The sequence below is a fragment of the Megachile rotundata genome, chromosome 2, assembly GCF_050947335.1.
Source record: "Megachile rotundata isolate GNS110a chromosome 2, iyMegRotu1, whole genome shotgun sequence".
Classification (NCBI taxonomy): Eukaryota; Metazoa; Arthropoda; class Insecta; order Hymenoptera; family Megachilidae; genus Megachile; species Megachile rotundata.
In genome coordinates, this window is record NC_134984.1 from 17,996,971 (window position 1) to 18,141,149 (window position 144,179).

At 42.7% G+C, this 144,179-nt stretch overlaps 1 protein-coding gene and 1 long non-coding RNA gene across 5 annotated transcripts; one reads left to right on the top strand and one right to left on the bottom strand.

The window, feature by feature from the left end:
* Positions 1-5,133: 5,133 nt before the first annotated feature.
* On the bottom strand, positions 5,134-7,982 carry LOC143264011 (uncharacterized). Its single transcript, XR_013037349.1, has 3 exons — positions 7,851-7,982; positions 7,569-7,722; positions 5,134-7,369 (listed from the first exon to the last, which is right to left on the bottom strand). It is a non-coding gene; the product is annotated as an uncharacterized LOC143264011 (long non-coding RNA).
* On the top strand, positions 7,953-108,161 carry LOC100877981 (uncharacterized). Of its 4 annotated transcripts, none has more exons than XM_076529155.1 (3): positions 7,953-8,046; positions 83,438-83,515; positions 105,820-108,161. In XM_076529155.1, exons 2-3 carry the CDS (start codon positions 83,438-83,440, stop codon positions 107,002-107,004), a joined length of 1,263 nt encoding a protein of 420 aa, XP_076385270.1. In that variant the 5' UTR covers positions 7,953-8,046; the 3' UTR covers positions 107,005-108,161. The 4 variants fall into 4 exon arrangements, with proteins under 4 accessions (XP_076385270.1, XP_076385269.1, XP_076385271.1 ...); XM_076529154.1 differs by lacking the exon at positions 7,953-8,046 and adding an exon at positions 8,505-8,644; XM_003699656.3 differs by lacking the exon at positions 7,953-8,046 and adding an exon at positions 70,788-71,406.
* The last annotated feature ends 36,018 nt before the right edge of the window (positions 108,162-144,179 follow it).

The following is a 144,179-nucleotide window of genomic DNA, read 5'->3' on the forward strand; positions in this document are numbered from 1 at the left end:
GTTATGGGCGTTTGACGTTTGTACGCGAGAATGTCAAAGTTTATGCGATGGAAATAAAATTAAGGGTGTTCGCTGTCGTTCGAGTCCTGAAGCTTCAACGAAGCTTCCAGCCTCTGTGAAGAGATGGCACTGCCTGCACTGCTTACGAGGATTCAAATACCTCACACCATCCCCTTACGATCATCCCCTCCAGTCAGACTCGTAACGAGGTTAATGCATTTGGCAACTTCAGTTAAATTCAGAAACGAACTCTACAAGATTATTTTGATTCTCACAAATGTATTCGTTTCTTCAAAATTCTGAAACATTCCATGTTACTCTTTCCAACAATTACGATTAATATTTATCAATACAGCGAATACTAAAATTCTCTCACAAAAATAATGAAGAATGTTAATGAAATTAAAAGGCAGTCCTCCCACTTTAACCGATATAATAATTAGGAATTGGATGCCTAATCAATGACTCGGAACACGAATACTATTTATAAATATATATACTATAGACTGCATTATTTCCTGGTGCATACCAGTATCTTTCGACCTCGGGCGATGGGCGTTGCTTGCATCTGAAGGCCTTGACCCCTGCATTAATAATCGTAATATTCGCAATTTTTCTATAATTCCTGGTATTCCAAACGATCCTTTAACATTTCGATACGGAGATAACCATAGAATAGAAAATTAGGGCGACTTTAAAACAATGTAATAAAATTGCAATTGTTGAGAATTTTTTAATTTCACTGGTGCTAAAATAGGTAGACTTTGAACGGTACTTACTTATTGAATGTTATGGGGATCATTGGGGATCAGCTCCATAAATTTTATGTATTATACCATTAATATTGTACGGGGTAATATAAACGCGTGAGCGATGTAATGTGTAGGCGATACAGTGTAGGTGATACAACGCGTGGAGATATATCGCAAGGTTTATACAATGTGCAGAGTATGCGGGGTACGCAGTAAATGTAGATTATGCAGCTTGTATAATACGTTGATACAACGTGTAGCAATATGACTTAGAGTATACAACGTCTATATGTGTAAACTATACATTGAGTATACAAGCATCGACTACACCTTGCGTGGACTATACGACGTATCTACATATGACTTCGTCTATACAATGTGTAGCAATACAATGGACCGAATTTGTAACATATGAGTGATACTGCGCATCCACTGTGATGTGTGATGCATGAACGCATGATATACATCAATTATGTAACCTGAGAAGCACAATGTATGAATTATACATGAACTCCACATCATAAAACTGAAAAACAGAATAATTGTTACTCGAATTATTAAAGTAGCGTATTACACCTAGTTTATCGTATTATTAACATCCGGTAGCCCACAAGTTCCAAACCAAAAGTGAATTTCCGATAACTACCAGTCCCCGACAATGCCATCGAAAATCTCTGAAAGTAAGCCGAGCGTGGCGGATATACGGCACACGTCGTCCGACTAAATCGGCTCGTAAAATAGGGAAGCTCACGCGCATAAAGAACACGGAAGGAAGAGATAGAGGCGAGCGCGAGAGCGAAGGTGGAAGATAACCGTCTAGAGTGTGTGGACCCATAGGAAAGTACCACCCAGCGAAAAATTAATAAATCCTGCTCTTAAACAAACAAACTCCACCCACCCGCGGATCGGATAAGGGACCGGTCATTGATTTATTAATTTAGAGCTGCCCATTCTAAGACACGGCTGGGAGAACTGGCCGAGGGAATATGCTTCGGTCGCGCCTGTGCCCGCGCCCTCGCCCTCGCGCTCCTTCATAGCGCTTCGGGACCCGAAGTTAAGGGATCCGCTATCCGACGTGGTATCGGTAATTATAGCCCTGAACGCGGCCGCGCGTCGGTTACGTTCATTACTGAATTATCGGCTCTGCTCGGCAAACAATGTACCCCTTTCAACCCTCCTCCCCTCGGTCTCTATCCTGCACCCTCCCTCTATCGTCTCCTGTCTCCCTCCAACGCGAACTCTCTCTTTTCTCCTTTGTTTTTCCTATCCTCCTTCGCCGCTTCCAATATCTCCTCTTCGAGAGACTGGGTACTATCTGATGGGCCACGGGCTGAACTACGACCGGCTCTTTTTCTCTACCCTTTTTCTCCTATCTGCTCTCTGCAACGCGAAATTCCATCGTTCACATCTTTTTGCGAGTTGTTTAGAAAATAGGGACACGATTTTTGGTCGAATTTTAGAGTGAAACACTGTTGGGTCACTTGAAAATTCGTAGCTCTGCTATAGTCGTCTATTTTATAATTTTTAATTACTACCTTTCGAAATAATGCTTAGTACATAGTTCTAAAAATGAAAGATACTGATGTCAACCTTCGAGTTGGCGCATGTGGACGATTCAAAGTAAAAGAAGCTTATCGATTGAAACATAGTAACTGATACTGGTACCAGAGGTCTAACTTCAGACACGAGGTTGAGACTACATCTCACGCGAGCGTGAGACATATCTACACAACGAACACAGTACTACAAAACGAATAAAAGAACGATGGAATATATTAGAAACTGAAGATAACAAAGGTTGCAGTCCGACGACCGTTTTGGTAAAAAAAATTCTGGGTGACAAGATAAAAGAGTCAAAATGATTTATTGCATCATGTACAGCGAATTTCGCATAACAGGAGATCGGTCAAATTAGATGGTAGAAGCGTGATTCTATTATGCATCGTAGCGCTTCCCGATACGCTGAAATTTAATAAATTCGACGTTTCGCGAAACCTCGTTACGAATACGAATTTTACATTCGCCACGGTGTTATTAAGTGTGAATCGACCTTAATACCTAGGTGCACCGTATGACTATAGGAGAGACGCGAACCGGAGGATGCGGCATAAACCTTTGCTTCGTCATCCACGATGAGGAACGCAAGAACGCGCATTACCCACGGATCGCCGCGGCTTTTCTGGTCCACCGTGCGACCGCTTCGACCACCACCATCGACCGCTACCATCTCCCTTCCTTATCTCACAATCATTTTCAATCGCGAGTAGACCTTGGAAAATTCTTATACGTCTGATCGATTTATACTATGAACATTAATAATGATATTAACACCAATGTCATTCCTTAGTTCTGAAATTACAGTGATACATAGGGTAAGGCACTCAAAACTACTTGAAGAACTTGACTATGAGATGATCTTCATATATCCTATCTACTAAAAAAACTGTTAACATCGGACCAGTTCGAGAGCAAATAATTTTTACCTGATTTTTTCCTAACAGCAATAGCAAGTTATTCAGATGTGATACTCAGATCAATTCAACCATATACTGTTATCATCAAATTTTTATAACTTGAAATTGTTCAAACAATCTGTAAATCATGGCACGAAACTCGTAAAGAAAACAGTGAGTTAAATATTCAGGAGCAAAATTCTAAGAAAGGTTAAAAAAAGACGAAGAGGAAGAAATATCCTTTTATCGCCCAGTCTCCACCCCTTCGTTTCAATTCGTATCTCCAAGGAGCATCGAGCTCGTGCCCGGTGGATTGTAAACCGAACCAATCATCCGAATGTAAATCCATCGCGTCGATAAGCACTCGAGTCGCGAACAGCAGGCAGGTGCCGATGATTCACGATCAGGATTCTCTTTTTCGCGCCACGATTCGATGCCTGTACCAGGGTGAAATTTTATAGAGCGCTCTATCCAGCGTTCGCTCGTGGATCACGCTGGAGAATTCCGCGAAACCATAGCGGATCTCGACTGACACGGAGTTTATGGTTCCGGAGAGCTATGTGGTCTTCGAAGCGACCGAAAAAGAGAAAGCTAGAGGTAAAATGTAACAGTCTACGGACGCAACGCTAGGTATAAATATGCAGTTCACCCGTGTCCGAGTTGCGTCGGCGGATAATTTATGCCGCGGTGGTCCCGCACCGCCCAGTTCGCTCTAAAAATTATTTATTTGATTGAACGCCGCTTCGGGGAAGGCTATTCTTGGCGGACTCAGGTGATCGCTTGCGGGAACATCCTATTGCTAGATACAAAAGAGGAAGCTTTGTATTATTCCAGTTTAATCTCAACTTCTTGCACCGCATGAGAAATAATCCTTGTAACAATAACAGGGACCACACTTTGCATAACTATGGAGTGCCTCCAAAAAAGAATTCTGTATTTGAGGAACTTTGAGGACAATTTGAAGAACAATTAGAGGAACAAAACAACTGCAGGAAGAATTTAAAGTTAGCTAACAGAGAGAATCTACAAATTTGGAAATATTGTAAGACTTCAAAAAGTTGTCGAAGAACAGTCAGACTAAGAATCTTCAGATCTCGATGCATAAATGTGAGAGCCTAATGATGAGAGTGTTTGTAGTGAATGAAAGATCCTGAGGAGTTACATTGTCGTAAAACAAAGGCAGAAAATGAAATCAGTATCATCCCCTCAATTAACGGGATAACAATCGAGAGTCATCATCGGCATCGCAGGGTATCCTCGACTGTCCCGATATCTTTGATATCGCGGGTACACGCGATGCATTATAACGAACGATACTAATCTGGTATAATTAGGTACACCTGCGAGGCTGTTGCAAACAATGTCGAAAGTGCGAGCTTCACGCATGAATCATAATATTACGACCGATGCCTTCGAGGTCGAGTTACGTTAATCACGAGCCCAAGAGATCGATGCAGATGCGCGTTATATACCTGCTATCATTGCCTAGTCCGTGCTCGGCACAACAAAAAACCTGATTGCGAGCCGCTCAACCTATAACTTTCTACCTTACGACCCATTAGCTTCCCACACTTGACTCGTACGAGTTCCAGCCCGAACAATGCCAAGCATTGTCTCGTCGCGACTATAATTCGTAATTAGCCTCCTGATTAATTATCGATTTATCAGCCAATTATTATAATTATCCCTGACTGCGCCCCGCGGATCTCGTGCACTAGAGTAATCCCGGTTTTATCTGATAGCCCGAAAGGTCTCTCTTCCCTTTCGTTCCGCTCGGCGAGCTTATATAACCTTCCGCGAGCTTCTTTCGCGAATAGACGAACAGGGTACTGACCCCGGAGAGAACCTCAGCTGGGTGTGTAAATATAAGACACATTTCTTCACACAGGAAACGATATCATACTTTCGATCAAATTTTAATAACGGAGTCTTCTCTTAAAATTTTTATTTCATATTTAAGGCAACATAAATTCGATGTGCATCTTTTGTCTCTTTTCACATCGAATGTCTTCCTATGTAGGAAGATTTGTTTAACGATCGATACGATGGAAGTGTACATAGATTTTATTTGCACATCCGGATGTCAGCAACGCCCCCGTGTTGCGTGATATAAGAGTGGTGATTCAAGTCATTTGTTGTACGCCACGTTTCATCTAGAAACGGTTGTTAACGTGACCGCGACAAGGTGTACGAGCACCTAATATATCGTGCGGTATCGTGATTCCGCGACGCACCAGGAAACCCTGGTAAATTGGCACAATTACCCTCTCGCATGGACCGCCTCGATATCTTAACTCGCACGCGAGTGGTTACGTGGCGAGCACACGTGGCTCGAGACGAACGCGTCGGGTTACCAAGCAAATAATTCAAGCGGCTAATACGCCGTGATAAATTACGTAGGACGATAATCGATGTCTACGCCTATGTCATCCAAAGTAATAAATGCACCGCACCGGGATCTACGACCGTCGCGGTTTATCGCGCCACCGGACGCGAGGATTCTCCTTCCTCTCCGCGTATGGAATCTCCGCGATTCGCGGAACCCTGTTTGATCGAGCCAGGACCCACTGAAAAATGAACGTCTTACGAGCTGAATGTTTAACGACACCGTCCTTTTCTCGGTATTCCGCGAGTTGCGAGCGCATCCGGACCGAGGACGGCTCGATACCGGCTTGAACGGCCGATTGGAGGAGTGGTCGATCCCAGATACGAGGGTCGACCTAACTTTATTGTATTTAATTAATTACTCCGTCCAATACCCGATCCTGCAATTTGTACCTTCCCATACCTCGGCCTCCCCCTTCTGCGCCATTCCTCTTCGTTCGCGGTCGCCGCCTCCGCTCCGGAGCGACCTCCGGATTCTCTTTTCTTCTTTACATGCGAATACGGCCACGACCACTATATTGATACGTTGCAATAATTATCGCGAATTTATTGGCGATTTGAGAAATTGTTCGACGAACTCATCGAACGTACCACGAATTCTTGCCGGGAATAAGGATATTTCAACACCTACTTGCGTAATGAAGGTTCATCATGACTGAAAATTTGACTCGTTCATAAATTGATATGCTTGCGGACTTTTAAAATACGTACGGAGACTGATACGTATTGTTAACATTTCTGGAATCTCAATATTCATTGATAATATGTGTTGTGACAATCATATGTGTTCATAACAATCATGAGGATCTTGAAATGTTTATCACATATGCATAAGATATTTGTTTGAGATCTCTGTTACTTGCAACGACAACATATTCTATTACATATGTCAACAAGTATTATAATAATGAATTTTTCAATTCATTTTTTGTGTGTTGACATAAAAAGAGATTCACGTATATTGTACACCTTTTTGGAGAACAAGTCTCATCAACACATTTGATTTTAATAATAACAAAGCAATATAGTAAATCATTTTGTAAACTTTGTTCTGACTTTATTCATACATTTTTTCTTTTCCAGTAGGTATACCAGAAGGTAAAGAAAAGGTGCACATTTTGAAACATCGAAGTGGAACAATCACGTGCCCAGTCTCCATGAAAAATCGCGTTCGAGGAATGTTAAAAAAGGAAAAGAACCGTTCGATCACGATAAAATATGACCAATAAAGTAGATCGACGAATCGAAGAGCACAGTACGAGGCTGCCACGATGACATCGTAAATTACAGGCAACTTCTGTCCCTTGAATAAGGAATAAGCGGCGCACGGAACGGCAACGCGTAGCATAAATCAGAGTTAGAGAGAGCTGATCCTACGCAAGCCGTCTTGCCACGGATGATCCGAACGCGTGTAAGGTGGCGTCACAACATCGGTAATGCGACCGTAATGCTAATTTACCGTTTATACCGAGCGAACCTCCCTCTTTCATTCGCCCCTGTATCGTCGATCGTCGTTCTGGCATTAACACTGGTTCCTTCTAAAGAAGATTGACCTTGACCCTAGCTCCACGCGATTCGCGTCCATGTAGAAACATAAACATACGGGTCTAGATAAGTGGAAAATGATGTCTGAGGTATGGATTAAGGCTTGAACTTTTTCTAGGTGAATGTGGACGGAAACTGCAAGGACGTTCTTGATCGTTGCAACAATGACCGTTGTTTCACAATGTAAAAAGGGGTTGTTCCATAATAAGATAAGGTTGTTCTTCACACGTATCCCTGACACAGAAAATAATGAGGTTAAATTTATTTTTTCCAAGATCGTTTTTTAATTTTTTAAAAATATTTTTGGTACATTTAAAGGCCTTCAGTTCTTGCAATTTATGTAAAGGGTATAATATCAGTTTTGTTATACTCATAGTAAAGGACTAACCTACTTATTAATATATCGATAATACGTTATTATAAGATCTTATACCTTCGCATGCTATGCCTGCTAAACCATTGCATGTTTCGATGCTTAACTCGAAAGTATGAGGTCGCCCATCAATCAACAGGGTAAATGCAAACATACGTTGCATATTATATTTCTATATACAGTGGCCTTAATCGTCGTTATAATAAAAGAGTACCTGAAACCACCAGTAATTAATTCCATGACTAGATTCTATGACTAAAATATGTAATGCTAATAGCAGGTAAATTAAGTGAATGACCAGACTGATTCTCCTAGTAATATAATCTTTGTCATTGTACTGACCGATCTGGAACTCAACGCCGCCGCCCACCGCGTTCTCCAGTTATTGGCTCGAATTTAGAGCTCTCGACGCTTTCAGATTCCTTCGTCGGTGTTCCATTCTTTGTTAGGCGCAGCAGACTGAAGTGGCCAAGAGTGGAGGTCGAACAAGAGCTTCCAGCGCGGCTCAACACGCGGATAAATATTCATCCAGCCGGAGGTAGGTCGGCTAAAAAGGCGTTACACTATTGAACCACCGACGAGTGCACTTGTAACGCGACGTTTGCAAGTCACTTCGTGACCGAATCGTGAGAAATACAAATATGGCGTCGACCGGTACACGCAGTTATACGACTCGCTCGTTTCTGTACACACGCGTACCGTTTTTCCTTCCCTGGATATCACCAATCATCGCTTTTTCTAGCGTTATCACGCGATTCACGCATAAAACGCAGAATCATCGCCGCCAGAAAAATCGTATCGGCAACATGGCGACGCGCACTAATTATGCGCGGTGGCAATTAGGGTGATCGCACACCCTGTTCTAATCAGTCAGGTTCAGCGAATTCGAATGCGAACATGGACACATATTTCTCTGAGACGAAAGCCACGAACACAAACGGTGTTTAATGGTCACAGTTGTGCACAAAGAAAGAAGAGTAGTCATGTGTTGCGCGTGTAAAAGGGACTGCGTGACGAGCTGGATATCTCTATGTCTACCGTACGTGCTGGTGCTCGAGTAAAATGTAAACTGAATTGGAGCAGCGTAATTGAGGCGTGAAGGAACGACCACTTACTGCAGAGCGTTGATCCGTAACGTAAGTCGAAATAGCTTGAATATCTTGTTTACACGTAAGAAATAGATTACTGTAATAGTTTCTGCTGTATACATAGAAATAGTTTCTGCTGTATACATTCGAGTGTAGTACAATTGTGAACATAGTCAGAAGTAGATGTACAGTTTGCTCGACACGTAACGAATTTTTAAAAATCCTTAAATGGAATATTTATGATAAGCAGCAAATGTTAACTAACCACATATTTAGATATTTAAAAATTTTTTTATTAACATGTAGATGGTTCCACATTTTTATTCACTCAACATGTGACCAAGAATTTAAACAGAATCTCAGATATTTTACTGTCATTTTCTACACTTTATGCGTTTTCAGAAATGTAGGTCACGATGAAGATTCAATTTGATAAAATTGAACATTAGACCCAATATGACAAAATCAATAATCCACATTATTCGATTATGGTCCAAACATGAAACTTCTATCCGTTTTTCCCGCAAGATCAATTAAGACAAGTGCATTTAATTGCACGTATGCGATCTACAATAAGTTGGCGGGCAAAAGTGACTCTCGTTAATCCGAGGCCAAGATACACGGAATGATTGGCCGTTTCTTTTCCCCCCTTGTCGCTGTTCACCCTTCCCGATCGAGAAGGACGGGGCACAAAAGCAAAATAAAGCGAGGCGAAGAGGAAAGGACGGGAGAAAAGCGTGGAACCTGGCTCCGGGATATTAACATTATAAATCGTCCAGGCCGGCGACACGCCCGGGGCGGAGTCGATCGTATCGACTCGATACCCACCTCCGGGCTCGATATCGATTACACTCCCGTGATTGGCAGGATTCGTAACACGCCACGGGTATCTCGCGATGCGACCGATCGATCGATCGATCGATCGCGCGTATCGCCGCGTGCAGTCCTTCGATGACCGCGCGACTTTGTTGCGCTTGATGGACGCGGAATCGCGAATTCCTCTCCACGTGCACGCAACCTTGAACGCTTCGGAATCGACAATATTTATCGACGTCGATCGACGGATCTTCGCGGAGAAATATCGTACTGCTTCGAGGAATCTGTTTGAATCGGATTTGACTGGAATGTTGACATTTGTGAACCTTTGAGGATTTTGACATTTAGAGAGTTTGTGGTTTAGGCTGATTGATACATTGGGACTTTGGGAATTTAGAAATTTGGAAATTTTTAAGTGGAAGACTGAGATCAAGTGACTTTGAGAATTTTTTGATTTTTTCAATTTAAGAAGTTTAAAAATTTGGAAGTGTAACAGAGGATAGTTTCTTCTGCAAGTTCTATAATTTCTTCAGATTGAACAATTCTTGGATGACATACGTTACCATTGGTTCGAATTGAATAATTCTGAAATGATATATGAATACGTTAAAAGGAGGAAGTATGCAAAGAGGCCTTGCTCGGCTTCGACGTCCGTTTTACGATGCACGGAAACCGGGCGCGAAAAATTCCTGCTGGAAGTTTGTTATTCCTGTGGCTCGTCCTTTTCGCGTTAACTGCCGTGGCACGCCGAAGAGCGGACCAACTTTGCGGTCGTGATCGTTCCGTTCTTCCGAACAATGGGCAGCCAGTGTTCAGGAGACTGTGTCAAAGTGCCCTTTTATTGGGTCGTATTTTACCGCATCGTATTCGAGAAGTTCGTGAACCACGCCAAGACGATTCACGACGGACACCGTCGATCGCCTTCGATCGATGGATCGTGTTCGTTTTGCTCTCGTCTCCTTGCCTGAAACTCGAGTGGTCGTCGTAAAACGTTAGAACCTCACAATTTTCCTGTGTACCGTTCGTATCTGTATTTTAAAAATTAAATAATCTTGCAAACTTGTCAGCGAACGAATCGCAAGATTGATGTTCGCGGGATTCTATCATTTTACTGTTAAACCACGTTGAGATTGAAATTCTTGAAGGGGACTCTCGATTGACAGAACCCTCGGGAAGAATTCCGCGGGAAGAAGTCGACCGCACGAGAACGAAGCGAGTATGAGAACGCGAGTGTGGGCACGTCGCGTCATAACTCCCCGAGCATTGTAAATCACGGTGGACGCCTCGTGCACCCATAGAAACGGTTATATTCGGCCATAACGGCTCGTACCCACCGCGACGACGACCAAGCTATATTTTAATAGTAACGATAAATTACTTACGAGGAGAGAATCGCGTTTCAGAATTGGCGGTGATGAAACCCTCACGCGGAGAGGCCGCGATCCTCGCGTCCAGACTCCAATTGCTTCTATCCTCTTTCGATACTCAATCTCCAAACTAATCTAACTATAGGTAGTTAATAGTTCAGTGCACAACAGACTGTTCACAGAGGTAGTACGATTCGTATCTCAATTAATTACATACTAGTAATTCAACATTAAGACTATTCAACAGAATTTTTCTTATAGCACTCCTGAAAATAGTTCATCCCTCTGAACCTGTCCATTAGCTTACTCAAATACCATTGCTTATACAAAATATCCACAACCACTTTTGCATAAACCATCATAATTAATTTTCCTCATATCTCCAAAGAATCGTTTCACTCAAATTAAAGTTATCTCTTACAATCCTTTTAATGAAGCATCTGAATGTAACTCAAGGAGTACCTGTATACATTACCACATCGAGCAGCAAAGTACCATTTTCCCACCGAGTCTCGGCAGAGGTGTCTGTTTCCAAGAAACCGGGGATTCTCGTTTAATGCCAGCGATGTAGTAGCCATTCCCCACGAGCTACCGGCTAGTTTAATTGTCGACGAGTAACATTTTCGACGCCCACTGGAGAACAGGATCGCTCGCCACGTGTTCCAGAAACTCGAACACACCCGGCGACACTAATCACTCGTTTATCTGACCGTGCGGAACTGCAAGATTTTCGCTTTCTGATACCTCGTCTGGGTGGCGGCTAGCCGAACAAGGTGGTATTACGAATACTTTAGCAAGATTAATGTTCGCATCTCGTCGCTGTTTATTAATACCTTGACGAGTTGCTCATACCTGTTTAGGATTATATGATAACAGGCTTACATGGTAACGTATGATTGGGAGATTGACATTTTGGAATATTATGAGAGATTAATGCGCCGCAAAAATTAACAGGTTTAAGATACATTGTATCTTATAAAATATTAATGAATTGCAAAAAGTATCTGGTTCCAAAAATGCAGTACACCTGACAAGAAATTAGTGGATCACAAAAAGTACCTAGTTGCAAAAATGCATTACACTCCACAAAATATTAATGGGTCCCGAAAAGTAGCTGGTTCCAAAAATACATTATACCCCACATTAGTTACTCTCAAAAAGAGGAATTCATATAAAACCACAATAAAGACAGTTAATTACCAAGGATTCCTGAAAGTTTTTCGCAAGGATGTTTTCTGACCCAGCAAGTCTGGAACTCGTGCAAGCTCCGCTAACTGCTCGCGAGCTCATCGCCCACGCGGCGTGCAAGGTGGTCCGAGCACTTGAGATCTTCGGGTCTCGGTCTCTGGACACTTTTATGCCCCCGACGACGAGCGACGACGACATCGCCGAGCACCTTCCACACGGCGTGGGCGAGTCATGGGAACCTGCAGTCCGTCGTCCCTCTGCTTGTTTTCCGCTCGACCATTTGTACAACGTTAGTGGGTCCATGTTACGTCTGCTTCGTTATATATTCGTTCGCTCCACTATTGTATTTTAATTGATACCGGATCGAGTTAACCTGGTCGGGGCAAACTTGGAAATCTTACGCTCTTTGGAATATAGGTTACTTGTGGGTAGATGAGGAGTGGATATAAAATATTTATTGAATTCTTCAATGTGTAATTAAGTAAATACAGTTCTGTCAGTAATCTCATCATGTTACAAGGTAGTAGAGCAGTGAAAATCATCCTTATTGTCGACGATGTTAGCAAACATACCCTTCTGTCAGTTTCACTTCATCAAGTGTTTGAAACTGTCGTTTCTGAAGATGCTTGTCTATCGAATGATAATGGTGCAATATTTAGAGATTACGGTAAATGTATGAAAGTTAACACCCAGACATTCAAACTCCTAAGAAATGAATAATAAAGTTTAAAATAATTGAATATAACCAAATTGATGTTTATTATATAATTACTTGGTTCAAAAGTTTGAAGATGGTTGGAGTCACACGCAGTAACAAGAGTGAGTCAGTTCTCTTATAAAACACTGGTATCTGCACGTAACAGAAATGCGAAGAGAAACAGGAATCCAATGAATTAGCATGAGCGATCTTCAAGCATTTCAAGGTTCAAGTAGACTATAATTACATTTACGACGTGGAGGCGTGAACTTCGAGCACTAAATGAAGTACAAAGTAATGTGCACCTTCTCGTCTGCTCGAACGAGTTATATCCTCCTCCTTCCATGCCTGTGATACTTGAAAATTCTTGATACCGCATTTGCACCATAAGGCATCGGGTGTGAACGTTCCGCCCAAAGATTCCCGATGAAGGGTGACTCGAAATGATCGAAGCGGCGCTGTCGATAAAATCGGTCGATTTTCGATCGTGGGACACGTGGCCGTTGCATCGAGCGATTTACCGTGCTGGAATGCGGCGCAAGGTGGTACGCGATAGAGAAAGAGGAGAAGCTGGCAGCTTGTGCGAGGCGAGAGAAGAGAAGCTCCGTGACTCGTACTCGACGTTCCTACATACCCATCTCGTCGTCTCTTCTCTCGTCCATGACGACGCTTCTCCCTACTTCCCTCGTCCTCCTCCAGTTGCGTCCTTCTCGATCCTACGCTCCGTACGTGTTGGTCAGGCCCCGTGAGAGCTGTACGTAATATACCGGCGAGGGCCCCGAGAACGTATAAAACGCGTCTTTGTGCGCGCTCGGGCCAGCTGTTTGTCTAACACCTCGTACCTGCCTGAGGTCAGTGGCGATTCTGTTACGAGTCCCCGGGAACGCCGTTCGATTCACGGGCCGGGGTCAACGCCACGTTCCTGCTCTATCGACGCTTCTTCTCAAACGTGAGGACGCGGTCACCGCGACGTCCTCGGTCCCGTGCCTTCTTCGAGACCCCTTTGATTTATGATTATTCGACCAAGATGCGCTCTCCGGACCGTTTCTATTCTCCGCCAACTTCGTTCCCTTTCATCATTTTTACTGCCGTACTATTTTTGCTATCGGAGAACCGTTAATCCTTTGCGCTCTTCCTTGCGCGAGTACCCGAGGTATGCATCGAAAGTAACAAGGGAGATGCAGGCGAAAAAATTCGAGCGTTTTGGAAGCAGACTGCAGGCGTATTGTGAGACAGCAAGTGGATATTATAGGATAGCAAGTGCATTGCGAGCGTTAGATATGAGCAACCAAGTATCTTACATTCAAAGGGTTAGGTCACCGTCTATAATTATTTCGAGTCTTCTATAATAGTTGACATTGCGAATTTCTTGCTGTAAGTGGCAGTTCTGATTTAACCCCTTGTGTTACAATAATGTGTCACACACTGACGTTACAGTTCGAATGTAATAGATTTGACTCGTATTGCAATTGTATCTTGTAGTCAATTCCTACTATAGTTGTCTTCGCGTTGTAATAATTAGCTGACTCTGAAAAAAATTGATGATTAAGATTTGATGATAAAATTGTAAATTAAGGAGTTAAGTTTTCTGTCTATAATAGTCCTGCTCACTGACCTATAATTCACCAAATATAACCAAGTCAATTGCCTACGAGCGGAATGTTTCCCACCGGACACGCAGCAATTCATTAAGAAGCGTTGCACAAAAAGGGCTCATGCAATATTGAAGAAGAGGTTCAAAACGACACGTTGCATGAGATATCGTGGTCCATATTCAACGTATCCAAGTGTCCGCTAAGGTAACGAGTTAGAGAGAGTGGAAGCGTATGAATAGGAAGCGAGGGGAAGGCAATAACTCGGTCGTGATCTTCTGTGGCGTTGAAAAAGTCGGTCGCCGGTAATAAATACATCGCGAAACGGGGTAAGTCCGCTGCATCGATATTCGCGTAGCTGGTTTCTTTCCCGGGCGCCGCTAATAACTTATCCGGTAGACGGTGGTCGTCTTTCTTGCGCGTCTATCGGGCGTCTCCAGCTCTCGGTGGAGAGCAGTGTCGTCCCTCGGGTCGCTCGTCGGGGGCGAGTGATGTTTTCTGGCGCGGCTAGCAGCTCGCTGTGTGGTCCTCGTGTCAAAATGTGTCAAAACTCGAGTTCGCGGTCTCGGCGTCGCCGGCAAAAAGCGGTTCGACGGCCCTACAAATTAACGGGCCGTCCTGCTGCCCTCGCCAGCCTCAGCCTCGCAGGAGGAAAGTCCATCGTGCGACGCCACACGGGACGCTGGATCCCGTCGGGGCCTAGAAACGTCGCTCGTACGAACGTCCTTGAAAATCGACGGTGTACCAACTTTTTGCAACGCTCGATCTCGTTGAGCTTTCGAAGACGAGCGGAGACCAGACGTGACTTTTTCCGATCTCGCGTCGACTACCATTTCAAGCAGCGTCTGCGGAAGAATTTCAAGGAGACTCGCGACACGAGCGATACGTCCGCGAAGACGTACTGCGCTGTTCGATGAAACGTTACTCGCTGTTTTACCGCCAATTATTGCACGTGTTAAAACGAGCTGAGCCGAGTTCGCGGCTTGTCCAACAGGATTTGTCTACACTGCGAGATTCTTGATTAATATTTCAACGTTCTTCAACGAACTTTCAAAGTATATCTTCATACTCTTCCGGTGAAATATCAATCCGGCGATATATAAATCCCTTAATCTATGATTGTTTTAGCAAGTCAGGCAGAGTGATTTATTTTGTTATGTTAAGACAAAGGATGTTCAAATGTTAGAGATATTTTGGACATGGCGATCAGTGGACAGGTTAGAATTAAAATAAAACTGGTCATTCAATCGTGGTAAATATAAGAGTCAGATCTGTCGAATTTCAAAATTTATGTGCATCACATGTGAGATATACGGCAAGGGGTTAGTGTGCACTTTATGTACATCCATCGAATCTTTCAAAAAGAACGCGATAGAAAGAAGCGATTCACAAGAAGGAATTGTTAAACGATATTCATCGAGTCGACCTTAACACCGTTGGAATTTTGCGACGACCTTCGCGTTTCATCTCGAACGCGCTTCCGTACCCTGGACACCCCCGATTCAGATAAGATCGAGGTTTTAACGGGACACAAATGGCGGGCTATTGTCGGGCAGAATCGAGCGGCTGATTTTCTATGGGATACGGCGGCGTCATTGTGCGAACCGCAACTGGATGCGTTCTCGTACGCGCGTCCGATTGCGTTCTCAACCACGAAACGCGAGGTTGTTTGCCGCATCTCGATTTCTAGCGATAAACTTCTGCCACGAAGAATACAACCGGATACGCGGTGACGTTACGGTGACACATCTGTTGCCGTTCGATGTTTCGATCTCCGTTTTCAGACGGAGAAATGATATATCGGTGCTTGGTTAGGTTCTTGTACGTGTGCAAATCCTATTGTTACGTTTCGATACGCGATAGCGTGGCAACAAACTCGAAGCAAATAATTGCGGGTTTTTGTGCGGAGAGATGCGAAGATTGGAGTAGAATGTACAAATTATCTTGCCTATTGTGCAATTCTATCCCATTTTACTTGTGCAGATATTATAGAAATGTTGTAGAGGATTCGTAGAATTTTTATAGAGAAGTATGTATAACTCAACCCTTCGCATTAAAGCAACTTCTCAAGAATGTATGTACTTACCATAGTGATCGATAAAAACGACTAACAACGTCTTAAGTAGTTGAGAATCGATCCGAAAGAGAGCCAGCTAACGAGGTTGTCTATCGTGTAAACTCGAGCCCGATATTCGCTCGATTATCGAAGAAGCATCTATTGTGTACGACACAGATCGCTCCACAGCGAAGAACGATTTCCTCGTCGATCGACGATTTATTCGAGGATCTACAACATTCCTGATAAATCCTTATTCGAGCTCAAGGATCTCGTCGTCGCGCGGCCACTCTCTTTCTGTATTATATACTTATCCGACATTGTTATTATTGCGAGCACGACTGCAGCTGCTCACCGAGAATAATAATGATCGTGCACCCCTTCGTTACATGGACAATATCGAAGTCACGTACCTTCGTTATTGTTATTTAATCTGAACCATTCGTTCGAATTAATCGCGACACAACCTTCCGTACGTAAAATGGCAGCGTGAGATGTGCTCCTCTTTTGGAGAAGCTAAATAGGGATTCAAGAAATGATGGAGATTCTTTTATGACAAAATTATTCCCAATGATGATAATTTTCAAATTGTCCAATTTTTACATTTCCAAATTTCTACAGCTCCAAATGTAAAAACTTTGTATCCTAAAATCAACCTTACAAGTCTCACAAGCCGAGCAGTGCATAATCAAAATGGCCGCCATCTCCCGGAGGAGACCTAGCAGCAATGACAGAAATTTTTAGACTTACGATTATTATTTACCTTTAACGATGCCATAAAGATCAGCTGATAACATCCCGATACCCATTGACGTTTTATTCATCTGCAGCTATAAACCTTTGAATCACAGAGTAGAACGAGTACGTACAAAAACACTTGTAACAGGTTTTCGCGAATTCACGAAGGGTCTGCTCGTAGATCAAGCTTAATTAACTTCTGTAACGTGTTATTAGCGAATCGGTAATACGTTAAGAGAGCCGCGAAAAAGTTCGCGGCGGAATGTTAATTGAAAATTAACAGGGCCGCGTCGATACGTGGCTGGACGCATTCGAGCGACACAATGAACGCTGGTAATCCTCGGCTTCCGTACGCGCGATCCCGGAGCGGATTCTCTGGAGCATCGTCGCTCGTTATTACGGAGGCGAATGGGTCGACCGCACGCACGGCTCGACACGGCAAAAAAGTCGTTTTCGCGTAAAACGATCGGCGTTGCTCGGCTTTCCGTCGTAAAGTAGCGCCCACACGCGCCGATGCTCCGCTCGCGTAAGCACCGCGCCGCCAACAACGTGAGAATGTCCGCGGGACGATAAAAGTTACGCTCATGAATTTTACTCACCTCGCGAAATACGCGAAAAACACTGCTGTGAACTTCAACCTTCTCGTTGTTTAATTAATTTTTTAACTCTTCATTAAACAATCTTCTTTATTCTTCGAGAAAGAAGCTATTTCGAATGTGTACACATGGTCCATAATATAGTGCAATGTTACAAGACAATTATTTTTGCTAACTTTTTATAACAATCAGATTAATAGAAGTGCATCTTTGTTATTTTTAAAAAAGTGCTTATACAAAATTTCTGCATAAAATTTCATTGAACAGGACAAGTTTTGTTAAATGAATCACTTGTTGTTTTTGATCAGACTAACTACCGTATTAAATTTTTGAATAACTTGGATAAGGAACAATAAATTAACAAGACTCATAACTACATAGCATAGACAAAATATATTCAAATAGTATTTAATTACCAAATATCCACAAAACCACCCCTTAATAAACCACCTCCCAACGAAACCATTAAGAGATTATTCTTAAAATAATCCTCCTGATAATATTAATTTAATTTAACCAAGTGACTGTATCATAAAGCTAGACCACGAACATAATTTCACACGATAACTTGCATAGCAAAAACCAACTTACACCGAGCAATAATTGTCCCAGAATCGAGCACCCAGCACCGAGAGACTTTCTTTAATCAGCGAGTCAATTGTTTCACCCTCGGTCTCGTTGCACGATGAATCGAGGAGAGCGGGGCCACCGACGATTGTTTATATCTGGCTGAATTCCTGCTCGATAAATTCGCATTTTTACATGCGTACGAATATAGTGCCGGCCATTCAGTCGGGCTGGCACAGGTCGTGTCGGCCTGTACTCGCGTTGCGTCCTCGTGGTCGTGAGCCTTTACAAGAAGCCCGATCCATTCAAGAGTCAAGCTTACTGAATTATACCTCGCTACGGATTTGCACGGATTCGCTGGCGCGCGAATTCGCAGCCGGATTCTCCGTTGGACCGCTCCTGACCCCGCGAGCACAAGAATGCCCTCGGGAAGAGCATGGCAATTTAACTTTCGCATGGATGTTCGAACATTATATGTGTAGGTTTGGACTAGGTTTGGATTCATTCTGGATTAAGTCTGAATTAGGTCTCGGTTGGAATATGAGGTAGATTAGGTTAGGTTCGTTGTCTAAGAAACAGATGAATTAGGTTAGATGTCCACGATGTGGTGTATAGATGTGGCCAGATGGGTTAGGTGTCTAGATTTGGACATGAGTTAGTTCTGAATTAACTGGGAGTTAGTTGATTGATTTAGACCTAAGTTAAATGAGGATGAGGTTACGTTTGGGTTCCTAGGACTTCGTGGTTTATGAACTCTTGTTCTTTGAAACAAACCAGTTAGCAATCTAGTCGAAGTAGATGCACTTGTACATCAATATAAAGTAATAAAATGATAGACTGATAATTGTTTTCAAAGTATGTAACTGAAATAATAGTCACAGCTGGTAGAGCAACGATAGTAGAACTAGCCACTCGTTACGTAAACGTGACCTTATCGAGCGTCGAATCGAGCTGTCCGCAATAATATCGATACCAACGCTCGTTATTAATAATAGTGATCGCGAGAATAAAACGTAGAAACGCAGAACAGAAGAGCATCTTCCGAGAAGACCATTAACGTGGCGTCATGCAAAGATATCGCGTTCCCCGCCGCCCCGTCACGGCCAATCGCTTATCCGTTCCCCTGGTCATCAGGATCGTCGCGGTATCAGCGAGGGAAATCTAGAATCCTGGAAACCGATCTTTCTCGCGAACAATCTCGGCTCGATCGATGACGATTCCTTCTCCATCGATTGCCGTCAAACGAAGAACGTGTCGGTCCGCGCACGGAGGAGGTCAGAACCACCGTCGCGGCGATGTACAACGTTCGATAGACCTATTCGAATAATTTATAGTCGCGTTAACCATAATAGACACGAGCGTGCTATCCGTCCGCTGGAAATGACAAGTACCAGCGAGTATCGGCTGTAGCCTGACTTTTTCTCCTCTCCTCGATCGTCCTTTTTCATCCTCTTCGCGGCTACCACCAGGGACGAGCAAATAGAAGCGCGTACAAACCGCGAGAGACGCGTTTCTTAACCGAGACAGAATAAGAAAGAGAATCGGTGACGAGGAGAGAGAGAGAATACTCGCCACAACGATTACCGATGACTTACGTATGCAGGCAATCTCGTGGAGTTTGCGCAATTATTGGAACACCTCGTGTCCGTAATAAATGGGGGAATATGCCCTGAAAGGTGTTAGTTCAAGATCATCCGGTGATACAAGACCGCTTGGACGGTATCGCGGCTGCCTGTCACAACGATTTCATCACCAGCGCGCTCATCCGCGCTCCGCTACCTACAGGCACTGCTTTATGTAACCGGTCGGGACATTAAGGTTACCCTCGATCGTGGAAAGTCGCGCCTAACCCTGTTCTACGCCGTTCCGCCGCGTTTTCATAATTATTTTCCAGCTAACACGACCGTCCGTTCTTACGTACAACGTTCGAGGGTCTGCCGAGAAAGGTCGCCAGCTGCGGATCAAGCGATCTGCTTCGAGATTCTGTGCGAGGCTCTCCTTCTCACCTACCTTTTATACTGCCTTTTACATACTTACTACTTTCATTGCAATTTTGACGGATCTTCATTTTCAAATTTAGAACTTCATAATGGCACTTTGGAAGTTTGGGACATTGATACTGACTCCAATACTTCACTACCTTAATGCAATTCCTTAATTTAGAGTCTTTATTATTTCTTAATAGTATATTTCACAATATACATGAATAATTCAATGACTGCATTGTACTTGTTTACTCTCCTGAAGAGCCACGTTTCGCTCACAATTTATAATACACACCTTTTCGATAAATAATTCAATGCGATATGAACTGCAGTTTGAAATGTTAGCTCTCCCTGAGAGCCACATTAAGTATCCATAAGAACCACGTTTCGCTCACAATTTATACCACACATCTTTTCGATAAATAACTTAATGTTGAGATACGAACTGCAGTCTGAGCTGTTAGCTCTCCTTGAGATCCACATTAACTAGAAGAACCACATTTTGTTAATTTATGAAACTTTTTTTAAATTCATCTTTACGATAAATAGTTTAATATTGCAGTTTGAGTAGTTAGCTCCTGCTGAGGATCGTTACATTCCTAAAAGAACCATATGTAATTCACGTTCCACAATTTGGTCTTATAGCTACAGCTACATTATAGCTACAGCTCTAGAATCAATTCTACTTAAAATAATAGTGCCACCTCCTTATGAGATCAATAAAAATAAATAATGATTATAGCAATTACACGGATTTAAGAAAATGGAGCTATCAAGGAAGAGGTTAATCCAGGCGCCATCAGAAAAGTCCAGGTCATTGAAAAAGATTCCACGCGAATTCCTGTAGTTTGATCGCACGATGTGATCTCGCCGCGGTCCAATTACCGGCTGCTCGTTACGGTTTTCTCGACCATTAGCCAGGCAAATGAGCATGATGAGCATTTTCTCGAAATCGTAGCAAATTCCTTCGGCGCGAGTGTCGACACCGCATGAAATCGCGGGTTGATTGGCGGCCGGTCAGAGTGGAGGAAGACGCGGGCAAAAAGAGCAAGCGGAACGCAACGAGAGCGAGAAGGAAAAAAGGAATAAAAGTCAATCAAGTCGGTTCGATGCGCACGCGTTAACCTTAGCGCGAAATAACTCGAGTGTAACTCGTAACGCAAACGTTACGCGCTCGCTCGCTTGCTAAGCCGCGCGATGTTAATTGGAATTACACATGTGTGGTCACACGCGAACGCCTGATCTTGAGAGCTGGCCAGCCTGGCCATACGTACTCGCCGACTGAACAAGGACGAGTCGTCCTCTCACTTGAAAGATCATCCGAGGATGGTTCCTTCTACGGTTCAGATGCAACGCGATATTTCTACACTCCCGGTCAAAATTATACTTTCTCTACAACTTGCTGTTTTCCGAATTCTGGTGAATCGTTGCGACTAACCTGATCTTTAAAGTAGATGATGCATTGAAGACCAAGTTATAGCTTGCTTAGGTATATGCTGTCTTTCTACAAGACAGAAAAATATAGAAGATGAAGCTATTGCATATGTACAAAATGTGTGCACATATTTGATCTAAAAGGAGGATACTAATTAATTTGAAAATAAATTGTATCTGTTTTTTTTAGTTATGTTGTTCGCCCATTTTAGTGACGTTTTAAACAGCTGCTGAGTTTCATTTCCTGATAAATTGTTCTAATATAAAGATATAAGAAATGATTTATCTTGATATGATATAATATAATAACGATTTCAATGCACTCTTCATAATCTGTTTCATCCGACATGTTCTGTAATTACACAAATTCCATAAAATGCAGTAACCAATGTAACCAAAAGTTACAAAGCTAGAGAACAATACCAGAATAACATAGAATTGAGCACCGAAGTTGATTGTTTCCCTATTCAAATCCCGACACAAAACAATTAGTGCTCGTACGAATCAATCAAACGTATCCAAACGTTAAGAAACCTGACACTAATTTTACCGTGTAATTCGATGATTACCACACACGTAGCGCGACCTCGTTGAATCAGTCAGCTCCATCCGAGTTTTGTAGGAAATTAGCAATCAAGATTGATCCAGCAAAGAAATGGCCACGTAAGAAGCAAGACGAATCGTTCTAATCATTTTTCCACATCAAATAAGGCTCGAATCGAGGTTGAAAGAGCCCGAATTCCCGGGAAGCACGCCTGGATCCTTGGAAACTCGGTTAGAGGAGACACCGAAAGGCTAACGAGCGCTGAGTCAGAGGCCGTCGCAGCGGGAGAAAAGGTCTCGCGAGCGACCAGTGCATTAATCGCCGTCCTTAATTGGGCCACGTCGTTAAGAAAGGAGCGCGACGAAACTGGATATCACGTAATCGATCACAAACAGTGCGATTACGCCGTACAGGGAACACGAGCGCAAGGACGGCGACAACGCGTTGATGCATCGCTTTGTACCGCGTCTTGCAATTACTCCCACGTTCGATAGACTCGAAACTGTGTTCTAGAATTCCTTTGAGATCGTTCTGTATCATTTGTTGCATAAGTTGTCGGGAGATGTGTAATCGCAACGTTGCTGTAGGTCTACCTTTGTGAGGTCGAAATTCTAAGATTTTAACTGAAGTACCAAAGTACTATAATTCTGAAAGTACAGCGAGTACTAAAGAGTTTAGTGATGTACAGTTTTAAAATGTTAACCCTTTAGACACCTATGGCGAGTGTGGCTCGACGTCACTTTTCTTTTGGATCTTATAAGTAATTCAGATAAATAGGTTGGTTCAGTATATACATTTTTATTAGTTTACTATTTATAATAAATGAAAAATGTATTTGTCACATACGCGCACTGTTACAACACACTTGATGGAGAAACCCTTTCTGGATCTATTTTGTAGATGAAAGAGTTGATGGTAAAAGAAATTGAGGAGTGCAAAAGATTAAAATGTTATGAGAGTACTAAGGTGCTGTCGATGTACTAAAATTCTGAGGTTCTAAAATTAAAAAATTCCAAAGTTCTACTGCCTCCGATGCAGAGCGATAATTCACTGTCCAATATCCAAGGTGACGTTCCTTCCAGTGTTCATCTTCCTCAAAGAGCCTGCGATCAGCGGTAGACAATGAGAAACGAAATAGAGGAGGAGATCTCCGGCAGAAAATCCCGAAAGAATAACGATTGGCACTAGAGGACGGTGCCATTCACGGAAACCAAAACATTCATTTTCGAGTGGCTATGGACAATGACGAGCCCGTTGACCCTTCGACAATAGAGTCAGCGACGCCACTGAAAGAGAGTGTTCCATCGACCCATGGTCCAGATCGGAGATAAATTTCGTATTTGTAAAAGATCGCGTGCAATACGGTGCCGCAGAAGGAGGATCCTTCGAAATCGTGCCGCTTGATTCTCTCGAGCACAATGCTTGACCGACGCTCCTTTCTCGTCCAATAATTGTCGCCTAGACGATAATTCTATGAAGTTCTGACGAACAACGAATGGAGATCCCGCTAAATGCGCTCGGATACCGGTGCACCTGAAACGACCGAGGCAAAATATTATTCCGATCCAAAGGTATGAGTCGATGTTGCGATAATATTTTCTCTGGAAATAAACTCGATACACTTGCCTAACGTGTGGTCCGTATTTGGCGGATCGTAAAGGGAGTGATCGTTATCGGACACGATAGTGATACGAAAATGACAGAGCGTTCACCCGGTTACTCACAATTCCGCAGTTTTTACAACTCTCCGTCCTGCATTATTCATTTAAGTTACAACGAACTTCTCGCAAATTTTTTCCGCGAACGACTCGCCGCACAGTTCCACGAGACGATCAAACATTCTAAAATCGTCCGTCGTTTACCCAATTAAATACGCTCGTCGAATGAAAATCTCGACACCGCCCACTCGGAGTCCGATCATAAGCTGACACAATTTTTTGCAACATCCGCGTGCTCGGTTCGTGCCTCGTCACCGACGTATGCCGATCGAATCGTAACGCGTGTCACGCACGAACTACCCTTTAACGTTCCCTCATTACCTCGGCTCGTTCCATGATTTCCGTGGATGTCACGATAAAACGGCGATTTTATGGAGGTAAGCCCTTTTAACGCTGTCGCGAACAATCCGCGAGGTTCTAACCGAGCAAATTGCGACGTAATCCCCGGCACGAACGTTCGATCGCCTCGTCGATAATCGTCTCGTTAGATCGAGCCTGAGAATCGCTAGATCAGAGAACAGCTGGCGAAACCCTTTTTAGACACAGCCGGATTTGTATCGACGAAAACTGACTCGTTCCCGCGAATTTATGTGCGCCGTCAGATTAAGGGGCACGGACCTTCCCTTCCTTTCTTGGGGGCGCCCGGACCATTGTGCCACTTCCGTCTACTCGGTTACGCATAACGAGATCCTCAGGATTTCACGGACCTTTCGAACGACGTGTCGCTATTTCGTATTAATGACGACAGACTTTCCGGACAGATGTTCTCTTACAAAATGGCACTCAACCGATCTTCTACCGCGACGCGTATTTACGTATTTTAACCATGATATGCTCTCTTCAGACAAAGACATCTTCAAGTGCGAAAACTTTTAACACTAGGATCACCGACATTAAGTACAAGTTTACCTTTGAATGTAAAATAAAATACTGAAGCATTAACTAACATGTGGAACCATTTTTTCCTCAGCAAAATATGTCAGACATTTCCATAAAGTCCATAAACTCAGACCAATAAAATTATGTAATGTAAAATAGGAAATCTGAAATCATTTTGACTGACTAGTAGTGCTAGCGCTAATATTGTCTTCTAATAATACCATTCTTATGACACATGGTTACCTAGAATTCTATCTTGAGGCACACTGATTCAGAAGCTCGTGCAATTGAAAGATTGCGTATCCACAAATTGCCCGAGTGCGCAATAAGTCAATCAATAAACGATCACGATAAACTCACTGCGTTTCAAACATCCTACTCCTGTTTCGCTGAATGATCGTACCTGGCGGAAAACGTTTGTTTTCGTCGTGGCTGGCAATTAATCGTAATTACCTCTTGTTCCGGCACAGAACTGACGTAAGCAGAGCGTGATTGACGCGGCCTCAAGACGTCCAGCGTGTTTTTCCTTGATTTGCTGCTTCGACGGAAAAGAAAAATCGTTTACCCTTGAATTTTGACAGGGCGAGGCTGGATTTCGTGAGACGGAAGACCGTCCGGTTAATTGCGGGCATTGAGGGAGCCCGAAGGGCGCGCGTTGCTCGCACGAGGGTTGATCGTCGCGATTAATCATGGCCACCGGTCACAATCGGCCACAATCTGTATCTCGCGTGGCCCGGCCTCGCTCTCGAACCGTTTGGCCTGTTCGCTTATTAAAGACATTCAGGTCGATGCCAGTAGTCGACCTGACGTCGATTCATAACAAGAAATTAACAAGCTGATGATAAATGGTCGGTTCGATGTTGCCGGACGGATCCTTCGGACCCTGATTCCGTATGCATGCCTCTCCAGTCTCTTCGGACCAACTGCAGGAAATTCGCAGAAGTCGCAAGAATTTCAAGTTTCAAGTTGAAGAGATTTTGTAGATGTTTTCTTTTCTCAGCACCCTCGACCGGGTTTTCGTTGTTTTACGATCAAATATAAATAAAGAACAATTTCATATTACTTATAATTCAATAATTATTTTCTGGAATGAAGCTTAACAGTCTAATTCTGCAATAATATTCTTACGTAACATGACAAAGACTTTAACCTCTAAAACTTAACGCTAAACCTACCGACATATAAGGTACACTTTGAAATTAAAAATGAAGTTAAAGAATAAATATACAAACGACGTAACATACATTAGCACACACATTTATTCTATACCTTGATGAAAATCAATGCTGATTTCAAGGAATGTACCTTAACAAAATGTGTATCTTATAATAAGAAACTTGTGCTGTCATTTGACCAGTTTGGTAGTTTCAGTGTTAAGAACACCTAAAACATGAAATAAAAATAAAAAATTTTACCTTGCGAACTTCATACTGCCTTTGAACTCAAACCACGTCCAAAATTCCTCGAAAAATCAGCAACCGGAAGTGGGACGAATTCCACAAGAATCTCGAGGACGAGCTTCCGTTAGCGAGGTATGTTAGGGCTGATACGCGCGGCGACCGACTGCCCTTGAATTAAAATGGTAATAGAAATGTACGGATTTGAATTGCGAATGTCATAGCGTGCACGCCGCGGCTGAGCCCGGGATATGTATATGCTAAGCAGCGTCTTGTTTTGAATTTAGAACAGGCGCCATCTTGCCGGCGAGCGGTTTGCTCTTTGCCCCCTTCCAGCGGGTAATTCGTGCGCGACCAATGGGGATGCATTCCGGAAACCACGTTATGTACCGGCTGCTATAACCTGCGAGCTATACGTGGCCATTTCATCGGACGAAACACTGGCCCTTGCCTGTACCTTTATTCGTGACAGGCAGTAGCAAACTCATTAACCTTCGGGGCTCGTTCACGACCCCCTTTCTCCTCCTGCTGGTCATTTTTCTGTCTCACCCCGGTGGAAGGTACACGAGGTACTTCTCTCTTGGGGGAGAGTTCAGTTTTATTTCTGGACGTTCGAGCTGTTTGTCGTCCGTTCGTTTTTCTTTGAGGACGAACTTTATGATTTAAGTTCATAATTTGATGGTTAATGGTTGGACTTTTTATGAGTACCTTTGGTAATAGGTGCGGTAGGATTGTACTTTCTGGATTAGGTCTTAAGCTGGGACAGAACTTTTTTATAAGTATATTACAGAGGATTTTTAATCAGATTTTCAGTGCTGATAAATGTACCGAGCTTGGTTGAATGTTTATTAATCCGTTGGCTTATAATATCGAGTTAGATTCGTTGCAGTTCAGATGTGACAAACCTGACTCAAATTTTAATTTTCTTTGTTTTAATATTATATGTACAGGTAGTTTTGGTCGCATCTGATAAATTGTAGAGTAAGGGGTTAACAATTGTCAGTGCAAAAAGGTTATTCTCAGAACATAAAAAGAAAATATTAGCCTCTAAGCCTGCTCCGTCGTTAGAAACCACTTCTTGTATCCTCGTAAAAAAGTCCCTAAATAAAAAAGGTGTCCAGCAGGTACACAATGACACACTTTTCTGCAGAGGCCTTCGATTCCGAGCACGTTTTTCAGGATCGTCCGAGATCTTCTGCAATTAGACCATCGGGTCTTCCACGACGCCCGTCCTTTCGCCCTCTGTTTATCCGGGGCAAACAGAGCGCAGGCAGCCGGTGTTCATCGAGTCCGAGAAAAAAAAAGAACGGTGGCGAAAGAGGGAACTTAAGAAAACGAAAGAGGCGAGACAGAAGAAGCGGTGGAGGAAAAGAAGCGACGATCCTGCCTCGAATCCCGGCTGACACGAATCACCACCCTCCTTTTGTTACCAGGACCTTTCTCCGCCTCGTATTATCCGCTCGCCTAAGTCAACAGGTCCTCCCGAGATGTCGTACCTTCTCCTCTTTTCTCCTCGTTTCTTCCTTTTAGCCGTCGACACCTTTGAGCGATCGTTTCTCGCGACCAGCCGGTGTTTCTACGAAATGTTTCCAGATGAGCTGGATTTAACGGATAATTGTTCCATCTAGTCTCCTGCGGATTTCTGCGGTCGATTCAATCGTAGTTTCGTAACACGCCGCTCCCTGTCTAATTTTAATTATGCTCGGAATCTGGGTGCTTATGTAACGATAATGAGATCGATTTCGTCGGCATCGAAATACGCCGCGGAAGAAAATATTGGATACGTGATCAACGCGAGCAATTTCGTGCTAATTCTCTTTCGAGTCATTATGTCATTTCAGATTTTTAAGGTTAAAACTTTATACGAACAAGAGATAGCATTCCTCTGTATAGTCTTTCGTTTAAATGCTTTATATTAGCAACTAATTATCAGCGATTTCAGTAACGTTTCTTAGATCTCTAAAAAATTCAGGTTTAACGGTAATGCAGCCAACGGTACCGATTTTCAAGACGAAATTCTCATAATGGCGGAATTAAAACGCACCACACGAAAGCCTCCCTCCGCGAATAAATTCCGTAATTAATAAATCCCTGCTCATATCGAACGTTAAAAGCGGCGTAACCCGTTTAATCGATCATTACGCTCGGGCGTTAAGCACGTTGGCATACCGCTACGTATTTTCTAGGATCGCGTCGGGCGGCCATTTTAATCGATGAAATTTCATTTCCATCGGGCATATCGCACCGCGGCTCGTTACGACCGAGCGTTCCGTGATCCGAGAAGAGAATGCCAATTACGTTTGTTTCCTCGGTTGCTCGCGCGGGTCAGAGCCGAGGCGAAGCGATGCGACGCGTGCATCGTATGTGCGTTTTTCGACTCGGTTACTTCCGCATCGATGGAAACGTAGTCATATCGATGCAGCCGCGAGATAGCCGCCGCCGTTGCCCCGTGTGTGCCGAGCGTTGTTCGCGATCAATAGATCGCTGTACCGGCGGATCGGCGATCTGGCGATCTAGCAGCGGGAGATCGTGTAGCGATCGTTCGTTCCGCGATCGCGCACAATACGAATCGTACGTTCCGGGGTCGTACCGGGGGCGACTGTCTACGTATACTACTTCGGATCCGTGAGAAGTGTGCTGCCTGCTCACGGACCTCGTACAACGCTCGTGCTGCGCGATGCTAAAAGATACTTTCGACTCCATCGCCGCGGACAAGCTTCTTCGGGGCCAGCCCATCTCCTACACTCTAGGATAAGACCTAGAGCATCACAACTTTTATTCCTGAAATTAGTTTAGGGCAGAGTCTCCAATATTTACGACACATACATTTTTATTTTGCAATATTCTGCTGTACATGTAAGATACAGGAATTCATATGAACTCATATGGATGACCGATACACATAGTTCGCTTCAGTTAAAAATACGTACAAAGCTTCCTGATTCAGTTCAATCATAACTCAATTTCATTTGGTACTGAAATTCATCCTGTAACATAAAATACTGTAAGACTATATCATTTCACGTATAGAAACGCCTGTTAAAACACTTCAGTTAAAAATACGTACGAAGCTTCGAACAAGCTTCCTGATTCAATCAATCATAACTTAATTTCATTTGGTACTGAAATTCATCCTGTAACATAAAATAGTGTGACTATATTATTTCACACATAGAAACGCCTGTTAAACCTCTTGTAACAAATCCAGAATTTTCACGATCAGACAGAAATGTTAAATTATTATCAAATTTAGCTTGAGACATTGGAAAATGCACTTCCTTCTTGTTGTTCATATAATGTAAATGTTCGCGATGTAATTGATATACGACAAAATAATCCCTGAATTATTAATTAATCTTAAAGTTAAATTGTTTATGTTCAATATTAAATAATTAGTTTGTATTTAAAAGTATGTTATTAGTTTTTATATTGATTTTCTCCGATCTTGATTATTTAACAATATAAAGTAAGACTATGTCATTTCAAGCATAGAAACTCTTGTTGAAACTCTTACAAAAAATCCAGAATTGAGGTCCATGTTCAGACACAAAATTAGTAACTTATGAATTATAATTTTTCAAAGATGAAGTCTTTATCTCAACTGCAATATTGCGTCGAGGCTAACTCGAAGATCAATTTTGAAAATAAAGACTTGAACTTGCCACCAGTAAAGTTCCTCCGAAGCACCGGTAATAAAGTTCTAAGCCTAGATAATGATCGAGACACGTATGGAGAAGAAACTATACGAGGTTACGCATGTACAAACCAATGATGCGGTCGATTAAAGAGTTTTATACGGCTATAACCTCCGACCCAAATTGCTCTTTAGCCTCTCTCGAAATGCTTTCTAAACAAATAATCATTGCGTCGAAAGGCGATGTACGATTAATCGATTGGTCCGCGAATAATAGCGCTGCGACATTTAAGACTCAACGCGCAATTAATTGAAACTGCAAAGTAATTTCATCGAATGGGATAGCCTGGTTTACGGGTTTCGTAGTGTATTCCATTTGCATGTTAACGCGTAGTAAAAATTTGCATCTGAAAGTGCTAATAATTCCAGCGATCGAGAGAAAGTGTCGGCGCATTCAAATATTTCAAATGCTCCGTGCGGAATCTTGTAAGTTTGAATAATGAACGCTCGCGACTTATGAATTAAATAACATAGTACGTTAACTTCACAATCTCATGTAAATTTATAAATCCCAAAATGTTCACGTCTTCAACTTTTCTGGTCTATAATTACTGAAACCCTTCATCTCTAATTCTGTACATTTAGAAATTTCTAAAAATCAGGTGGGTACTCTTCGATTTTCCTAAATTACTCCAAACCGATTTCAAATAATTCTACTTTCAAATTACTTGTACAAGATGCATAACGTTACAAAATAAAGAAAAGTGAGTTCTAGAGCCATCATCTCGTTTGACATGGAAGTAATGGTCGCAAGGCCATCGACTGTAGTTGACGATCTCGAGGTTCTGATCGGCTAAAATAATATTTTCGAGGAAGAACGATATGTTTTCGCCGGCATGGTTGCACAGGCACGCCGGGCATCCGTTGCTCGCGGAAGGTATGCAGCGTCAAGTATCTCTAGCGGGCCAAAGTTATATTATACCGAGCGTATCTGATGTCTACATGCATGCTGCTCGTATATAGCGGCATTCACGCCGCCGACGTTGCGCAGGCCTGGAGCACGAAATAATGCGAGGATCGACCACGGCAGCTGCCGCCAGCCTCGCAACGATATCAAAGGATTTGCTGATTCAGAGGCGAGAGAGAGAAAGACGAGGATCGTCCGTATTCCTCGCGAAGAATCGAAACGTCGATCGATCATCGAGGGCGTAACGTCTTCTCGAGCGCGGATCTAGCATAGAGCTGACAGTCGCTCTGCGAGCCTTCGAAGATTTATTTGATCGTTGAAAACGCTCTGATGGCCGTGGGAGTCGGCCCAAAAAATCCTCGTGCTACAAAGAACCGTTCTTCTCTATCTTATCTTCTTTTTTATTTTCTAATAATGGAACAAGGTTTGTATGACTCAGAATCTAAATTTGTTGTTACTCTCATTTTCGTAGGTATCCTCTTTAGATACGTTGCTTTGATGTTTAATATCGTTAAATATTTCAGATCAGAAGTTTGAATAATTTTAGCAGAATAGTGCGGAACTTAACAGCAGCTGAACAGTATCAAGGTATTAATAATGTATGCTGAAGATCCGTTGTGTGACAACCTTCAGCTTAACTACGTTCTAACGACATTGTCGAAGCACGAAGTATCATTGTTTATCGATAATCGACAGCATACGAACTCAGCAGAACAGCGATACGAATACCGATCAGGTACTGTAAGATCGTGTCTGAATCGATCTGTTCTCGCCTGGATCGTGTTCGCAGTGTCTCCGTATCGCTTCAGCTCGTCGAGATCTTCGATTTCCGAGTAGACTGACTTACCGAGTAGTCGCTTTTCAACGGACGATCCACGGAATCCGCGTTCCCGTTCGTATTTCCACGGCGACAATTCGTTCTCGGCTCGCTCCGAATGCGCTTGTTTCAACGGACGGGATCGGCGGGGTGTCTCCGGGGCGACGTTTCGCAACGGCGATTTATCGGCCGTTTATTTATTTTCGCCCGTTGCTGTCAGAACAGAACGTAGCGACCCGATACCGGGGTGTCGATCGCTATCTTAATTTCGTATTGTGATCGGTCAAACGGTGCTGGGCTCGCGCTTCAATGGGCCCGTGTGTACACGCGTGACACCCCGCACCCTCTCTGTACCAACCTTGTACGATGACATAGTGTCGACGAGAAACTACACACGAGCTTTTACGAAACGTCGCGTGCAACTATCCGCGTCCCTTGTCAGGCAATCAGCGTCGGCTTGTGCCGCGAACGGCCGGCTGAAAAGAGTTTTTTGGCCCTGCTTAAGCGTGCCGCCTCGTCGAGCACACCATTCTCGTCACGCCGTTCTAACGTGAAAGTACAAATAATTTAGTTAGCCGATACCTGCCCATTAGGAAGCGGGAAGTTACGCCATTTAAGCGTTTCATGGCTGACATTTATTCAAGCGCTACTGGGTGAAACGTTTCCGGAAATTACGTATTACAACCCTATTACGTGGGTCACTGCGGTCGAATTATTTTAAAGGAAAACGATCATCGCGTATAAATTACGGTTTACGACTTTATCCTTCCACGCGACATGAACCCTTGGTGTGCAATTGCTCTCATTCCGAAGTACAAACTTATTCACGAAGGAAGAAAGGAACGTTTATCGCCCTATAAATTACATCCCCGTGGTCCCACCTCCCTCCGCAGCTGAAAAGAACAATAGGTACTGCAACAAGTGTCGAGCAGGAGCCGGGGCGAAAAGGTGGGTCAAAAAGTCGAGCATCCGAGCGTGGGACCTACCCTCGGCTCGAGCGACTTTCATTTTTATTGACCGACGAGATCCGTCGATCTGGCCGCACGGGAAAGGTAAAAAAAAGAGAAGAAAGATCGTTCGAGGTCGACTTTCTTACGAGAACGTGGCATAGCGTTGCATTCTTCGTTGCTATTCCGCCAACCTCTTCTCTCCGTCGCTCTCTGTTCTTCTCCCGGTGCGTTTCTTCCCTTTTTTCGGACCTGCCACCCGAACCAGCCACCTGCTGAGAAAAGTGCTCCGTGACCGTTCGACGGTTGCGTCAGGACCGGGGCACAGTTATTTGCATCATCCATCAGACCGACGACGGAGACGGCCCGAGGGAGGAACAAGGAAAGGCGCAAGGGCAACGCAGGAGAAAATAAAAAACGATAGAATGACCGTCTCGCTCCCGATTCCTCGAGGATTCGCTCGCGTTGTTGCCTCTACTGGTGATATTTTATTGGGTTTATGACGTCATTAATCTGATCACGGACCCGCCCACCGGCTTAATCGTGACGCATCGAAACCGATGGACTACCTGCCCCTGTCATCTCGGAGATTTTCGGATCTAACGCGCTGGATACTCCGGCGAATACGTAAATTATCCGGTTTATGGCCCTTCACTCCTTTCTTTCGCACCGATACTCATTTATCTTTTGTCTAGACGTTCCCATTTATCTGGACGTGCGTCCACCTCGGTATCTTATCATTGAAAAACCAGACCGCCATTCAGATATTCGCGAAGACTTCCACGTCTTTCAATGTCCAATCGTGCGAACGCGAATCGTAAAAGCTGAACAGGGTAACAAATAACCGTGGTTATAAACGCGATCGCAGAATCCGCGGTACATCGTAGATCGAATCGAGTTTAATCGAGCCGAACTGTCCCTCGACTAAGCAAATGAGTGTCTAGCAGCGGTCGACCAACATCCGGCGATCTGTCGATGATACCACTCGCGTTCATGGGCAATCCTTTCTCTCCCTCGTAAAGGATGTATCGACAAATTCGTGTCCCGCGGCGAAGGAGGCAGATCTGTCACATCCGTGGAGAGCAATCAGAACCTGCAGCATGTATATTGCGTTCCGCTCGTGTAGAGAGCCACGGAACCGGGGGTCGTGGGGTCGGATATCGATAGTTCGAATCGACGGACGATGTCTCTCGTCGTGCTCATCAAGACGCAACAGGGCAGCCCGTTGCTTGCTTCGTCATCATCTGCAGGATGTCTGCTCGATGACCGTTTCCCCTTTTTTCCTGCACCTTTTGTTATTCACGCTGCACCCGCCAAAATACTACGTTAACCCGAATCACAGCTGCGTTACTCAATCTTTGTCTTGATTATTCCGTTGGTAGTCACTTGGAATATTTTCCTTCTCGAGACTATTTATTTGGCGAGATAGAAAACAAGGAGATAGAAATTCAAGGGGTAAAAGACTCTGCTCGTTAACTTTTGATACCGACCTCAAGAATTTGAAAATAGGGGTTGAAAAATTTTTGGACCCTCAAACTTAAAGATTTGATTTACACTCTTAGAATTCTGGAACTCTGAAAATGTTGAAGACTATGAAAATTTCCTATGATCCTTCCTATTTCTTTACACCATGTATTATAAAACAAGTCCGTCAACAAATCCGACGAACTAAAAAACAGCTCCTAGATCTCAGATCATAGGACAATGAAATTTTATCACCTGCCAGAAGTTTATCGTTTTGTTGGTCATAAACGGAAAAACGAACCAAGTGTCCTGAAAGTACGTGCCCATAGCGGGCCGCGATCAGAACTATTGATAGCAGAAAACGTGTTTATTCCTTTCACGTTTCGGCACCCTCGACATTTTTACAAAGTATGCTTTTTTTCGTTTTATTGTCAGTTCCAGTTCCCTCTTTTATTTCCGTCTGTCCGTCGACCACGTCAGCTCTGTTTCTTTACCTTCTTTACGATCGGTCGGCCTCATCTGGCCGTCGTAAAGTTATTACTAATGCCCATGGACAATGGGGAACAATGGGCACCGTGAATGGGTCATAATCGATTCGATTGTCGTAAGGGATCAGCCTGGTTTTCCAGGACCCGATACCTGGAACTTCTCTCGCTTCTCAACGTTTTCGATATCATTAAGCTCACAGTTTTTGAAGGTTTGCACAAGGATTACGTAATGGTTTCATCGACGAGTAAAGTGTTATAAATTCGAGTGAGTTTACACAAAAATGCTCGGGTAAAAATGTTGTAAACCGTGTTGACCGGTATTAGAGCTCCGGACCCGTGTACCTGACTCGAACTCTTAAGCTTCTTTTTCCGTTTACGGTTCGTGTGCGAGCAATTAGACAGTAAAATCGGTCAGAGAAGAACTGTGGACATCTATGGAGAGTCAGAAAAAAATACTATTCTCGAGTGGGTTCTATAGAGCAGAATTCGAGTGACATTTTTTTATTTGTTTGCTCTTCTTTACCTCAAGTGTCCACCATTACTTGTAGCGATATCTAAAGTTTTTACAGAACCCTTCAATGTCGAGAATAAAAGTACCACGAGTATATTACTGAGAGTACAAAGACAGTTAAAAAAGTCCCAAGAGTAAATTAAGGGTAGAAAAATAAAGTAGGGTAAATTAAGGGTAAAAAAAGATCAAGGGTACGCAGTAAAAAGTTCGAACTATAAACCTAAAAATTTCTTGTAAAAATTAATAACGGAGGTCTTAGGAGCAATAGAAAAAAGCATCCCCATATTTTTTTTTATGGCAGTTCATCGAATATCCTTGGATTATCCGCACGAGTTCGCGTTCCGCAGAGGAGGTCATAAAACGGTCGAATTTTCGAAAAAGAGCATAAACATTCCACAAAGGTGCTCGGTTATCTTTCTACGGTCTAAAGGTGCCCCGTGACTTTTTAACAAAACGGTACAAGGGCTCCGCTTTCTTTCTTTTCGCCTTTCTCTTCGGCCCAGGGGGGAAAAATCGTACGGTTCTTGCATTTTTATGGCGCGCGCCAGGGTGAAATACGCAGACCTGCACCCTCGTTTCGTGCCGAAAAATGTGGGTCAAGTCGTAAAAACATTCGGAACGACAGAAGGGTTCCTTTTTTCGGACAGACTCATTTTTGTACCGTTATCCCGGAACCCTGTAAATTCTACTTTTTACCATTATTGCTCCCGAAATAACGTGGACCGTAAAAAAGTACTCCACAATTTCCCGTGGGCGTAGAAAAAATTTTATACTCCGACATAATTAAGTTCTTTTTAATTGACTATTAACTGAGAATGAAACGTTTCTTAATTAAGAATCGTCGCTAATTGAACGGTTTTATAATTGGAGATTGAACTTCTATCTTTAATTCGAACTTAGCGAACGAACGATTAAAGAGTAATTTCGATTGTGACTTTTTAATTAACGATTCGAAGCTCAATTAAATAAGTTCGATGTAAAAATTAAACTGCAATAAGAAAGTTATTTAATTTTATATTATCCTTTAAACATCCCCTAATGAATATTAAACTTCCTATCAAAACATCTTTCAAATCATCGATTATCATAATTTCTTTATTTATTAAACGTAAAAATTAAAGTATCAAAAAATTACATCCAGAAGTTCTACTATGCTTTTCCACAGAATTTATTAGCTCCAAAACGCTGTCAAAAGTCCAAGAAGCCTCCGTTATCCAAGAATCACAGAAACGAAGGGTACAAAGGTAAAAGGGATCACAGTGAAAGGGAAGCAGGGAACAACGTGAGTAAGCATTTATGCAAAACGTTCGTAAACGTTCGTTTTGTTGCTTGAATTAGCCCTACGTGGTCTCTCGAGTCGGCAAAGGGAGGATCTCCGCGGTCTTCTCGAGTTTCGGTGCCCAATCACGTCTCGATCGGTCAGGGGCTCTCTCGGTTCGGGGCAACAGTAGGGTGATTTTTGCATGTCACGTGGGCAAACGGGCGCGCGCTGAATGCCCGTCGTTAGCCTCTCGTTGTGCCACGATGAGTCGGTTTCACGCAACGATACGCCTGGAGAACGCTCCACTTTGGGACCCTTCGGGTTAGACGTGACTGGAACAACCCTGCTTTCCGTGATCAAGAGTCCGGAAAAGTTGTACTTACACAACGGTACAAATCGGTGAATCGTTGATGTGTAGCTGGGGTAGCTATTCAGTAGGTCAAAATAAAAATTCAAAGCATATTTTCTTGTTAAAGAAGTACATATCAAAATTGGTGAACGATAGAAAGATTAATTAAATGTAGTTCAACCACAGTTACAATTATGTTGTATTTAATTGTATGAGTTTGAGAATGTATGAGTTTCTTTGCATTTATATAATTTTTAAAAATAAGCTAAAAATATTTGTAAAATAAAAAAATGATTTAATCATTTAATAACGAAAGATATCCTAGCATAGATATTAACAGTTAGGTCAAGAGTCAAGGGTCGCCGAAGCACCGTAGGTTTGTACGTACTTAGAAACGCGGGGTTTTTTGCTAGGATAATAAATCGTGCCATTAATGGAAATAGAAGACGCGACAACCCCCGCACGTCCTCGAGTATCCCGACACAAGCTGCGTGAATTACCACGAAACGGCACTTCGTTAGCTCGTATATTAATGAGCGGCCGGAACTCGCCGATCCGAATTACTCTCAATCACCTCGCACGGCCATATGCTCGCCATTAATTACCCGCCACGAAAACCTTTAACGACGCAGGCTGCACGATCGATTTTAACCGTCGAACCTTTCAAGCCAGGCGCTGGCCACGAAACGAGGCTATAATAGCGCGGAGGCGCTGCTAATGATTATCGGCGAAATTAGATAATTATGATGTTATCAATTATGTCGTTAACATCTCTTCGTGGGATTGTTGCTTTTTCGAAAATACTTTGACGGAGATTCACTGCTTTGGCGATTTTTGAGGAAGGGATTCGGGGTAAATGTTTTTTACTGCTTTGGTTTATGATCTTTTTAGGTGTTCTAGGTCTGTGATCTTTTTAGACGTCCTAGGTCTCTAATCTTTTTGGTCCTTGTTCTTTTTGGGCTATACTATAGACTCTATGGTCTTTTTGGTCTGAGGATTTGTTAGTCTATGGTCTTTTTGGTTTATGATCTCTATGGTCGGATTACGGTCTTTTTGGTTTGTCTCCTTGGTTTTTTTATGGATCTCTTGGACATCGATTTTAACATACGACAATTGAACTTATGCGAATATTTAAATTCGTCTTCCGATACGTAGATGTAACAGGTCGTTTCAACCAAAGTAGCTAAAGCTATCCCTCCTCCGCAACCCCTGGAAACAGGAGTGCACGCAGAACCTTCCGTCTCGCTTCGCCGTTCGTTGGCAATCGCTCATTCGGGATCACGGTATATCACGCTTCATATAGAATGCCGTGGGGCCGATGAATTATTGACCGGCCGGTGGCATCCGGCCGTTCGTTCTGCAGGCAGAAACGATCGACCATAGCAATCCCGTTCACGGCAATGATGAATCCAATCATAATTTAGTTACATCTTATTAGACTCCTACCGCGCCGGCTCACCGTGAGACCGCCAGGTATATAACCTTCTTAATCCACGAAATACATCTCGCTGCTACCCTTACAGTCTTTCCCTCCTCGTCTTGCCCCTGCACCCTTCTAGCCCTGCGAAGCCTTTCCCGCTTGTCCTTCGTCTATGAAACCGCCTCTCATCTTCCATGGAGATTGCGGAGTCTAATTTCCGACGCTCGCATTTCCGATTCACTGGGATCTGCGAGGCGCCAGGTTACAAATTGATTACTGCAGTAGGCAATTTAGTTTATTGCAGAATTTACTGGGGAATCTAGGTTGCAAGATGAGCTTGCAAGTTTAGATCTTACAAGCTTGGAATTTTATGAAAGCGTCAGATTTGGGTTTGAAACGATAGAGTTAGGTAAACAATTTCATCAAATTCAGCATCAAAGACATCAAGTTTGACATCAAATTTGACTCCAACTTTTTAAATATGAAGAAAGTTGCAATATTTCAAATATATAGAATTTATACAAGATTAGACCTTTTACCTATAGTGACCCTAGGAAGTCCAATACCTTGAATGTTTGAAAACTCAAACCCTTTAAGTTGCAAACAAAAATAACAAGATAATTCTGAATAACGCATTGCTTCAGCAGATCTCGTTCTCTCCCCCTATCCGATGAACGTCAATTAAGTCAGACTTAAATATAGAGATAATCGGGAACGTTGAAATTGATGTCAGACCAAGATTGTTGTTTGTGCCTTGGAATGAGTAATTTGTATGTTAATGAAAACAACCTTAGTTAACTCATTGATTGACTGTATAATGAGTGCTATAGAGGGTGAGTCACGTAACTGGCACGAGCTACATCTCCTCTGATTGAAGGCACAAGAAAGATGGGCGAAAGAATTTTACGGCTTAATCAGCCTCATCTCCGAGGATCTATTTCCTCCGGTAAACTCGGAATAGAACAATTTCACCTTTTGCTCTGACACGACTGCAATAATCCGGTGATTTTGAAAAGTCGCCAGGGAAATTGGTAATTCTACTCGGTGATGGGATTCCGTGTCTCTTAACTCGCGGTGCAATTATTTTGAAATCAAAAGTATCGAATACTACTGTGGCACTATAATGTTTAAGTGAATATGCACTTTTAGCAAACTTTCTTATCAGTGTTATCCGGGTCAGACTACCAACCGATAACTCTCCAATATCAAAATTATTCATCCGAATTAAAATCAGCGTTAAGGCCCATTAATTCCTTTATCATAGAATTTTCTGACATATTCAATTAGGAGCGAGATACTTGGAATTCAAAAGTTGGCAATGTTTCACCGGCGCGTGGTTAACCAGCCAACATCCACGATCGACAGGATTGTCGATCGTTATCGATATCAGTTTCCCCCGATATTCGACCGGGTTCGGTTTAATGCACTCGTGATCTTTGGCACGCATGCGCAACATGGATCCGGGCCATGCCCGGTTGAGTCACGGATTTTATGGTCCACGACCCCGCATTTCGCGGTTCTCACGCTGCCTTTACGTAGGAATGTTAAAAAGTCGTTGCTCATTAAACGAACTGGAACGGAATTCCGGAACGGTACTGGAAAATACCACGCAACAGGGCTGCATTTCAGCGGGAGCAATATGGATTGTGCATCGCGTGTTCGCGTTCGTGTTGAGCGTGCACACGCGACGCGTGAAATAGAGACGCTCTCCTCGTCGAGCTGCCATGCCGCTTCTATCCGCCTCGATTCGCTCGAGATGAGAACGTTTCGTCGCGGTTCTCCGCGATTTATCTGCACCGATTTTCCTTGGATAAATTACAGGCTACTCCGCTGAACCTGTCTCGAGGATGAAGAGGTGATTAGAGTGGTCGATGTTAGATTTTCTTCGTCTACAATTTTTCTTTCTACGAGTGTTAATTTCTTCTTTATAACTTGTGATAAATCGGCAGCTTTTCGAATTATGTTTATTTAAACGTTCGTGACTTCGCAGAGAATAACGTGTAAGGCTTACTAGAATTAACCCACCTAGGTTATAATTAACTACAACTTGTCAAACCACCATAGAGTACCTCATTGACAGAAACAACATTTTCAGGAATTTTTTTCTGTCTCAGAATTGTTTCACAATTGAAAGTCCACCTTAGACTGACTCATTGGCACAAGCAAAATTTTCAGGAATTTTTTTCTGCCTCAGAATTGTGTCACAATTGAAAATCCACCTTAGACTGACTCATTGGCAGAAGCAAAATTTCCATGATTTTTTTTCTGTCTCAGAATTGTGTCACAATTAAAAATCCATCTTAGACTGACTCATTGACAGAAGTGAAATTGTCACGATTTTTTTTTGTCTCAGAATTGTTTTCCAATTAAAAATAAAAAATTTTAAAACAACATTTACAATCCTACACAACGTGAAAAGAATATGCCTATAGATTCAGGGAATCCAATGTAATTAGGTTTTAACATGAAAGAGCCTCAGTAGGTCAAATAACCAAGATTACAATTTTTGCGGTGAATCCTCAAACAAAAAGTAGAAAATATTTCGTAGAAATTTTCTGTCCTCCTCCTCGGGACATTTTCTGCATAAAGAACAGTCCACTTCCGCGAAACTGTTTCGAGGAAATGTAGTTGCAACCAACAGTCTGACCGGTTCGAAACAATGGCGCCAGGAACGAATTATGCGCGAGCACGTTCGCGTAATCAGCCATGGCTAACTATATAATCTATGTTCCAAGTTGGTGGATAAAGTTTTGTCGAAGCACCGTAATGTCTACTTTGATCATACATTTTTAACTAAACCACTACATCGTACACATTCTTGCAATTTCCGTGTCTATCGTCGTATTTGAAGTCAATCCGATTCGATCGGCAAATAATCCGTTATGCGAGCTAAAAATTTACGTGACTAGGAGTAGGTAGTGTCAATGCTTTTCCGCTGAAAATTCGCGGAAAACCATCAGGAAGTGTATCCGAGTGAAAAGTTGCAGACTGTGGCGCTGTTACATTCATGCGAACACGCCTTAACGATCTTTCTGTGATTTGTTTGTGGAAAGGAATGCGGCTTTCTTAAAAAGATGTAGACATGTGTGCTTTATTCTGTACCAAACTGTGGTACAATTTGCAATTTCTAAGAAGTGCTGAGTTCGATGATATTATGAAGTCTCGCTATATGGCTCACTTGAGTCTGTATACTGAAAAAAAATTCTGATCACGCAAATGAAACTTCTTGCACTCATAATATAATTATTAAAGCTCCGTGGTGTATTGACGAAAAAGTTGAAAGTGTCTACATCTGAGAATGTGAAAGAACATAAAAATTTGAAACTTGAAAAATTCTGTCGGATAAGAGAAGTATTCAAAGGCGAATGAAAGTCCATTTTCCACGGACGAGTGCACGTTACTCGCGTGACACCTGTAAACTCGCCACGTTCCGGTTAAATGGGTAGCATCGTGGTTGCAGCAGCTCGAGCCGCTCCAATTCCCGGACCTTTGACCCGGCCTTGTCGTTGATTTACCGTTGGTTCCTCGGCGCGACAGAAGACGAAGAGGAATGCTCGTCGAGCAAGAATGCACGGCGAGATAGACGGGAAGAAAAGGAGAGAGCCGAAAGGGAACGATGTCGAAACGAAAGCCGCTCCAGAATCGTGGTAGTCGTGCATCCGATAATGAGGCTTTTTCGATCCCGTGCCGCAAATAATCCCTTTTCTCTACATGGGAGGCTCTCATTATCGTGCAGAAACGAAAGGGAGCAGAAGCGAGCGGGCCGAAGACACGAGAACCAGAAGAAAAAAGGCACGATAAGCATGGGGGTGCATCCAGACGGATCGATGCCGTTTTATTTTTTTCAGAAGCTGATTGAGATCGACCGAGATCATTTACCGGTCGACCTGTTCTGGACCTGGACTAATCAGATCAATCAGACAGAATGATCGCGAAATGAGTTCGGGATCATTATCCTCTCCGGCTATGGCTACCTATCTCTCTTCCTCTCCCGGCTTTTTCTGATTCTTCTGCAGTCACGGGTCCGTCGCGATCGCAAATCGAATCGTGAAATCGATTTCGAACACTGAGCCGCGTCCTCGCTGCGCTGATCAGGTTTTCTTATTAACGACGCGTTATCGGATTAAAGGAAGGCTTGATAAAATAACCAGTTTCCTTATTTGAGTACGTCGATGTTTTGGTTCAGTCAGTGCTTCTTAGCATAATACTTCTCTTCGTTAAACACATTTTTTTTTATTAAATTATTCTGTAGTACAGAGATTACCGGTCTAAGGGTTCTGACTCTAATGGGTGCAAAGTAGAGACTTTGGGACGTAACAATTTTCAGACCTGTAGTTATTAAAACATAGAGAAGTTGTCATCTAAAAATTTAACAATTTTCAAATTTCGAACAATAATAATTCTCCTAAATGGAACGCATAAAGATTGAAGAAAACTTTTATATTTTAACGATACGTCAAAAATAAAATATTAACCGAAGTATCATTAAAGGACCCCGCCATTATATCAAAAGCATTCCCTTAGCAGGAAAAAGGATAGCAAAAATGCACCCTAATGACTCAACCATCATCGTGACTCTTTTAAACAAGACATCGTAATAATTATCCCGTTCACCGGTACGAGTCTCGGTTTCACGTTTCTCACGGTAAATCAGTGTGCGGCTCGAAACAATTAGTCGGCTCATTAGGGAGAACGGGGGCGGCGCAGCCACGGTTCTCCTCCGTGTAAATTACTTCGTCTCGTTTGTCGCCGCAAATGTGGAGGAAGCGTGGAGGAGATCGCGCGATCTCCGGCGTTTAGATTTATCATGCTCATTGCTGCAACACAAACTTGCATCTAAACTTGCACAGGTATTCAATATTTACACTTATCAATTTTTCACACCTTATAAAATTAATAGATGCAACATTTATACTACTTAAAATTTTCCCTTTCAATTCTTTAGTTAGGTTTTTAAAATACACCAAGTTTTAAAAAAATATACACTCTGAAATTCAGATATATTTTTTGTAAGAATAATTTTCCACGCTCTACAGCTGTTCGTATTTAATGGTTTCCGTAATTTGACCAAGGTACTATTAGAAAAGGGGAAAACTTCCAGACTCAGAGAGCAACCTCTTATTAGTTCGCTTTTACAAAATTACATCAAATTATGATCTACCGAAACAGAACACCTAATCATCGTCGTGTGATTTCACAGATTCGGTCAAGTGTACTTCTAATTTCCTTTGATGTTCTTTGTGCATCGAAGTTCTTGTTCTTTGATCGAAGTCGTTCACCTCGTGAACTTCCGTCTGCTTCGAAAGCTGCGTGGTGAAAATTTTATCTGCTTTCGACAAACGTTTTGACTCGGACACAATAGAAGCATTTCACCAGGACTTTCACACGGAGTGTTCTTTGTCGCGTCGGTAGGCGTGGTTGAAAAACGCAGGTACGTCCTTTCGGCAGGACTCACCCTTCTGATTCTGGTTAACATTGCCACTCTGCTTCGTTTTTTACAGTGCAGTCTTTTTAGAAATTCTTATAAATAAAGGAGTACAAAAAAATACTGTATATGAAACTTTTGAGACATGAACATAAAAATGGTACTTGAAATGTACTTAATGGTACTTAATGGTACTTCACGTAATCTTTCTGGTTAAACTTTGAATTTCATATCAAAATGCCGTAAGTGTATTTTTATGGCGTCAACTCTAACTTTCTATTTTCGAAATCCGACACGCATCAATCTAATTACCAGAAATAAATTCGAAAAGTCAGAAACTGAAGAGCGATCACGAGTCGACAATTTTGAAAGCAGTTTCTTGACGAGATCCGGCGAAGCGTAATAAAATAATTTACACGGCATGTGTCAGGAAGTCAAACTGAATCAAAAGTGAAGGAAAGATAATTATCGCGTAATGTTGTACTTTCTCCGCGAAGCGTCGGCGTATAAACGGTCGTTTACACGCGTGTAAAACGTTGATGCTCAGAATAGTGATACGCGTAATAGCGCAAGCGCGAACAGGTCGCATGATTTAAATCCCGCGATTAAAATAGATAGAAACCAGCCTGAAACGACGTCGAGCATCCTACGCGTTTTCCACTTTATAGAAAATTTCACTTACCCTTCTCTCCGGCCTGTTAAACGAGCGGCAATTAAAAATCCGTATACCATCGCGTCCGAGGACCAAAAACACGTAAGAATCCTTTCACGAAGATCGCGGAGATACCGCGTACGCGATCAACCTCGAGTCACCCTCCCCTGATGAATTTACAATTGGTATATCGCGATACGTGCGCGCGTAAAATAAATTTCTCAATTTCCCGCCCGTTTCAGCGACGAAATTTACAGCCTGACTTATTAGCCTGGACGAAGCGGTCATTCGACGCGCACGAATTTTTCCCCTCGCTTATTTACGCCATCGGTGTTCGAATCCTGATCACGAGGAAAATATAGCGCAGATCGTGTTACGCTCGCGCGGACCTCGCGACAATAAAAGTCCCGGTGATATATTCCGCGGTGCAAGTGCGTCTTAACGATTCAACGGACTTCTCGAGGTATATTAAACGATATCGAGGCTCGTTCGCGCGTGTCCTTTTCCGCTCGCCGCCTCGTCCTTGATCGCCGAAGGACGCGGTCGGCAACGATCACGGTCGAGGATTTTCATCGAGCGGTGAAAAGGCGGTCGGTTTCGGCCCCGACGGAAGACGCAGCGCCGGTTGCCAGGCCGGGCTCATTTTGATTGATCGGGCAATATAGGCCTGCGAACCCCCCGCGGTTCGTGCATTACCCGCCGCGACGTGGAAAAATTACCGGATTGAGATGCACTCATTAATAATACTCGCGTACGTGTGCGCGACCGGGATCCAGGGGGGTGGCCCCTTAGCTTCGATCCTAAACGATCGCGACCACGCTCTCGAGTAATTACTCGCGCGAACGAGAATGCGACGCGGAATGCGTCGCGAATCGGCTCGTTTCACGGGATCGATGACTTTCCGCGGAAAATCGAACCGATAGGCCTTCAAGGATAACGAGAACTGCACGCGGTAAGAGCATCGTGAGCTATCGATATTGCTGAGATTATTGATAATGGAATGCTTTATTGAATTTGCTGACGCGTTATTATCGTGGAGGAGGAGGGTTTACGACTTTAACTTTATACTTCTATTACGTGCGATCGCTGTGATAAGACTACTGTGGGGGTCGAATTACAGTAATGGCTAGTTACTGCCGATGGGTGGCGTTGGTGTCCTTCATGAGGATCTATATTCCAATAGTTACGAGTCATTTTTCATTCAGACCTCTATATGTCTATGTCAGAAAATAACCTATACTACTACCATAACAATAATTTGTATAATATAACAATTACCTGTTAAGTTCAATATAATTTTCTACATATATTGATCCATAGATGGTTTGAGGTCTCCAGTAATCTCCATGCTAAACCTAACTTAACCATTCGAATTAAACTGCATTTTAATCTATACATAAAATATTGAATCAGTATACGACAGATTGACAGCATCCTCCTACAGAAGCAAGTAAAATTTTGTTACATGTAAGAGGGTTAAATAAAGACAAAGAGGAGGCAACCCCCGAGGGAAACGCGTTTCGGGCAAGTAGAAGCGAAAAGACGCAGAGGCACAGCATTCCCGTGAAACTCGATATCCGTTTATCAGGTATCCACTTTGCTCGTTGGATCCGGTGAATTGCTCCCGGTTTCTTGTCGCCGATCGGAACGTAAAGCAGCCACGTACACGCAGCCCTTGTCGGTGAACGCGAACCGGGATAGTTTTATGGCGGCCCTCTGCCTCTCCGTAATGCGTTTGGCTAAGAACTCCCGTGCGAGCAGAAAATGAACAGAAAGGTGAAAAGGTAGGAGGATGAAGCCGAACACAGGAGGCAGTGACTTAGTCTCGAAGAGCGAGCGAGGAAAGAAAAGAAAAGGAAGACAGAATGGTCTTAATATCCTTTGATTTATCTCGGCTGGGTCACGATGCCTCCTTCTCTCCTTCTTTCTCCTCGACCGATCTTGTCCCTCGTCTTTGCCTCCCTTGTACAACCACCCCCGTGCAAACCGCAACGCATGGGCGGGCCAATCAGTTTTTAAATAACCATAACTCCTGGTTTTATGGGCGAAACGGCGCGCGATGGCCCATGGACGATCTCCTCGCGTCCGCGCGACGGTCAAACTGTAGCGAGCAACTTGTTTGCTTTATCCCCCTTTATATTCGATTGGTTTCGGGACTGAATGGACAACCTGTCCACGATCTACTATTCGATGCTTTTATTCGGTCACGGTCCTCATTGCGTACACACTTCGGGGGCTGATTTGCGACCCACTGAATCTGCTGGTCGAGACGGCCAATTTGTACACTCGCGAGCATTGTGAACTCTCGTGCAGAAAATGGCGGTGAGGGGGACTTATCGACCGTTTATTTACCGGTGGTTAACTTGGGTAGCTACAAGTTTTTTTTCTCTAGAGATTTAGGAGGATGGAGATTTTAAATTTTGAGGATTTAGGTACTTGTGAAGATTAAATGAGCAGTTGCAGATCTAAGAAATTGGAGAAATTGGAAATTTAAGAATATGGAGATTTAAAGACTTGGCAAGCTAGGATGGTATTGAAATATTCTAACATTACCACAGTTGGTATACCACATGCTACTACTACACATTACTACACACGAGATAATCGTATCCTCACGTCGTCAAATCTGAAGCCTTCCTACACCCTCATTTCAAGATTTTCCATCCGATCCGCCACCAGAAACCAGAGGAAAGAAAATGTTCTAAAGTTAATAGTGAAAAGGGTCCAGAATCTCAATCTTCCGTCCCAGTTTCGAGCCACGATTCCCACTGGTATCTCTTCTGCGGAATGCATCGTTCTCGCGCATTAACCGCAGTCATTGTACCTCTAACGATCCGTTCATCCTCCATTATAAATCCTGTGGAGATTTACCATCCAGCTTGCGGTGTAACTGCGGCCGGAGGAGGCCGTTCCATGGCGATCCGAAAGCTCGGTCGGGCCGAGAAAACGCTCGGCCCCGTCGCTTATCCACCGATCGTTCGAAACGAATTGCAGACACGCAGACGAGATTCGAGGCTCGTTCTCGCGTTGCTATCCCTCGTGCGATGCCCGGCTTCCTGCTCCTATGATTTAACCCGCGTGCACCTCGCGAACGCGTTGCTGCGCCTTCTTCCCGCCACTCGGCATGATTTAAACTCATTGGGTGCCATGTCCGTGCGCTTAAGTCCGACACGCGCGTTCACGCATACACGCCGACCACGCATGCTCCACCGACAACACTTTTGCTCCGCGTTGTCAGGGTACGAGCAGCCACATCCAGGTTGCCGTACAACCTGCTTCGCGGTCCGGCACCACCCACTCATCTGGTAGCAGGCCGTTAAAGCGGTCTCCTTTCGGGGACCACCGACGAGACCAACATTTCGACCCACAATATCGTAAAACTCGGTTCAGGAAGCTGCCTTTCTCCGATCTTCGATGTCATATGCATAACCTTGTGCACTCACACCCTCAATACTATTGGACTGATGTGGACACATTTGTATTGCGATGTTAAGGATAATTTTATTTGTAAAATATGTATAATCAGGAAAGTATGATCATGGGAAGTATTGATGTTGATATCGTTTGTAATCTTTAGCCTACAATATACTGGACAGTTGTGTCTTTTAGTGCTACCTAATTATTCTTGCAACGTAAAGACAACCGAAAGGTAAAATATTAGGTACATCATGTATTCAGTGATCATTGATTATGTGGATGATCACATCTGAATTGTAATGTGCGTCACGAATGTGACACGATGTCATGTAACAAAGGGTTAAGCTAGTAATAAGGTTAATAAACGACATGTGAGTGTTCAGATTGGTACAGAGTCTTGTAGCATCATGGAGAAATAGTAAAAATATTGCTGAACATCCTATAACAGATTCAAAGACAGTAACCGTAGCAGCTACATAGTTCTAAGACAGTAGTTCCGATCGCAATTGTTTAACAAGAGTCTCCTGTATCTACAAGTTCACCACACAGCAAAATACACAATTCGGTCTAAAGTTTCAGACTTTCGATCGACAAAGCGAACGGGTGAACTGTCAGTGATTCGTATCTGCTCGCATTTGAATAACAAAATCGTTCGAAGCACAAAAGAAGCAACGGATGCTCATCATCGTCCAAGCCGTGACGCATGTGCTCTCGAGCAGTCGTGTAGCGAACGAGCATCGTCTATCAAACGACGACTAGAACAATGGGCCGTGACTTAGTAGGAGCGCCTCCGCAACATGACACGGCGTGTAGAACGCGCGCGGACCGCATGCGTCCGTCTGTCGAGCGAAGAAAGCGGGCACCTCGCTGTTCTAGCTTCCATTCTGTAATGATCTACACGAATCTGGCCCCGACGTATCCGACCATTCGTTCAGCTAGCGACAGCGCTTCTTCCAATAGCGAACCCACGTTCTTTCCGATCGCCACGATCACGAGACGAATGGAAGCTTGTAACGCTGTTGGTCAGGAAGCTTTTGCACGCGGCAAGAAATATCGCCTTCGGATTATCGAAAGAGGATTGTTTAATGCTTGGAGTGGAGCTCTGGATGATATAATCTCTAGTTTCGATATTTGGGAAATTTTAATTCTCAAATTTGTGTATACTGAAGCATCAATTTCTAGATCTTCAAATTGCAAGTTTGAAGTGTCTACTTTTCCAAATCGCGACATCTCTGATTGCTACATCTTCAAATTCTTACATTCCCAAATTTTTAGACGATCAATTCCATTTTCAAATTCCCATTCCCCCAAATTCCTACATTTCCAAATTTCCAAACCTGCGAATTCAAGTAAAAGACAGAAATATATATTCGGAGTCGTTCCAACGTGAAAAGGGCCCTATAGCTCATGCATTCGATTTCCTGCGCAGTTCAATCCTCGTCCTCCGGTTAATCCTAACAAATCGAAGTCAACCGTCGCGACGCAGCAGCGTAAAAAAAGAGCGGGAAGCGATGATAGTAGAGGAGGGTAGAGAAGTAAACGGTCGAGCTCGCAGAGCGCAACGAGGGGTAGAAAGATGGCCAGAGAGGGGCAAGGAGGCGGACGCGGAAAAGGAAAATAATAAAGCGAGTCGGTGCCAGGTGCCAGGTTGGCATAAGAAGGTGTCCAAAAGCAGTGCGTGTCATTAGAGAGCGTGAAAGACGTGACAAATGACAGTCTGTCTCGCGTTGAATGCGCATTGGCGCCCCCTATCGCTGCCATTCGTTTGTTTGCGGTCACACATTGTCGTGCTCCACGGAGAAAGGCCGGGCCAAGGTAGTTGTACTTGTTCGTTTTATCGTGGAACCTCCGCCGTTGGCGTTTTGCGACTCTGTGAGAATGTGATTCGCCATGGATCCTTGGGGATGTTTTGACGGCTGGTTGACGAGCGATTGTCCTTTCTCTACTTCTGACGCTGCCCTTTCCGAGAGCGCCTCTTCGTTTCTTTTTTCTCGTCCTTCTCCGACACGCCAACTTCCTTTCTGGCCGCCTTTCGAGTGGCCTCGATTAACGAGCACGCTTTTTTCACGTTACCGTTCCTGATGGATTTCGAGGAATATAAATTGATCATATTCAGCTACGCTGTCTCCGTGGGGATGCACGAACAGTGACGCTAACTGGAGGATCTGTTGCAACCGCCACGGAGATGTGGTTTAGCTCTGCGTGTCGGGGAATCGAATAATACGGAATTATAAAATGATACGTGGAATGTATTGCATTAACGATGACTACGCATATATCCGCATGGAAAGGATTGTGACTATGCTGAGCGACGTTGACAGTCGTTGAAAGACAGTTGTTGTATACACACAGGTGTCTTAGTATGACTTTACGTATTTAACGATTTCACAATTTTAACGATACTGTAATGGCACTCCTTCGAGTTATCGACAGAGCGGACCCTTTCTTGTAAAGATCGTTAGGCAACCTTAACGAGTTCGAGTAACAAGGACTTATTTCAGATGGAAATTTTCTAGTTCCTCTCTTACTACTTCTTTGAATAATCACAAATTTTTAGCTGTCTGTACTTCATAATTTATTTATACAGTCTAGATATTACATGATTTTACATCGTATAATATCGACGTTACACAAGTTCGATAAAAATAATCGGATAATCGCTAGAGGGGAGCGTATAGCATCGAAACTGCGAGGGAGCGCGGAAATGTCGACGACATAACTTCATAGAGCCGGTATCTCCTTTGACCTTGAGAACACGACCAATAGCCAGCGAAGTACTCGATACAAGGAAGATAAGTGTATCGCAGTGCCTTAAATCCAATAACGTCAGCGAGGCAACGATATTCTCCGTTGGTGGCCGGTAGTCATCAGCGGACACTTAACCGCGGCGACGCGTCCAGCGATCCGAGGAGCGGAAAAAACGGGCTCGACCACCTAGATGGCGCATGCTCGAGGTTCCAGCTGGGGATCCACGGGACACTGTATCCTCTCGGTTTCGCAATTACGGCGAGACGGTGAAAAGCTCGCGGCTCGTCTACGCCGGTTGACCGCGGCGGCGTCTCACGGATCCATGTTAACACGGACGGCCACTAATCGTTCACGTTTTCGCCATAAGGGCTGATTCACTGGCAGCGCCGCTTCTTTACGGCATTGTTCGCCGGTCCAGTCGGATCGCTATCTTAACTAGCCTCTCGTGTGCGCTACTCGGTTGGCCGCGAGCACTGGTAGCTACCGAGGCTGGTAGCTCCCGACCGCTCGTAGACATGATCGTTGCTGCGGCCTGTGCTCGGTCTATACGTGACGGCAGTAAAGTAAACGTTCGTTGCTTCGAACCGGCCGAACAACAACGGCTCGGGAACAACGCGGAGCATCGCGGAAAACGTCCCGGTGCAGAGAGAGAGGAGAGATCGAGAGACGATAGGAAATGCCGTACGCGAGCAGAGCGAACAGAGGCCGAGGTGCGAAGAGATGGGATTGGCCGGTGCTACCGTGGCCCCCCGTCGAACCCCTATCGCGAGCATGCGAGCAAAGGTCAAGTTACGTCAAGTTGTAAGACTCCCTCTTTCCCTCTGCTTCTCCTTGAACGCTCCTTGCATCCCTGTTCCGTACGCTCCACGTTGCTCCTTTTTCCCTTGTTCGCCAGCGTACTCCGTTTCCTCGAGGTCACGTCCTTCCCGCGCGAGACGATTTGCGATTATGGGATCCGCGGGGAATCGTGATCGCTGGATTGGGTGCGAAGCACGTGGTTCTTTGTGGCCGTCACAGCTTGACGCTGGGTCAGGGAATGCGTAGATTTGGCGGAGATTACCGGTATCTCTTTTTATTTTCATAATTTTGTGCTGGGACGAATTGGAGTGTCTGGTTACCACATAGCTGAAGTGTCATTACATCAACGTGTGTTACCTCACGAGTAGACTATGGATGTTCATGCGTTTAGGATATGCGGAAGTCTGCAGAGTACATATACATCATGTAACGTATGAGGATCATATATTACATGATTTATGTTCAACCCTTAAGTACATAATGTTACATACATTTTTTCTCTGCTGCAACAACTGTTTCAAAATATATCATACTGAATAGTGACATATTCATGAAATTGCAGAAGTGCAACATAGCATATTTTTAGTACATGTCTCAATAAATGTCTTCCTAATACCTGCACATGTTTTCCCTAATGTATAGCGTTGACACTGTTAGCAAACTTAGAGGAGCTGCACCTCAAATAAAGGTCGAGCCAGTGTGTTTTTATGGACATTCTGTCGATGTCCCTTGAACGCATCACAATTTGCAACAGACATCGTCGTACAAGATCTTCGAACAAAATTTTAGAGTGCTCTTTGTTCTCAAGAATCTTCAACTTCGGCTTGCGCGCGCTTCTGAAATTCTACCTGAACGAGCAGTTCCGTTCTTATCGCTCGGATCTTTTAAACAGAAGGTGCCTACCCACTCTATGTTATGAGAAAATCGAAGGAGTACCAAGAAATCCAGGGAATTCGAGTTGAAAAGAAGCTGAACTTGCATTTCTTGAATTCTGGCTATACAAGGATGCTAACAATATAGCGATTTAAGCATTCGAGCAATCTAAACGATTAAAATTGATGCATTAATTATACGATGAATCTTGTCAGTGTCGAATGCAAAGAGTCGGATGATGGCAGAAATCGAAAGTTTAATATCGATAATGTTAATTAAGTACTGCAGAAATTTCGAATTGAAATCCCTCAAATCATAAATCTGCTCGAACTGAACGAGAGTCCATTATGCCAGCGCATGCCGGTCAAATTTTATTTAGGGCTGTCTTCTTTGGGAACACAATCAGCACAAAAGGAGGCAGAGGGAAAGAAAGAGTGAAAGGGATAACCCTTTGTCGGAAGCAGAGACAGAAGAATACAAGGACGTCTTTAAAGGGTGGACCGTAACTTTCGCGGTTTCGCCTTGCTAATCTCTGCCACAAATTTATTTATGACACTTGCAAAGCCCGCGAACAGTTACTTTCGATTGTGTGTCGTGCGATATACCTTTATTGCTGCTTAATTGTGACTCTTACTGTTAGTTGAAGAAAGTGAATTTCGATTGAGATCTGTAATCAATCTTCTTAGAGTGAAATACTTCTTAGAGAGAAAAGAAAGACCGGAAGTTTTAAATGAGCATAGCAATTAAAAAGTAGTGAACGATCCATCGATTATGGAGAACGACATGAACTTTTAGAAGTATGTGTAAAGAGTTTGAACATTACAAGATTTGATACAATTCCCAACTTCTAATGAACTAGCCCATAACAAACTAGTACTGCTAGTAAAATAGTACAGACAATTATTTTTTAAATAAAAGTACCAAGAAATGGAATTAAAATGAAAAATTGTATAGAAATTTGAAAAACTCGAACGATCGGTAAAAAGCGGGACAAGTCCCCATAACTACAGTTACACGAAGGAACGAAATATGGACCTCGAGTAGCCTCTTCCTCGTGACAAATTAACTGGCGGGCAATAAAAAATTCATGCCGGATCTCGATCTCGCTTATGAACGCATGCCCGATAGTGTCCATGACGTTGAATTATAGGGACCAATTCGAAACTTGTAAAGTGGCAAAAAACCATGCCTCGGCGTATGATGGAGTGTCCCGATATTTCATCGCCGAAACGCGTACTCGATGCCGGTGGATTAAGGCCAGGCCGAAAAACAAGACGCTATCATCATTAGAATGGTAATATTCACTTAGGAAAGTGAAATCAATTTGTTAAGAGCGACGGAACGCGTCGAAACGGAGCAGGCTAATGGGAACGCCCCTTCCAGCGTTCGATTATCATTCATTAGAGTGAAATTCCCTGATGGTCATCTAATTGTTTTTAATCGGGCGAAAGTCACGCGAGAAAAAAACTATTGGTCACGTGGCACCGTGTTTACGAGATGTAAATTGCTTCTTCTTTATTGTGAAAGGAAATTTTTTTCAAAAATTGGATGAGGTTAAAGCTGTTGCATCATGAGTTGTTTAGTAGATGATCATTAGGTCTACGTGTAGAATATAGGGTAAGGTTATGTAACAGGTAACAGATTACCTAACACACTAGGACCTAACTTAACAAATCTTCACACTGCATTACCGAAATTAAATAATTTGTATTTGTTGGTATGGTTATTGTATATGTAATTATATGTGATCATATGTAAACGTATGTGATCATATGTGATCATATGTACTCTGAAGCTACCTATGAGCTAATCTAGCTACCTATGAGTCTAATCATTTTTGAAATATAAATCATCATCGTTCGAATTTCAAATTCGTAGTACGTCCGCACGTCATTCGTTTTGACGGTTTCATGGGCTTTTAAGCGAGAATTGCTATTAGCATGCTGAAACTGCCACGCGTTGATTCATCGAAACTGATCGGTGAAGATGGATAGTTTGATGGGTTATCGATTGAGATCGATATCTGTTTACCTAACACGACGCACGTCAACCTCGAGCAATCGATCGTGCATGGTCTAATATGAATCAGGAATGTAATCTATACCTTGTGCAAACGCAAGATGGCGAATTGCAATGATTGAACAGCTTCGTAAACTTATTAATTTTCGATCAGCTGTCCACGAACGGTGACACAGGATTTATTCAATAAAATTCATGCCAGCCAAAACAAACGAAAGGTCGTGTCACGGGGAGGGAAATCGTGTCTCGAGCGGATTCATTGTTCTATCGGTCAGTTCGGAACGACAATTTCCTCGCGTATTTACCAGTATTAGGATAATCCCATTTGCCGAAATATGCCTGCTTATGGCAGTGGCACGAGAGACACGCCCCGTCCATGCGATTCCAAAGTTGAAGGGTGAAAAACGGGTCCAGCCGGTACGTCGACCTCCCTGAGGACACGGGCTACTTAAGGGTGCGTTTGTTCTTTTACTGCGGCGGTATTGTACGACCGAACGAAAGCGAACCACTGTGGCAAAAGGCAATCCGTGGTCTTAAACCGCGTACCGTTACAGATGCCACAGAACACTCGACAGCAGCACTGCGGGAGCAGAAAGGGCTGCCCTTAATGCCGGAAAATTTAAGGCCGGAAAATCGAAGGCCGAAAAATTTCGGAACTCCTCCCGGGGGAGTGCTACGCTCGGACAATTTGTCTTCGTCCAATTTGCTGTCTCGTTGTTCGCCACTTCTCGAGTCGTTTACAGACGGATTAACAATTTCGAGAGCTTCGAGACAGCTTCTATTTCGTTTTAATACCATTTGTCTAAAAAGAACTGAATTTTATAAAAGTGCAAGAAATAAAAATTTCATAAGAGGACAATGCAGTCCACTTTTATATTTTGTAACTCGTATATTATTCATTATATTATATACATAAGGTGAACTGAATGTCTGAACAGCATCAAGTTCCTTATTAAAGACAAACTGTATGTGTGAGTTTGGTTCAAAAAGAAACATTTAGTGTCCCTACTTTGAGAACATTTTAAGATCAACCTCCGATTTTCAAATTAAAAATCTGAAAGTCTGCTAAATTGGCATACGTCAAATTTTAAATAAATTTTAAAGACAGGAATTCCACATTCCAGCTGCATTAACTGCATCACAAGGAAGTTCTCATTGGAAGATCTATTAAAACCACCTGGGTCCAGTCTTGCAAATCTACCCCGGTTCACGAAGTTCAATAAAGACGTTAAGTGTTTGCAATACACGAGACCTTCATCCTTTAAGTAGATCGTGCTTCGTAGATCACGTCTGATGATCTACGGAGCAATTCTGAAGCATTGATTCGCTGAGCTACCCCTAAGACGGCGCACAGAGATCTAACCCGCTCTTAATCCGTCTCAGTCGATGTTATCCTTTTACAGAGATTGTGCTCGTGCTGTATCACAGTAGGAATCTTATCTCGAGAACTTTAACCAGCAATCTGGTTAACCGGCACGCCGGTTCCTCGCTAATCCGCGGATTGACCGTGACGAGAACGGATTATCCGTGCACGCCGTGGGCCACCTTTTCGAACCAAATACAGTAGAGTCTCGTTATATTGCCGCCGTCGAACGACGAGATTTTACGGCGTTGCAATATTATACTTGATTTAACCTGTTGCATTTTTATGAGTCTTGACAAGTTCGAAATCTTACGTATTTCGATCAATTGAATTACATAATCTTTGATATAATCAGGTTATAATAATATTATCAGTTATATGCAATTTAGTCTATGATGTAATCCAATGTCACTGCGTGTTGCATAGTCATCACATATCAAAACTTATTCAACTCAATATATTTTCAAAAATATTCCCCTGAAGTGTCACCCGATATAACGAGAGTCTACTGTATCGTAAAATCGCGCACGCCGAAAAGGTGCGGCTCGTTAATCCCAATTTAAATGGGATTCATCCTCACGGACAAAAGATCGGAGAAAGAAAGAAGAGAGAAGGAAAATGTGGGTGGTGCAACGAGGATTAGAAGGAAAATCCGTAGAAGGTTCGTAAGCAGTGCACCGTAAAATTGTCAACACAACTGGTCAGGATCGGGAAGCGACCATTTTGTTTCCACCTAGTTCGAGAAGATGTCAATTTAGGGACAAACCTTTTGCAATCACGGTTTGGTATGCCGAGACGATAGAGGGGTGAAAGTTCATTTCCATTCGAATTACATTCCCGTAGGTAATTCGAATGGTACTTGGAGAAATTTATGGTGGAATGCTTGTTAGAATTCAATTTGAGTGGGAAGAACGTCGGAGATATCGTTGTTCGAGGCTTTTGAGTTTAGCCGCCACTCCGTTAGGTGTCTAGGAATATACATATAGACGTTTCGTAGCCCGATTATTCAGGTTTATTTGAAGAACGCTGGCGCATCGAACATGATCGGTTAGGTAGATTTTTTGCCGGTTAAATTAAAGCAGACATTTAATCGGCGTAGTTAAGCAACTTATTTCGCATAACAACACGTTACATCGAGCACGATAATCGAGCGGAGAAAATTACAAGTAACCCAATCGCTCTTCTCTTTCTACGACGCCGCGTTTCGAACGAAATTCGAGGTAATAACCGGCTGTGCCTCTCGAAAATTGCTCACCGCAACGTCTCAATCAACTAATTAACACGTCAAACGAGCCATCGAGATCCATCAACCGGAAGCGTTCGATGTTGCCTCCGTTCGAACGAATTCGCACAAAATTAATCGGCAGAAATCTCGCGCAAACATCCCCGGTGCCGAATGATTGATACGCCGAGGTTGAAATGACTGGCATTAACGAGAATACGAAGAAAGCCACAGCCGAGAATCGGCGAAAGATACGAGCGGTCATTACGCGAGCACCGGTCTCGAGCATCCGTAGCGGAAACGTTTTAACCGTCTCGGACTAGAAACGAGCTCGTAATCGCGCGATTGCGAAGCACCAGATTCAGGGGAACGAAGTGGAGAATCGTGTCGGCGTCGATATCGCAATCGGACGGCCGCGAAACTCGTCCTCGAACGCCTCTCGATACTTCCAGGAACGAGTTGACGACCGCGATGACCCATATGATCGTCGATTCACCGCGGATCGCGTCACGAACACCAAAGACACCGCGAAAATTTCCTTTATGCACTTACACCTTTGACCCGCGTTTCGTCACCGACTCGACTTTTATGCACCTCGACGGATCTCGCATACGAATTTTACGACCGGTGGGATGGAATCCTAAGAAACGCTGAAAAATTTCACGTCGCATTTCCTTCACTTGAAATATCTGATCTGGGGTCAGAATTCATAAACTTTGATGGTACGTTTCTTTAGGGTAGAAGTTTAGGGTGCACTGTTATTGATATCTTTTGGGTAAATTGGTACGTTTGAAATAAAATACAAGGTACATTTTTATCGTTTTGTTACTAGGAGATAATTATGTATATTCTTGCTTCAAGGTCTTTAACATTCGGTTTGCTTCTAGGAGTTCATTTCAACCCCTTGACCTATAATCTCTTGGACAATTGTATCAGTCAGAGTCAGCTAACTACTATTGCAATATTAAAATAAATAAAGGAACATGAAATGTTAGATATCCTATAAATTTAGCCATCTTTAATTGTACAAACTGTAACTTGAACTGAATTCAAAGCTTAATCGTAGAGCAAATACGAATTATTTTTGTTAGGTTTGAACAGTGGTGTGCGTCACGAGTGATGTCATAAGCCAAGTGACTAAGTTAAAGAATTTATTAAAATGTTTTTATCAAAATGTTTGTGAATCTTTATCGAAATAATTCTATAAATTAATTCATGTTTCATCCCCTATGGTACTGTACATCATTATACTTCATGTTTAACCTAAAAGTAGCTGCTCATTGAACATCTATAATTTTTATCAAAATGTTTGTGAATCTTTATCGAAATAATTCTATAAATTAATTCATGTTTCATCCCCTATGGTACTGTACATCATTATACTTCAAGTCTAACCTAAAAGTAGCTGCTCATCGAATATCTATAATTTTTATCAAAATGTTTGTGAATCTTTATCGAAATAATTCTATAAACTAATTCATGTTTCATCCCCTATGATACTGTATATCATTATACTTCATATCTAACCTAAAAGTAGCTGCTCATCTATAAATGTTAAACAGAAAAGATTTCATCTGAAAAAAAGTTGTAAAACTTGAAAATGTCATACCATGCACCTAGTCACCAGGTACCCGTTCCCGTTGGAATTGTGACTGGAAAATGGTCAGTTACCCCGGAATATCGAGACAGCGAAATAGACCGCTCCTCCCACCGAAGCGCTCCGTTAAAGAGGCAAACAAGTTCAAACATTTGCACCACCTACGGTGTTCATCCCATTCAACCCTTTCCTCGGTCAAATTCACCGGTTCTTTGCCCCCGTAATTTGCTGTTTCGTTAATTTATGATACGGTACACCCGACTATATTGCGGCTGACCGCATCCTACCAAGAATATCTAAGAATCGCTCGTAAATCCTCTTCCCTTCGCCACAATCGGTACCGTAACGAAATACGGTCAATCTGATTTTTCCCCCGGAATGTGCTTCCCGCGTTGCGAAACTGCGGTGTTTTTAAAAGATGAATAACGGGCACGTTTCGAGAATCGCTGAGGGCACGCTCGCAGGAAGGTGTTTTGTGTAACGAGTTGGGCGTGGTTGCTTTTTCCCGTGAATAGACACATTGGTATCGAAAGTTCGCAGAGGGTAAAGTCGAGCAGTAAATCAGAGGAATATTCATTGAACAGGTACAACGGTATTGCGAGCTGCAACAAGACTGAAATTGAATTAGGGAAATTAATTTATGACCTTTTTCTAACTGTCGATGGAGCGGCCTTTGAACTTGTGGGTCTCTTTGTCGGGATTCTTGGTATTCTTTGATTATCGGTAGCTACTAAATGGCCCAGTTTTGCCCGGAGAACCCAAAGGGTACACATGTACAGGTTTAGGGTACGTACAAAAAAAATTACCTTTTACATATTGTATTAACAAACCACCTTACTATTATACTACTCTGTCATTGACAAAGTCACTACAATTACGATTTCTACGAAGTTTGACGTATACATATAATACTACGACTTTTGCATCAAATAAATTGTTCATAATAGCAATCTATTTTAGATGAATCGATAATGCTAAACACCTAAAGTTAAAAATCTTCAGTTCATCCAAACTTAAAAATCTTCTCCTACAAAATTGCAAGATCATCAAAAGATGACGCAAAATCAATCAGCGATAATCAAACATTATTTAAAACTTGAAGCTGACGCAATTCCATGGTAACTGGTTCGCTAATGAGATTAATATTAAATCATTCGCTGACGTATCGATAAGTGGATAAGTGATATCATCGCGTTTTTCCGTCCGCTCGTGCGTTCGAGTTTCGTGGAAGCGGAGCTTAGGACGAGAGCGAAATCGCAAGTAACTGGATTTTCCGATTCAATGACACGATAATCGGCTTACGAGATCCGCACGGGCTTAGAGTGCGACGTTTCGACGTGTAACTGGATCGATTAGATCGCTGCCACGACATAGCACTATGAATACGGACAGACCTGACTTTGCGCGAACTAAGAGGATTAACTGACCTAAACATCGGGCGAACATGTTTGCCAACAGTTGTGACAAGATACGTCACGTTTCCGGTCATCGAGCTGCTTATTATTGAAAGAGTTCGTTAATCTGTGCAAAGTCGATGAGAAACGTTGACAGGTTGTTGATATTTTACAAATAATGGGTGATAATGAGTACTGCTGTTTGGTAAACATAAGGTTTATTCTGATTTATGTTCCATTCTTACAAGGAACAATGAAAGAGTATAAAATAAAATTGTCATTCATCGATTAAGATGTACTTTTAAAAAATCTTGCATAAAGGATTCCCTAATTGTTGATGTGTACAATTTATGTAGAGGTCCTTAATTTTTTATCTTGATGGCTACTGAAACTTCGGCAAGTGAGTCATGCTTCCAGTGAAGAAAGTAGTGTCATTACGAACGTCTTGATTTTATGTAAATGAAGTCCTCGAGATGTGACACGTTTTCGTCCATGAGTCATTCAATAAGTACATTTCGAATATCCGTGATTATCAAATTTAAAGCAAGATTTGATAGCGTTGAATAAAATTTCCGGAAAGTTTTAAAACCGATCGCTGTGACCCGGCACGATTCAAAGGGGACGGCGGTGAAACCTAACTGTACAATTAAAAGCAGAGATCTACGATCTCTTCCACGTAACGACCTACAAAAGAAAAGAAGACCGCCGCGAAACGGAGCGGACACTTTATTCGTCTTCGAAGCCACAAAGAATTCGTTCATGTTCCAAGTAAGCGTGTAACCATCTTTGGCGTGGAATTCGTCGCGTGAAAAGAAAGAAAGAGTAGAAACACGCATAGATCACGTAAAGGGAACGTTGCGACACCCAGAACCACCACCCTACTTCCATCGAACAGATACGATCTCCAGAAGAGATTAATCGAGTGTTAGACCCGGTTTCTCCGCTAGCGAAAATACTGGGAGACGTTTGGTACATCGTTGGGCAATTCACAGGTGTGTCCCGTTAAGAAGTTCTTTGACGGCTAAAAAATTACTAAAAGTATTTCGGTTAATAAATGAGCATCAAAATATATGAACCGATGCACAAAGTGATTCTTAGTAACATCAACCGTTAATTATCCGTTCAAGTGGGAAATTATATTGCCGTGTAACGCTTGTTGACTCGTTTTTTCTTTCCTTTTTTCTGTACCGTCGGAGCTGGGTTAACGACTCGCGACGTTTATTTGATAAGTAGGTGTCCGATTTATAGCCGCGTCTGTCTGATTTATGAGACAGTTTTGTTGCCTTTTCGAATCGATCAGCCATTTAAATTCAACCGTGTTATCGTCTCGTTTCGAGATTTCAAAAGTGTCGGCTCTGTTAAACGTTTCCGGATTCATTGAACGACCAAATTATTGATGTTGGGTTATTTTTTTCTCCGAGGCCGGTTTGCTTGAATTTAAAGCAGTTCTCGACTGCGCTCTCAGAAACCTGAATACATTTCTGGTGTCTAGTTTTCAACGTTTATAACACTATTTGATACACGTTAACTATGTTTATCTTTCGCATTATAGACTTGTCAGATGTACCGATAATGACATACAAAGTTAAATTATGTTTTAAAAATGTAACTGCAGCTGATCAGTATTACGTTACCATGTTATGCTGAAATATCTAACATTTAATTTTGTTCAATTGTATTAACATTGTAGAAATAGTTAGCTGCGAATGACGCAACTGTTCAGAAAATTGTAGGTTAAGAGGTTAATTGTATACGTTGCCATTAGTACTATAACTCTCCGCACGGTGCGCACAAATCGTATCAATACGTATAACTCTAACCCTGCCTTATAACTCTAACCCTATCTTATAACTCTCTGAACGATTTCAAATTTCTATTGATACGTTGCTACCATAATTATCCGCACAGTGTGCACAAATCGTTCAATATATATAACTCTAACTTTACCTTATAACTCTCTCAATGATTCAAATTTTCTACTGATACATTGCTACCATGAATTAGTACTAATTCTCTCTATCTCTCTCCGTCTATCTAATTTCACCCTGTCATAACTGAATGATTCAAAACCTGATAATATCTCCCATGACTTCCCATCTTACTTCGATCTGAACGATGTGACCAGTCGAAGAAAATGGCGGATCTCAGCGAAATAAGAGGAGAGATCGGGCACTCCCCCAATATTTTGACTAGCGTGTCAACGAGCTGGCTTCCCGCGCATTCAGCATGCTCGTCGGCCCGTAACGCCATTCATTCAGCCCGCGTTAGCGCTCCCGGAGCAGATTTATCGAGCGACGTGTCGCCGGTTCAACGCTGCGCGTCCATGCGGTTAGATTTGTGGCTGTTGCGGTTTTGTCCCGCGGGATGAAAAGGGACGAAACCGGTGGCCAAAAGGCGCACGGCAATTACGGAGCCAACACGGGCCACCGTGTTCGATGTTCAAACGCTCGATGATGTTCTCGGCTATTGCATTCCGGCTCTTTAACGATTTTATGTGGCAACCGCCTGGGTGCACGCGGTTTGTCTCTCTGTTTCGATGCCTGTTCGCTTGGATGATTTTGTTTGACTGCGGGGACGCTCGTTTTGTCAAGATTTTATATTGACTGTGTTGTTGCAGTTGTGAAACTTATGGATATGGGAACATCTGATTTTATCTGACAATCTTTTATCGATGAAGTGTTAACGAAAGTGCTTGAGGTTCTATAACACCGAGTTTCTTCGATAAATAATTCAAACTGCAAGAATAAATAGTTGCGTTGCACCTAGCAAATATTTACCCACGTGTTTAATTTTATCCCGTAAAGCACCTTTTCCTGAAAGTAACGGTTAGTTTCACGAGTCCCCCGTTTTATTTCACTTTCTCAATAATCGAGTATCTCCCGCATTTCATCAGAACTATTTTTACCGCGCAAAGCAAATCATATGTCCACAAATAAGTTGATTCCGCAGATTTTAATCTGATGAAGTTTGCTCTTCGTGCAATATTTATGAAAGATTTTATAAATTCCGTTAAGAGTATATTGGAATGGACTCGGGCTTCCTCGTCCGAGACTACTTTCCCGACTCTCGACGACAGGAAGCAATGACCCGTTCTGTCGGTGACGAGAATCCCCTCGGTCTAAATGCGCTTAATGGATGACAACTATAAACTACCGTGCCAGTACATAACACGGAACCACACGGTGAATATCGTTCCGCACGATTGAGCTCTGTACGTAAGGGATCTGATGCTGTCTCGCTTTCAAACGATCATCGTTTCGGTCCCCCATTGTTTCTCCTCCCTGCAAAATACACTCCAGCGACCCTTCCACGGTGTCACATTCCTAAATTACCAAACTTCGAATTCTGTATTTCATCGCTGGCATAGACTTAATATTGCAATTAGTAAAGCGAGCAAATAAGATCAGAGATAATCAACCATACTTAATCAACCGAGTCTTCTAACATTTAATTATAGGATCAGTTTATTTTTGTCTCGTATTTGCAGCTGCAAGGAACAGCGTTCCCGTGTTTTATCTCGGAAGATTTGCTTTTCGAACGAGATCTCAACGATAAAATCGAACTCGATTCTCGTGGAAGTTGCAGCATAGGGGCTGGTCGATCGAAGGCGGTAATTATCGATTCGTTCGCGTTCGGTGATCCTTTACCGGAATTCATTAAGCCTCTTTGTTTGCGAGGGGTTCATGGACAGCGTCCGATTCTGAACGATGGCTCGCCGGCTGCGTAAAACCCATGGACCGCGTGGGGAGGTCCGCGCGAAGGTCGAACGATTTTCTGTAATTAAATATGCTGGGCCCCGCGAGTGGGCGGTAGGCGGTGGGCAGTCGATTTATCGCGAAAACCGCGAGGACGCGATATTAAATTTCAGATAGGAGCTGGTAGTCCCTGCGCGCCGAAGGATTACGTTTCAGGACTCGTGTGCCGCGTCCACGATCTCGTATCGATGCTTTTGTTTCGATTCGAACGGGCCCTCGTAAACTGAGATCGATCGACGTACCCGATTCGGATTGAACTTCGAACTTGGACTTCGTGCTTTATCGACAACGTGTAACACGATACACGTGTCCCTCGAAAACAATCGGTGTACTCTTGTTGTACAACTTATCCAAAATGGCAACCTTCGCTATACGCGTTCACGAAACATTTCGTGTGTAAATACATTTGGACAACTTATATCATTAATTTTTTCGTTACTACTTATTTTTACGTTCTTAATAAATGAATCCATATATTTGTAACATTTGTTATGCAAACATGCAAATTCATACATTTGTACGATTTATTCATGTAAACGTAATCAAACATGGCTGACAAATTTTCACAGACTAAACCTGAATAAACATATTAATTTTAATTTTGTATAAACACATGTATCGAAGACTAATTGTACAGCTTTAATATTAAAAAGTAGACAAGTTCTTAATACCAAAGTCCCGTAAATTTCCTAGATAATTTCTAATATACCTCAAAGGTTTCCCAACGCAGACTATCGCAAAAATGGCATCGAAATCGATGTCCGTTTATCGGTAAATGTCTTTTGGAAGTTTGACAAAGTGCATCCTCGCATCAAGCACTTTCGAAATTGCAGAAAAGCCTGCTCTTCGTATCACCTAACGGCCTGTTTATCAGCCGCAGATTCCTCCGGCCAGCCACGGAACGTGCGCTTCTAATCAACACCTACTATGTCGCAAGTTGAAAGCGGTAGCCGTAAATTTAACGATTGCCGGCGACGGTTCAAAGCGTTTACCTACCGCGCGATTAATCAGGAACGCGTTGTTATTTAGCTTCGTTGAAATCGCCTCGGGAGAAGGCGGTTTGATCGTTTTCACCCCGGTCGTCATAAATTTCTGCTGATTAGGGGCGCAATACAGAGGCTCGTTACGCGTATCGAAACGGGCGAATCTACCGTTGCCTAAACAACGCTGTTCTCACGAGGCCGCGAGTACTCGCGCGATTCGTCGCGGTTTGGAGAGCACTCGACGCTTTTGCTAGCCACTAGACTCTCATTAGCGGCATTCAGCAATTATCCACAGAGGCGATCTTCAGGCGGCTGCTAACCCGGGGGTCGGAAAAACGCTCCGTGACGAATCGAACAGATGTCGAGGTCTAGTTAGACCCGGGACACTTTGTCACCGACGCTCCACTGTCAAGATCGATGTTAATCATTGCCGATCGGTGTCGATTCGTCATTCGGAAACGTAATCGACACCCTGTGCCAGTCATCTCGAGTGGGATCTTTGTGTGCTGGAGGGCTGGAGGGCTGAAGTGGTGATTTTGTGAAATCGTGGGTCGTGGAGAATGCTTTCTGATTCGGAAATCGTACTTCTGTATTTTATATTTATGAAATGTTTCGTAAAGAAGTATTGCTGTCCTTGTGGATTGGAGTACTGTCCTAACAGTTCGTATAAACTATAAGTATAAACTATATTGGAGTATAAATATATACTCTTGTTTCAATTTAATGGCCGCATTTACTTCCACAGGTTAGGAGTGCAGAACATTTGAAGTATATTTAATAGGTTTAAGAATTGCATATTCGTATTCAAACATTTACCTACAAATAGTCTACCAACGTTTCTAAATTTCAACAAAATCAACGAACTGATCTTCCTCTAAAAAAAACACAGCTGTCAGACTTTGGGTAGAGTCAGTATTTCGAAGCTTTAGTCTAAAGACAAAATGAACCACAACGACCCGTCACGATTCCTCCGCACGAAAGCACGCTATCAGACGACAGTCGCGATCGGCAGACTTATCACCGTGCTCGGTTGCACCCCCGACGAATAATTCTCGGGGCCAAGGGGCGACCGTTAGCCCCTTCGTCGTCGTACATCGGCGTATCGATTTCAGCCGGGAACCCGACGAATTATTTCGAGTGATCCGCGGGAAACAGGATCTCGATCGTGCGCGTGTCCTTCGGTAACGCTGGCGGTATCCTTCCGCGGGAATGGGCGTAGGCGAATCTTCGATCTCGAAAGCAACTGGAAGTCAAGCGGCGGCCATATGCGCGACCGGCACGACCCCACGGGAACTGGGAGTGCACCGTCGGTATCTCGAATCTACTTTGTGTTCTTCCACGGGCTGTGACCGGTACAGGTACACCCCGCGATCCACGGGATATACGTTTCAATGATCTACGACCCGGGCAGATCGTCGCTGAAACCGTGCTGGAGGACTCGTTGAATCCTTTCTGATATCTGGACACTCGACTTTTGGAGCTTAAACTTTTTCTTATCGGTTGTTCTTGCAGAATGCTCGACGAATTGGTGGATCGTTTTGACACACACCGAAGCAAGTAACGTTTGGTCTGAGTAACGTTTGGTTCAACTGATGTACTATAAGTGTTATGTCATATGTGGTGCAACAGATGCAGATTTCATAAGTGTTACAACTGACATTATACGTATAGATATCATTCACTTTTGTATAATCAAAACTTGACTGACTTTCTATATCCAAACTAAGTCTTTATGTACAACTTCATAAAATCTGATCTTTTAACGATATCATTATCAGTTACATCAAATTAGATGAAGCACTCTAGCAGCACTTAGCTTCCGACTCAGAAAGACTGAACGTTAACATTAGACGTTCATGAAGTTAACGAAACTCCAACTTGTAGCTTCAATATTCATTTCATTAAATTTTGTTCAAACATTGAATTCATCTCACTTCAAGCTTCATTCTTTCAAAACTTGATTCAAGCTTGAAAACTAAAGATCGTATCCAGATTTTAAACAGAGGCAAATGAACGAGACAACGTTGTCAGAAAAGGGATGCAGCATCATTCGCGTTTATCGTATTGTGGGCAAACATCGTTCGGCCGGAGAACGAGCTCGTTTTCGAGCGGCCATTCACGCAGGACACCTACCCGTGACAGAGATCCTGCGCCAAAGGATCCTTGCTGGGTCACGAGTCCGAAAGTGGCCCATGCTGTTCGAACGTTTTCGGACGACTAACGACGTTTTGACCGGAATCCCTTTTCCCAAAGAAATGCACGCCAGTACGAATCCTATTAGGGCTCGTTAAAGCGTCTTTTTCTCGTCCTGCTGGCAAACGAGTCCCACTCTGTGCGAAATACTCGACGAGCCTCGCAAATCGCAGCGTAACGGATACCATGGCTTACCGACTGCGACTGCGAAACGACAGGGACTCGGAATTTATCGCTTTCTGCTCATTTTAAGCTTCTGATCTTCTTGCCGGGTTAATCTCGACGTTCGTGTGCTCCGATCTCTGCAAAATTCTATGATTTCCTTCGGGTTTAGGTTCTTAGAATAATCGTTACATACATCAATTCCGTGCGCGTAACAATTTATGGATTAATTAGAAAGCGTATTTTAATTGCGGTGGTAATTTCTGGCTGTGAGGTTAACGACGCGTAAATCATTGGTAAAGAAGACGTAATTGTCGAGTGAGGAGAATCTGAATATCAAAGCACATTCGGTCAACCATTTTAACCCATATGAATACTTCACATCTATAACCAAACACTTTCAGAAACGTCAGCTTGTTTAGTGCCCTCCGTAGATCAATTCCATTTCCCACTGAGCAATATAAATAATATATTGACGATTTTGTTATGCGTATAGAATTTAATGTAACTGTTCGTATAACCGAGAAGAGGAAAATAGGACATCAAGCTTCAAATTCGTGGTAGTTTGAGAAAAGCTCAATGTTGTATAATGAAATTCCAGCAGGCGGCATTTTCGTCGGCAATTAAAAATTTAGTCAGGAAATATCGTCGAACCGTTTCAAAGCTCGTCGACGTTGTTTGACGAATTGCCCGCCACTCGCTTAGCACGGCTCGCGATTAATAACGTCGGCGCGCGCGCGTCCGTCCGGAGACTTTAACGCCGGCATCGACGATTCCCGAAGCCGGCTGTGAAATCCCGCGAAGAGTTTTCGCAGCGAGAAGTTGCTTCGTGTCCCTTTGACCTCGTCGAGTCGCGTTTTCTACGCTCGTTGGGACCCGCTTAATAATCCGGCCATAGTAATCGATTACTACGACGATGAACGACGTCGCGGCGCACCGCGGCGTTTCGCATACGCGCGTCGGTGTGCAACTCGCGCCAAGCTGTTACGACATTCCGCGGCGCTTTCGATTAACGAGATTGAGTGCCAGTTTTCAGCACCGGCCGCGGATTGGTCCGCGGAATTCAATTAATCGTTCCCGCGTTCCTGAAATCTCGCGAATACCAGCAACCATGCTTGTCGAGGCGCGCTTGCGAACGCTCGAACGTCATAATTCAGCCGCGCGGATAGACTGAATTTCAGCGGATTGTAATCGTCTTGCTGAGGCGAGATCGATCGCGCCGCGAACGGAGATCGATGTCGCGATCGCGCGTTCGGTTGTCGCTGACAACCAGCGCTGGCAATTGAGAGATTTCGTGGAAAGGGTTCTTGTACCGGAAATGAGATATCGGAATGATTTAATTATGCTCGCACTGTGTTACAAAATTACGGTGCAGTGAGCTCTCGACTGACTTTCTGAACATTTATCTGATATGACGATATCCATATCTGATACGAATGTGTGCATAGCGTTTCAGCTAACTTTTGTTAAACATCGTACAATGTCTTTACCTCGTGTAAAAATTTTTGCAAATAGATTTCAGGACCTTATGAAGCTCTAGTACAAAAATATCACATACATTTACTATGTCTGATAAACTAATAATACCTGTCATCAAAGTATCAAATATTCAATAACTGTCTCACAGATTTTTATCGCCAAAGCAAATCGAAATCTCTCATGGTATTCTGCGCCACGACAATGAAAGGGAGGAGAATAAAGAGACTTTGTTTACGCGTGTTTTCCGTCGCCATAAATAATTTATCCGCTTTTGGCATCAGACAGAGGCTACGTGAAAGAACTCGACGGTATGTCCGACGGTGTGTAGCAAACACGAGAGGCGCGGCAAGCAACAGTCAGATTCGTGATCAATTGGCCGTACATAATCCGGATGTATTTACGCGTTCGTCCGTTGCTCCTCTTCGTTTTGTCTGTCGTTGTCTCGTCTTGTGTGCCTGTTCGCTCATGTAGAAGCCCTTCCCGAGAAGGCAGATGGGGCTAATATGAACTCGATTCTGCCCCCGAAGATATGAACTCATTCGTTCGAGCGAGCACGAAGGTGTCTGCTCATCGACACGGAAAGAAACGAGATTTATAGTCCTCCGCGAACGGTCACCTCTTGTCCTCCTCGAAAGCTGGGGTCGAGTGTCATCCTTGCGATCTTTTACCATTCGACAAGTTTTTTTTGTATACTGTGCGATGGAACGTCCTCTTTGGATGACGGGGAATATTTTCGACCTCTGTTCGATTAACTGAAGGTGATAAATAATGTACTGAGGAATTGGTAAAACGTTGTACTACTAATTTTTTAGAAGTGTATATCATTGTACATTATTATTATATGTATGTATATTATCATCATATATTATATTTATGATTGAAAATATGTTATACATGGTCATATTAAAAATTCATTATTTACAGCAAAGTTGAGTTTGCACTAGTTCGTATAATTTTATATCTAACAAGAAAGAATTTTATAGGATATTTTGCGTACATTTACAGCAAATTACACCGAAGAATATTTCTGACAATTCTCAAAAAATACATTATCATAATAAACGAGAGTACTGAAAAGATACAACGTTCCCAAAAAATCGATTTCTGAAGAAGCAACATTTATCCATTCGTGTTCTTTGTATACATTTTATCTGAGTGGACAGAAAAACTTGTCGAATCGATGCAAATCAGGTGGCATGAGTTCTCCGTCGAGCCACGTTGTCGACGTGTTCGTGACGCAACTCATCCAATTTTCGAATCCAACAGGCAGTTTACGATATCGGTACCATAGAATCGACACCGACACCATCGGCTATCTGGCTCGTAAAAAGGCCCAAAACCTGACCAAACATAGCGGACTTTCCCAGATTCGTAGCCGCTTCTACTCCGGTATTATCTCGATAAAATGAAATCGGTCGTTAAACGAGGAAGCGAGACAGTGTTCGGATCCCAGGGAAAAGACACGACCACAAAAAAGCATCGGGCCTCCGGAGGATTCATAGAGTCAAGACGGGGGTAGAGGGGTCAAAAGTGGCAACGAAGAGGCATAGAGAAACGAGAGAGACAGCGCTAAGGATCGAGAGCAGGAGAAGAAGCGTTTTACGTTCGAAACCAGTTTCCTATGGTTTAATTTCTACGGGTGGACATCTTCTTTAATTTATGGCGCCGTCCAACCCCGTCCTTCCTGCCCTCCTACTCTCCCCTTTGAACGCCTTTCGACATTTTATTGGGTCGACCAGTTTCTGTAACTCGCCGGATTCCTCGTGCCTCTTGGCTCGAGAAATTCGAACCGCTCCGTGTAGACACGTTAATTCATTCGCGTTCTTTTTATCGTTCCTCCGATTGCGATTAGGTAGCGCCTAATTATTCCAGCGGTTTTGCAAGCTTCGTTCCCAGCGACAGGATTAACGATTCCGCTTCTCCGTTCGCGTCATTACGCTAGACTCTGCCATTTATCGAATCTCTACGTTAATTGAAGCAGAGAACGGGTAATGGCTGTGATTACGAGCTGTTGTACTGGCGACTAAATTACATGGGTGCAGTTAGCCGATATCGAAATGGAATATTCCGTTTGTTGACGTAACGGGATTTTGATACGGATGTGGAACGTCAAATTTGAGTTTAACAAAATTTTCTCATGCACGAAAGCTTCATACTCTAACAAACGGTACAACCGACCGAATACTATAATAAAGGAACTTTTGCGTTAAATTAAAATATTAATAAGCAGTAACGAACATGGAAGTTCAAAAACGATATCAGTTTGAAGTTTCAGTCAGTTATCAGATGTAGCACAGTATTTTCATCTGCTGACCGTTCGTCCGATCCAAATATCAAATTCAGCTGAAAAAGATATACGAAAAGATGTAAAGAAAATTGTAAATAAAATGGCTGTAGTTAAAAAAGTCGGTGCGATAGTTGGGAGAAGGTAGCAGCCGTTAGGAAGAAAGCTGATCGCAGCGAGCGATCGGTTCTGCACGGGGATCTGGTCAACACAGAGCACGAGGAGCGGTCGGTTCTGCGCCGGAGAGTGGAGGAGCGAGCGATCGCAGGAAGTGGGGAATCGATGGGTGGCACCTGGCCAGCCGGTTTCCTGGGACCGAGCGTAGTCGGATTGGTGGAACGATTGGGCCCGAGAGGGACCCATTGGCGGGCAGGAGGGCAGGCGTGCACCGATGGGCAGGTACAGGTGGCCCCTGCCACTACGGGAAAATCAGATCCCGTCGTTTCGCCGTGGCTCTCCTTATGCGCCTTCGATGCAGTCGAACAGGTCGTAGCGATCGCGAAGCGCCAGTCCTCTCCCGTCCATCGACGTGGCCGCACCGTGACTCGTGGATGTTCGAGAGAGACAGACGACAGCCAGCCACGGGAAAAAAATCGTCGAATCGAGGACGGCCAGAGAGAGAGACGAACCACGACAGGACTCGCCGGCATCGTCTCGAAAACAGTCGGTGAATTTGCATCGACAGCGACAGTTCGTAGCCGGCCGCGTGTCCTTCGAGAGGGTGCAGATCGATCGCGATCGAGCTTCGAGGTGAACGATTCGTACACGCGACTCTCCGCTTGTACGCTCCAGGAGGAAACGTGCGCGCTGCGTGCGATGTGCCACGCCACGTGACCGACCGCCACAGGACAGAACTATTTTGCGGGCAGTGTGTGTCTCGGGCAGAAACTAAGGTTATGGTGTGTTACGTGTGACACGGGACTCGGACCATCCGGAGAACAACGTTTTGGTGGTTTTGTGGTGAACTGAGGACACCGGTTGGCGCGCGAGTGTGGATATCGTCCGATTACTAAGGTGAGTGCAGACTACTCCATTTTTCGAGGAGCATCTCCTGTGCAGGCGTTCATGTCTTCGCCTTATCGCGCGTTCGACTCTCCGACCTCTCGTATATCTACGTTCGCATCTTTACGCGTTGACCTCCCTGATATCTCTTACTAATCGTTGTACATCTTTGCTTTAAAATTTCTACCTGAAACCTATTGAAACTCCTACATGTCGAAATTTGCTGAAATTACTACTCGCTGAAAATTATGTAAATTTCCTGCACACTAGAATTAGTAATCATTAAAGTTTAATGCATTAAAATATAGACCTACTCGTTGACATTTCTATGCATCGAAACGCGTTCAGTAGGTTAAATTTTCTGCGCGCTCAAATTTGCCATCAAGATATATCAATTTCGAGTAAATAACGCACCGTAAAATGCAAGTGCACCGGTTTACAAGCGTCGCGTAAAGAAAATGGCTTGACAAGGTGAAACTGTAGGTACAGGCACGAAGGGAGGGGGCGAAAAGGTCCGACTAATGATAGTTATAAAAACTAGAAAATAAATCACGCGCGTTCAGCCGGTAATCACCGGCGTTTCGTCAATCTTACAGTCCATTCACCGCTCCATTTATCCCTCGTAAATTAAAGTCTACATCCAAAGCGGCTGCGCTGCTCGCGATTATACCACGGCGTGAAATTGATAATGCAACCTAATAGCGGCGTAAGTACGCTTTTGACCGTTAAAAATATCCCTTCGACTAGTAAATTTTGATTGGAATATAATTGCGAAACCGTGAGACTGCGTGTGCTAGGCACGGTATTCTTCGACGGCCGCTGTTATCTGCAGGGTTTTAGTACTCGTTTACTTTTGACAAGTACTGCTTTTACTCGGATACCGTTCTCTCCGAATTAAGGAGGCACTAAACACTCGATGCTTTCTCTCTAAAATTTCGACGAAGTTAATTCTATTTTTAAAGAAAATTCTTCTGATTTTTAAATTTGTGAAATATGAAATTCATTTAATTTTATTCGGTTACAATCACAAAATCTATTATGTAAACTTAGTTCAAAACGTATAAAAGTTTGATGCTAACCTTTCATTACACAGAACAGAGAAAATAATAAACGAAAAGTTTTAACTTGACTTTGTGTTATTTGAAAATTGCTACCGCTAATAAAATGATCAACGTGTATTCTTTTTTCGAAGTACAAGCCACGAAACCCTCGAGTGCATGCGGTCATATAGGGTTAGTGGCAAATGAAAACATTATCGTCACCCCTCGTGGCGGCCTGTTGCTATAATATTTGCCTACTGGTAGACAGTACCGTAATTCGGGTCGAACAAAGGCCGACACTTTTGTCAGTGACATAAAGGCGAGCAAGAGTCACCGACAGTACTCGTAAACGCACGTGTGCGACCTAACCAAAGAGAGGATTCGAGCCGGGTCGAGCGTTACAATTATTATGCATAGGTTGCCCCGACCAGCTTCTCCCATGTCAAAATATATTTATTGCCCCCCTCTCTTCCACTGCCGTTTCTCCTCTTCTTTTTTTCAGTTCGGTTGCGGTGTGTCAGCCACCATTGTCACCCTTTCATACGCTTATTACCCACTTGTACGTCGGAAGAAGCCTTTGAAAATATTCCGAGTTCATTACACTGTACTGGCCATTAAAATTTCGAAGTCACTCTTTCTACGGGAAGATTTTTAAATGAAAGTAAAAAATAACGGAAGCAAATTAAATAACGTTTAAGTTGGGTAAAAAACTTGTTCGAATTAAGAATTGTCGATATTTGGAGTAAGTTCGGTACACTTGAAAGGGGAACATTAATAATAGCTGTCTTTCAAAATTCACCTTTTATTTAATCTCCGCGAATACATTTTCATTAAAAAGAAATTACCCGCTGTTCTCGTTCGTCTTATTTTAAATTAGTATTTGAAGATCCAAATAATGACCAACTGTGCACGGAGACCTGTTCGTCCGAGACCTCTCCATCAATGTTCTGCATTCATAATACCGTCTTCATCAGTGTAATTACTGCACGTCGTAATTTCGTCGATTACTCAGGCTCTCGGTTTTAGGAGAAAGCCGGTAAAAAACTGCAGCTTTGAAAACGACCGTTTCGTCGGGAGAAAGTGCGAACGAGAATAATAGCTAGGCTTCGATCGACGTCAATTTGAACCTCGAACTTTTTTCTTTTTTTTACGAACAATCAACGGCTCCCTTCGGTCCTAAGAAGCGTCGATGCGCATTTGCATATCAACCCTCTAGGGTCGTGATCTGACTTAACGCCTTTTCGTTGCCCTTTCGGGACGGAAATCGTAAACTGTCTTCTCGACAAGTACGCGTATTATCTCGTTTTTGCCGTTGGCCGGCGTCCCTCGAATCCGGGCCCTTTCGACCCGGTCACGTCGCCTTCGATTCTCTATCTGGCGAATCTACGCTCGCGAAAAACTGATTTCGAGAGGATAATACGTTCAACCTTTATCTCGATAGTACGAGACATGCATTTAACGGTACACGGCGCTGTCCGATCCCAGCTGGCCCGTTACTTTTCTAATCTGAACCGATGCACTTTGTCCGTGCCGCGATAATTCGCGAATTACAGGGAATCACACTTCGTGCCGTTTCCTTCCATTTGCATTTTCACCGGGAGAAACGGCGGAAGGACTCGGCCGTTATCGCGTTTCCAGAGCGGATTCGCTAGAAAGCGCAAATGTTCTCCGCCTCGCGTTGTTCCGAGATAATGCACTTTTTAAATCTGCCTCTACGTATCTATTGCATAAAGAAAATGTTAACGCTTTGAATGGTACATTGTACACAAAATAGATACATTTTGTTACAACGGCACGAAGAGCACGGTTTACCGACTCATTCTTCGTTCATCAATCAAATATAGAAAAATCGTCGACTTTTCTATAAACATTGTCCTTGAATCGGTTCGTCATTCTGATGCAAATATTATTCCCGGCTCGAAATTCAAATGGATCATTTATCATCGGATGCGCATCGAACGTGCATCTACTTACAATATTTTTGTATCAACTAAAAAACTGCAAAAAGGTGCAACTTCTTGTTCTCCATGTTCTTGCGACTTATAAGAAAGACATCGAAGCGAAATTTGATAAAAAACCTGTATGATAAAATGAAAATCTTTGGTCGTTCGTTCTTTAGAGAGCACCGCTCGAGGTTCAGAAGGCTGATTCGGTGCGCGATATTGCAACGGCCGTTAGTGTCGCGCGTTTACGATATTGTAAATCAACGGCGGGCCACTTAATCGCTATATAAAGAGAGATTAAATTGCGGTGATTCGCTAGTCGCGATGCGGACCTCTTCGAGCGCGTTTCGCCGGCGGAAAAGCGCGCACATAAAATCCGCTCTGGGGCGACGCGCGCTCGTACTCCGACTCGACGAGCGTAAATCAGCGGAGCGTGTAATTAAAGCGGGCTTTATGGCGAGGGAATTGTTCGAATGCGACTATTTGTTCGCCTGTAAAACGTGGATGGATGAAACGCGCGATTCGATGCGGAAGATTTGCAACCAGATGGATAATCTCTGCTCGGAAAATGAACTATGTTGCTGGGCGAGTTCTTTAACTCTTGAAATTTGCGTGGTACCATTAATTATACATAATTCTCTCATCATTGTTTAAATTATTATACGTATCACTTATAATCTTTATATTTTTATATTATTTTATATATACTATATGTTTTCACATTGCTTACTTTTCTGGACAAATACTTTTTTAAAAATATTCTTTAAATATTAGTATGAAATTTTGTAAGTGATGGTAATTTTGTAGTTAAATTTATTAATCGCAAAAGCGAGGATTAACGAGACAGAGGAGATAAAATGTGCAGATAGTAATCTTTTCTGTGTACTTAAAGATTTGCACGACGTAGCGAAGGATCATGCGATGCTTTGACTGACGGCAGCGCTTTATTCTGCAAAGCGTCGTGTTTATACGTTGTCACGCACACGCGCTAATCTATGCACCTGGAAGATGCTATTAACGGTTCAACTTGCGTGTACGTTTCTCCCTCTTCGTCCGTCCCGTTCTTGTTCCATCTTTATTCTATCTCTTAGCGAGAGATCTGTAACTGCCACCTCGGGCGAAACAAAGTTTAACGTCTGATCGTGCGCGTTATCTCGGGATCACCTCGATATATTTTTTTATCCTCTATTTCTTGCTCCCTGACGCAAATCGCTCGAAGAACCGTGAAACTCCTCAAGCGCATTTCGATCGTGCATAGGAAACAGCTGCGACATCGAAATTACTTCAATTTGTCTTCCAGCTCATTTACATGAGATTTCCTCAAACATTCCTCGAATGCGTATCTTTCACGCTGCTACAACTTGTGTTACGGCTTAAAAGCTGATATCTTTCGCTTCCATCTTTTAACGTATTAATTTACGTCGATAAATTCTAATGGGGGAAGTGGATCTTTCGCTCATTCGGTTCTACATTTTATTTTAAAGGAACTGGCCCTTAATTCTGATTGTCGAGATAAAATTGTAGGTCAGGCTCTTAAAGTTTGCTTCTAAAGTTTCTTGACCGTTTGGTCGAAGATGGACTCATAATTTTGGTGTAACAAAGTATTCAAGGAAGTATCTTAAAATTTTATAGACAAACTGGTATAATATATTCTTTGATCAAGACTTAGTTAATGAAGAGCTCTATCTACCCTATGTGATCACATTTTAAAAAAGATCCAAAAAGTCTAATGTTCTGAAACGTAACATTTAACCACTGTTAAAAGAGTTCTATCATACTTGTAATACAACTATAATTTTTTCAAACTGCCCTTGAAATAAATTGTAGAACACGTTACATCGGTATTCATGATTCCCCACGGCATAACGAATGAGCGTCCCGGAAGAGTTCCCAGAAGTGGCAAGGGTTGGTGCAAGCTCGAGTGGTTGAGGAAAATCGAGCGTAAAGAAGCGAGAGCAGGGCAAAGAAGACAGTGTTAAAAATTGGATCGGTCACGGGCCGAGGAGACGAACAATGTGGGTCCGTCGCCGGAGCCTCCTTCACGAGCGCCATCCAGGTTACGCGGCGGGACCTAAACTGTCGCGATAAATGATCCCACGGAAGGTTATTAATTGTCTTTGACTCCCAACCGGGCGCTTTGTGGATCGCGAAAACATATTAACCGAAAAGGAGCTGCCGTTTCCCCTGCCATATGCCACGAATCTCTGTGTGTGACACGCGGTGCGGAGAGTCTCTACAACAACGATCTCGAGCGTCATTTTTCAAGGGCCCCGATCGACGTGCCAGCGAGGTGCGGCCATCATCCATCAAACCGATCGTTAAAAACGCATCCCGACCGATACAAATTGCGCGACCTGTACACTGGCCGCATTCTCAACAGCCACTCCAGTTTTCCTCTCGACGCTGATTTCCCTGGACGTGTCCCTTGGCGACCCGCGGTGACTGCCAATGAGAGACCTTCTTCTGAACACGGCCTTTTCAGAGCCTGTCCAGGAATATCCGTCGAAAAGGAATTCGCGAGCTAAAGGAATTTCTCGGTTGGCCGCTCGAGTTGAAATTTAAATTAGACGCTGTGGGTTAGATTTGTTAACCTTTTCAGCCTACGACTTTCTGCAATTAAAGGAGCATGTCATGTTCGCAGAGGAAGCCGCAGCTAATAATATAGAATTTCTGAACAGATTATTGTGACATTTCTTGAGCGTGCAAATGCGTTGAAATAAGTTTCACGTGTTGTTAAGTGTTCGATGAAATAAGTGGTACATTACCGCTCATAGCTAGAATACCTTATCCATATAATCACACTAAATATTCTTGACTTTTTAGAAAATTTCATAGATTTATAGAACTTCGGGGAATTAAAAATTATTTTGTTTAAGAGAGTGTCTCAAGACTATATCTCTCAAGTATAATAACTCTCCAACATTTCAAAAATCCTCAAATCTCCAAATACTTGAACAGTTCTAAAATAGTAGCACGAGGATGGCATTCGAAGCTCGCGTTAACCCGGTCCGATGGGTAATTGCAATCGTATCGAAGAGCCCTCGCGGTTCGTTCCTTGTCCCTAATTGGCGATAAACGGACGTAATCGTCGGTATATTCGAAGCGTTGCTCATGGCCGAGCACGGTCGCGTTCGATAAGATCGCGACCGGTGGCCGGGTGACTTTCGCGCGAGAAACTCCCTTGACGCGGCGTTATACGACCCGCTGATATATCGACTCGTTTCTTTCGAGCGGACTCATTAACTCATTAACTTAGCGAGAAAAATGGCTGGCCGTATATCAAGCGGTGTCCGGTAATCAAGCGGTCATTCTTAACGCGGCCATAAATTCGCAAATTAATATAACCGCCAATTAATTAAATCGAGTCCGCTTCGCTTTCTTCGCGGCTGCTCGTAGAATTGTAACAATTGCCGCTCGCGGACCCTGTCAACCGAGTAATTGCGGTTAACGCGCTCGTGAATCGCGCGCGGGAAACTCGTTTGCTCGGTTGGCTCGCGGCGGAAACTCCATCGGCCGGAGATCATTCGAACCGTTTAATTGGACGATTATCTCTTACACGCTTTTCGTTCCTCGCTTTTTGCCCTCGACGAGTACCGTCTCTGACAGGTGAAATTAATTTCGAGGAAATGGTATCGTTATCCAGGGGAATCGGCTCATGCTACGCCTTTATAGATCGTGATTGTGGGTTTTGAAACGTGATCGGATAGGTGTTGATAATGATTCGACTTTGTTCTTTTTAGAGATATTGCGGCTCTCCTTCAATTAAATCACTGCGTTTATCCAGTCATTTACTGTCGACCACATAGATTATCTGATAATTTAATTCACCTTGTTTTTACACACTTACTCTTTCGAATACAACAGTGTCTTCCACCACAATATTGGGGATTTTATTATTAGCAACAAGCAGGTGAAATTTTTTTAACCACCTACCATCTTGTAGTGATGTCCCTTTTTCGTTACATTGCTTTTTTATCAAATTATTAGCCTTCATAAGTGAAGTGAACAAACGAAATATTTTTGATGTCCAAAAGAAATTTTCAAAGACACAATTCTGCAGTAATATTTAACTGTTCAAATAAATCTCGCTGACTGACGTGTTTATACTACCATCATTTGTCACAGATTAATTGCTTGAATATGAAACCGCTGTTTTATGTAACGCATAATACAGATGTCATTGTTTATAATCTACTTCTAAGGCTAAAAAACCTCAGCAGTCGTAAACCTAGCAGAACTGTCTGGTGCACCTAATAGATTGATAAAACCAGATATTTGCATTGCGAATTTTTTCCATCAAGCTAATTTCCCTCTTAGAAATAAGATTATGTCAGATGATTGTACAGTTTGCTTCGCTGCAAATAAGATACCCGGATTAATCTTCTAATCTCGATTTAACACTTCGAGACTAACGATACTTTGACCTCGAGAAAAACTTCGAACGTTTTAACTGGGAGCCAATAAGATATTTATTGCTCACAATTAGTTCTGTGCTCCTAACCTTAGGCGTTATAGAATCTTCACGTACTTCGAAGTAATAAATAAATATGAGAGTTCGAGTGCATCTTTAGGTCGATATAACATGTTAACTGTATATCGACTTTAGGGATGCTAATTTTTTTCAAACCGTCATTTCACTTACTGTAGGGAATATGTAAAAAGTTATTGGTAATTTGTAAAAAATTTAAAGTTGTTAGTTTAAATTATTATTAGTTAGACATTATTATGAACAACCTCATTTCGATGATACTTAAAATTGTAGAGTTCTAAAGAATGTATCTTAATAAAATATATTCACATATTTAGCTTTTGTAGTACAGTAAACTTAAGACCGATCCAGTCGCGTAAAACTTCAGAATTAAGATCAGTACTAGGACTGTTAAAATATTCAAAGCCGTAAGAATCTCTAAATCTATCATCCCCGATCTCGGTTCCAGTTCGCCCGTATCTTCCCTCGAACGGGTGCAAGAAGTCGCCCATGAGAAGAAAGGGTTGCCTCGGGGTGCAAGGACAATGGCGGGAAAGATCTTGGTAAAAAAAGTCTCATAAAAGGGATTAAACGTCGCGCGGGACTGGAGTTTAATGGCGCGTAAACGTTCGACGAGCCCCTCAGGATAGGGAACTCGCGTGGTACGGGGACGAGTCGAACGATGACAGGAGGGTTGCCCCGTTGTCCCCCTTCCCGTGTTCGTTGGCGTTCAGCCGTGCACGCTCGAGCGATCGGGCCCTGTAAGCCGATATTTGGAGCAGGTCGATCGACTTCATTAACGAGCGAGTGCCAGGCAAATATTGACTCCGGTCCCGTGGAAACTGGGGTACTGGGTGCACGCGCGTACACACGAGGCGGTTCGTTCCTCTTTCATCTGGACACCCGCTTTTTATCCACTTTGGCCCAATGAGACATCGATGAACAGATTATAGACTCGGTCTTGTTGCTCCTCTGCAGCCGGCACGGCTGCCTTCCCCTTATTTTTGCATATCAATGCGCTGCAACGCTGGTGGTTCGCAACTTTATCTGATCTCTCGTGCTCGTGATAAGCGTCTCGTTGCAAACGGAACTTGCTACCTGATCTTTCCGGGATTTCTGTGCGGGTGAAACATTTTCTAATGCAATTATTTTCGACGTGCAATTATTTACGTACGAGTAAGGGAGCTCTCTCGAGTTTGGACAAATTAGGACTTCTTAAATTTGAGAAATTGTATAGTCAGGAGTGGTAAAGTCAAAAGTGTAATCAAGAGCAAATTTCAACTTCCTAAGGAAAATGTGACAATTACGATCCTAATCGTTCAGGATCTCCTCTATTTTTCTACAATTCTTAAAATCTTCTTATAATCTTCATAGACCTCCTCGAAATCCACTATGGTTTTCTCAGCTCTGCCTTAAATATTTTGTAATATCAACATCAATATCGATATTTGTGAATATCAGTCAGCTTGCAGTCATCCTTTAACTCAGCAACGTTTCCAAAAGCAACCAACTAGGCAAAGAAAATGCACATAATGGGAAGAGAAAGGTTTTGGCGTAATCGAGACAGTTTAGGGCACAGAGATCAGTACCAGCCTTGGCCCGAATTAACCTTCGTGGGATAGCGTCGATATCGATCGTCGCAATACGCGTGCAGATCCTTTGTAAAATCAATAGGCTCGGCTACTTAAATGGTACCGTTCGCTGTTTATGGCCACGGATACGGTTACGAAGGTTGAATCGATGCGCTCTGTGATTTACTGTTTATCGCGGGAGCACTGTTAATCAACGTCGGGCTGCGTGCACGGCCTATCCGGCTACGAATATTCCTCGTGTGGTCGCGCATCGATGGAAACAACGTCCCGATATTAGCTCCGCGCCCTCTTTTTGCACCGCTTAACCTTTCCCTCCAGATCGTAGCCGCTACGAGCGGAAACCTCCGGTCCGAGCATTCTCACGCGGCCGTGATCATCTTCTTAACATCAGAATAATATAACAGCAATTCTTGGGACTTTTTCGAGATGAATTCTTTTCGAGGAGAAGTGGAGGTGGGTATTAAATCAAGTGTCGCCTGAGTGTCCCTTTAGTCTCTTACAGTCTTGCTTTTTTATTGTTCACATGTTGGTAAAATTAATTCTTATTAACTTAAAGTCTTGAGAATGTTTAAGTAACTCAATGGAGAAACTGTCAAGACTGGACTCGTGGAACCCAAGGTCTCTTGACTGTTTCTATAGGTCCGAACAATGAACACGTTGCAGTTTAGGCGCCAGAAAGTTTTCACCTTCGGTTCAGCATTCAAAGATGTCCTTCCAAGCTCTTGAAGTATATAGTTCAGTAACTTTTCAATTCATTTTCAATGATGTGACTACTGTAAAATTGTTCCAAAAACATGTTTCGCATCCTATCAATTTATGCAGTATTATCCGTGTCAGATGTAATATGTCGAATAAACGTTCATTACTAAACGAATAAAGGTTTGAATCGAGAGTGGCGTTAGAGAATGTGAGACGAAACGGGGCGAGTAGGTCATTGTCGTGGTGTAAAAAAAAGAAGAGAAGGAACGAGGAAGAAAAAGGTAAAAAAGCAGGCATACTCGAAGTCCGTTTCTCCGGGGAGAAAGAGGGAAAAGAGAGGATGGTCTCGGCTCATCAGCAAGCGGAATGAAAGAAAGAGCGGGCGTCAAACAACTGCGTCGAGAAAAAACTTGGAAACCTTAACGAACCTGCGAGTCGACTTCTCTTTTACTCTCTCCGTCTCGCGTCCCATTCTTGGGGTCGTCTTCGGCCGTTTCTCTGTCTCTCGGTCTCTCGGTTAATACGAGATGGCTACCGTTCGCGGGCGCCAGCTCGTTTCCATTAGAAGAACAATTGCAAAGGGACGATTAGAAGGGGCTCGTATCGCGGCTTGACTCTAATTACAGTCACTTTGAATTCTCGTTAAGGCGCCCGCGATCCTCGACAAAAACTCGTCTTTGCAGAAATTACCGCTCTTTTCGAAGGATCGTCATTAACATTCAGCGAACACGCTCTTTCTTCTTTTCTTTACGCTGTTTCGAAAATACATGCGACGATATTTATAGCAATTTGCGACGAAAGGAAAAGGGTACTGTACCGGGACTCTTAACTCGCTTTCTGAACGGTTGTCACGGTTATTCTGTATCGCCATTGTCCTGGCAGAAAATTTCATTCTCTTACTGCTCTTACGTTCTACCACATTCCACTTACTTTTGACTTTACTAGCTCCATTTTTACCAATTAATTAACTCTAGTTTTTAACTTAAGGTGGGACAAATTTAGACATTTTGACAGTTTTCATAGAACCGAAGGGTGTTTATTTTTCACCCTAATATACACAATGCAACCATTTTTCAATACAACCATCTTGAATAATACAATCATCTTGAATAAAATTATATTCTACTGTAAACTATACATGATGCTTCACACATTTAATTAAAAACGTAAAAATAATTGTGGGTGTAGTTTCCTAAAATTACTGTAAATGTAGAATGATGTCTCGTCAAACACTTCATTTAAGGCAATTAAATTCGTACTTGAAAACGGAGAAACGAAGGCCTGTAATTACTGAATGTAACGAGTGACGAATTCCAGTTTGTGGAAACTCGAAACCAACGTAAACAGTGATTACTCGAATGCGGTTGAATTTTAACCACACGCTTCAATTATGTAATTAAATATCCTTTTCGGTTCGAGCAGAATTCGATTGAAAAACGCTCGGTTCTGCGCAAGGTTCGAGCCGGCCATTTTTGGCCAGATAAACGTAGGCGACATTAGAGGAAGCCAGGTGTGTTCGAGGTCCCTGTGAGCTGCCCTTATCGGACCATCGATGGTCTAATTTTATTCCAGTTTATCCGAGAAATCCGACCATCGCCCTGACTCCACGACCTACGACAGTTGATGCCGAGATAACACTGATTTATGATGTTCAAAGGAGGACAAATGTCGCCTTGATGCTGTGAGAATAATCCCTTCATTCTTCTACAAATCAAGTTCACTCTTTTTGTTTGGAATGTACTCGTGTACTCGGAGATTCAAAATTGGAATTTGAGAAATTTTTGATATTTGAGAGATTGCAATTTAAGAATTTAGGGATTGAAAATTTGGAGTTTGAAGATTTGGAAATTCTAAAATTTAGGAACTTAAAAAATTGAGAATTTGATGAAGCAGTAAAAATGGTGATACACGAACGTTTCCACAGCGACCAGAATCGATAAAGAAAATAATCGCTCGTGCACTCAGAGCAAAGATCACGTCGACAATACAAGAAAAAGACGAACAGCAAATCGATGGTCGAATGGTTGCACGATGGTCGCCCGAAGCATTAGCAGGATAAATCGTGTCAGGGGCGATAATGGTCGTAAAGAAAGCGGGAGAATAATTTTTCAAGTTCCTCTTCCCGGTAATCCAAATAGCGTTCGAATGTCCGTAAGATATTGTGAGCGAAATAAAAATCAAAACGAACGCGGAGGAACCGGTTAGCCTACCCTCGGTCCCGTTTCTTATCTTGCCAAGGATGAATCGGGCTAAACTGACCCACCGATTATCCTCCCAATAACACTATTTCTATAATTGCAGATGAACCAACAGTGCAAGGTCTGCGGCGAACCGGCGGCTGGTTTTCATTTTGGAGCGTTCACGTGCGAGGGTTGCAAGGTAAGACATCATTTACTTAATTATCACACCTTCCGCGATTATTCCTGGATTCACTGATTCCTTCCTGGAAATATCTGTAGATATTTTAGGGATAGGCTTACTAGATTTATTAATTGGATATCTTCTTCATAGAATTAGCTCTACATTTACAGATTAGTCTTGTATCACAAAATGGTGTCCTTAGAACATTTCTTAAATGTACATAAATATCTTAGAGCCTCTATAGAGTATTCCTAACGTATCTTCTCCATAAAATTAGCTCTACATTTACAGATTAGCTTTGTATCACAAAATGGTGTCCTTAGAACATTTCTAAAATGTGCACATAATTCTTAGAGCCTCCATAGAACATTCCTAGGCTTTCTAAATTTTCTCCAAGTTCTTCATAAACCCTCTGTAGGTTGTCTCAGAATTAAAATGGCGACAAGATCCTCCTCCTCCCCATTTAAAAAACAGAATTCAATACACAATTTAAAATCGATGAATTTGCAACACAATGACGACACTGTCGTATACTTGATCGGATCGAAACAGCTGCGCGCTTTTCAATATTGCCTCGTATCCACTCCAGTTTAAAGCAGGGGGAAGTTTAATAAGCCGTGTCGAATCGCGAGGAGGAACAACAGGCATGTATACGTCGAGCTATCGACGAAGAAGGTGAGAAAGTCCCATCCCGATAGACGCGAGAGCGGGACCGTCGATGAAAAAACGCTTGGCCGGCTCGAATCCGTAAGTGGTCGAGAGAATCGAGCGCGTCGAATCGATTATCTCAGATCGTCCTCCTTCGGGAACGGTTCCATGGGCGACGCGATTGTTTCACGAATCGTGACACACGATACGGACCGGTGACGTTTTATTCCGTGCGATCGAACGCGTTACATTTTTTTCATCGATTCGATAATTAATTTATGTGTAATCGATGGACTGGAGATCGAGGAAATCGCGTTTAACGGATCGAGGAAATACGTGTTTAACTGATCAATGCAATTAGTACATAATGGCGGCATTAGGAATGCAAATTGATTTCCAATCGTTCATATGCGTTTGATCGATTTTAAATTCTGCTCGGTCATTTATTTGCTTGAAAAAACTTGTATCTGCATACATTCGTTATTACATCTTCGCGTTTGAAATTCATCAGAGGGTAAAGTGTTCGATTTTGAAAGAAACTATATTTTGTAACATAGGCTTTTGAGAAATTCCTATTGGGAAGTGTCGACATCGGAACCGTCAGGCGTACTCGCTCAAAGTCTCTTCGGCAATCGCGTCGTCGATCTTGAGCCGTATTTCACCGGTCAGAAGCGCGCTCGTCCGAAACCCAGATCTAACCCTCGAAATCGCAAAAATCCTCCCCCTCGTCGGGTCGTACGACAACCGGCTACGTTCAGATGTCAGGCTAGCTGCGGGAACCTAACCGGCAAAGCGGATACCGCTCGCTTTCATCGCGATGTCCTTCGACGTGGCCGTGTGCGCCGGCAGCGATCGATAAGGACGCAAATAATATTCAATCGGCGAATTCCGCGACGCACGTGCGCGCGGGAAACGCGGACGACAAGAAGACCGACCGGGTCTCGTTAGACCCACGAGCTGGCCTAAGGGTGTTGACCCTTGCTCTCGTCTCTCGTCCCACTAATGTGGTGCACCGTGGAATATCGGTACCGCATACTAAGTGACCCATCCGATAGTAATTGGACCTCATTAAGGCAACAACGGGCCACGGTTGTCTCTGTTTCCTACCGGCGGTTGTGCGTTCGTTCGGGAAACCGAACGACCGAGCCAGCAGATAACGCGTTTTAGGTAAATTAGACACTCTCTCTCTGCTACGATCGAACCTGCGGGAAAATACGGCCGCCGCGAGATACGGATTTATGTGTGGATCCCTATCGTTCCTTACCTTCGAAAGCGTCCACGATCGGCATTTTCTCCTCCGTTTCTGTATGTACAGTTACTCACAAAAGTCAACGTCTATTATGCCAGTGAAACTCGCGACTTCGTATCATTACCCTATTAGCTCCATATACCTTGATGCTCTGCGGACATTAACGTCGACCACTTCGGCAAAGATCTTTAGTAAGATTCCACGTTTATGAGCAGATCGCGGATAATCAACAGGATCTGTCGCTCTGGGACCTACAGATTAATTTATCGATAGTTTCTCAGTGACAATGTAACTACATGCATGGAGTTATTAGAGACAATTAATGTGATCGTTTTCATTAACGGCTGGTTGGAAACAAGTCATAATCACCGTTGTTATGAATCGGTTGAAGAATATGATCATATATGAACAGTTGATTGGGTCAAGCAATGTGATCACATTTTCGACTGATTAGACACAATGTGACCACCTTTATGAACAATTGATTGCAGGCAATATGAACAGATTTGTTAACGATTGATTAAGAACGACCACTATAAACACCTTTATTATAATTGTAGGTTGAGGCTCTAAGGCTGAAGACAAATAACAAGATCACATTTATCATCAACTGGTCTAGTTCAACCTCTGTAAACACTTTTATTAAAAATTGAAGGTTGAGTCTTTGCTGTTGAAGACAAACATGATCATATTTATCATCAACTGATTTAGAACAATTATCATGTATATGAATCATCTGGCAACAACAGATGTGACCATATTTATGAACAACTCTAGACTAATAAACTAATAAATGTTTATTACCATTAGACTTGATATAATACTTTTGTGAGCACCTGTATGTTAGGTAAACCCTTTAACGGAGATCCGACTACGTTTCGACTCGGGTACATTTACGATAAGCCCACGACGTTTACGTGTTTATTAATGCTCTCATCGAAGAGTGGAATCGAACTATTAGTCCAGTTACTTAGCAGTCTTCAATCTTTAAGTTACATATTTCTTACTATTATATGTGATTGCAAATTGTCTGCAACAACCTCCTGATCTAATTATTCCCAACTCTGTAATTATCTCACGAGTGTCACTTCCTTCATGGAACACTAATCTTGAAATCAATTTTTGGACAACTTTTCTATGCAAAACATGCCACCGACGTTCACGAGTTTATTAATGGTTTCCTGATCGACTGAACCGTGAAATTGGAGTGTGGAAATCGATAGTGTCAGGCATTCCTTCATCTTTGCGTCAGTTTAGACATTGCGTCGTTGTTTCTATCTTTTCGATCGTGATTCAATAGATAAGCTTTTCGTTAGCTCCTCGGATTCACTGGTAGCTCGGCAATTTTTCAGTTCATCATCGTTCTATTATCTCGCGATCTTCGTTCCATCTTTAGAACTTCGTTCTATCATTTGAGCTTCTATCATTCATCGAACATTTTCCAATTTTTAGAAATCGAGCAACTAACCGTTAGCGAATCCCCATTTTTTCCGAGTTTGATCAGCATCCATCAAGACTATCGTTCCCGGAGCGAGGCGAGCCCCGGGTCGATCGGCGCGCGAAAATTTCTCATACGAATTGAATGTTTAATTAATGATCACGGATCGCCGACGCGGGATCGCAATGAAAGACGATACGCTAGCTCGGGGAATTAATATTATCATCGTGCCGTGGTACGTCGTTGGCTGGCGTAACCGTGTATATACCACCGTAGGTCGAGAGAGGCCGGAACGTTGCTCTCACGGCGTTTTCGATGTTATCGCGGGATATATAACGGCGCCATCGGGCCCTGATATCGAGAGCCGCACGAAAGTCCAGAGGTGAGAATTAAAGGCATTCGCCCTGGCGACTCTTTCGCAAAACAATTCTGAACGATTGTCTACATTCTTTATTCCTCATTGATCCCTCGATCACTTCAAGTTCAGTTATCAAGTACGACTACTTTTAGGTTAAGTTCGCAGCAAAATGGAGACCCTATAATTAAACATCGTTGGTCATTTATATCGTCTACGTTAGTCAAACTTTCTTTCGTCATTTTTTACATAGCTATGTACGTTTTTGCATCTAATAAAATGCACATATGTACAAATAACACATGTGTGCATAATGTGTGTGTTTCTTAATACACTTTCTACCTGCACTGTCCATCGTCAATTATTTTCTTCGTTACAAAATATAATTTCTATGATAATTCACCTATTTTAAGGAATATCTAACCAAACAAGTCGTGAGTAAAACGAGGGAGCTTAAAACACGAGCAAACGCGAAATGTATTTTACCAGGACGTTAGTGTCTTTTAAAGTACAAGTAATGGCTCCGTCGTGGTTTTGTGAGCAAAAACAATCGAGTGAAAGTGGTCGTCCCTAATTTATACCTCAACTTAGTTTCAAGTTCGAATCAAGGATATATTCTCACGAAGTTAGGGCGTCGATTGGAGGGTAAGAGGGAGAGAGAAAGAGAGAGAGGAGGTTCGGGAAATATTTGAAATAATTTACCAGTCCGCGCATTACGGGAGCGAGCTGAGAAACGAGGGACACTCATTAGCATACTAACGACTGCCTCGAATTCTCGGCGTTACATCGGAGAAGAGCACTACCTCTTGTCCCCCTTTTTTCGTTCGTACTTCTTCCATTTTTGGTGGCGTCCTACGGGTATACGTGAACGACAACGTATGATCCCGTTCTCAGGAGCTGTAGACCGATTGGTCATCCACGTCAAAAGACTTTCACGTCATTGGAAAATATTTTTCTTTTAAACATGATACTCAATGATACTCTTCATGAACAATAACCTAATTCGTACACTAAAATAATTTCATAAAATATTACCTTCAAATAAATTTATTTATCAAGAAATATTTAGCTGCATCTTTTATAATAGACTTATATGAATTACATTTACACAACCATAATAAGAACTTGAATAGTACACATTGATTAAAACAAAATAAAGTAAAAATAACACAAAGTATATTCCACAATTAAAAAGCGTTTAAGTAAGAATATTAACAACGGTATCACCAAGAGAAACCTAAGAATTCTTCGAAGAAGTCCAAGGTCTCCGAAAACTCCACAAATAGAACTCACAGCAGACTCTAATCCGTTCGTCGAGTTCTCCCGTCCAGTTTAACGGGTCGTGGTCTCGTATGGCGTTCGAATTCCACGTTCGTTTGAAAAGAAAAAGAAAAAACGAGGAGCGTCTCTCGGTCAGTCGAAGGCCGATCGAGCGGATCCAGCGTGCAGCCTGCTGCGCGCTCGCGTATGAATATTAACGCGCGGGTCACCTGGCCGTGGCTTCAGCCCTGGGTCATTGGCGTAACTGAGTTCACATCGGGGTGTACCTACCCTCTGATGGGAAGTCTAAGACCTTTGGATTGAACATTCAAAAATTTAGAATTTTCAATTTTTTAAATTAGCAAGGTTAAAGATTCTTAAATTTTGTGATTGATGAATTTTTATCAAACTGAGGAGATTCAAATCGGTGCATCCCCAAACTGCTACGTCCCCAAGTTTCTACCTCTCCAAATCTTACTTTCTCAATCTTCCTAATCTCCTAAATCCTCCAACTCCGAAATTTCCAAATCACCCCACCCAAACTTGCCTTACCCAGATAAAAATCCTAATTACGCCAATGGTCGATGCACTAATTTGCAACTCTCGACACGCTCGTTAGCGTGTGTTGTTAGCTGGAAAGGGAGGAGAATTCGGGGATATTCTCGACGCGTTGCGATGCAAATCCGACCCGGTGCGACCATTGTTTCCCGCTCAGCGATTATGCGCGACCGACATCGCGAAAACTTTTCGTCGCCTTGCCCTGCCCGACGAGCGTAGACGAGTGATTCACGCGAGGGTCCTTTGCGTTATTCATCGTGCGACGAACAGTCGCGGTTTCGAGGTGAAACGACGATTCTTTTGGTCGTCGAGTCGACCCCTTTACAATCGGACCGTGTCGAGACCGGCCTCAGCCTGGAATCCGAGGGACTTCCGGTAGAAGGATCTGAAAAGGCACTTAGGCGACACGAGTGCCGGATTTTCCGGCCCGACGATTGCGCTTACAACGTTTAATGCCGTTCACGCTTTTATTGGAAAAGAGAAACGCTCCTCACGTTACCTATGTTTTTTCAATTTCAGGGAGTTCTCTTTTTTATGGTTACTTTTGATGGTGGTTGAAGTACTTTGAGAGAGGTTGATGAAGCTATGGGTCTTACTGTGCAAGATGATATGTTGTTGATGATATTTTTGTTAATAGTTCAATGATCATTCTAAGCAAAGGTATGTTGGACAAGTTTGTATCTTTGCATTCTAATGTTGTTATATGGCTGACAACTAGTAACCAGTGTCAGTAGATTTTTGGTGTACTATCATTAGACTTGAAGCGTATGGATGAAAATAACCATGAGATCATTTTGAGAGAACTTTTATTTATTAATGAACTGATTAGTTATCAAGAAGTGGAACTTCTTTAAAGAAGTGGAGGTAAAGTATGTGGTATAATGTGGATTTCCTGTGTACGAGTCTTCCTATTACGTATCATCGGACGACATCGAAAGGAATAGAAAAAGCGAGGAAAGACGCGTACCGCATTCGGACTCTCGAACGTGGAAGATATTCTTATGCAAGAGCTCGACTCGGTTGGCCCGCGATAGAAAACGCCGAAGTACATAGAAACGGATCGAGCCAGCAGTTCGCGTACTTCGTTACGTCACGACGAAGTGTATTACCAGAACGTTTTATGCAACGCGTGCACGCGTTCACGCAAATAGTAAGCTTCTTCTGGAACGAAATCGAGTGGAAACGAGACGGTGCGAGCGGCGATATGGCACGGTACCAGAAACCGTTCAGGGAAACCGTTTAGTCGGTCGATTTCCTTGGCAGCCGTGGATTTCGCGACTGCCGATTAGCGTTTCCCGTCACGATCGACAGATTAGTCGACCGGTTTGTTTTTTCTGACCCCCACCGGTGCTTTATATTGATTCGCTGGGAGTGTCCAGTACCTGCTTCGCGACAGAATATATCGACTCGACTGTCCCTTGGACAGAACTGTCCCGTATTTTATCCCGAACCTCGAGAATCGTTCGTTCCTTTCGTTCCTCGCGTCGCAAATCGTAACGATTCCGCGCCAACTCCGAGCACTGGTTACGCAAAGCCTGGAACGCCGGGACTTTCGATGTTACCCGCTCGACTCTGCAATTGTATCGTCGACGCGTTTGCGAAACAACCGCCACGTCCAAATGAATTGCCGACAACGCTCTCGCCAATTGATTCCTTTTCTCTTCCGTCGAATTCCGCGCGAAAGCTTACAACTCCTTCCCCAACTCTCCCTACAAATCTGCATCAGTTCATGTATTGTATGTACAAATCCTGTTAGTGACATTTTCAATGAAACTTAGATAAAAAATATTTTCAGTAACTTCACTCGTATTAAATTATATTCAACAACATACGAATTGTATGTACTTCCAGAAATAATTAACATATGCAGCGTGTGGAGGTAAAACATGAATTTGTTACAACATCACTTTATTCAAACGAAAAATAGGACAAATAATTTTGGATAACAATCACAATAAAATGTTTGTATAAAACGTGCATCATATTTTCAAGCAACCTGAATTAGCATTAAACGGTTGCAACCGCGGTTAAAGCACGAGGCTTATAATATATCTTAGTATTCTGTCCTTAAGAACCGCAGAAAATTTATCACCGTCAATTAAGGAAAATCTGAAAACACATCACCGCTGCATTCCTCGTACCGAATCAAACCGAAAGCTCGTTCGGCTTAGCAACAAACGTTCCGCTATCTCTGCCCTGTCGACACCAAAACGCCGAGAGAAGATTCACGGCCAGAGCCTGGTTGGCCTGTTAAATCGACCTCTCGAACTCGCCTTGAAATCGAACGCAGGTGACACCGGGAACTCGCAGGTGACCTCGAGTTCCTCGGTGTACGTTCATGGCTCAACACTGTCTCGAGAGTGCCGTAAACTCGATTATACAGGCAATCCGCGCGGATATCGCCGGCACAATTAGCTCTCTCATAAAGCGACTTCGGCTCGGGCAATAAGGTGGCGCGTGTTAACACACAAGGGGAATCCGACTGCGGTCCTCTCTTCCGCCTCCATCCTCCTTCTTTTATGCGGCTTCCTCTTCTGCCAGTCGATTCGGTTCGCAACTTCTGCTTAACTGCCGCTATTACGTCGCCTAATTGCCGGCCATTTAAATACCGCCGTTGCAAATAGATCCTCCTTGATAAACAGGCCGTCTGATGAAACGAGAGACCGAACTTGATGGTAAAAAGGCGGTAAAAAGGTGACATTTTATTTCGTGCGAGCCTTCCTTTGATATCTGATGAATTTATGGTGAAACTTGTACGTCTTTTAATGTTGCCGATTCTTTCGACAGGTTTTAACAAAGTTAGAGTTCCATGTAGCAAATGAACTTTGGTTTTGTATTTGGTTTGATACAATTATTTGAAATTATGACAAGTATACTGAGAACTTATTGGACGAAGAAATTTATCCTAATTAAGTGTTGTGATTTTTTTTCTATATAATCTTCTACAGAAGGCAATTTTGCAACATCGTAAAAGAAATAAAAAGCAGTATTCTCTGAACAGAGAAGCGTAAAAGCGATGGGGAGGAAACCGCGAACCGCACAGCTCGTATAAAGCCGGCGATTTACGAGCGAGCAGGGTGGCTGACACGTCGCGGAAAAGCGCGACAAAAGCCACCTTGCTCGTATGTGGGCCAAATCGCGACGACGTCCGCTTTACGTTCCTTTTACGAGCCAATAAATCTGCGATCTATCGATCGGACGCCACGTCGCGAACCCGTTGCCCGTCCGCGGCTTGCCAGCCCCACGAAATCGTAATACCCGTGACATAATTTAACGCGCACCTGGTAATTTATCGTCGCTTAACGAATTAGAAAGGAATTGCTCGTCCCTCTCGCGAGATGTCTCTCGTAGCCTGGTATTTCGTAACGGAACATCGAAGTCAACGTAACTTCTTGGTTCGCTTCTCCGATTCGATGAACATCGAAGATATATTTGGCTCGAAGTTACACTGGTAAACTAATCTTGATAAAATTCAAACTATCGGAGCAGATCGTACGATCGACACTTCGTGACGAGTTAAGTTTATTGGATTCTATAAAGAACTTCGGATCAGATTCGCTCTTCCCTGTTTCTCGTACTTTTTTAAAAGGCAACGCTAATTAAATTCTACTGAAGTCTGCGGACCTTTAGGAGTGTTCTAATACGGTGATAGATTTTAACCTTCTGATATATCGGTTCGAAGCAATTACTGTGGGACATTCATTATTCTGAACTGATGAGGTGCATCAAATTTTTTAAAGTCACCAAACATCTCCAACGTAAATAATTAGTTCCATCATCAAGAATTTATAATTGCAGTAAATGTAACATAAATAAAGAGCTATTTAAGCTGTGTCTAACGTCCTATAGAATTAAGTGTCACGTTTGCACAACACGGTACAAGAAAACGCTGTTGAAAGAAAAGCAACTTTAAATCTGATGAGAGCACGCTCTGAAATAGCTCACGATTTCAAGCTCGAACAAAAGAATGGCCCAGTTCACGCCCGATCGTCGCTGTTGCCACAGACGTCGCGCCCTTGAGGATCGATATTTAGCATTCATGGGACGCTCCCGAACCGGCGGCGTCGCGACGATCTTTTCAGAACGATCGAGCTTGCGCAAACGCGGCAAACGCCGATTGACGCAATCGACGAATTCTCGATCCGCTCTTGGAAATCCCGTAGACCGGATCCAATTCGCGGGAAAGGAACCGGTCGAGACAGTTTCTTTAATTCTTTCTCGTTTCCAAACGTTCCAAAGGTTGAACCGTCGAAAATCATCGGCGGAACAGAAGCACCGTGTAATGAGTTGCGCGTGAAATCGTTCCAACTCCTTGTCCGCTCGTTGAATACTCGCACGAGCGATTGCGTGCCGAGCGGGCGCATTTGCATGAGACATGACTAATGAGACGAGGTTTCAAACCTTTGTGATGATTTTGTCAATTGGAAAGGTATGAAACCTGTTCGATTTCAAATATTTGGATGAAGAATTTTTCAGAGATTCAATAAATGTCTGTACATTTAACATATAACATACGAGAATACAACTTAGCTTACACTGTTCAGAACATACAAAATGAAGTAAAGCTAACGGTTTGATAACTGATAATAATGTAACAAAGCATTTAACGTCATTGTGAGATCTGAGTGCCACAAAGAATGTCAGATCTGAGTGCCTTGCTCTTGTCCGGACAGTAAATAAAATGAAACGAATGTATAGATGTCATCTTTAACAAAGTACAAATACAAGCTCCTAACGAAGAGTTTGACAGACTAACAACCATGCAACAAGCGTTCCCAGACGCTCCTGCATCGAAGTTTCCCAGACGTTTCTCCACGATTTTTCGATCGAATCTGTTATTATTAAAAACCGATGCACCGAAATCTCGATACGCTTGTACATCCATTACCTCGTTGCTTTCACTTTTCAGAAGCCAGCATAGGAGGCTAATTTCGAACGGTAAACGATAAGGTGTCGCGATAAGAGGTCGGTCCCGAGAAAACAATACGGAGTTTCCTCGTTACGCGAACGAACGACCTTACTCGATCCGAAAGATCATCCTCGTGTGGATCCACGGAGTGCTCGCGTGAATCCGATTCCCGCGTGATAATCGTTCGACGAGCGCTTTCCACGGCTGCCTAAGAGTTCGATATTTCATCCGTGGACCGGCTCGCGTGACTGAGAGGACTCGCAGCCACCTCGTTTGCGAACCAGGAACGATTGTCTCCTAGACAGGCAGACAGATTTAGCAGACAACGGGTCGCCGCCAACGTAGACGCAACCCCGGGACGCGTTTATTTACGAGTCTGCGATCGCCAGACGCGTATCTCTTTTGCGTACTTCCGGTGAAAGCCGCTGGATCCTTACTCTGCACTCTCGATTTGTGTGCGAGGTCCATGGGATTTGATAGCCTCAAAGTCTGTTTCTATTTTAGCTGACAATGTGATGATGGTTGATGTTAGAGTCACAAAGGTACTAAATAATTTTCGCTAATATTTGTTATTACAATGAATATTTCTATACGAGTCCCTCTTTTAGTCCTCAAGTTAAAAACGAAAGTACCGAGTAGCATAGCTTTCGAATAAGATTAAGAGTTTCTTTATATATAAGACAAAATGCTCGAGCCAGAGCATGCAATGTAATACAAGATTAGAGTCAGTAAACGATACGGTACTTGTTCGATCGATACTAGAAACAGACCTCAACAAATAACCGCCATCTGAATTTTTCGCCGCAGTTCCATTCCAACGTCCAACCCCAATCAATCGCGGCGTATTCAAGGGTATATTTCACAAGCACGACAATCTGACTGCCCCTGGTTATTCATTATTCCCTCTTCCGTCCAGTTAGTTCGATGAAATTTGATCCGAGCGTTCTTTTCCTCGCGGACATAATGGAGTACGTAGGCAGAGAACGATCGCGGATTACGCCTTGATTAAGCAACAGTTCGGTAGCGGATCGATAAACAATCGGGTGGCAGTCGCCGAAGCCGTAACGATTTATCGTCCGCTTGCGAAACACGGCTCTCTCTGTCGATCGTTCGACATTTTCCATGCACTTTTCTCCCCTCCGTCTGAATATGATCGAGCAATTAAATCCATCTCGCGAATCCTAGAGATAATGGTATGCGCGGCCTTTGCACCGCGACATCCGCGCTGCAAGACATTTTCCAGGCGCACGCAACGGATAAATCACGGACACTGCGCTATCGATCACTCATGGTTACTTCTTTCTTCGCGTTTTACCCTTTTCGGACGGATTTAACTTTTCCTTGTTCGGCGAATTTGAATATCGTGATCGGACTTTTCCTGAGGCTGTTTTCCCGCGAATGGAGGTAGCTTATCTGCATACATTGGCGTAAGTAGATGGGAACCATGCTGGGTGTGGCACGATTGGCACTGCTTAACTGAATATATTAACTGAATATATTAATTGAATATATTAATTGAATATATTAATTGAATATATTAATTGAATATATTCATTGAATATATTAATTGAATATATTAATTGAATATATTCATTGAATATATTCATTGAATAAATTAATTGAATATGTTAATTGAGTATGTTAATTGAGTATATTCATTGAATATATTAATTAAATATATTAATTGAATATATTCATTGGGTATATTCATTGAGTATATTCATTGAATATATTCATTGAGTGTATTCATTGAGTATATTCGTTGAATATATTCATTGAATATATTCATTGAGTATATTCATTGAATATATTAATTGAATATAGTAACTGAATAAATTAATTGAGTATATTATCTCAATGTATTAACTGAGCATATTATCTCAGTATTATTAACTGAATATACTCACTGAACAAATTAATTGAGTAAATACCTCAATGTATTAACTGAATATATTAATTGAATATAGTAACTGAATAAATTAACTCAACATATTACCTCAATATCATTGACTGAATATACTCATTGAATAAATTAGCTGAGTATATTAGCTCAATGTATTAACTGAATATATTAATTGAATATAATAACTGAATATATTAACTGAACATATTATCTCAATATTACTAACTGAATATACTCACTGAATTAATTAATTGAGTATATTAGCTTAATGTATTAACTGAATATATTAATTGAATATATTAACTGAATATATTAACTGAGCATATTACCTCAATATTATTAACTGAATATACTCACTGAACAAATTAACTGAGTATATTACCTGAATATATTAACTGAATGAATTAATTGAGTACATCACCTCAATATATTAACAGCACATATTAACTAAATATAGTGACTGAATAAATGAACTGAGCGGGAATCGGGAATATGTTACCTCAAGATAATAACTGAAAATTAACAGAATATAATAACCGACTAAATGATCCTCGATCAACTACATCTACCACCTAAAAACCATCACCAAAAAAATGTCCGCAAAATTCCAACGAAAAATGTTTACGCCAATGTGTGTATCGAGTATGCACTTTTCTCACGCACAAGACAAGCGGTTTCTCGAAGAGGAATACGCGTGACGGTTAGGAAGCACGCTCTGTACACGCGTCTTTCTCTCCGCACGATCAATCCGCTCGCATGTCGAGCTATCCGACGGTGGATCCTCGCGAGTTCGACTTCCCTCGAGATCGAACGCGCACGCGGCTAATGTAAGCAAATAGCTCGCGCGCAGACAAATTCCCCGCGACCATATCGGGCCGTGGGGAAAAATCACTGACGTACGATCCTGCTCGGGACCATAAAGCGCCCCCGGAGGATGCGAGCTTTCGAGACAGCGGCTGAAACACCGGCTCGTCTCGCCGCGAGAAGATCGATCGCTTCCTGATGGAGTTGCTCGCTCGGGAATACGTTTAACTCGATATTTTAAGGGTGGAACGCGAAATTGGATGATCACGAATATTGCGATTTGGTTACTTTCATTAATATTTTTGTTAGCTATATCAGTGTTAATATTCCGCGTTAACAGGTTCAAAGAGTATGGAGAGGTTTCTTAGATTGATTGATTACAAAAGACTCTTTGTACCACCTTATCTAATTCATAATTTCTAATGGGTCTTACGAAGTGAGCAATTTGTACTGCAATTCAAGAAATTATTGTGTGAAAATGAAGTAGGATAGTAACATCAGTTCTGTCTCCATAATTAGACTAGTACAAATATGTATCTTAAATATATATCGTGTAAAATAATTATATAATTATTTCTTACAACTGTTTTTGTATAATACAAGAAGTCAAATATGTTTCTCGATAGAATTTTTTTCCGATAAAATAAAATAAACAAGTCAGCTTGCTATAAACAAACGCGATAATCGCTTGATCGAATCGGGAATGAGTTTTTTAAAGTATGGAAGTGTACGTACCGTAAGAAAGCTTCATTATTATTTTAATGCATAAAACATCGGTATCTCGATGGTTTTGCCGGCTACCAAGACGTTGATTTACTTAGTGATTCACCTGCACAAAGCGGGACGAAATGTTACACGGATATATGCTGTTCAGACTTGATTTTCTCGGTTGTAACGAATTGAAGAACGCAGTCGATACGCCGTAAATTAGATGCATGTTCCCCGTGTTAGCATAAGTATACGTAACCTTTCGCCATTTTATCGTTTCGGATTGAAGTAATAGACTGGTGATAATCAATTGCAGGCCACCTAATACTACGTTACACACGCGAAGAATGATAAATTATGATGTTGGTTAGCGGGAGATCAGACCTGGCGAGAGTGTAGAGCTCGGTATTGTTCCTTAACACACCATAAACTGGAAAATAGCGGCTGAACGATCTATGTTTATTTAGCATATTTCCCTCGTTTTTGAAATACGAATACGGCATTATGGTATCGGTCATGCCCATCGCCGCGGAATATCAACAGTAAGAGCTGAAAAGAAACCGGGGGAACAATTTCTATCCGTGATCTGAATTTAGAGAAGATAATAGGGTTCGCGAAAGTTCATCGATCGAAGCGATTGCGCGTTATCTAACTTTCACTGATAACGAGGCGATAAATTTTCATGGTTTCCAAGAAAACGTAGGATCTCGATACATTGTTCCCCGTTGAACTTCATTGCGTTGCACGTAGCGCCGGAGAAACGAACTCGCAAAATCGCGACTGAGAATCAGCATACAATGACGGCCGTTCATTGTTCCCGCAGTTAGGAACTGTCGCCGCGATATCTGCAATTCAATTCGCTATACCGTAGGACATGGAAGCATGCCGTGTCATAAAAGCGCGTTAAACTTAGCGAACTCGAATGACGAGGCATTAAAATCGCTCTGACGTTTTGGATCTCAGTCTGGCTTTCGATAAATTAATCTTTGGCTATCGATCACTGACCTACCTTTACCTTACTTTTTTAATTACATTCTCTGTAGACTCCTTTACTTATTTTTTCAATTTCTTTCATTACCTCAAACTCTCTCTTCCTCACCTTTTACAAGAAGCGTAATCTGAAGATATGAAACTAATTCTGAAGATATCAGGTTTTTTTAATTGTAACAGACTTTCATTATAAGCAGAGAAAAATCCTCAGAGCTAATAATATATCGAGTCGATGTGTTTGATCTACAAATCGACGCAACCGCCTGTAAATCGAAACGAAAACGAGAGTGGCTGGGGTCTGGCGTTCAGCATGCAGAACGCACATCAGCCAAGGTCTCGGGACATGACGTCAAGCAGTTCGTCGCTTTTCAGCGATCCCGTTTCGGTTGAATTCTTTTGGATCCTCGCCAAAAATCCTTTACTTCTTTCGACCTCGCAACTGATACCGTCCTTTCATGAATCTTTCAAGAAAACCGTTCTGTAAAAACGTTCCATGGGTTTGCGTTACAATTAACTTGGCAACGAGTGTCTGCATCTTTTGTACTTTGCATTTCATTTATTTTAAATTGAACTTAAATAATGTTTCATCTAATGTAGTCCTGAGAACGTTCTGTAAGTTCAAGGTACAATTAACGTGCCATGTACCTTGTTTCTTATGAAATCACATCTTTAATGCACCTTACTGTTTCACCTAACTTTTTAGGTCTACAATGTTCCATAAGTTTGAGTGACAATTAACCTGGTATCAAGTGTCCATTTATTTTTAATTCCACATAGTCTGGTACTAAGTAAGTTTTAGACAATGTATCATCCTTCAGTTCCACAAAGGTGTCCACAAGTTTGGGGCACAATTAACTAGCACTAAGTGTTCATATGTAGTCTGTACCACATAGTCATATGTTGACTTAGCTTCAAACAATATTGTGTCTAATCTTTCAATTTCATAAAGAAGCTTCATAACTTGGGTGACAATTAACCTAGCACCAAGTGCTCATATGTAGTCTGTATCACATAGTCACATGTTCACTTATCCTCGAACAATGTTGTGTCCAATCCTTCAGCTTCATAAAGAAGCTTCATAAATTTGGGTGATAATTAACCTAGCATCAAGTACTCATATGTGGTCTGTATCACATAGTCACATGTTGACTTAGCCTCAAACAATGTTGTGTCTAATCTTTCAATTTCATAAAGAAGCTTCATAACTTGGGTGACAACTAACCTAGCATCAAGTACTCATATGTAGTCTGTATCACATAGTCACATGTTGACTTAGCCTAAAACAATGTTGTGTCTAATCTTTCAATTTCATAAAGAAGCTTCATAACTTGGGTGACAACTAACCTAGCACCAAGTGCTCATATGTAGTCTGTATCACATAGTCACATGTTCATTTATCCTCGAACAATGTTGTGTCCAATCCTTCAGTTTCATAAAGAAGTTTCATAAGTTTGAGTGACAATTAGTCTGGCATCATGTGTTCATATGTTTTCTATGTCACATAGTCATATGTTGACTTAGCCTCAAACAATATTGTGACCAATCTTTCAGTATCATAAAGAAGTTTCATACAGAAGTCTCATAAAGAAGTTTCGTAAAGAAGTTTCATAAAGAAGTTTCATAAAGAAGTTTCGTAAAGAAATTCATCTAATCCTCCAGATCTATAAGTTCCTCAAGTTTGTGTTACAATCTATGAGCAAGTCTCTAGCCAGTGTTAATAAGGAAACGATAGAAGATCCGTAAAGAGTGTTAAATCGATAGTCGGAGTGTCGATCGTTCCTCGTGGTCAGTCATGCGCGATCGAGACGCGGAATGAACGCCTGAGACGGGAACGCTATTCTCGTGAACGGCGTCGGCCAGAAATAGCCGTCGGATCTAGATAAGTCGTTACGCGGAACGGCTCGTTAGCGATTCACTCTCCATTACGGCGACGCGTCTCGTCGCGGTCAGAGGCGGAAAAACGATTTTCACGACGTCACGAGAATCGCGCGGCGTGACCGATCATTAAAAACCGCGCTACCAACAGCAGGTGGTACCAAGTAGTGCCAGGCCACGGGATCCAGATCTCGCGCGGCGCCAAGTCATCCTCGATGGGAAAGTCACGGAGGAAGGAAACGCGGACGAACGCGGATTCGTCGGAACGAGGATGACGCGCGTTCCGCGAACCTTGCCGGCTTCGATCGCGAGCGTATCAGGGTCATACCGTACGAGTCACGCGCTGAGGAACAACCGGGGATGAATCGTTGACGCGTCGATGAACCATTTGCTCCTCATCTACACATTTTTCTTTACTTTTCGGAACCTTCACCAGTGATGGAGTAGCGAAGATGGGACTGGCGATATGTCTATCGAGAGTCGAGGGTCTGACGTAGTCTACATTTTTCAGGGCGGGTACTTTTACAAGATGGCGACACGTGAACTGCAGATGGGAACTATTTGAATGGTGGATAAATGTGAATTATTGTAAGATGTAAATACGAACTAGATTTACGTGATGAGTAAATATGAACTAGATTTACATGATGAGCAAATATGAACTAGTTATACACGATGAGTAAATATGAATTAAATTTACATGATGAGCAAATATGAACTAGATCTACATGATGATTAAAAATGAACTAAATTTACATGATGAGTAAATAAGAACTATTAGCATGATGAGCAAAATGATTTATTAAATTTACAAGATGGGTAACTATCAGACATGACTATTTACATGATGGATATATATGAACTACCAGATTTACATGACAGGTAAATAAGGAATAGGAACAACCAGGCGGAACCAGAGCGTTCATTAGCACTAACCTTTTAAAATATTGTAACGCAAGAGAAACGAGGAAAGTAATTTAAATAGTAGAGTAATTTATTAACGCTCATAAAATAGATACAATATAAGGTGTGCTGAATTTTGCTATGCTAATGTTTAGTTACATAATTGTTATTAGAGTGAGAATTTCTTATATTGGCGTGATTGTGCACACCTACATAAAATATGTAACTCATTTAAATTTTTTTCGGGTTTTAACATTTATTGTGCTGCGTTAATTGAAAGGTGAATTTATTGAAATTGTAGTTAGATAACTTAGGCTTTGGTAATTATTGGGTTTTATATATTTGCGAAAGATGTCGGAAGTGGTTCTGAAAATGTGGAGTAATAAAATTGAAACTCTTTAGTCATAGTTAATTGGGTTTCTTGGAGAAAACTCTCAAGTTAAAACTTGCAGTAATTAGTAAAGTTGAATGAATCAGTAAATATGCACTGTTCTTCAAGTTCTACCATTTTGGTTAACAAGTTCCATTTACCATTTTTAATAAAGTTCACTAAATAATTGATCACTAATTGTCCCAATTGTCAATGATCATATTTATCTTATATTTTTATTTTATTCTTACAAAGTCCCATTTCTAAAACTTCCATAACCTAACCTAACCTCCACATTTTCCAAGTGTACCAAACATAAACACGTAATCGTAAATCGGTAGTGAAAATTGTTTCAGCCTCGCCGCGATTTTCCCCTAATCGCGTTAACTCGCGACGTCAGCCGCTCTTAAAAGCGTTGTTTGCAAGCACAGTTAGCGTCGCGAGCAAAGGTCGCGACGATTCGCGGAACGCATCGAAAGGCGATCGATCCGGTCGAAAATTGCGTTCCCAGAAGGTGGAGTGCTGCTATTTACGATCTAGGCAGTTCGCGTTCGAAACGTGCGTTCGATTCACGTCACGTGCGAGAAACTATCGGCGTGCTTGTGTTTTTTTCTCCTCCGGTTGGTCCGCTCGAGGAAATTGTTCCCGCGGCGAGCGCCGTGCCAATCGCATTCCCGACGCCGGCTCGAGGAAACGTTGCCCGTGTTCGGTGCTCGAACTGTTCGCGAAATTGATCGACGCTGTAAATCGATGACCGCCGTGTTGCGAGCTTTCAACGATATACTACACGAGCTGGTTACACCTAAGGATGGGATCAAGTACGCGGAACGATGGAACTCCTGAATCTCTTAATGAGAGAGTTATAACGAGCGATCGTCACTTTGAAAAATTACTTCAGACAGCACAATTAAACCATCAGGGTTCTGGGAATTCGATGTATCGACGCGAAATGAATTGGTTCACATTTGTTTCTCACTTTGCGAACGTCATTGCGATCCTTGAACAGTTCGCATCGATACACGTTATGCAAACTCCTTGGGTCAATCTTCGAGCCGTATTGTCCATGCTATTTAACAACAGTGTTTCTCGCAACGTATTTATAACAAGAAACAAATAACGAGTCATAAATTCTGGGATCGCTCGGTTTTCCAATAGCGACACAAGCAATCATTCTATGTTCACCGGCCTCATTCGTCATCGTACCCACAAATATTCAATCGCTGCGTAAACCTGAAACGATTGCAAAATTTCTACTCATCAGAATTCATCATTCCGTGTACATACAACGTTAATATCTATATTCGTCGAAATTTGACCGGCTACCCACATTCGAATTAACTTTAAAACGTCGCTCATTAATCTCGATCGCCTACGCTTCTCAAAACAATCGTCAAATCTTCATTTATTACTACTCGATTTATGTGAAATTGTTGGAGAACAACTGTGGGAGAGGTGGGAGATTCTTTGGGTTACGTTCCACCTAGATTCTTTTGGCTCATTTGTTACGATAGAAATTTATGTGAAATCATTGCCAGATAAATGTGATGGAGAGAAAGGTTAGGTTTCGTTAGCATCTTCTATAGATTCTTCGAGGGTCTCCAAATTTTCATGAAATTATCAGGTTTATCTAGTTCTAAATTCTTCAAGAATTCAGATGTACCTTATATTCATTTGAACTCCACTTAAAGCTCATTCTAAATTTTCCTGAGCTAACCCTAACCTTCCTAAGTTTTCTAACTTCCCAAATCTCACCTAAACTAACCTTAGATTCCTAGGTCTTTAGGTTCCTTTAATTTTCCCAAAATTTCAAGTATTCTAAAATTGGAGAACAGCTAAACTTGCAAGTACAAAACTATTATAACCAAGCAAAAAGATCAAGTTGTCTAAACACACAAAGTGTAAGTCGTGAGTCGCAGTATGAAACCACTCCGAAATTGAATCTTAATCGCTTTCTGACACCATTCCGATGTAGTCTACGTATCGTCGAGGTGCTGTTGCATTTTTCATCGGCAATTTGTCAAACTTTCCCGCTGCGACGGTTGCCGTTCACGATCACGGACAACGGTTTCCCCGCTGGCGTTTCTATATGGCGTTACAAATCGATCCGGGATTCCGGGCGTGCCGGCAGATTTGCGCTAATCTCGGCTTGTCCATGACGGATTTGTCGCGGTTTCCCGTAAATGGCGACCGTTTCAGCGCTAAGGAATGCACTGACTCCGGTCGATTCGTACTCCGACCGGTACGTGATTCGCGATACGTACGAGGACCGGGTCAGAAAAAGCGGGAAACGCATCGAACACGCGCTCGCACGGCTCTTATGCAATATTGCGAATCCTGTTGTCCACCTTGCTTTCTGTCTACGGTCAACTTACACAGCTGACCGCGCAATCGATCCCGTTTTACTCCGAAACTGTTTTTTGATGAAAAATCACTTTCTGCTGAATTTCTAATTATATTCTCATCAAACACCATTGCAAGTTTCATATTTTTAACGGATCCGAAAGTTACTTCGTGGAGAAGATAGAAATGTTCCAAAATTCTGTACCAAGATTATATTGTCCATAATTTATGATATCGAGTTCCTCTTACGGTTTATGCAAGAGGAGCCTGCACCAAAGTAAACGATGGCACCGTAACCTCTTTCGCACAGTCGCGCTGACAGCAAAGGATCATCTGGTGTACAGGAACCGTTTGCAACGCGCGATCTAAGATCGTTGCCGCGAGATTTGAGCGCGGGTACCGCTGGTCCGCTTCCATCTTGCGATCATTACCAGCTTGTCAACCGTACGACGTTGTCTCTTGATTCGTGCGATTAATCAACGCCGCGGGGAGCCCTCCTCGACATTTCAAATCTTTGATACGGAATTAGAAACATAAATTTCGTGTATTAATTTGTACACGGTACCATGGCGAAATAACGTGAAAAATGAGTCTCGAAGATAAAAATATCTGCTGCTATAATTCATGACAATACTCGAGTAATGAAATGCAGCGAGGTCGAACCGAAATATGAGCATGGACACTTTCATGACTCTTCACTCTCATTTGGGACGTGTACCGCTACTCGAGCTTTTGGGACCGTTAGTGGGCCGCCCACGTGGCCGCGTCAGGTGAAGCCCAGAATCCGGGCGTTTCCGGTTCGCGATGAATTATGAATGTCAAAAATTGCCGATCATTGTCTGAAAGTTGTAAATGCGGTATCGTTCGAGTTAATATCGTTTCGAAAGGTATTCGATGAAAAGATAACCGGCGAAGGATATCAGAATACAAAGTCGGAGTCGAAGACAGACAGAGCAGCAAATTGTAAATTGGTTCGCGACGCGTGTGATGTCGGCCGACAGGCGTTCACAAGTTTCGCCGCCCTGCTCACCCTCTCGATCCCTCTATTATTCAACCTTCTGGCCGCATGCATGCTAATTCTCGTGACGCGCGTAACATTAAAGGCTGACGTTTAATCCGTTGGAGATCTGCGCGTGGCCTACGCGGACACGGTTGAATACACGCTCGACCCTTTATATGGCACGAACGACCCTTCCATTCTGGACGTATCTGGTGGAATCGTGGACGAAAAGAACGATGGTTTCCGAACCGTAGTTCGTTTCCACGAGCTCCTACGCCCGGTATGGAAGTTACCTGGATGACTTGCCTTTCGCGGAAACCGTGGCAAAAATTCGTCGCAATAACTCGCCTGCTTTCGCGGGGCAAATTTATTATCAGTCAGCCAGGCCACTTTTGCCGAGGATTCTTGTGGCGGTGCCGCGTTTTGTAGACCGTTTTAGTTGCCAACTGTTCGCCGTGTAACGGCGTGTCCTATTGTATCGACGGCAGTCCCTGGAATTTATGGTCGCAATTATATCGTTCATTTTCGAATTAATTTATCTTGTTATATGGCCATGGTGTACTAGGAAGTTCTATTCCATCCTCGCGTGCCGATAATGCATCACCGAGGCACAGTGAACTTTTGCGGTTTAAATTTCGACGATTCTTTGCGTTTGGTTGTATAAGGATATGGGGATATTACAGATTTGGAGACAGAAGAATAAATCTATATAGAAATCTATGCAAATGTAAATACAAGAATTTCAGAATATAAAGATCTACTCAGATTATTCCATGTCATGAACTACTTAACAATATAACAAACAATGCTATATAGTACTACAATGATACCTCTGACGCACAGCGTATTAAAAATCGATAACAACAAACATATTTATAACAAATGAATATTTCATAGCTCGTCATACAATAATATATTCCCTCCGTACACATGACATATCTAGAACTCAGCCGACACCTGAACAATGGCTGAAGCACTTGACTCACCATCCCGTCTATCCTTCTGTTTGCAGTCGTTCTTCGGGCGGACCTACAACAATCTGGGCAGCATATCGGAATGCAAGAACGGAGGGGTGTGCGTGATCAACAAGAAGAACCGCACCGCCTGCAAGGCGTGCCGTCTGCGAAAGTGCCTAATGGTCGGGATGTCGAAGTCAGGTTCGCGTTACGGGCGTCGTTCGAACTGGTTCAAGATCCACTGCCTCCTCCAGGAACAGACGAACGGTACCCAGAACGTGGCACCAGGAGCAGGTTCGCCGTTCGGACCAGGATTCCTGCCGGGTTTCCTGCCGCAGGCGCAAGGTCAGCAGGGTAGCGGAGTGTACAAGGACGGGAAGGATCGTGCTTCACCTAGTCAGGAGGACCTAGCCCTTCAGTCGCATCTGCTGCACGTGGCGATGCTGAAGCAGGAGCGCGAGAGGGGTAACAAGTCGCCCCACCCGGACGACGTGGCTCTTCAGAACCAGTTACGCTTATTGGCCTGGCAGAAGGAACGCGGGAGGGTGAGCGGCAACCCTCAGCAACCCCCTGGAACGCCACCCAGGGACACCACGCCTCCACCCTTCTACAAGCAGCAACAGCACCCCAGTTCGCCCATGTTCCCCATGAACTTCGCTCAGAAAGATGGCGTCTGCGTGCCGTCTAGTCCGTCGGACGTGTTCCGACCCTTCCTGCCGACGTACAAGAGGACGGCCGACACACCGAGCGACAGTGGAGCATCCTCGGTGGACGGCGGCGACGGCCAGGACACCGAATCCAGGAGCAACTCGGCGTTGAGCTACTTCAAGACCAGTGCAGCATCCCCGACCTTGTCGGAACGAGAATTTCCGCCCAGGAAGATCAACGCCACCGTCACGCTGACGACGGGTTACCACAGTCACAGTCTGGGTCTGGTGTATCCACCGCCCGGCCTGGTGACACCAGCGGCGTCACAGCACTCGCCCAGAGGCGGCGATCTGCTCTTGGTCAGCCCCAGTCCAGGTGGTCTGGCCGTGGAACAGGATGAGCCCATCGACCTGAGCGTCAGGTCGAGTAGAAGTTCACCGCGACCCAGTCAGTCCTCGGAAGAGGACAACAGGTCGAACGACAACGAGTGCGATCGCGAGAGCCCCGCGAAGGAGGAGGCCACCACCAAGAGCAAACCCCTGGACCTGACGTTGGGAGTGAAGAGGCCGGCAGAGCTGCCCATGTCGCTGTGAAGCCTCTGAACACCTGGCAGGCCCACAACGGGCTGGTCCCGAATTTCTTTCATCACCCACCCCAGGGTGCGAGCTGAGTCCTCGTCGGAGATGAGCTTGGTCGACGAAGAATCGAAAGGAAGGGAATAGAAGGTTGCGAATCGGTTCTCTTGTTGAGTGGAGAGGTTGAACGAGTACTTGGAGAATGTGATGCGAGGAGACGAATCGTTGCGGAACGACGATCGAACCCGCCACGAAAATGTGTTCAAATATGTACATAGGTTATTGAGCTGATCATGGAGAGATTTATTTATTGCGACCATACGGTAGTAGCGTGGTAGGGATTAGGGCAATCCGAAATGTGGATTGGTTCATTGACGTAGCGCCATGGACGATGTTCATCATCACATCTCATTTTGGTAGTTCAGAAATTTTCAGTTAATCTTCAAAGTATATCCCTAAATTTTCAAGTTCATGAAAGGTATTTGCTCATGTGTGATGTGGGTCTGTAAGACTTGGCGTCTCGTAATAAAAAATCCTACCTACGCCCCTGCTAAAAGGTCCATCGAATGTGTAGTTTCCTGAGCGAACATGTAGAGATCATGTCGTATGCGTATTATATATAGAATTTGTAAGCCCCTGTATAAAGAAACCGGAGAGTCGCGAATATACCGGCCAGTAGTGGAGTGCCTTAATATAATATATTTATATGAAATATTCTATATGTATATGTATGTATACTTGCAGCGGACCGCTTAAGATCCTTTATTATCATCTTAGTCGCGCGCGATCGATCGAGCGTCGTATTTTCTGTCCTTATTGTACGGCGAGGCGTAGAAGCGATAACCGGACGATTGTAAACGCACCTTGAGCATCCGCGAACCTGTCACAATGAGAGGCCAGTTAACGAGATAAGTGACGTCGTGTCGATGCTATAAAATCATGGTGCATCTTGTAAATAAACAGAGGTAGAGGGAGAAACTCGTCTGCGAATCAGAGTATCGCTTCTGTGCTCTCGCTTGACGTGAGCGCCACTCGACTGGCGTAATCGACCAACGTTTTATTCATGTTTTCTTCTTCCGACTTTTTATCATTTTGTACATAATAGCATGTAAACGGTGAACACGAGCGGCCAGTACCTAAACGTAACGCGAAATTAAATATTTTTGTTTAATCTACACTGTGTCATTTTTCGTCATTTATCCCTGATACCATTGTCTTTTGATATTAGTCCATTTGCAGTTAGCACTTTAGTACATCTTGAGTAAGTATAGGTACTTTTGGTAATGATAAGTTAGAGATTCTTAAATAATTTTTAACCCTGTTGCCTTTGTGAGGTGCATTATGGGGTGCTTTCAAGATTAATCATTTTTCAAAGTTTAAGAGTTTAAATTCAAATTGAGTATTAAGAATTATTTAAAATCTCTAATTATTAGTTTACGAGATACTATTAAAATTTTTCAAGTTTGCAACTGAGAAATATATAATACTAACAAGATTATGTTGAGCAACTGCATTGACTACAAGGCATTCAGAAGTACTCTAATTATTAAATCTATAGTTCTTACATTAAGCTAATTCTTGCATTAAAGACAATAAATAAATTATTTAATCAATGCTTTACTCTTCGACAGCCTTGAGAGGCAAAGTCACAAGATAATTAATATTCCACCCACGTCATAGACGAGACTAAACCACTTTCCGTAGAACAGTTGCACTTCAGAAAATAGAACATTCCTGAGAATCGTCAGCAACCGGAATATGCTAATATTTCTCGAAGCTGAAACCACCGAAAACGAATCATCGGTTTCTGGAAATCGGTAACTGGTTCGTGTCCGACCTTGAGGATCATCGAACACGCTTTGTTCGCTCGGACACATATGCTGGCTGCAGTCGCTATTAATCAATTGCAACAGGAAGCGCAAGAGCATTGCAAAATCGTCGAGTTACGGATACCTGCCCACGCGGATGACCTTGCCAGGTCGAACGTTCCTTCCACGTCCGGATCGCACGAGATCTCGCTGTCCTCCTCGTCCCTCGTCCACCGCTTGGCTCCGCTCCACGTGACGCGTCTTCTCGAGCCTCGATTATCGATGCTAATCGAGCGTGGCTTCCAGAGACGTTCACGGCGCGATAATCGTTTTACGTAACACGCGAAAGCCGATAGCCGGTGCAAATCTTTTGGATTCGATTCGTTTTATTCTTTGCCGGCATTTCTGATTTTGGAGGCAATTTAATTTTATCGCATTTTGGAGATAGGGAATGTTCAAGTTTTTAAATCCTCAAATTTTGTAAGTTATATTACTAGATTTTTTTATTCTTTAGCATACTAGGTCCTAGAATCTGAAGGTTATTAAATCATCACGGTTGTCATCTACAATCTGAGTTCTTAATTTGCTAGGCACTGAAATCAGTAGATCCCCAAATTCCTAGTTGAATCCCTACATTTATCTACAAGTATCCAGACAGCATAGGTTTCCAAATATCTAGACCTTCAAATCCTCCTACATTCCTTACCATGTTTTATCCACTGTAGTCAGATCTCCTGACTGTACCCATTGCAGTAACTAATCAGAGATTGGTGTGAACTATGTTCCTCATTAATCCACTATCAACTTTCCAATTCTCCAAATTCCTAAATTCGTAATTTCATAAATTTATAAAATTGCAAACTCATCTCAGTTAAATGTCTAACTTTCCCAAGGACCAATTTCGAAGTAACAAATTTCTCAAACGATCCGATTGCCATTGTATTATAAGCGCGATGACGTTGAACCTTTCTTCCCCATTCACTCCGTAGAAGAGTTGATCCCAGACAGACACTTGGATAGTGTCCCACGTCAGCAGAACTCCGTAGAACCGTGTATAGCGTTGCTATCCCGGATAACAAACGGTCGAGACTCGAAGCAGTGCGTCAGTGTTTGCAACGACTGGTTGCACCAGCAATAAGCAATCGCTTAGACCCGTCATGACTCTATGCATGAGAGTTGGCCAACGCTGGCACACGCAGGACGATTTTGCCCCGACCGGTGTGCGACTCCTCGGCCTCTTGCCGAGTGAAATATCGACGGACCTTCGGTTACCGGTCAGCTTTCGAGAGATCGACGTTGGTCGTTCTTGATACGCTCTGCGGGAGAATTTAGAGCGATCCAGATCGTGAGGAGACTTCTGCTGGCACCGTGTATTAAGCTCCAATCGAAGAAACGATCGTGCTGACAGCGTTCAGCTGGATTCATTTGATCCTTGTATACCGATTAATCGAATAATTGATTGCATGTCTCACATTGAATATATATCATACAAAAAATTTTTATATATTATAAAAAGTATTATTGCAAATAATAAGCAAGTTAAGTATATTAAATATTGTATATTTAGTTGGATATCGTTATAGAATGTTTATAACGTGCACAGAACGTTCATAAATTATTATGACAAATTTATTGGACGATTCTAAGAAGATACAATACGGTTGGTTAATGTAATACGGTAAGAAAATTAAGCATATATCATGATTTTATTATGTAATCACGCATCGCGTACGATCTCTTCGACGTTCCATCCTTTTCAACTCTCTTTTTGCTCGTTGCACGTTGCTCTCGATTTCCATACGCGTCTGTAGAGCAAAAAGCCGGCATTAACATAAACATGCATTCGAATACAAAGTATAAATTTCCAGATGTTCTGATCTAATTATGAAACGTGTAATTAATTAATTAATACTGCAGTTAATAACCGGTGTGTTTATCGGATACGAACACTTTCTAGTCGAAATTCAGCTGTCTTTTGCAAAGGTAACACGAAGTCGTTGGACGAATTAATAAACCGGATTAAGGAATCGTTCACATAATCGCAAAGTTCATGACTCGAATCCGGTTAAACGGCACGAGCGATGTTAATAGACTCATTTGCGAAAAACAAAAAACCAGTTGGTGGTGCATTGGTGAAATTCCCGGGACGGCAACCGGAAGTGTTTTAAGATGCACCAGAGGCAGCCGAGCGAGATCGCGAGCGATACCTTTCAAGAGCTCTTTTCTCTTTCGCGAGGATCTGCTCCCCGAAAGGAGAGACACGCGTATAAAATACGAGAAACGGCCAGCATAGTGCACGGGGCTGGATGTCAACAGCTCTCCAGGGACCTAGAAGTCCATCGTACACGAGAAGCCATTGATCGACTACTTACTCACGATCTACGCGTTTCGAATAAGAAGTCGCGCAGCTCGTGTATACACAGCCTCGTATCTCATGTCCGTCCATTTTTTTCTCTTTTACCTCCCCACCTACCGTGCCTTTTCCCCGTTTCCCAGTTAAGCGAATTAACGAGCGGACAGGCGTAGAGGAAAAGGACAACCGTAATGAGCATTAATTGATTACGCCGGACGAGCGGACGCGCGCAACCGACGCTCGCGAACACGATAGCCGTGAGCCATGAGTAATGAGCCGCATCTTCGCGTGATTATTAATTCATAAAGACATCGTGTCGCGTGTGTGGGGATTGATAGACCCGTTGCGCTTGTGAAATCCTCCAACGGTTCTCTCGAAGGTCTCACTGCCTTCCGACGGGCAACTTCGATCCAAAGCAAAATCAACTTATCCGATACTACTTCGATAATATAAATCGATGAAAGTACGGTAGCAGATTGTTACATATAAATTGTAACTTTACTGACATATGTGAAGTGGGGCAGTCACTGATCTTGAATTGATTTATTTGTTGGAAGAATCTAAAATTTAGCATTTGTTTATGTACACGGACAGTCCTTGTACATGAAAATTGCACAAGTACTATTAATATTAAGGTTACAACTTAGAAGTTCTAATGGCAGATTCTATCATTAAGTCTGCTGAATCTGTAGTAAACACTATTTCACTTCCCTCAATAGAAGAACAGCATCTTTACAATAATAAATTTAAACTACCTCCTTTTTTTAAAGTAGTGAATATTTTCATAAGCAGTGTTTAATTCTACCAAAAGCAAAATGATGAAAGCAGCATTAAGCTTTCGCTCCCGAACACTTTTTCACGGTTGATCGATCGGCTACCGAACGCGACCTTCTTTCGAGATCGAAGATAGACGGAAAACGGCTACTGTCGATGGGTCTCGATCGATCGAGGCGCGAGATCGTCGAAGAAGGAAGCCCGTGTGGCACGGTACACAGTCACGAGATTTCCGTGAGAGCCGACGTGATCGAAAAGCCAATATCCGTTGCGCTCGAACCCGACCGCAGGGAGAAACGAGCCCGATCCGCCTAATGAACCGATCGCTGTATCGATTAGCGCCGCTTAAGAGCGATCGATTGCGTGTCTTGTCAAATTTGTCAACGGGTGCGAACCGGCCGCAGACATAACGATCCAACTGGCCAGTTCGCTGTTGCGAAACGTCGACCACAATCGAGAGGAGATACAGGAGAGCGGGAGGAACACGTGGCTGATTGGCAGTACCAAAAATTTATCAAAAAAATATATCGAGGTGTTGACATTTGGTGTCATTTTACTGTCACTTTCACTTCTCAAGGAGACATTTTAACCTCCTACAATATCGTGACGCACTCGTGACGCACCTTACTGTTCAGATACAACAAACCCAAATTAAACCCAAGTATTTGTACTATGGTTGGAGCTTAATTACAATTTGCATAATCAAAGTTCTCCAAATCTCCTAACATTGAAGCAATAGCTCTTGATTTAAAAATAAATAAAATATTGTAGGTTAGAATTAATCTAAGAACGAACAATTATTATTTTATTTAGAAATGTTCCAGCCTTATTTTCGGAAACCAAAAGAGGTTAATACCGCTCGAAACCCTCCTTCATTCAGCTTGCACCTGGCGCATCGACCGCAATCTCGTGATTAGTTCCGACAAACCAACGAACCAGACCCAACCCTTAAGAGCTGCAATCTGGCCAGAAAATTTGTACGATCGTGCTACAGCGAACTACCGGTCGAAGTACGGCTGCTAATAAGACGTTTCATTTTTCCAAGTTAAGCCACCTGAGCAGCGAAGGATCCACGTGTTCCACCACATGCTTCCACGACCGCAACACGGCGGGCGCGTTCATGCTGCTCGATCAGCAATTTACGATCATCGAGGGATGCTAAAAGCGGAATCGAGCAGAGCCTGTTAAATACGAGGCGCGTTGCCGTGTTTCACCCGCGTTTCATTCTAACCGCGCACCCTCTTCGATCGTTGCCCATGTGTTACAACGTTATCCACCTACTGTGTATGGTCATGTGCAAATTTAGAACCACTCTTATTAGCTGGGATCCACTCGTTCTATTTGTCCATGTTCTCTATTTAAGGTTGGGATCTTCATAGGTTCTTAGCTTCATAGGTAGCTCATAGGTTCTTGATAGACTCTTCATAGTTTCTAGGTATAGATATTTTATAGGTTCTTCATAGGCACTTGAGTGTTTCATAAATTCTTCATAAGATCCTTCATATCTTCTTCATAGGTTCTTCATACAGGCACTGTTGTTCATTCAGGTTGTTCATGTAGGTACTTTATGAGTTGCTAGGTGCTTCATTAGTTCTTTATAGGTAGTCCTGGATGACTGTAATTGTTTCTCGATTATTTTTGAATGATTTCTATTATACTTCTTACATTGTTAGATATTTCTTAAGTTTGTCTGAGACTCTTCTTAAATTCTTCTTAGATCTGTCTTAAATTTCCCTGTACGTTATCTGAAATTTTCTTGTAGGATCTCTTCATGTGTCAGACTCTTATTAGATTCACTATGTAGGTTCTTTAAGAGTTGCGTCCTAAGAATTCTTCTTTCATGATACTTCTTTCAGGTTCATCTCAGGTTTTTCAAGAAGTTCCCTTATACTACAAGTTCCCAAGAATAAACATAAATGATGAGATTCATAAAAAGCCTACACTCGAGCATTCGAAACGATGGAAAATAGAACCACGGGCCCTATTAAATTGAGTTATAACCGGATCGAATTACCGATAATTGGCGATTGCATAGTTTAATAAGATGCCACCCTCCTCTTTCAGCGTCCCTCGCTTGCCTACGTGTATGAAGTTATTCCATAAAATGGCCTCCACCTCAGAAAACAAGAAAAAGGAAACGTAGAACAGAATAGAGGAACATGAACGAAGGAAAGAGAGAGAATACTGGCTTATCCCTCAACAATACAAATTGCTGATTATGCGCCCGGCTTTTACGTACCTTCTAATTGGGCCGCCTTACCTCTTGGGAAAGATCGACGGATCGCACGATCGGCCCTCGTTAACCCCTAACGCTCTCTGTGCATGCCACAGCTTCCCTCTTTGTTCCTCGTGGCTGCACCCAGCGTTTCTCTTCCCCGGGTGATGCTCGGACTCCGACGGACGCATATATGGACATGTAGGAAGTCGTACACGCGTCGGACCAGTTTCGAGTGTCGTCTCGATTTGACTATCGAAATCTGCATCGGATACGGGACCCGTCTCGCGTCTATCACTTATGGAATACTCTGCGTTTATGGTGTTGGCCGGAATCGGAAATCTCAGGTTTTTGTCATTTGGGAACTCGGACATTTGAGAAGAAGGAGATTTGGGAATTTGGGGAATGGAGGATTTGGAGATTTGGGAATTCGGGGATTTTGAAATTCGGGGACTTGGGAATTCGGGGATTTGGGAATTCGGGGATTTGAGAATTCGGGGATTTGGGAATTCGGGGATTTGGGAATTCGGGGATTTGGGAATTCGGGGATTTGGGAATTCGGAGATTTGGGAATTCGGGGATTTGGGAATTCGGGGATTTGGGAATTCGGGGATTTGGGAATTCGGGGATTTGGGAATTCGGGGATTTGGGAATTCGGGGATTTGGGAATTCGGGGATTTGGGAATTCGGGGATTTGGGAATTCGGAGATTTGGGAATTCGGGGATTTGGGAATTCGGGGATTTGGGAATTCGGGGATTTGGGAATTCGGGGATTTGGGAATTCGGGAATTTGGGAATTCGGGAATTTGGAAATTCGGGGATTTGGAAATTCAGGGATTTGGAAATTGGGCGCGTTAAAAATTCAGAATTTGAGAATTAGGCGCGTTAAAAATTCGGAACGTTGAGAATTCGGCGATTTGAGAATTTGGGGGTTTGAGAATTCGGCGCGTTGAAAATTCGGAAATTGAGATTTTGGAGATTTGAGAATTCGATGACTTGAGAATTTGGAGATATGAGAATTCGGTGATTTGAGAATTCGGCGCGTTAAAAATTCAGAACTTTGAGAATTCGGCGATTTGAGAATTTGGGGATTTGAGAATTCAGCGCATTAAAAATTCGGAACGTTGAGAATTCGCCGATTTGAGAATTTATAAATTTGAGTACTTAGAAGTTTGAGAATTCAGAGATTTAGAAATTCGGAAATGTGCATATCTGAACATTTGAGGATCCTCGAATTTCAAAAAGTGTATATAGTAAATTTACTATATGCATTTGCTATGCAACTGCAATCACAAGAACTATCAAGCGATGGAGGAGAGCGGTATCTTGATCGACTTTCGGTTGCCTAATTGAGTTTCCTTATGAATTCGTTAATGACCGGATGACCGCGCACGCACAGGCTCGAAGACGTCTTCATCGCGCTTCATCTTCGCGCTGGTAGCGGCGCGTCCGGTTACTGTTCGATCGAAGGGGCACGAGGAACGCAAGCGTCCCGGTCCGCGTGCACGCGGAGAAACTTGATCCTTCGGACGGGGAAGGCAATTATTAATGAAGATCCGAAGGACCCGACGCTCTGCCGGAACATTCTTCATCCGCCTCCTCTTCTCTTCCTGATCCGGCTCGTCTCGCCGCGCGGAATCGAGCGTGGCTGCGTGCTATCTCTCGTGGAAATCGAACACGCCGCTTTATCACGCGAGGAACGTTAACCAACGTCGCCGGCATCGGCGATTTTCCTGATTCTCGGCGACGAATAAACGCATTCTGCTCGCCGACGAGATGCTGCGCCGCGATTACGATCGTTATCGTCGGACGGTGGCGCTGATTAAACGGGACGTTTTCATCCGACGCTGACAGCGCGATGTTTTTCATGCGCCTCGACGAATTCGTCGCTCGTTAACCCCTGTTACCGAAGCTTTACGCGCTCGAGGATTTTCCTGGCGGATCGATGGACAGGTCTCCTGGAGATTTCTTGGAAATCCTGCGGTATTAGTCAGCTGTCCGGGATGCAAAGAAGCCGGGATACGTTTAAAATGATAGTTGTCAGTCGCGCGAATTGATGGGCTGACGTTAACCTTTCTTTTTGAGGAGTCACCCTATTGTGTCTGTAATAGACATGCATTCGCTGCACAATTGCCGCTAAATTGGCCTATCATGAAACAATTTCATTACAATGATGAAAATTTGTACGATCATTCTTTTACTATGATTGCAATTGTAGAGACAAAAGTAAGAAGCATTACCAAATACCGTAATAACCGTAGTTACACGCAATACTCCATATACCAGCTTAACCTTTAAGCTTTAGCTACGTTCATTATTCCTCTTATTAAAGAACAAGAAGTTTTGACCAGGGGGTTTCGAGCGCGGTTTCTATCCGTCGCTAGGCGCAAAGCAATTTCCCTGAAACCCCATTAACCCTTCGGAGATGAACGACGGAGAGGCTCGTGAAGTTGGTACGATGGTTTTAAAAGAGGGATAAGGATGGACAGGCGCGAGGTAAGAAGAGATCGCACTTGTCGCTTGCCAGTTCCATGGTGTGTTGCATCGTACAAAGATGCGGCTCGCCTTCCTCGAAGAAAGAAGAAAAGGGGAACGAGGAGGAGGAGGAGGAAGAAGAAGAGGAGGCCCTCACGAGGCGAGGGGTCACAGCCGCTTATGTAAACCATATAGAAGCACACACTATCTAGCAGTGTGCCGTTTATCTAATAATATTATGGTGCAACGCCAGCGCATCCCATAACAGGCGCTCGAGATGCACTGGCCGCGATGCATATAGATACACTTAGGCTTATACGCCTCTACAGGGTAATACTTTCGTGCATGGTTTCACCAGAGAGTGCAAGGTGTGCACCGCTCGAGAGTCCCGTGGGGGTGTGCGAGCGCTTGTACAGATCCTATCAACAGATAACCGACGAGATAGAGGAATATACCCTGGCGATATTATCGTCGCGGAACTAATATGGTTTTCGCGGCGACGCCTCGGAGTTAATGGAGGAGGTGGGCCTACACGGTGGACGCTGAATACGAGCTCACGTGGTAAACAATTTTCTGAGATTTCAAATTCTGTGGACAATTCTTTGGGTAACTCGGATTTTTGCTGGTTTAGGTGGCTCTTGGTAGGAGCTTGATTTTGGAGGGATGGTCTTTTTGGAATTTGAGAATGTGGGATTAGGAATTTAGGTGTTGGGGAGTTAGGAAGTGGGATTTAACTAGGAGTGGGTAGTTGGGGATTTGGTAATTGGAAATTGGGGATTTTGGAATTAGGAATTTAGGAGTTGGGGATTTGAGACTTGGGGATGTTCGAATTAGGAATTTAGGAGTTGAGGAGTTAGGAAATGGGATTTAGGGAATTTGGAGTTAGCAGAATTGGGGATTTGAGAATTGGGGACTTGAGAATGGGGGATTTTGGAATTAGGAATTTAGGAGTTGGGGTTTAGGAAATGGTACTTATGGAACTAGGGGTGGGTAGTTAGGGATTTGAGAATTGGAAACTTAGTAATTGCTAATTTTGGAATTGGAGAATTTGACATTTTTGAATTAAATACTTGGAAATTAAGGACTTTTGAATGCAAGATTTTCGAGATTTATGGATTTCAGAATTTGAGGATCTGGGAACTTAGGGTTTAAGAATTTTGTACTTGCACTGTGAAGAAGTAACCTTGAAAACTTTGAATCTGAAAGTTGATCTACTCACAAACAAATTATCTATTAAAATAATATTTCATCTATTCATGAATTTAACGTAAAATTTAAAAATCCACCCTCATGTGCTCCCTTAAAGTGGATTAACAACACGTGATTGCGGATGATCATGGCGTACTTTAGGCGTTAATGCCGGAACGGCAGAAAAATAACGGAATCGCGTCGCGTGTGCTACCGGTTGCGTGTTCGGTCATCATTTCACCGGGCCTGCGGAAAAAAGATGACTGCTCGTGGGGCAGATCCGCGTAAACACGCGTGCAAAGAAATTCGACGCGGCTCGGAAACGATCGGGAAGTCTGTTAGCAAAATCGGTATTACCGGCTTGCGGCTATAATCGGATCTGCTATGGAATCATTCGGATTACAGGCTGCTGTGTGCTCTACAGCTGTTCTGGGCATACTCTAATTTTGCTACAATGTTAAAACAAATGGTAAGTACTCTTGATTTCTCTATTTGTGATTGAGACATCACTAGCTTCATGACAGATCTAGACTACAACAACCGCAAAAATGACAGATCTTAGATTTATTTTCGGTTACAAAAATTAGAAGACTTTGTCAAAATGTAAACTTCTGTTCAGACACAGAATCATTCTTCTTTAGTATATTTATTTTCAATCCCCAAAGAACTCTCAGAGAACTCTATATCTTTAGTATAAGTTGGTTTATGTATCCATTACTTATTTTTCTATCATTAGATTTCAATTTAAGTATCCAGTCATTACATCCATAAATCCAGGGTTAATCGACCCCAAGTTGCAAGTTTCAGCTGAAATATCTCCTCGCTGAAGTATCCGTTGTTCTAGCGAAGTAAAGCTTGTAAGAAAAGGGTCTCAAAGTAATTAAAAGAAAATCCCGAGTGTACCGATAACGAGCATCGACTAATTAATTCGATGAAATCATGTCAGCGGCTAATTGAACGGTTCAACAATGGCGAGGGACTATCGCACGAAACAATTTGCTGTCGCGACGTCGTTTGATATCTGCTCGTCTCGATTTCGAGCACGATCGCTAATAAATTAACCGATAGGTCGCCGAGGGGTCAGCAACGACGCTAGTTTGTAATTAAGTTTACCGTGGCTCGAATCGCGTGTTCTCTCTTTTTCTCTCTACCTCCGAGCGGTTGTCTTTCTTCTTACGCTTCTCGTCACCTTTCGCGCGCGTTAATCTCCCTCGATCCCACCTCGCCTCGTGGTTCATGCGTGAAGACGAACCTCCGACGACTTCGCCGGCGGATCATCGATCTTTACGGCCCCCGGCGCCATTTTTACACCGCGCAATTGAGTTACGTTTATGACGGATCGACGAGCCGCGCCGTATCCGTCGACAACATTCCTCTTCTGGACCAACGGTTCAATCTTCCACGGTCTAAATTATGATTTTCCATCGGTATTCTGCCGTTTATTTATAACTTCAGGTATTTAGGACCCGCGACGTCTTTACGATATTATGCTACTTTTTCGTTATTCATTTGCAGTATCTTGCTGACTTATTGCCGTTTGTTATATAATACCGAGTTATTTTATTTATTTCGTTGTCTCATTATATCTACTATGCTTTATTCTTATTTATTATATTTGTAAGATGAGCTACTTTGTTGGTTATCGTTTTTGTAAAATTTTTCTGCTTCTTTGTTATTTCATTATATTTGCTGCCTGTCATACGTAACGTCTTATGCTGCTTGTCATATGCAAAGCTTGCAGTATTAAACATTGTAGCTGCTTATTATACTTGTAACATTGAGCTACTTTGTTGCTACTTATTATATTTATGACATTGTACTGCTTCATTGTTATTCCATTATACTTGTAATATTGTACTTTATGGCTATTTATTATATTTGTAAGATTGAGGTACTTTGTCGCTGCTTATCAGATTAGTAACATTGTGCTACTTCATTGTTATTTCATTATATTTATAATATTGTACTTTATGGCTGTTTATTATATTTGTAAGATTGAGCTACTTTGTTGCTGCTGATCATATTAGTAACATTGTGCAGGTTCGTTGTTGTTTAAGTATATTTATGGAATTGTACATTATTGCTGTTTATCATATGTCCTCGTGATACTGTCGTTGATCTTGACTCATATTCAGGTCAAGGAATCCTGTTAGATTTTAACCGTTGCTCCCATAAAACACCAAACGTAAGGTCGTTAAATCTGAAAGTACTCCATATTAGGAATATCGTTAGAAGCAAACCAAGCGTGAAAATTTGATAATGTCAAAGATCAAAATCCAGATATTCCCGGTCGATTAGCCAGATGGTGAACATAAAACCTGTTAATGTGAGTCCCTGACGTTTCGAGAAAGGAGGAGGAAAGGAAATCGAAGAGATCTGCTAAATTGCCGGTTTACGACATCAAATTGAATGAATAATCTGTTTCCCGAAGGAGATCAGGCTCGCGCTTGGCTGGAAGCAACGGCGAGGCCCAACAGACAGAAGCTACCGCGATAACAGGTAATCCGCGATTAGCAACGCGTCGATTGCCCCGTATCGTCGATCGTCGGCCTCGATCCCGGCGATATTTCAAGCCGATCGGTACCGTGGACGGTGAAACTCGATCTCGGTGGATCGAGCGCATGGATCCCCCATTGGGAAAGCCTCTTTGAGAAGCCGGCAGCGCCGGTGGACTCGGCCTCGTCCCGCTCCGCTCCACTTGAGTGATATAAAACCGGCATTCGCGAATAAATACTCCATTGCAGGAGCACGGGGCCCTAAATATTCATGGGTTTAGAGCTCGCTCTCCTTAGATTCTCCTCCATCCTCATTCAGTTTCCTCTCCGCTTGAACCTCGACTATGGCCGTGGCAGGGAACATCACGTTTGTTACGACCGCGAAGACTTTACCATTCGAGATCGCTTCGGCCTTTGTATCGATTCGATCGATACGTTGCGAAAAAGTCTTTCTACCATTTCCCTTTACAACGGGCTTCATCGCTTTATTCGATGGTGCTACGCTGTCTGATGCGTTGCTTGGAACTTTCTTCACTGGCGGATTTTTTAAGTGGAAGGAGTGGGCGATTGAAGAGGTTCTACCTCTTTTCTGGAGGTTACTTCTCATTTTATGCTTACGTAATTATAACATATGTTGAGAGTTGATAACATGATGTGTAACAGATGTTTTTACGCTATAGAAGCTATGAAGTTCTAAATCTGTATCCCCAATTGCTATGATCATCATAAATATTTCCTTTATATGCACATATCTATACATTTATTATTTTCAAAGTTGAAGAAGTACACAAGACCATTTATAGAGTCAAATGTATGTATACCATAGGATGCACTATCTGCAACAAACCAAAGACTTAAACTTCCAGAACACGAACCAAAAATTTCTCCCTAATATGAACATCTCCAATTGCATTATACCATCCAGAAAAATAAAATAGTCGCAAGAGTTTGAAGAAACAGTTCACCGTCCGCAAGGTACAAAAACATAGTCATCGGCGTTGCAATCATCGTCGCCGTTGCCGCAATTATTGGAAAAGTCAAGTCGATCGAGGCGCTAGGGTAACACGAGCACAATCATCGTTCTCGAACGATGATGCTGAATAGACGTCCGTCCGTCGCGAATTACCATCGAAACGTTCACCGGCCTCGAGTACCGGTAACGATCGCTCGTTGGAAAATGATTCGATGGGAGAAAAAAAAAACGGACGGAGAACGAAAAGAGGAAAAAAAAGAAGGAAATAATATTGTAGCGTGTCCTCGTTGCCAGCCTTTCACCGAGGAGCATTAATGCTACCCCGCGAGAGCGCGTGCACGCGCCGATGAAATTCAAATTCGCAGCAGCTATCCCATTCCAAACTGCTAATTCCACGTCATTTCGTTGATGGACGAGACCCCTCTCGTTGCGGCGGTGTGTTTCATCATTCGCCACCTTCGAACCCGTCCACGAGACAGCTCCCTCGATCCCTCGCACGCAAACCGAGATCGAGCGACGTCCTCGAACTACGCTTGGAAATTCGCCTCTCCACATATGGTACCCCGTTCACATATAGGTTCAACTGATTCGTTAACTTTTAATACTTTTCGAACCACAATAATTAAAAGTTGAGGGTTTCCATTTTGTATCAGATCTGGTACGCCACTTGCGTTACCTCATAATAAATCTCGAGAATCCAATGATTTCTGTTGCATAGGTTGAAAGGTTAATAACGATGTAAATGTTAGTATAATAGGTAATTGGTACATTGCACAATATCTACATACGATTATAATAAAGATATTCCTAACGGAACTCGAACCCCAAATAGTTAATCAGCCCGTTCCTCTGAACTCTCATTATTCACACCTAACAACTTCATTCACCCACCCCATCAAATTTCCATAATTTCTTAATCATTCAGCTCGAGCATCCACGTAACATCATTCTTTTCCGCGTTATGACACTTCCATCTGAATTTTTAACGATCGCCATTGGCGTAGTACTTCAACCACCAGTTTGTCCAAAAACATTGAACCTAACCATTATTTCATTCTAACTTCTCATTTGTTACACTCATTATTTATTTTTTCATCATATGAATAATTCATTATATGACTGCCATATTTATTTATTACATTATTATATTTCATTAAATGAGACCATTACCACAAGTACGTATTACACGTTGCATTTCGATTTAAGTATCTATCTATGCGCAGATAAGATCTTGCGAACTGACATTTTGTAAGTCGTTTCAATAAAGACTAGCTGTATTCCGGTTTGTTATCTGGTTAGCGTCGATAACGTTATCGTTACAAACGCTTCGCGACCTCGGCAGAAAATGTCTGTTAGCTGACCTTTCGCAGACGACCCGGTTTCCGCGATTTCTCGAGCCGCGGTTTCTAGACGACATCGGTGCGTTCCGAATCGATGTGTATCGAGGAGAAGGATCGCTCGCGCTTCGCCGATTGTCAGGGAATTTCTCCTATTCTGGGGAGCAACTGGGGACATCCGCGAGCGGACGTTTCCAGCAGCCTCGCCGCGAGTTCTCTAAATAAGGGGCTGCCGGCGCTGCGGTGTTGTAAGGAAATAATCGATGAACCGGATAATTTATTCTGGCCGGTGCACTCGGTCGCATTTAAATGGAAAACGAAGGGACGCTGGTCTCGCGATTTCGATCAGGTTAAAATCGAATCGATCGGGATGATGTCGGCGTACGATCGATCGGCCGATCGATACGTCGCGTCGTCGAAAGAGGAAAACGAGCTGGTTAAGGTTGTCCCCGGTAATATGGAGCTAATCAACTCCGTACCCGGCTTCACTGATATTTTACTCGGTTTACAGTCATTTTTCTTGCCCCTCCCCCTTCGTTCTGTGCGTCGGAGACATATTAACGATCTGGGAAAGCTCCAGTACTCGCTGTCTCGTCGCTGTTCCTTCGACTGCACGGCCATTCTGTAAACGGTAGAATCACGCTGTCGTAAATGCGCGATTAACTTTTTACGCTTAATTGGCTCTTCGCGGTCCCCTGATCTTCCCCTTCACCTTACTTTTTTTTAGTCCTCGTTTTTATGCAGATCGCTCGCGATGGACGGATTCTGCGAACAAAATGTCCGCCTCTTTTTGCTACCTCGTGTGATCCAAGTAAATACGTTTCACCGAACGAATTTATTTTAACATCCTATTTTCTATTATTATCTGTTTCATAACGAAGTGCACAGAATTTGTTATCTAACGCGTTCGATTAATTAATTTGCATACTACATTTTATGTCTGAAACGTCAGTGGTCAAAGTACAAGGTCTGAATTTTTTATAAACTGAACGCATTCGATAGCAATATATTTGATCGAAGTTTGGTAGCATCCCTTAGCGTCTTATGTGTCATTCATTTTGATAAATGATCTCAAGGTATAAACCTGCGACAATGACTGAAGATCAGCACAATGAACCGTTACTAAATGAGCTGACTCTAAAATATAGGATTTTAAAAGTGAAAGATTCAAAGTAGCAGCTAATAAATTTAAAAGGAAGGGAGTAAAACCATGCTCCCAACTCTGTAGCCGAAAGTGAGGCGCATCGCACGCCATAAAGGCAGGATACCTGCCGTATCGTAAGATCTCTCGACGATTTTTGATTAACATGTTATTCCGGGCCGCGTTTGGCGATAGCTCGTCATCGGGAGACACCGTTCAGATCTCTCTCCCGTTAAAAATTCCATCGTGGCGGGAGGAAACTTTCCCGAATCGTCCCGGTAATTTATCGGGCCGCGGTTCCCTGATCGGCATCGAACACGATCGATCGAGGGGAGGACGGTTTATCGGAGGCGTTCGATCGATAAATTACAGTCAACCATATGAAAGGCAGCGGAGGAACGACGATGCGTGTTCCCGATCCTACGCGTGTCCGCCACCGTCGCGCGGTAATAACTTCGCGGACGTTTATCCGAGAGACAGCGATGTATTCGTATCGCGCAAATTATCAGTGATAAATTGAGTCACGATCGCGGCTCGGTGGAGAGGAGAAGAGAAAGCGGACGAGCTTAGCGACCCGAGAGCCCCTTTCGAAAACTGGCGAATCTGTCGCCGCAAAGGGGGACCGCCATCATCTTCCTTCCGAAAGGTTCCCTTAATAACACCTTATCCACGCAGCCTGGCCAATATATTAATTATCGCAATATATTAATTACGAAGACCGTAATAGCGCAGCTGTAGCCAGCACGCGGTTCACCGCTCTGCAACTTTCGATGGGCTTCTTTTATTCTTTTTTTGCTCCTGCTTGCTTCCGTATCCTTTTCTGATTGCGGTATCTTACGGGTAATTTGATGAGAGATCATGGAGATTGTTAGGGTGTGGAACGATTCTATCGATTGGACCCTGAAGATGTACTGTTAATATTCCGAGCTCAATATTTACCGATACTGAAATATTGGTGGTACGTGAATTCTGTATCATTAAACTTCTTAGATAGATCCTTAGATTTCTAATCTTGGATTCCTAGATCTCCGTCCAGATGTCTAGATTCTTCCTACACCCCTGGATTTCTAAATTTCAGGATTCCCAGGTTTCCAGACTTCTAGGTTTCTAGATCACTGCATTCCTAGATTTCTATTATTCCGTAATTGTCCCCGTGTTCCTACCTGAACATGGATTCGGTCTGGCCATAACGCAGAACAGCATCGTTCTACTCCTGAAACCGCCTTCGGGAAAATCAGCGAGCGTTTTATCACGAATTCCCATCGATTCCATGGAATCGAGTGCTCCTATCCGAGGACTTGTTGCCACATTCGAGCGGTTGGGGTTCTCGAGATTCTCTCATAGATCGAGGCTGGTTGCGCGACGTATACGCGCGAGTCCATCGGCCGATGGTAATTAACCCATAAAGAGAGGAGAGTCCTCTGAACCGTGGAGCAAGGGTGGCCGTGTGCATGTGCACCTACTTACGTACGTGTATACATACAAGGAAACAGAGTTCACCGAGACAATGGAACGAGGCGAGTTCCAATCGCTTAACGGTATAGAAATATCCTCGTCGTTCGACCGACAAAGACAATCGGCGAGAGCAGGTCGACGACGTCTTATTCCCGCGGCTGAGGTCGTACCTTTTATACGACCGTGTATATAATACGTGGACGACCAGAGGGGAGCAGGAAGAGGAGGGATGAGGTTTTGAACCCGAGTCGTGCAGAAGCCGGCAGGTTCAGCAGGGTTTAACCTTGAGGATGATTAGAAAGCAAAGGATCCCACCGTCCTCAGGCGGATCGCGCGAAGGATCACGACGCGTCCTCGCTCCTGCGGCTCCTTTGACTATCGCAGGACGAGTGTCGCCAGATATCTGGGGCATACTTCTTCCGATCGCGTGTGAACATCGAAATCCGATTCTTCTGCGGAATCCATTATGATACGTTTACGGTGCAATTGACTTGGCAAGGCCTCTTCGTTAGAGCAATCTTCGAAGATGTTACGAGAGTCCTCTCTCATTTTGCATAGATGGCACTTTCGTGAGACATACAAGACAATAATATATGATAGTTAACACATGGCCGTCAACGCTAACACGTCTCAACGTTAATCAACCAGGAACGTGGGACCAGGAACCCCTAAACGTGGGAGGTCTACTTTTATATTCATACTACACATAAATTTTTTACAAAAATCAGGTAATAAACTGTAATCTTATTAAATGTTATTAGATACACAGATTTTTTAAACCCATAATTTTTTTTAAGAAGTTTCCTATTAATAATAATAAAATGTAAGTCTTTTTTGTAGGACAATAATATTTTTAAAAGATAGCGGTCTCTTTAATAACCCGTCTCCATCTTATCTTGTACATTACCATTTTATTCGAGTTTCTGTAATAAAATCGATATTGCTGGACCTTGATTAAATAATCGGATCGTATAATTCATCGCTGATGTAATAGTTCGACAGGTTCGATTTACTGTCTCAGATTTAATCGTTTCTTGGACATTTTTACGATCGACTTCGAAACCATCGTTGAAATTTATTCTGTTATTGCACCATGCCTCACATTTTTGCTAAATAGTATCCTTTAAGTTAATCTTGTGAACACAAACATCGTAAACGCATTTTATTTCATATTAAAAAGGGTATAAAATTTAGTTTAGCAACGTAATACCACTGCACTTATATAATCAATAATACAAGGAGTTTAGTGAGCACGACTCATGTCATCCTGTTCTAAAAGCTCCCGTCAGGATTTCACCTAGATACCTTGATTCTATAAACATCCTGATGATTCGTAGATTTATCAAGAGCGAATTATCAAAAAATAGTAATGGACTTCACATTTCATCATTTATAAAAAAACCAAAGAATTTTTCCGTAAAAAGACCAATAATCAAATGTTCCCATCCCATGTTCGTTACAGACTCAATCGTTCCTCTCTTATAATTGCCTGTTCGTTAAAGCTTAATATAACAGACCATTGTTCCCGGAGCGGATCGGAGCCGTGGGCCACGCGTTCATATATCAGCGCGATGCTGGCCAACAGGCTGAAACTATCGACGACACGATCGAACCATAATTTCTTCCCGAGCTTGTTAATCACATCGTCCGTGGTATCGTTCGTGTTGATCACTCATAGTTACAAGTAGCGGCGAGGCAGCGTGCGTGACACTCGTGACGTCCTCGCCGCTTTTTAAACCACCTTATCTCGTTCGATCGAGCCAGCGAGCGCTCCTGCTACGTTCGAACTAGAAACGAATCCACCTGTCGACAGGTACGCCCTTATCGTCAGCTCGAATCGGCCGCTTTGATTTAATAAGACCTCCCCGCGATGACGTGATCCTGACGGGCATTCTCGTCTTTCCTCGCGACCATTCCACTTCTCATCCAATATCTTACAAGACTTCCACCCTTTTATGTACTCCTCATCTCCTACTTTGTAATTTCAATTGTTCGAACGTAGATATTCCTCCATTTCTTTTCTCACAGTTTGTAATGGAGACTTACAATTCAATTATTCGAGGTAATAATCTCTTAAGATTCCGAAGTAAAATAGAAGAGTGACTTTACAGGAGTAAGACCTTAAATGGATATTTCAAAGTATCCTTTCAACCATAGAACTTTGTCTCTCTGCTTACGATCGATACCTCTAGCTACTAGAAGTCTCGGTTTAAAGCGAACACGCGTGAAATCGTTATCCTTCAGTCCGTACGTGGGTGTTCCGTGCGTGCATTATCCCGCTGTCGTCAGCCGTGGCCGCTGACTAATGAGAGAAAAAACACGGTGGCGAGCACCCTAACTTCGTCCCACGTACTTCTTACGAGCGTGTAATAAGTTCTACTCGCGCGGATAAGCGTGTAAGGGGAAATGATTTCTATCCAACGGAAAAGAATATTCCGGTTGCGTGTCTCTTACGTTTTACAGCTCAAGTAGCTCGCGCTTTAATTGGTGCCAACGAAACGCATATGTCCAGCAGGAGCAGAGATTGATTAAGCATATTGTTCTTACGGTCAGAGCTCGAAATTAGATTCCTATTGCGGAAGCATAAGTCTTTATGGCGTGACTTGGTTATGGAGGTCGCGGTAGTATATGATTGATGGACCGAAAGCTGAATAATAACCTTGTTAATTGATGTTGCCCAGTGTTCTTGGATCGTTTAAGTTTCAACTCTGATATCGATCTTTTTATCTTTGGATTGGTATTAATCTTAGTGGTGATACGGGTGCAATGGTAATAGGGAACTTCAGGCATTGATGTCACTGGGCTTCGCGTCTGACCATGCGTTGAAATCACCGGGGCTCCGGAACGTCGCTCTCATTAATTCTTTAGACATATGTAGAATTTAAGGACTTGGATTTTATTTGTGATATATACAGCACATGTTACACAGTATCAAACAAAATTACTTTTTGAAAATTTTTAAGGAATGTTTATCTATAAGTAAATATGCATACAAGTCAATATAATCGTGATTAAATCAGAACTGGATTTATGGGTTTTGAATGCAAACTTCTCACACATCTCGAAATGTTACATCTGTACTGAATTTATCGATCGAATTAATTGAAAAGCCTGGCATCAATGGTTCTACAGCTTCGATTAATCCCATGGTTTAATATTATGATTTATAACGGAGAGTACCACGCGAAAAAGGCTGCGTGTCCCGAGTTCCGAGGCACAGTCCCCTTTTCCGTGTGACGCGTAGAACCACCCAGGTAGCCGAGTGTAAGCAATCCCCAACACGGAGTACCGAGTGAATAGGTGAGAACGAATCCAACGAATATGTCCGTCGTGTTACGACAAAGACTACGGGCCGCGCGCTATCGGTGTTTCGCGCGAGCACGAGATAAGTAAGTGCTTTAATTTATTCGAAACACCTCGGTTATTAATCGTCCGCTCCGTGGACTCTCTCCTTTCCTTCAACCCTCTCTTTTTATCCTTCTTCCACCTTCCTCTTCTCCGTTCGCTCTCCCCTTCCAACCGTGTCTTTCTCAGTCACCTCTCTTCCTTTGCTGCTCTCCGGCTTCTACCCTTTTTCATCTTTTCCGTGTTTCGTCCTCTTATTTCCTGGCTTGCTTGTCACATATTTTCACGCTCTTACTTTATTCTTTACTTTGTGCTCTTATATTCTTTTGGAGGTAGATGATGAAACGATAAAATTATATTATGATAGTATGATAAAATGATGATGCAGTAATGTGACAATACGATAATATGACTATTTGGCAAAATTATAATATGGGAATGTATCAATGTGCTAATATGACAATATACTAATATGACAATATGCTAATATGACAATATGCTAATATGACAATAGGTCAACATGTCAATACGTCAATTACATAACATCATGATAAAATAAGATGACAAAATCATAAAAACATGAAACGATAAAATTATGAAGTTATAAGATGCTTCAAAAATTAAGTGTTAAACTGAAGAACTTATACTCTGCTACAATAACAAATAAAATACCTATTACAGTAATTTGAAGTAACAGTGAACGAACACAAAAATGTCAAGACCGATAAAATGCCAGAATATTATAAAGCAAAAGATATTCGCTAAGAATAAGTTTTAACAAAAACCAGCGATAAAATTAGTGAGGAGTAATGACGAAAAGGAAGGTGGCCTGCACCCCTCGAAAGATCGATCCTCGCGTGCGGTTTAAGCGAGATCGTATATACACGTAGGTAGTTATATATGCATATAAATACGTGGGTACAAATAACGAACACGCGGCCGTGTCTCGGGTTGAGCTCGTTGGAGGCGCGCTCCGGAGCCTGAACCAGAGAAATGTTTTAAGCGAGCCACTCACGGCGCCCACGCTCGTCCGTGGCAACAGACGCGCCGACACGCGCGCGCACACGCCGACCCCTTATTTCAACCATAAATTAATGTTCTGTCTTCCGCGGATGCATAATTGTGCGAGCCGCGCTGGTCGCCCGGCTTTTCGTGTCCGCGCCGCGGAACGACCGGACGTGCACCACGAAGACGAGGACGAAGCGCTGATATCCCTGACAATGACACGTAACGAGGCTTCTAATGGCTTCGCAAACACGCCGTGTAATCCGCGCTCGCTCCTACGATTGTCCAGCTGCTATGCATATCCAGATCGAATTTCCTATCTCCATTGTTTTTAATTGTATCCGCGTTATTTATCGAGTGGTAGAATTTTTCGAAGCCTTGCGTAATATCGCTTTGAGTTACGTAATTTGATTGCAACGTCATTTTAAACGATGATATATCATTAAAGAGTTAGCCTCCGCTGGTAAACACAACAGGTGCAATGTAAATGAATGAAAATTATTTCACGACGAGTCGGTAATTCGCGATGAGAGGTAACGAAGACAGGAAGTGGTCGCGTTTGAGATTCTCCAATACACGGCGACGGATAAGGTCTGATGAGATGGAACATCGTTTTTCGTTCCGTTCGTCGAATAGCCGAGTGCATCGGGATGGGACTCACGTTCCCGCATTTACATTCGACCTATTGTCTTCGTCCCACTGTCTGCCTCTCTTCCTTCAAGCAAACGCAGGCCTTCGCTCTTGAACTCTCACCGATTCGCTTTCAACGTTATTTTTGCATCGCTCGTCTATTTACGCGATCCTCCACAATTTTCATTCCCGATTCACCGATTCGTTCAAATCTCATAGAACTTTCGCTAACAAAAGAATTTGATTCGAGCAGGTCAGTACGGAGAGTCACGAATCGACTGAAATTCGCCATTGAGTATTCTGCTGGAATTCGATCAGGGTCAGACGTTTCAGGATTACAAGGAGCACGGATTCACGAATCCAAAGGATTTTCATAGGCGATGCACGTATGATGTCACCATCATCAGGTGACCTCAGAGCGCATCAGGGCCACGCACGAAGAACGCAGCGAGGATTGTGGCTCGCTTTTAAAGCGTCGAATTAGCGTTCAGCTCGGCTTTTAGCGTCGATTCCTGTGTCCGTTTTCGGTCGTGGCCGGCCCGATCTCAAGGTCGATCCAAAAGTGGACTAACTCGTCGATCAAAACATCGTTCAATCGGAAATTATTCGCTGATCGATCTTTTCATGTGGAAATGGTGGCTTATGAAAAATACAAACGTGGATAACAAAACTTATTAATTTATAATTTATTGATTGGATAATTTGATGAATTGAAAACGTGAGAATATAAGAATATGGAAATTTATGAATAAGGAATTTGTTGGATACTTTGAAGCAATGTAAAACAATGTATCGTGTTTGATAGAACACGCTAAGAAGCAATTCACACTGCGAACGGCGTGGTATATAAGAGAAAAGCAAGAAACAACGTTTCGAATTGACAGCAGCCAAGACAAATAAGAGGAACGAATGTAAAGGAATCGAGCATGTTTCCTCGGTTCGAAGTCGACAATCGACTGGGAACGTGTGTAAGTTTGATCGGAGCCCGCGTGTCAGGAAAGTGGTACGAGCAGATCTTGGAAACATAGTCAGAGGGGAAGATCCATTATTTGCTTGTCAGCCGGGAATATCGCGATGTAACAGACGTGACTCGACTTCGATTCAGGAAGTAAATTGAGCTTTCATGAAGTACGCGAGAAAAAGTATTCGTCGCTGCTCGGTGGAAAAACCGGGTGAAATCGAAGTCTGAATACAAATTGAACTGCAAATTAAACGCGTCTTCCGTGTACCACGAAGGAAGGGAGTAGAACAAAAAAAGAAAGAAAAGGTTCGTACGTGTCTCTTCTTAATTGCGGCTCGAGCGTTGCTTTCGTCTTAAATGTCGTTTATTAGCGCCGGCACAGACTTTATTAACGTGCCTCTTGATTTATCGTCAAAAACGACGAGAAAAAAAGAATGAGGCGAGCGGGATTTTGTCGATAATTAACCGTGGCGCGCAAAAACCCGCTGAAAAGCTCGATGAAATTGAGAGCTGCTGCTTCGACGAATTCCCTCGAATGCCAATCGATAGAGCAGGAAAATAAAGCGTAACGAGTTCGATTCATCTCGAGTGCGAGTCGTGTCTCGATTTGCTCGAATTGGGTATTCCAAGATCGTGCGGCTGCCAATTAATCACGAGATGGTTGATCAACGTTCCAACGAGCAATTATAAAGATTGAACCCGTCTATCACCATTGAGATCTTGTTTAACGCACGCTTTTTCTTTTCGGTACGTTTGGAAAGCATCTGCTTTCGCTAATACCAAACATAATTACAGACAGCTGAACTGTAATTTAATTACCTTTGTTAATGTTTCATTAAATCAGCAAAATAATTCTGTTCTTGGAAATTCTTTTGTAGGACTTTCATGAATAAAATAAAAATTATTGCAATATTTCAAGATTAAACATAAACTTATATTAAATTGTAAAGATATTTACAAGGAAAATATAAAATAAATCATGTGAACATCACATTCTGAACTGCCTACAATACATGCTAATTGATTCTAGAATCACACAGCAATAAATGTAACGCAGTATGATATACGGTTCTTATAAATAAAGCGATTGCAAGAAAGCTTTTCTGATTCATTGTACATACCGGACTAATCAATCAAGGCTGCTATTTAGCCGGACAATTAATTGCACTACCTAAAGAACGAAGTAATCGATCAGACTCTGCAAGTGATCGACTAGACAATAGGACCATCTATGTTGCTACATAGTGGATCAATCAATAACCAGCTATTAAATTAGCAAGAATAGACTACTAACGCAACCTAGTTAATTGATCAACCTTTAGAAGTGTCTTACAAACTCCTCCTATAAAAGTTTACAATGTCTTTAACGGATCACCGCTCGAATGAAAGCTCGACTACTGAATTAGAAATTAATCAAACTTGCACAACTGCGCACCTGCATATTTCTGTATGCACTTCTGTTTCACGAACTTTATACAATTTAAAACATGTTAGTTACAATGTTAAACTAACATTGTCTCAAAGGAGTTATGACGAAGCGAAGAACGCGTTTGTGAATTTTGTATCGAACAGGAAACGGTGCAAAGGTTTCGACGACAGAAGATGAAACGCAAGCATGGTGTCGGTTCTACCCACGAGGATCTCGTGTCCAAGGCAGGCTTTAGCAAGGTTCAGAACCGCCAGGGCACACCGGGGTCCTCGCACTCGAGGACCTCGTAGCTCATTCTTCCTGTTTCTCTTCCTCATACCAAGATCAGTGACTAGCGAGTAGTCGAGTGGTCTGAACCCATGAGCGAGAGGTCCTTGTAGGGCATAATCTTTGAACCGACCCCCTCGTGCATCTCCCAGTTCTCATTCGGTGAGTCTTAATTTTCTCCAATTACGTGCGCCTACGATTCGCCATTAACATGTATATACGAGCACAGAATTGTAATACGCTTATTACCGGGACTCCAGATGCGAATCGCCGGACCGTAAAAACGCGCTTCGTGTCCTATCGAGCATCTACGCTCCCGTATCCTCGACCCCTTTTCGCACACCAATTTTTGGCAGTTCGCGTAAACTGTGTTCGCAGTGAAACTTGATTAAATCGATGATTTATTGAAGGTATTAATCGATGCGTAAAGGTGAAAGCGTGACAGAATTAATTAATGTGAATTATGTAGAGGTATTATAACGCGGGCGAATTTGCATGAAAATATTATAACAGGCCTGGTGATTTCAATGCGTGGTGAGGACACAGTGTAGAGAGATTTAATATTTAAAAAGTTTAGTAATCATATAACCCAATGAACTGAATACCAAAGGATGTTCGAACGTTTCCGTGACTCATCTCAGAAGGAAACGTCGTAAAGGATAATTTCCAGGTGAAATGAGGCTCATCAGTCTTAACAGCTCGAATCAACGAAGCGTTCGCGTTCTCAGCACTCAGAACGGACTGGAAGGTTTCCATAATCGCCTCTGTACCGTTCGATAGCTGACATCGATGGTCGACGGACACCGTGGCCCGTTTGCCTATCAGAAAGCACCGTCGTTTCGCCGGATAATTACGCCGTCAGGATAATTTGCAATAACGCGCTCTTCTCTTATCCCTCGTCCTACTCGGTGCATTGTTTTCCAACTCGGTCAATCGAGATGTCCTTCGATCGAGGATCGACCGAGATAGCATCGAAATCTCAGGGTCGCTCGACCGCTCTCGAGACTCTCGTGCTAAACGACTCGTTCCAACGACACCGATCGACTGCACCTTCTTCGTTCGACACCTGTTCACAGCTTAGCGTACCTTGCTTCCAACCTTACAACAGGTTCATCACTTTTCTTCGTGGCTTGTTTCTTTTATCGCGGTAAATCTTCCATTGTCGATGCCAAATGGAGAGTTAATGCACTTTTGAGTAATCGTTCGCTTCGGGATGACTGATTGAATTTCAATACGAAAGGTTACGATATTTATCTTTCCATAATGTTTTAATCGCTTTTGGATAGAGAGTCCTCTTTTATTATTTTGATCTAAGCTAACTTTGGGTCTTATGTCAATTTTAATGAGACCTTATTTCTTCGTTAGGAATAACACTTTTTAATTACCAATTATTTTATTAGAGACGTAACTAATATTTGTCAGATGGTCAGGTTCTTTAGCTTTATTAATATTGCTCCTCATAAAGGACATAGCTTATAAGATTGAAAATAATGATACATTTTACTTTACCAAATTGTATGTATCAAAACTAATGTGGCTGTATTAGAAAAATTTTGTGGGACTTTTTCGAGGTAGTCCTTTGACAAATTATTTTATTAGATACGTAACTAATATTTGTCAGATGGTCAGGTTCTTTAGCTTTATTAATAGTGTTCCTCATAGAGGACATAGCTTATAAGTTCGAAAATAATGATACATTTCAGTTTACCAAATTGTATGTCTCAAAACTAATGTGGCTGTATTAGACAAATTTTGTGGGACTTTTTCGAGGTAGTCCTTTGACAAATTATTTTATTAGATACGCAACTAATATTTGTCAGATGGTCAGGTTCTTTAGCTTTACTAATAGTGCTTCTCATAGAGGACATAGCTTATAAGATTGAAAATAATGATACATTTTACTTTACCAAATTGTATGTATCAAAACTAATGTGGTTGTATTAGACAAATTTTGTGGGACTTTTTCGAGGTAATCCTTTGACAAATTATTTTATTAGATACGTAACTAATATTTGTCAGATGGTCAGGTTCTTTAGCTTTACTAATAGTGCTCCTCATAGAGAACATAGCTTATAAGTTTGAAAATAATGATACATTTCAGTTTACCAAATTGTATGTCTCAAAACTAATGTGGCTGTATTAGAAAAATTTTGTGGGACTTTTTCGAGGTAGTCCTTTGACAAATTATTTTATTAGATACGTAAATAATATTTGTCAGATGGTCAGGTTCTTTAGCTTTATTAATAGTGCTCCTCTTAGAGGACACAGCTTATAAGATTGAAAATAATGATACATTTTAGTTTACCAAATTGTATGTATCAAAACTAATGTGGCTGTATTAGACAAATTTTGCAGAACTTTTTCGAGGTAGTCCGCAAAAAGAAAATAGGAAAGTACAAGTGTGAGAAACGACCGCAATAACTAAGAATCGTTAATTAAATCGAACAGCGATCCATGCGAAGCTATTTGGTATTAGTTCGCAAGAAGAAGCGAAAAGGTCGCGAATTTATTTGCCAATGTACGAAACGAAATATAGTAGGCATGAAACCTAATTAAATTATTACGCTACCGTGTTGATCAAGAGAATTACGACTTTCTCACCTGCAGCATTCTAGGAGATGGTTACAAAACCAACAATTCAACCAAAGGTTCTCAACGCTTCGTATACATTATACTTGACACCTCTGGGTGCGTCGAGGCAACCGTAGGAGAGAATGCACGTTCGTTTACGCGATTATCCTGTTTCCTTTTGCAGTTTGTTATGCGGCATTTCATTTCGACGAGCAGGTGTGGATGGCCATGTGTCACGTGTGTCTATGTCACCTCTGGCATCTCGAGTTTGCGGTTCCCGTCGTCATTCGTCGTCACCTCGTCATTATCTTGCCGCAATGATTACAATTATTATTCCGATCGGCCAATAATCATGTCCTAACTATGCTCGCGTGTACGATTGCGATCAGAAATCACGTGTGTACATCTCTGGTGTTTTTCACACTTCGTGAAACCGCGACAAATTTTTCTCATCTCGGCGAGTAAAAGTTAAACGCCCGTAGCGTTCTAAATGGCACGGTATAAAGATTAACGGATAAATTGACTGTCTAATATTACCAATTATACTGGATATTCAATATTTAAATTATATGTGTACTCAACGTTGTATGCTCATCCGCTGAATTCCCATTCAAACACCTTCATTAAGTTTGCTTGTACTTGCGTGATTTTGACGGATCAAATTCAAAAGTGTCTTATGAACATTCCTGGAGGTATGTTGTAAATTATAGTGACGGGACAGATAGGGTGTATTAATCGCTTGGGTGGAAGTATCGGGTGCAATATAGTACTTCTTTGGGTAAGGTTATGTGGTAAGGTTTGGGTAAGGTTTGGGTAAGGTTTGAGTAAGGTTATGTGGTAAGGTTAGGTTTCTAAATTTCTACGTCCTCCTTCCAGGTTCCCCAACTTCTACATCCCCAAATTTCTACATACCCCAATTTCTACATCCCCGAATTTCTACATACCCAAATTTCTACATACCCCAATTTCAACATCCCCAAATTTCTACATACCCAAATTTCTACATACCCCAATTTCTACATCCCCAAATTTCTACATACCCAAATTTCTACATACTCAAATTTCTACACCCCCGAATTTCTACATACCCAAATTTCTACATCCCCGAATTTCTACATCCCCGAATTTCTACATCCCCAAATTTCTACATACCCAAATTTCTACATCCCCGAATTTCTACATACCCCAATTTCTACATCCCCGAATTTCTACATCCCCAAATTTCTACATACCCAAATTTCTACATCCCCAAATTCCTACACACTCAATTTCCAAACCAACAAACTCCCACATCCCGAAAAAATAATATTTCAGAAAACTACACCTGCTCCTCCATCTAACGTATCAACCAGTATACTCGCCATAAATCGTGAAAGTACACTTCGAGTTTTATTCACAAAGAGAAAAGGCACGTTATCCGCGGCTCAGTTACGTGCGAGATTAGCATTATCAGTAGAAGAAGAATTAACGAGGCGCAGGATCGTTTCGAGATTACCTCGAAGAGGATCCCCGTAAGACGAACCCCGCGAGTACGCGCGATGACGCGCCGCCACGATAGGACGCCGAGCGCGTCATGAGTCAGATATCCTCCAGGTTTCAGCGTGCCGGGTCAGGGGTCGATTGCATTTGCTTCTACCGCCCCCACCCTTCTTCCGTCTCGTCGGCCCGTGTGTCTTGGAGTCCTTGATATTAGAATGGTCCAGGGGAACGCGCATCCAGTGACCGTTACACGTTGCAACGGTGTGTACACACTAGGACACGATCGTCCCTCGATCGTCGACTGACGACATAGCTTCATTATGATCACCGGAATCCTCCGATCGTATTGCCCGCTCTTTTTATTCTCTTCTGACCTTTCGTTTTTTGGGGATTCCGTGTGTTTGGAGCATCCGTCATATGTCAGGGGTGACCTCGTTTTGTGAAAGGCTTCGGGGGTTCCTGCAATGTGAGTCACATTTTAAATTATTTTTGATAATTTTTTGGTTGATAGAATGATCAGATTTGGATCAATTTTAGGAACTTTATCTTTATGGAAATTTTTTGTGAGATATTTAATTATACTATTAGCTATGTACATTATATATTGTCTGTGTACTAGATTAACAAGTATATTTTATGTGTGCGATGATCTATGTGTTACATTACATAACTATGTAACATCATTCAATATTATAAATGATACTATAATAACACAAGCTTGACTTAATGTTAACAATGCGTTAATAATTGATGGAATAAATTGATCAAGATTTGTACAGTGTCATAATTTTTCAATGACAGTGCGAAGATTAAATTGTTTAATTAACAGTAGTTTTCCTTGTGTTGTCAAGCGTATATCATCACCATAATAGGAACGCTACAAAGTCTCTTCAACCTTGTATTAACACGGAGTTCGAAAAGACCGCAACCAAGTAGACCTCACAACCTGTCAAGGCGCCATTGTTAACAAAAGAGCCTCGAAATTGAACGGCAAAATCCATAACAAAGAACAAGAGCAGTAAGTTTTGATATTTATGAACGGCTACGCATCAAGCGGTTCAGACAGCCCGCAAAAACTGCACCCGAGATGAAGAGCCGCTCGCAGCGATGCAAGTTCAAGGCTTCCGCGTGTTTTTAACGTGCCAAGACATCAATCATGCTTCAATGAACGAGCAGCGAAAAAAATGCAACAACGAGGCGATCGCAAAAACCTCGGGATTCAATAAATCGAGACGAGAATAAACAGCGGAGTAACGACGGATCTTGACTGGTCACGGTTGTGGCTTTAAATTGGAGCATGTCGCGACGAAGCCATCAAAGTCGCCATTAAAATTGCAAATCGACTCGTTTATTGCGAAACTATCACACAAAAAATCTTGCGCTCGTAACGTTTGCAGCGAGCGAATCTTTTTATTTCATGCCAATTTATTCCTGCTTCGTTAACGCGTTTAATAGCAGGTGACCTGTGTGGAGGTCACGCTTGAAGTTATGGAGATTAAGGAGGGTGTTATTTGTTATTATTGTTATTTAGGTAGTTTGAGGTGTTTGTATCGAGCTAGGAATTATGGAGATGTAGAGATGTGGAGATGTGAGGATGTGGGGATGTGGGGATGTGAGGATGTGAGGATGTGGGCATATGAGGATGTAGACATGTGGAGATGTAGGCATATGAGGATGTAGACATGTGGAGATGTGGGCATGTGAGGATGTGGACATGTGAGGATATGGCCATGTGAGGATGTGGACATGTGAGGATGTGGACATGTGAGGATGTGGACATGTGAGGATGTGGACATGTGAGGATGTGGACATGTGAGGATGTGGACATATGAGGATGTAGACATGAGGAGATCTGGATATGTGAGAATGTGGACATGTGAGGATGTAGACATGTGGAGATCTGGATATGTGAGAATGTGGAGATGTGGGGATGTGGACATGTGGAGATGTGAACATGTGGGGATGTAGACATGTGAGGATGTGGACATGTGAGGATGTGGACATGTGAGGATGTAGATATGTGGGGATGTGGACATGTGAGGATGTGGGAGATAGGAATCTCATCATGTAGTATCTGGTGATAAGAGATAGGGTATACAGGTATTTGGGGATGTTGAGACTTAGTGATGTGAGAATCTGGTTATATAGCAATTTTTGAATGTAAAGATTTAGAGATGTAGGGACTTAGAGACACATGGCTCTGGACACATAGTAATTTTAGAATGTAGTAATTTGGAGATGCAGGGACTCAGTGATATAAAGATCTGGTGGTATAGCAATTTTGGGATGTTCATATTTGGACATGTCAGCTAATTCAAAAATGCAGTCTTGAGCAACACACAAGTTTAAAACTACAAACATTTGAAGATGCAAAAATTTAAGTACATATCTAAGAACCTAAAGATCCAACCTCAATCTATAAATTTAATAATCCACCTTAAAATATAATATTGTGAAAATATGAAGATACCTAGCCTCCAATAAAAATGACAATCAAGTCTCCACCTTGAACCTTCAACGACTCGATTTTTTCCCTTAATCAGCCTCGCATCCTTGGATCCTGGCGACTTTTTCGCCTCGATCACCGCTTACTTGCACTTCGCGGATGTCCAAGGACGCCGATTCAAGCAGGATCGATCGCTTTTCCCGATCGTTATCTTCGCGCAGTCTTTTTCACCTCGTGATCGAACATCGTGAACGAAGCTGTTCGACGAACAGCGATCCTATCGATGTTTTCCTTCTTCGCGTTCATTTTTTCACCCCGTTAGGCTCGATTTCTGCCGGTTCGTCGAACCTGGACCCGAAATTATGCAAATACGAACCGGTAGCCACGACCTTGATTCGGTACGATGGTTTTTTATTGTGGGATCGAGTTTGGTCAAGGTTCCCTAATTGCGAGGCACAATGCAGATTCATCTGAATGTTTGGAGAAGTTTGAAAAAATTGATTAGAACGTGTTCGATCTTCTAGTAATCGTTTCGAGTCGAGGGAAAAAGCTTGGATGCGTCATTGTGCCGATTCTTAATCGATTAGTTCATAGGGAAAGCGTTTATTGCTTGACGGTGCTGAAAATAACGCGTCACTGAATATTGAAATCACTGCCGAGGATGACCAACGTTGATTAATGTTTATTTGTAGAAGAGGAATACAAGAGTCGATGTAAACGAGCATTGTGCGAACATGTCTTATCTTACAGAATCAAATTTCGTGAATTATATTTTATCTGTTAACATTATAATAGGTCACAGTTTTTACAGCTGTAACACGGTATAATTTATCACTCTCTATTTAAGAGAACGATTAATTCTTATTGTCGACAATATCTCAGTGTCAAGATCTTCGGTTAAAAAATTATGACAAATCAAATCGATCGCTTAACGCAAAAAGGGCATACGGAAGTAATTTTACAACCTGTAAACAGTCATCTCGCTAAAGTTCTAGACAAAAAGTCCTACAAAAAAAATTGCCTTTGAAAGCGTTACACTTTAATTTTATAGTCGCATCGATAACAAATAATGACTTTAAAAAAAGTAAAACCCTGATCAACATAAAGGTGAGATAAAACGAATCACTTAAAATAAATCGTCGGCGTTAAAATGATTCGTATTCAGTCGCCTTGCTGGATCCTTGTTGCGATTAATGATCAATTAGGTCGACTGATTTGCATATTCAATGCGGGTGACAAGTTCAGCGCGCGGGACAAATAGAAAAAAACGAAGAACAACGTCGATCGTTATCGTTGACGAATCGTTTGTACAATGTCCGAAGCCATTGTCGTTCCTCGCTCTTGAAAGCAAACTTTTTGTGTCGTTTGTAAATCGTTTTTTTCTGCTTTCGAGCACCTTCGTGACGACGATTTAAAAGTCTGCTACGGCAAGCTTTCTAACGCGGTTACGAGAGCCATGGAGATTTAATAACAGCTTCGAGCAGTCAGTCACTTTCGATCGAACCGTTTAATCATGGCGAGCGTATTCGTTTGAAATTTGAATGACGTTCGTGGAAATTCGTGTTTGCTCTTCTTCCAATGAACGCCATTGGCAATTTCATCAAGGCTGTGTTGACAAAAAAGAATAATTAGGCCCTTAAGGGACAACTGCTACATCAATCAATTGTACGGACATTTTTTGTATGGACTGCGTTGGACAATAGCGTTAGCTGCTCAAGGTAGTATTGTAACAATAGTTTGGGTTTCGATCACACAGTGTCATGTTTAGTCTATGACAGTTAAATTATCAATTTTCTGAATTACCAATGTTGCGAAAGACATCTGGTAGGACTAAGACACTTCTAACATAGATGAACTAGCTACTATCAAAGTATGAAGACTCTCTTACACATGTAAGAGCGAAATAAGCGTCGTGCGACATATGTAAGCTTAGCAGGGTCCAAAATACAGCTGCATTTGATTAAAGCGAAAAGCACGTCACTTTGCATATATTACTAGTCACAGTAAATGATTCTTTACTGCGATTTACCCCAGTCAGATCAGAAAAAGTATCTGCCTCTTTCAACCCTTGCAGACCTTACAGACTCTCAACCATCAGAAAAATTTCTCCCAAAACATTATACATTAAAACTTGAATTAATAGCTCTTGCACAGACCTCCAAAGCTGACCACAAAGTTAACATTCGCCTGCATCGAAGCACTCAAACTTCCGCGTTTCGATAGCTGTGTTTCGCAGGGCGCTATCGCAATGTCGCAGAAGAAACGTGACAAGCGGGCAGGCGATGTCGAAACGAGCAAAGAGGAAGCGTTATCGAGTGGAAGAGGAGAGGCGGCTCGCGAGCCGTCGCGTAACGACTTAAACGCGCCCGTAATCACATTGTTCAGCGGGTAATTGCGAGTTAATAGATGAGAACTGGGTCTGCGGCGGCTGCAGGGCTACGACGATCCGCTTTAACCTGCCTCCTCTTCGGCTTGCGTAATCGCGCGCCGGTCGGTTCGTGTCCGCTCGAAATACTACACGTAGCGCCCCGGTAATTCGCGAATTCCACGCTCGTGGAATACCTGCGGGGCCTACACGGATCATTTCTCGGCTTTATTCCCTAAGAACCGTGTATTACACATTTTTCGCCTCGCGTTCACGCGAACACCATGTACCGTTTGTCCTTTATCCAGGCCGGCCGCTGCAGGAAGCGGACTCCTGAGAACACGGAGCGTTGTCGGTCAAATCTTTTGGCCCTGATACTGTTGTTGAGATGGAGGTTTATCTTCATCTCTCTAATTAGCCCCTTGCCCTACACTCGTGACGCACTCGGAATGCGATAAACCGTATTTTCTCTGCAATTTTGGGTTCTAGCTGACGCACCTAGATTGTAGGTTAAGGGGTTACATGCTTGTTATTTGCTCCTGCTCATTGTTACTGTTTGCGAATTATTTCACTCGTTACTCTTAAATAGTTCCGAAGGATATTCTTTTCGTTGAGCCACAATATTGATATATTTGATGACATTTTATGGTAATAAAAGATGCACCATCAAAATCAGAAAAGTTGATCAAAAAAACTTTGAAGGTTGCCTTTGAAGATGGGACTTCAGAACGTCAGAACTTTGTAGCTGCATATGGTAATGCCAGAATTATATGAATCAAGCTTGAAAAAATTAAATTGAAGGTTACATTGGACGTACCTAAGTATAAGTACATTCATAGTACTCATAGAATCCATATATGAACTATATGAGTACGATAATGAAAAGTGAGGTGTACTAATTGCAGTGTACTAATTTTGAGAGAACAATAAAAAGCAATTCCGTAAAAATAACTGGTAATTATTTTTAAAGCCTAATTCCTCAATGAAAACTTTCGATGAAATTATCGACCTTAAGTAACCTAACCTAACTAGCAAGAAAGTAGATTTTTGCTAGCAATTCCGACGGGTGTAACGACTGAAGCTGTTGAGTGAAGAGGCTATCGAGCAAAATTTCACAGGATCGCAAGAAATGGCGACAAGTGGCGCCGCGCGGATCACCGAGGACCCAGAGTGTCGTTTCTTGCGCAACGAACCGGCGATCCGTCTTCATGGTGACGACGATCGATCGGTGCGCTCGTTCAATTACTCCGGCTTGCATTCTACGCGAGCGAAGGCAAGGTTCAAGGACGTGACTGAATGCGTTCTACCGGCGCTGGTTTCGAGAAGTTCCGGTATAGATGAGTCACTCGATGTACGCTGAATTATACAACCGATCTTTGATTGTACACGTTGCAGGAGAAATTACCGTAAACACGATTTTACACGAATTGTTCCGCGAATGCTTATAAGAGATATTTGCAACTAGTTTCTGGTGTCTTTTGTGCTTTCGCAGAGAGATTGTGTAACACCGTTCGAATTTAATCGCGGTGGTTTCGCAATCGGGTCGGGAAAGGAAAAAGGAAATTATATGGCCCGTTAAACGGGTCCCACCGTCATGCGTTTTACCATAGTTAGTCAGACATTCTGGATCAACGCCTTATCCGGCGTGCTTTTGTCAAACGGAGTTTAACTTTATGGGAGGACGAATGACAACTCTGTCGACGTGATCGCTTTTTACTATTTTTTTCAGGAGCGGAATGCTCGAGGAATAACCTCGAATCGAATGCAGGTGAAATGGTAGCATGATAGATTGTTCGACATTTTACAGTATGTGGATCACATGTGGATCCACATGTGTAGCATCAAAATCTGGGTACTATTGAACTTTAAGATCTTGTAGCTTCACAATCTGGCTACTATTGAACTTTGAGACCCTGTAGCTTCAAAATCTGGCAACAATTGAACTTTGAGATCTTGTAGCTTCACAATCTGTCTGCTACTGAACTTTAAGATCTTGTAGCTTCACAATCTGGCTACTATTGAGCTTTGAGACCCTGTAGCTTCAAAATCTGGCAACAATTGAACTTTGAGATCTTATAGCTTCACAATCTGTCTGCTATTGAACTTTAAGATCTTGTAGCTTCACAATCTGGCTACTATTGAACTTTGTGGCCTTATAGCTTCAAAATTTGGCAACTGTTGAATTGTCAAACCTTGAAGCATCAAAATCAGAAAAGTTGATGACATAAACTTTGAAGATTGCCTTTGAAGATGGAACTTCAGAACGTCAGGACTTTATAGCTGCATAATATTCAGGACTTCAGAACTGCATCATGCAACAGTTACGAATAAAATCATGAACTGTGGCAAACGCACTTAATCACCAAGACTATCATTAAGAAAATTTCTCCGGATAATCAAGTATGTCTCCCATAAAGGCGTCCATAAAGATGGTCGAACGCGTGTCCTTCCTCCGCACGATCGAGAAAAGGGTGTGATTAC

Excerpts from the sequence above, each read along its gene's own strand:
- LOC100877981 (XM_076529155.1), top strand. The coding sequence starts at position 83,438 with ATGAACCAACAGTGCAAGGTCTGCGGCGAACCGGCGGCTGGTTTTCAT. Across the intron at positions 83,516-105,819 it reads TCACGTGCGAGGGTTGCAAG|TCGTTCTTCGGGCGGACCTA; the intron begins GTAAGACATCAT and ends TTCTGTTTGCAG.